This window comes from Geotrypetes seraphini, chromosome 17, assembly GCF_902459505.1.
Source record: "Geotrypetes seraphini chromosome 17, aGeoSer1.1, whole genome shotgun sequence".
In the NCBI taxonomy this organism is placed as follows: Eukaryota; Metazoa; Chordata; class Amphibia; order Gymnophiona; family Dermophiidae; genus Geotrypetes; species Geotrypetes seraphini.
This window is the reverse complement of record NC_047100.1, coordinates 45,974,031-46,110,674: the sequence shown is the minus strand read 5'-3', so window position 1 is coordinate 46,110,674 and position 136,644 is coordinate 45,974,031. Positions and strand designations below refer to the sequence as shown.

Sequence of the window (136,644 nt, the reverse complement as noted above, 5' to 3'; positions counted from 1 at the left end):
CCAGAGCCAGCTCTAGAAAGAAATAGCCCAGAATCTGCGATTCCTGACATGCAACTGCTCAGACCTTTCTTTTTCTAGTTGTCCTGGAGTCTGGCTAAAGTAAACTTTACTGACCTAGTATTATTTATAACCCCTTTCCTGTTTGTTGCCTGAATTTTTTATGGTCACTATTTGTATGTCAAACAACCATTGTCTGAGTGACATTTAGAACAGTAGTTCCCAGTAGAGAATGACACGGTGATAAAATTTATCACTGTTCCCGTCCCTGCAGATAACCGTGGGAAATAATCCCATTTCATTTTTTAGTGTCTATTTCAGCCTCAGTCCTTCTACACCAGCATTCTTCAAAGCAATTCATACTCTGATTCTTCCCTCTCTCCTTAAAGAATGACATGAAGATTGTTTACCGCGGTTATCCACGGGGATGGGAACGGTGATGAATTTTGTCACTGTGTCATTCTCTAGTTCCCAACCCTGTCCTGGAGGACCACAAGGCCAGTTGGGTTTTCAGGATAGCCATAATGAATATGCATGAGAGAAATCTGCATATAATGGAGGTGCCAGGCATGCAAATCTGCTCCATGCATATTCATTAGGGCTATCCTGAAAACCTGAATGGCCTGGTGGTTGTAAGGTTCATAGGGGTCCCACAATGTTAGGTTGTAGGGGTTACGTGAGAGGCGCCTTTACACACGCCAGGTCCCAGGTTCAGTTCCCTCCCCGACGATTCACCAGGAGTAGAATCAAATGAGAAGCACAGCCAGAGGTGATTGCATAAAGAATATATTATAGAAATAGGCTTACAGAAAAGTAGGATTCATAAAAGTTATAATTACAATTACAGAGCCTGCTTCTGTGTTCTTGTGAATGAGAGAGAACACACAAAGAGAGAGAGAAATAGCGGGGTGATGTTCCAAGCTTCAGGTAGAGAGCAAGACGAACAAGAAGAAGGGGTGATGTTGCAAGGGGGCTTTTATAGTTTGGGAACTTATTCTGACTATAGAAAACTATTGAGCTTCAATAGAAGTTAAACCTTAGTAAACTTGTGCTAGACAGAATAAGAATAGGCTGCAGTCATATGTAATTTCCAGTATGTCTCTGACAATAGTTTCTGATTAACTTTAGTTATCTGTGCACCTGAACCCATTGTCCTAAGCACCCTCTTAATCAGACATTAACACCTTTTAGCTAATCATGATTTAATCAGGGCTATTTGAAACCGTCTTTTAGGGTTGTATGAAACCGTCTGCCTGCACTCAGAGTCTATCTGCATTCACATGTCAGAGTCAGATTGATATAATTTCCCATAGGCCTTTGCTGACATTAGTTATGCCAACTGAAAATGCTGATTGCTAGCAATAACTATGCTGACATAGATATCACTTGGGGGTAAGATATCTTTCTTAGTAAGTGGGTGCATGTTTGTTGTCAGAGAATGTAATTCAGGTGATATTTGTGGTGGCATGCAAGTATTTCTGTGATTCCGTTTGGAGTTTTAGGTCATGTCTTTGAGATCCATCCGTCAGGGTGTAGACGTGGGTCTTCAAGGTGCTGGGTTTGTAAAGAGGAAGGTTTTCACGGCTTTTCTGAAGTTCCAAAGACTGTCTAGTGATCTAATAGATGGGGGGATGATGTGCCACATTCTGGGAATGTAGTGAGAATATGAGCATCTACGGGTTGTCTCAGATGTGAGTGAGCGGCCAGGTGGCAGGACCAGCCATTTTTCTGTTTGGGATCTCGGTGATCGGTTGGGGACATAAATTTGTAGTTTAGATGCTTTATAGTTTGGCGCCATTTTGTGGAAAGTCTTAAAGGCTAATACCAAAGCTTTAAAGGCGCATCGTTTTTGGATAGAAAGGGTGACATGGTTGCGGAAGCCCAAGTTTTTAAGGAGTCGGATAGCGGCGTTTTGCACACCTTGGAGCCGGGAGAGTGTTTTTACGGGTAAGCCCACTAGTAGAGCGTTGCAGTAATCTAAGCTGGGCAAAATCGCTTTCTGAGAAATAAGCACGGATGCACTTTAGTTGGCGGAGGTGATAGAAGGAAGATGACACTAATTTTGATACATGGACTGAGAGCGACAGATTTGAGTCAAGAATCACTCCTAGGCTGCGGACGTTGTCTTTGGCTGTAAGGGTGTCATTTCCCCAGGAGAGAGATGGGCGGGGGTTTGCGCTGGGAGTGTCTCTTCCATGTTCGGTGTACAGTGCTGCGTATACCTGACAGCGCTATAGAAATAAGTAGTTGTAACACCCTCCTGATGGCTTCTGGTCCTGGCCTTGATATTGCTAAAATCCGTCCTTTCCTTTCCGAGCACGCTGCCTAAACCTTCCTGCACACCCTCGTCACCTCTTGTCTGGATAACTGCAATGCGCTTCTCACCGGTCTAGCGCTACGCCATATCTCTGCACTTCAACCTGTTCAGAACGCTGTTGCATACCTCATATTCCGCCAGGGTCATAATACCCACATTACTCCTCTCCTTAGGTTGCGCCACTGGCTCCGAATCCATCTCCTCATATGATTCGAACTCCTCTCTTACTGACGGTCAAATGTACTCGTTCTACAGCTCCTCAGCATCTCTCCTCTCTTGTTACTCCCCTCCTGGAACTCCACTCATCAGACAAGTCCCTTCTCTCTGTACTCTTCTCCTCTATCGCCAGCAACCTGCCTCATCCACATCATCAGGCTCCGTCTCTGCGTTTAAACACAGACTCAACCAACATATCTGTCTCTCATTCCCTTAAGAGTCCCCCACCACCTCTTAACCCCCTATATTGTCATGGGGCAGACTGGATGGACCGTTCAGGTCTTTGTGTTGTCATTTACTATGTCTTAATTAGATCATAAGCTCTTCCGAGCAGGAACCGTCTCTTGCATGTACAATGTGTATAGCACTGCATGCACCTGGTAGCGCTATAGAAATAATAAATTGTTGATGTTATGTAGGGGTCCCCTCTGTACCTGGGCACAAACCAAGGTACCCGTATTACATATCACAAAAGATCAGTTGCCACGCATCACTCGGAAGGAGTGTTTGAACTCTGCTACTCTCCCTAACAGGAGGGAGTGATCCACTATGTCAAAGTCTTCAGGAATAATTGAAACTTTATTTGACTTCGTGAAGACTGGGCTACTTTTGGGCTTGGGATCACCCACTCTCTATGTTACTTGGATTCTTTTTGGGCTCATATCTATCTGTCTATCAATACCATTTAAAATCTGGCGACACTGGCTGGGTTTGACTCATACTTCTCACACTCTTGCAAACATACACACTGTCATGCCAACATATTTGGCCTCTCACTGTTCTGCTCTGTCTGGCACATGTTCTCTCTTTCACAGTCACACAGACACTCTCTCCCTTGAACACAAGCACTCTCTCCGTTTCTAACACATTCACTTGTGTTCTCGCTCTCAAACACATACTGTTTCTCACTTTTTCCAATCTAGGCATTCCTTAATATAGCTTAGCCCCCTCCCTTGGTTTATGCGCACTGACTTTTAGCTGATTCTGGTCTATTTATAACCTTTCCTCTTTGTGGGTTGTGCTTTTTATTTTCCCTTTGCTAATCAGGCCCTTCCTATTTTAGTCAGGAATGACTTGTGCTCCTGGACTGGATTTTCCAGGGCTCTATCTCAGAAATGTGGCTGAGACTCTGCATCTCTTTTCCACGTGTCCAGTGCCCTCCACAGATTGCTTCCAGCTGAGTGCAGAGCTTAGTTCCTTGAGCTGGTGGTAATGCTCCCCGCAGCTGTACAAGAAAAGGTGAGTCTAACTTTATATAGTTGAAGGGCTGTGGGCAGCTGGCACTAGAGGCATACTTGATGCCAGCCGATACTGTCAGTCAGCAGGAATCAGGTTTTCCCGCCCTACACAAGGGCCAGGGGAGAAAGCACAGGTTCTGGGGCTGTTTTGGGATAGCTTTGTAGACCACAAATTTACATTTCAGCAAGCACAATCATTAAGAAAGACCCTGGAACATGAGGCAGTTTAGCTACAGAAGAAATCGGTTAACCTATGAAAGAAATATGATAAAGGTGATAAGAGAAAAAACAAGTTGCCTATGTCTGCTGAGTACTAACATGGGAAACCAGCTGCTTAGGCCATATTATAGATATATACAATATACATATATGTACGTGTTTCCCTGAAAATAAGACAGTGTCTTATAATTTTGGGTCCAAAAAATGCACTAGGGCTTATTTTCGGGGATGTCTTATTTTTTTCTTGTACAAAAATCATCTCTCCTTTGCTCTCCTCCACCCTAATTCTTCCTCTTTCCTTTCTCCCCACCCCACCACCTTGGGCAGCATCTTTCTATCCCTCCCACAGTAACAGGAAAACCTTTCAAAATACCCCAAGAATACCATGGTAATTGAACGGGAATGATATTGTGGCATTCCCATGGTACTCCTGGTGGAATTCCCCACCTGTGCAGAGTTCTATACATACCTTCTCTGCCCACCATCCCTCCCCCACACAGGTCTGGCCTCTCTCCGACCAACCCCCCTATTCCATGTGATCTGACATACCTGTGGACTTCCCAAAGCAGCAGCAGCAGTGGGGTTGGAAGCCAGCTGACAGAGGCTGGCCTCCAACTGTGGAGTGAGCAGGTACTGGATGGAAGGGGCACAGAAAGAGGGCAGATGCCATATGGAAGAGGAGAGGGGAGATAATGGATAGAAGGTAGAGAGAGGGTAGACAGAGTTTGGATAAATTTAAGAGTAGTTTAAAATGCTTTCTTTTTAAAGATGCCTACGATTGATTCATCCTATGCTTTTTTATTTATTTTCTTTTATTTTTTATTCCTAAAACTAAACTTTTCCCCATCTGATCCTTTTATTTTTATCCTTATCTTTTATTATTTTAAGAATTGTAATTTTTCCCTTCTATCCTTTTGTTGTTACCCTCTTCCCCCAAGTTAGTTTGTCTTGTATGGTATATGTTTATTTTTCATTGTTTGTTTCAATTTTAGATTTTATTGTACAACGCTTTGAAATTTTATATTAAGCGTTTAATCAAATTTTAATAAACTGTAAGTATAACAGTAAATGGAAGGAGCATAGAAAGAGGGCTGCCGCTGGATGGAAGGAAGAGAGTGAAGATGAGGAAAGTAGAAACCAAAGGCAGAAAAAGGAAAGTTTTCTTTTCTTTTTTTTTTTGCTTTAGAATTAAGTAGCATTGTAGCTGTGTTGATAAATGTTTATAAATGGAAATAAGGTGATCTTTTCATTGGACTAATTTTAATACATTTTTGACTAACATTTGTAGACCAAAACTATCTTCCTTAGGTCAGGACAGGATACGGTAACAGCAGAATACTTTACTGACCTGAGGAAGGAGGTTCTGGCCCCTGAAAGCTTATTGAAAAAGTGGCATTATCTTATTTCCAGATAACAGGCTAGGAGAGTTTCTGAATTGGGTGCAAGAATCTTAAGAGCTGTCATGGCTTTCTCTAGACTAATATTGGTAGAGTTTGGGAACTCTTCCTGTGTCCAGCAAATATACCTGTCCCTGTTACTATTGCTTTATCTCTCTTAATCCCTCTCAGCAGTTTGTTCGTCTCTTTCTGTCTCTCAATCTCCCATCATTATCCCCAGTGGTCTCTTTCCTCTTAAGCAGCCACTCTCAGTGAATGGGCTTATAGCTATTACAATCCAGTCTGAATCCATGGCCTGTGAAAGACTCCCAAAGAAATTTAAAACGGTGGGTGATAGGTAACGGGTTGGTGCACGGAGTGCGAGGAAGGATACGTGATGTGTGCAATGGGTGATGGACAAGGTGGAGTTTGTAGTAGATAAAGACTGGTGTGTGGTGTTTAGGGTGGTGATGGGTGGGGATAGCGCATGGCCTATGGTCGATAAGGGTGGTTGGAGAGAGCGGGGTGCATAGTGTGTGAGGGAATATGTGGCATGCATGATGGTGTGTGGGGTATGAGGAGCTGGGGTGATGGGGTGTAGTAGATGAATGGGTATTTAGGGTATATAGTGGAGGAGTGGCCTAGTGGTTAGAGCAGCTGCCTCAGCACACTGAGGTTGTGAGTTTGATTCCCACTGCAGTTCCTTGTTTCTCTGGGCAAGTCACTTAACCCTTCATTGCCCCACACACAACATAAGTACCAATCTAATATATGTAAACCGCTTTGCTTGTAACCACACAGAAAAAGCAGTATATCAGGCCACATCCTCTTTACCCTTTAGTGAGTGAAGGAATGTATAGATGTATGTGGTGGTTGAATTTACATATATCTCTTCCCCCTTCCTCTACTCCCATCTATTCCCCGACATAACCCAGGCACCTTTTTCCCCCCTTCACTTACTTGACTCAGGCACTCCCTGTATCCTCCCCCCCCAGATATTCTCTCTCCCTCTTCCATCCATCCACCCCTCCAGGTCCCACTCCAGGAAGCATTAGTGTGACCTGATGGAAATGGGCTTCAAGGCTCAACTGACATCGTAAGTCGGTGGCAGCTCCAGAGTTGCTCCATAGGGCCTGCTGAGGTAGGTGGCAGGGAGCAAGAGGCAAGCTCCCACGGCAGTTGAATGATAGCTTAAGGTGTGCACGTGAAGGGAGGTGCCAGATTGCACAGGAGGAGAAGGCCAAACTGGGTCTAAGGTCATGGTCATGGTCATGAGTTGGGAACTCTGTTTGCAAGTGTTGGAGGAGTCCATGTGAGTTTTCTCCCTAGCATAGCAATCCTCTGTGCTGGGAGCCTCTCTGTACAGTCAGAGAAGATGGACAAAGTACTTCTATTATTTATATATAATTGAACATTCAAGTTGGGACAATTTCCAGCCTATATCAAAAAAAGGCCCATCGAATGGGCTTTCTCTGTCTGCACAGGTAAAGCTTGCAAGCACATATCAGCAAATATACAAATGTAGAGAAAAGGAGATTTTTTTTCTTCTTGTTTGGCCCTCTATTTCATCCTTGCTCCTTGGAGGGATGAAATGTAGCATCATAAGCCTTCATTTACAAATGCGCAGGGAGGGTACATAAGAATTGCCATACTGGGACAGATCGAAGGTCCTTCAAGCCCAGTATGCTGTTTCCAACAGTGGCCAACCCAGGTCCCAAATACCTGGTAGAAACCCAGAGTAGCAACATTCCAGAGCTGAGATTGTGATGTCAAAATGCCTCATTCCACCAATGCCTAAGAGCCAACTTCATCAGTGATGTCACAATGGCTTGATTGTTCTATACTTGACTCACATACTGACCGTGGTCCCAAATACCTAGCTAGATCCCAAATAGTAAAACAGATTCTTTCGCCCACTAATTATGAGGAATTCAGAAAACGTCTAAAAACTCAACTGTTCCTAAAGTATCTAGACAACTAACCCACTCATCTTCTTTCTCCTCCATAGTGATTCCTCTGTCCTATTAATCTCTTTCTCCTCAACAACACATTTCCGGTCCTATTAACTCTCCTCTTCTCCCCTCTTAAATTAAATCAATTTGTACCTCGCTTAATCTATTGTAAACCGCATAGAACTTAACGGTATTGTGGTATATAAACTGTTATTTTTATTATTATCCTCGGAATAAGCAGTGGATTTCCCCAAGCCAGCTCAATAATGGCCTATGGTTTTCTCTTTTAGGAAATTATCCAAGCGTTTTACCCTATTTTTTTCTGGTGCCCCCGGATCAGTTTCTAGCAAGAATCCAAGAGAAGAGCAAAGACTATCCAAAGGGTGGCCTGGAAAGCCTTATCCCAAAAGTGAGTCACCTTACTGGTCCACATCGACTGCTAAAGTACCTTTGTGCCCATATATTCTGTCTCTAATAATTGCTTTTGTTTACAGACAACATGTTCCAAGAGGCCACTTCAGTGGAAGAGGTTCCAATCAATCTGAATGAAGGGAATGAGCTGGTAGATATTAATCTGCACTCGGTGGACTCCATCAGTGACCTTCACTGGGCACCCACCCTTCCAGAATTTACCAAGAGTGTAGAGGAAGGTAATCGCCAATACCTACGTTCACTTCCTGCAAACACATAAGGATGTAAGAACTGTCATACTGGCTCAGACCAAAGGTCTATCAAACCCAGCATCCTGCCTCCAACAGTGGACCAGTCCAGGTCACAAATGCCTGGCAAGATCCCAAAGAGAGGTCCATAGCTTGTTGCTCACTGAGAAAGATACATGGAGGCTTTCCCAAGTCTACATGGCTAATAATCATTTATAGACTTTTCCTCTGGGAACTTATGCTAACTGCCTTGACCATATCTTTTGGAAACAAATTTCACAGCTTAATTATTTAGTTAATTTCATGGAGCTGTCTCCTAATCTTAGTAGGGGTAAAAATCCATTTCCAATGTACTCATGCCACCCCTCATGATTTGATAGAACTCGATTATATCTTCTCTCAGCCATCTTTTCTCCAACCTGAAGATCTTTAACCTCTTTGGTCTCTCTTTATAAGGGAACTGTTTCAACCTTTGTATTTATTTATTTTGATACCCCTTATATACCCCAAGATGATCCAAATGGTTTACACTGAATGATGATTTGGTACTCTATCTGTTCCAGCAGGCTCACAATCTAACTTTGGTACCTGGTTGCAGTGCTGGGATTGAACCTGGAAAGCTCATTCATCAGTATGGCAGCCCTATTTGTATCTGTGGCTCTCTTAAGTCTCTCTTGCGAGGGGGGGGGGGGACGTACTCAATGTAACTGAAAAAGGCATGAGCTAAATCTAAATAAGTAAATAAATAAATATGCACAGGCAGGCCGTTCTTCAAAAAGCTGTCTTGGACTCTTCCCGGCTGATATTCAAATGATTTACCTTTCATATGATGGCGGAGTGGGCACATCTCCAATTATCAATAAAATACATATCGTAAATACATTAAAAAATAATAAAAAGTTTAAAACCAAAAACAACATTTATCCCAGGACAAGCAGGCAGGTATTCTCACTAGTGGGTGATGTCATCCGACAGAGCCCCGATACGGACGTCTCACAAGCATGTCTTGCTTGAAGAAACTTAGAAGTTTCGAGATGCCCGCACCGCGCATGCTCCAGTGCCTTCCCGCCCGATGGTCCGGGCGTGTCTCCTCAGTTCATTTTCTTCCGCGGAGCTGAGAAGTTCAACTTCAATTCTGCGCCCATTGAATCTGTTTTTTTGCCTTCTAATTTCCACGGGTTGGGTTCTTTTGGGCTCTCCCGTGTGTTTGTTTCTTTCTTTGATTTCTTTTTCAAAAAAAAAACAAAAAACAAAATTTTTCCTTCCGACACCGGGTCGGCCGCGTGGCTTGGGCCCCACGCCTTCGACCTTGCGGCGGAACTTTTTCGGCCTATGTCCCGGCCGATCACCGGTTTTAAAAAGTGCAGCAAGTGCCAGCGCGCGATTTTGCTCACGGACCCTCATCGACACTGTCTCCAGTGTCTGGGCCCGGATCATTTTCCGAAATCGTGCCGGCCTTGCTCCACTTTGACGGCGCGAGCATTTAAGCGTCGCTGCCTGCTGTGGGAGTCCATGTTCAAGATGGATGCTTCGTTGGATCCTGTGGCTTCAACATCGACTGGGGCTTCGACTTCATCGACAAAGCCCTCTATCTCCCCGGCTGCTTCGGGCCTTTTGAAACCGGCCTCATTCACGCCGGTTTTGGCCTCGTCTTCTGCGCCGGTGCCTTCATCTGTCTCCTCGGAACAGGTACCGACCCCCATAGTTCCTCCGGTGGTGCTTAAAGTACCGAAAGCTGGCAAACAGAAGCACACTGCACCGAAATTGCGCGAAGACCGTGCGGAAGGGCTCCCGTTTGGTGCGGATCCCTCCATATCGGCTTCGTTGAAGTCCATCCTGGAGGCTCAGTTTGTGGAACTCATGACCACCATGGGTCCCCGGCTGATTGCCTCGATCCAGGGTGACCTCCCAGTTCCGGTCTCGAGGGGCGGGCCGCCCCCTCCTCCTCCTCGCCGCACGAACTCGTTGCTCGGCGAGGAGGATAGGCGGGCAGTGTCCAGCTCCTCGAGGCGAGCCTCGGTTGGTGACATGCCTCCCTTGGAACCGATTCCATCGACGAAGGCTCCTCTTGGGGAGATGCCTCCATTGGAGCCGATTCCCTCGAGGAAAGCCTCCCTTAGTGACCTGCCTCCTTTGGAACCTATTACTCCGCCCCATGACACTGTGTGGCGTCCACCTTCGAGGCCTCCCAGTCCTGGGCATAGCAGGAGGCAGGACGAGTTCTTCCGGACCCCCTATCAAGCCTGGGCGGCTTCCGGGGAGGCTCCGACGCATCCGCCTCTACGATCGACAGCTTCGAGTCCTATCTGCTCCTTGGAGGCTTCTGGGGACCAGTATTCTTATAGGCGGACTCGATCCCCTTCCAGGCATCGAGAGGGGCATCGTTCCAGACACTCTTCGAGGCATTCCTTCGAGGCACTCCACCGTCTCGCCTCATAAGAAATTGCCTCGGATGGGGTATTCTGCTTCTGCTGGGTCTCCTCCTCCCGGGCCGGAGTTCGAGGACCCCGAGGTGTTTTACTCGCCCTGTTGCTCACAGGCCTCCGTGGAGCCCGAGGCCTCGACTTCTTCTAGTCCTTTTCGGAGACCGGCGTTGGCGGACCAACTGGCTTTTTCCTCGTTTCTCAGGCAGATGGCGGATGACATGGACATTGCCCTCGATGCGGGGTCCCGCTACTCCAAGGAATATCTCGATACCATGCACTTGCCTCGCCCTCCAGCCGAGTCTTTGCGCCTCCCTCTGCACAAGCTCCTTTATCAGACCTTCATGCAGTGCTTTGAGTCTCCTTACTCCATTCCGGCGGTGCCTGGCAAATTGGATGCTCGGTACCGCACGGTGCATCTTAAGGGCTTCGAGGGACCTCAGCTTTCTCATCAGTCCCTCCTGGTAGAATCCTCGCTCAAGCGGTCTCATCCAGGCCAGGTGTATGCTTCGGTGCCTCCGGGCCGCAAGGGCAGGACGATGGATATGTTTGGACGACGCATCTATCAGAATTCTATGATGGCGTCCCGAGTCCTGAATTATAATTTCCACTTCGCCACCTATTTGGAATTTTTTCTGCCTGTGCTTCGAAAATTCACGCCCTACATCGAGTCCCAGGCTCGGTTTGAGTTTGAAGAAGTCGTCGCTTCGCTGTCCCAGCTTCGTCTTCAGTTGATGCAGTCGGCCTATGATGCTTTCGAGCTCTCGGCACGAGCAGCAGCCTGCTCGGTGGCGATGCGCCGTTTGGCCTGGTTACGGACCATTGACATGGACCCGAATCTTCAGGACCGCCTGGCTAACGTCCCGTGTGCTGGGGCAGATCTTTTTGACGAATCTATCGAGACTGTCACGAAGAAATTGTCGGATCATGAAAAATCCTTCCAGTCCATTCTGAGGCCGAAGCCTAAGCCTCAACAGTCTCGACCCTCTCGACCGCCCTTGATTTATCAGCGGCGTTATCAACCGAGGCAAGCTCCTCCAGCGAGGCAACCTGCGAAGCGGCAGCCTCCTTAGAAGGGTCAGCAAAAGTCTCAGCCGTCTGCTGTCCCCAAGGCTCCTCAGCCTTTTTGACTGTATCGTCGAGGGCATAACCAGTCTCGTTCTGCCTTCCCCTGTTTTTCCCATCGGAGGGCGCCTCCATCATTTTTATCATCGCTGGGAGGCCGTAACCACCGACCTCTGGGTCCTTACTATCATCAGGGAAGGGTACTCTCTTCAATTCCATCGGGTCCCTCCGGACCACCCTCCAAGAGAGTATCCTTCCAACTTGACTCAGTCCGCCCTTCTTCTTCAGGAAGCCCAGGCTTTGCTCCGGTTCCGGGCCGTCGAGCCGGTCCCTGTGGACCAACACAACCAGGGGTTTTACTCCCGGTACTTCCTTGTTCCGAAGAAGACGGGCGACCTGAGACCCATTTTGGACCTCAGGGTCCTCAACAAATTCCTGGTCAAAGAGAGGTTTCGCATGCTGACGCTTGCTTCTCTCTACCCCCTCCTCGAGCAGAACGACTGGTTATGCTCTCTGGATCTCAAGGAGGCCTACACTCACATTCCCATTCACCCGGCCTCCCGCAGATTCCTCAGATTTCGGGTGGGACATCTGCATCTGCAGTATCGAGTGCTTCCATTCGGTCTGTCTTCGTCTCCCAGAGTCTTCACGAAGTGTCTGGTAGTGGTGGCCGCTGCACTCCGGATCCAGGGTCTTCAGGTATTTCCCTACCTCGACGACTGGCTCATCAAGGCTCCCTCGGCATCGGGGGTCATCTCGGCGACCCTGTCCACGATTCAGTTCCTACAGAGTTTGGGATTTGAGATCAACTTTCCCAAGTCTCATCTACAGCCCACCCAGTCTCTCCCCTTCATCGGGGCAGTCCTGGATACCATCCGCCTCAGAGCGTTCCTTCCTCCTCAGCGCATGGATGCTCTTCTTCATCTCTGCCAGTCTGTGTCTTCTCGCCAGTCCATCTCGGCGAGACTCATGATGGTCCTCCTGGGCCACATGGCCTCTACAGTTCATGTGACACCGTTCGCCAGACTCCATCTCAGAATTCCTCAGTGGACCCTGGCATCTCAGTGGACTCAGGTGGCGGATCCATTGACTCGACACATCATCGTCACTCCTGCTCTTCGGCAGTCTCTACTTTGGTGGATGACCTCTTCGAATCTATCCAGAGGTTTGCTTTTTCACTCTCCTCCCCACCAGAAGGTCCTCACAACCGATTCCTCGACCTATGCTTGGGGAGCGCATCTGGATGGGCTTCGCACTCAGGGATTCTGGACCAGTGCGGACCGACTCTATCAAATCAATCTTCTGGAGCTCAGAGCCATCTTCAATGCTCTTCAAGCCTTTCAACATCTGCTTCACGACATGGTGGTCCTCATTCGCACAGACAACCAGGTCGCCATGTATTATGTCAACAAGCAGGGGGGCACGGGCTCGGCCTCCCTCTGCCAGGAAGCTCTTCGAGTCTGGGATTGGGCGGTTCGCCACAACGTCTTCCTCAAGGCTGTCTATATCCAGGGGAAGGACAATGTCTTGGCAGACAAATTGAGTCGTCTGCTCCAGCCTCACGAATGGACACTCCATTCCACGTCCCTTCAGATCTTTGCTCAGTGGGGAACGCCTCAGATAGACCTCTTTGCGGCTCCCCACAATTTCAAGCTGCCTCAATTCTGCTCCAGGATCTACACTCCTCATCGCATCGAGGCGGATGCTTTTCTGCTGGATTGGGGGAATCGCTTTCTGTATGCGTTTCCTCCATTTCCTCTCATTCAGAAAACTCTGGTCAAGCTGAGGTCCAACCGTGCCACCATGATCCTGATAGCCCCTCGGTTGCCTCGACAGCCTTGGTTCTCCCTTCTACTTCAACTCAGCAGCAGGGAGCCATTCCTACTTCATGTATTTCCTTCACTGCTTACTCAGCATCAGGGATCTCTGCTTCATCCCAACCTGCAGTCTCTCCACCTGACAGCTTGGTTCCTCTCAACGTAACCCCTCACCAGTTTTCCCAGGCGGTGAGGGATGTCTTGGAGGCTTCGAGGAAGCCTGCTACTCGTCAATGCTACTCCCAAAAATGGACTAGATTTTCTTCCTGGTGTATTTCCAACTCTAAGGAGCCTCAGCGAGCCTCTCTATCTTCTGTGTTGGACTATCTTCTACACCTGTCTCAGTCTGGTCTCAAGTCGACGTCTATACGAGTCCACCTGAGTGCGATTGCGGCTTTCCATCAGCCTCTACAGGGGAAACCTCTTTCTGCTCATCTTGTGGTTGCCAGATTTATGAAAGGACTTTTTCACGTCAATCCTCCTCTCAAACCGCCTCCAGTGGTTTGGGATCTCAATGTTGCCCTTTCTCGGCTTATGAAACCTCCTTTTGAGCCTTTGAAAATGGCTCCACTAAAGTTTCTCACTTGGAAAGTGGTTTTTCTAGTGGCCCTCACGTCTGCTCGCAGGGTCAGTGAGCTTCAGGCCTTAGTTGCAGATCCTCCTTTCACAGTATTCCATCATGACAAGGTGGTCCTCCACACTCATCCGAAATTCCTGCCTAAAGTGGTCTCTGATTTTCATCTCAACCAATCCATTGTGCTTCCAGTGTTTTTTCCTAAGCCTCATTCTCATCCTGGAGAATCAGCTCTTTATACTCTGGACTGTAAGCGTGCTTTGGCTTTCTACCTGGATCGCACTAAACCACACAGAACTGCTCCTCAACTTTTCGTTTCCTTTGATCCAAACAAGTTGGGACGCCCTGTATCGAAGCGCACCATTTCCAACTGGATGGCGGCTTGTATCTCTTTCTGCTATGCCCAGGCTGGACTACCCCTTCCCTGTAAGGTCACAGCCCATAAGGTCAGAGCAATGGCGGCCTCTGTAGCCTTCCTCAGATCGACACCGATTGAGGAGATTTGTAAGGCTGCCACTTGGTCCTCAGTTCATACGTTCACCTCTCTTTATTGTCTGGATACTTTCTCCAGAAGGGATGGACAGTTTGGCCAAACAGTGTTGCAAAATTTATTCTCCTAAGTTGCCAACTCTCCCACCATCCCATTGAGGTTAGCTTGGAGGTCACCCACTAGTGAGAATACCTGCCTGCTTGTCCTGGGATAAAGCAATGTTACTTACCGTAACAGTTGTTATCCAGGGACAGCAGGCAGATATTCTCACGTCCCACCCACCTCCCCTGGGTTGGCTTCTCGGCTAGCTACCTGAACTGAGGAGACACGCCCGGACCATCGGGCGGGAAGGCACTGGCGCATGCGCGGTGCGGGCATCTTGAAACTTCTAAGTTTCTTCAAGCAAGACATGCTTGTGAGACGTCCGTATCGGGGCTCTGTCGGATGACATCACCCACTAGTGAGAATAGCTGCCTGCTGTCCCTGGATAACAACTGTTACGGTAAGTAAAATTGCTATCTGAACCAGCTAACTTGTGGGCGTTCCAGGGATGGAGTTGGCTTATAATTGTTAAGTACCAGCATTCAGCCCTTAAGCGCATAAACAACCGTCCTATCCTTAAGCGGTTCAGCTTATATGGTTAAGCGTTGAATATTGCACATAAGCTTTTACAGCCAATCTATAACCAGATATTCAATGCTGGTACTTGGACGTGGCCTGACATTGAATATCCAGGAAATCAGTTATTTATCGGTCTTATTTATTTATACCCCACTTATACCTAAGTAGTTTACATTCAGATACTCAAGTATTTCTGTCCTGGTGGACTCACAATCTGACTAGTTGGCAGTGGACATAAAAATGCTGATTGCCACTGGCTGAATATTGATTGGTTTGAGTCCAGACAGCCTCACTCAAGTCAGCGAGAAAAGGAACCCAGAATGCAGTCAGGGATGGGCTGTCAGTTGCAATGACAGAAAAAAATGGCAATGACATATCCTAGCATAGAGAAAGTGGAGAGGGACAGATTCTTCAAACTTTCGAAAACTACAAGAACGAGAGGCCATTCGGAATAATTAAGAGGGGACAGATTCAGAACCAGTGCTAGGAAGTTCTTCTTCACCCAAAGGGTTCACCTTCCAGTCATTTCAACTTCATAAATCTTAGAGCGTAATCATTGATTTATGAAGTTGCAATGACTGGAAGGTGAACTCTTATTGTAGGGAGGTTTAGCAGCCTTCCCTTCAGAGTTTCATGTCTCTGAGCATTTTATATATTTAACTGATCACTCTCTATAGACAGTTTCTTCTACTGAAGTCAGTTTTTTATTGTATTTATATTTTTGAGTTAGACACCTCTTTGTGGTTTTGTTAGATGCCTCACTTAGGTGCAGGTATTTATTATTATTTTTAAAAATTATTTATCTATTTTTAAATCCAAAACATAGTGCAAACAAGTGAACAAACAAGAAATATAACAAATGCACTCCATTCCAATCACATATTATAAAAGTATTAAATCCTACCTCCCCTCCACCCACCCCCCCACCTGGATGTGCAATCTTTCATAAATCAAAGAGAACTAATTTTCTATCATAATTTGCAATATTTTGTTAATGGGCCTCAAATTTCCTTAAACTTATTATGATGACCCCTCTGCATGGAAAAAATGTTTTCAAACTTATAAACGTGACATATGGACTCCCACCAAAAACTATAATTCAAGTTATCCCAATTTTTCATCATCAACTGCATGGCCACTCCTGTCATAATGAGAAGCAATTTATTCTGATTTGCACTTATAGTTTTTTTTTATTAATAATATCATTCCAAATAATATTATATCATAAGAAAGATATAAAGGGGCTTCTAATATCATAATAATTTGACCCCCAAATGGATTTCCAGAAGTTGAGTATCAAGGGACAATAGTATAATAAATGATCCAATGTCCCTATATCAAGATGACAGTGCCAGCATCTATTAGGTGTAGATATTTAGGCAAAGAAAACCCTGGCATAAATTGGGTGCACCTACACTTCGGATGCCTAGCGATGCCTAAGCGGCAGCCTAACATATATAAAATCTGGCAAAGGTCTATTGTGTTCAGGGTTTCTGATCAAGGCCATGTACTATTTGTATGGAGTTTCTATTTAAGCCAGTGGCATACCTAAGGTATATGACACCTGGGGCTGATCCTTTTTTACTGATCCTTTTTTAACACCCCTCAAGCTAAGGCAGACCACTCCCCACCTCCCCCGGTACGCCACTGCCTGTGCAAAGGGATTTTGATCTCCAAAAGTCAGTAAAAATACATTAAAATTAATCAAATTAAAAGATTACCTTATTGCCATTTTCTGTTTATAAATGTTTATCAATACAGCTACAATACTATTTTATTCTAAAGCAACAAAAATAAAAAAAATTTCTGTCTTTTGTCACCTCTGGTTTCTGCTTTCCTCATCTTCTTTGCACTCTCCATTCCATCCAGCGCCAGCCCTCTTTTTCTGTCCTTTCCATTCAGTGGCATAGCAAGGGTAGGAGGCACCCTGGCCAAAGGCACCCCACCCAGGCCCTCCTTACCAACCCCCATGCCCTCCCTACTGTGCCCCCCCAATTCACACCCTCCCTTCCCACCCCCGTACTTCTTTACATCTTTGCCAGCGGGAGCAGATTCATGCTGGCTTTCCTTCTGATGTCACTTCCTAGCCCTGTGACCCGGAAGTGATTTCAGAGGGAGTCAGGTCGGCGCAAGCAACAGACTTAAGTAGTTGCTCACCAGGCAAAGATTGTAAAGAGGTAGGGGGGGACAGGGAATGGAAGGTACGTGCATGGCATGGGGGGTCAGAGAGGTGCTGGCGCCCCCACAAGGATGGAGCCCATGGTAGTCTGCCCCCCCTTACTACGCCACTGCTTCCATTTTTCTCTTTCTGTCTCCACTCCCTCCCCCATGTTCTGGCATTTCTCTCTTCTCTTTTCCTTCCCTCCATCCCATTCCAACTCACCCCATGGTCTGTCATCTGATTCCCTTTACCCATGCCGTGGGAACTCTCTCCTTCCATCTCTCCCTCCACTCTCTGGTATCTCTTTTCTTTCCTTTCCCTCCCTCCTTTTTCCTTGGTCTGACTTCTCTGGCACCTTCCCTTTCCTCCCCTCCCCCCCAAAGCCATGGCATCTCTTCCTTAACCTCCATGGCCTGACATTTCTTCCTTCCCCTCCCTCCCTTCCCAATGATCTGGCATCTCAGTCTTCTTTCCTTCCCTCCCCCACCATGCCCTGGCATCTCTCTCCTCTCCTTACCTTCCATCTATCCCATCCCTCCATGCTCTAGTATGTCTTCTCTTTCCTTTCCCTCCCTCCTTTCTCCCTGGTCTGGCATCTTTGTCACCTTCCCTTCCCTCCCCATGCCCTGGCATTTCTTCCTCCCTCTCCATGGTCTGCCATCTCCTTTCCTTCCTTCCTTTCCCTCCCCCATGGCCAGGCATCTCTCTCATCTCCTCTCCCATCCCTGATCTTCCTTCTCCCTCCCTCCCTCTCCCCAATCAGGTGCAGCATTTATCTCTCCCTCCCTCCTCCCCTCCTTTATCACCCTGCAGCCAGCAATGCAGCATTCACAATTCACTGCTCTTGCCAGCATCAGGCCTTCCTCTCTGTTGGGTCCTGCCTTCATGGAAACAGAAAGTAGCCGGGACCTGGGAGAGGAAGGCCTAACACCGACAAGAGCAGCGAATTGTGAATGCTGCTGTAGCTGCCAGAAAGAAGTTCTTGACACTGGTGCTGGCCCTCGGAGGAGTCGTCGGAGCACCCCCTTATGGGCTGCACCCAGAGCAGACCGCCCTCCCCCCTCTCCCGCTCACCCCTTGGTACGTTACTGATTTAAACATCTGTAATAATTCATCTTCCCCATAAAGCATATTGAAGTTCTAAATCTCACTGCAATATTTACTGGGCTGCGTTTTCCTAGATGGGGTCCTTGTTGTATTACTTCTGTAAGGTAGTGGCATTATGGTTAATAGAGTAGTTCTATAGGTCCTGAATGATCTTTGTAGATTTGTTTTATTACTTCAAAATATGCTTAGTACCGGAGAGGGGTTATATTTTTACTAAGATTACACCAAAATCATAACTATTTTTATGTGGTGAGCGCCTGGGGAAATGCTCTTTTTCTGCTTTGCATCCATTCTTAGAAGAGAAGCTTATGAGGTTTCTATGAATGCAACAAATATGTTTAAATTAATAGCTTAGTAGTCTAGAGTTAGGGGGGTCAGTATTTTTTTTATTAGATTTCTTAGACTAAATGGCTATTTAAAAGCTGTGTTTGCATGTTTTATGAATAAATCTTAATAAGGTGTTTATATTTGTGATCAAACAAAACTGAAGGATATGTGGCAATTACGTTGCAGAATACTGTGATGTGTCTGGTCAATATCTCGGCACAAATGGATGATGCAACTTTATTTAAAAATGTCAGTGTTTTCTGTGGTTTATGTTTGATGCAAGACAGATGGTTTACTTGGAAATCCGTCATCAAGTGCACACTAAGTCTAAGGCATTATTTAGGAGTATAGCAACCAAAATGTCAGATCTGGGTACATCGCTGGTATCGCCTACAACTTATTTGTTGACCCTGATTACCAGAAGCTCTAAAAGCACAACTCACAGTGCTACTTTATTTCACTGTTTCTCTCTTCTAAATTCTAATTATGTGTGTGTACAAATGTGTATGTTTAGACTAGAGCATAGAAAAGAAAGACACTTTGAGTTATGTCCTATGAGAAGATGCAAGAAAGAATGCTATTCCATTCTTCTATGGTGGTGATCAGTGCTTGTTTTTTCCTACCACCCTAGATCAAGGATAGGCAATTCCAGTCCTCGAGAACACATAATGGTTAAACACAAAATTAAACTGCACAAAGCACACTATATATATAATGAGAGACTGACTATATAATAAAGAAACTACCAGTGTGGAGAAAATGAATAACTCATTAGCTGTATGCTCAGAGAAATGAAACTCTGAAGAGGGGGTGAGAACCTCCTCTTAGGGTAAGAGTTTACCATCCAATCATTGCATATGTTTCATGAAAAAACACTCTGAACGCTGGTAAAACATGTATTGATAATTAGACTTGCTTGTAAGGCTGGCATAAGTATTCAAATTTCTTATGCCACAAATCTCACTGGATTGCTAGTTTGGAACACTTATCTTGTAAGTATAGCTCTCAGGGGTCTCAACGCGGCCCCGTTTCGTGTTCTGCTTCAGGAGACCCAGAAACACTTAATCGAACGATGTACTCATTGAGACTCTGTACAACAGTAACAGCTTTCCATGAGAAAATCTAAAATACAAAAACTTAAATCAGAACCACACAAACCGTAGAAAAATATACTTAAATAGTCTACGCTGTGGGAAAAGTTAATGTCTTATTGGCAACAATGAGGCGGGAAACACAAGAAAATTCAAAAAAGTACATAGCAATTGCAAACTTCCAAAGTTCCAAGCAACAGAGAGCCCTGCCTGATTTAAAGCAAAGGGGAGGGAGGGGGAGGGGAGCTCTGTATGCAAACGTGATGACATCATAACGTGAAAAAAGTTACAGCTGTGGGTGAACAACTGTCACTGTAAATAAAGATGATTGAAAAAATAAAAAAACTAAAAAATTAAAAAAATTTAAAAAAAAATGTAAAAAGGTATTTGTGAAAAGTCCCAAACACATCAGAGAAAAGCCACCCATTCTATTTCATTGTTAAGTCCTTGAGGGTGCAAAGTATTAAGTTCGTGTATCCATTTCTGTTCCTTTCGCCAGAGTAGCTTAGCTGTGTCACCACCTCTCGTGGTAACAATGGTGTCTAATACTGAAAATTTCAAATCCGCTAAAACATGCCGGCGTTGATATTGTTAGATCTGAATTACAAGCGCTGGCTATCTCCGATAGCAGGATCACATTCCTTGTGAAACTAGCCTCTATCGCCTTAGGTATGAACTATTTTCAATTTGGAGATACCTTTTACAAGCAAGTTAAGGGTACAGCCATGGGAGCCAAAATGGCCCCATCCATAGCCTGCCTATATGTTTCTAAGTTTGAGCAGATGTTTTTATATCTATCAATATATTGGCAAAATCTCCTGTTCTGGAAGCGATATATTGATGACATTTTTGGGCGTATGGTTGGGTACTGCAGGAGAATTAGATCAGTTCCTAATATGGCTCAATAACTGTGATGTCAATTTAAAGTTTACCATGACCAAGGATTGTTATCAAGTGCCATTCCTGGACATCAACATTTTCATGGTGGATGGAAGGTTCCAAACTAGCATATATCGCAAGCCAACTGATCGGAACAACCTCCTACAGTATAGCTTTCATCCCAGGCACTTGCGGGATAATATCCCAGCAGGGCAGTTTCTGAGGCTTCGTAGGCTCTGCACCTCTGTGAAGGATTATATTGCCAAATCAGAAGCTATGAAAGAGAGGTTCCGGGAGAAGGGGTATCCCACTACAGTTATTCGAAAAGCCTACAAAAGGGGGCTATATGCCAACCGTGAGCTGTTGTTAGAATCCCATCCTAAATCTAATGAACAGTGTGTTACCATATTCACACTTAGCGTTTCAAATTAAACGGATCATCAAACAACATTGGCACATTTTGCAGATACATCAGGAATTTCAAGAACTTCCTCGTTTTGCATTTTCCAGGAATCAGAATTTGAAACAGAGATTGGTTCACTCTCAGTTCATCAGTCCCTCTAATGAAGTCTCTGCCACCGCGGGTGGGCATCACCCGTGTGGTCATTGCAAAATATGCCAATACAGTGTTTCCCTGCAAGAGATGAATGTTCACATAAAGAGAAAACACACGCTGAGGGCTTCGAACTGCAACTCTAAACAAGTGGTTTACGTAATTCAATGTCCGTGCAGCCTACTGTATGTGGGCTGCACCACCCGCAGTGTCAAAACTCGGATTGTTGAGCACATCAGCAGGATCAAGTCAGGCATACAAGAAGCCCCGTTGGTTCTTCACTGGCTTCAACGCCGACATGTTTTAGCGGATTTGAAATTTTCAGTATTAGACACCATTGTTACCATGAGAGGTGGTGACACAGCTAAGCTACTCTGGCGAAAGAAACAGAAATGGATACACGAACTTAATACTTTGCACCCTCAAGGACTTAACAATGAAATAGAATGGGTGGCTTTTCTCTGATGTGTTTGGGACTTTTCACAAATACCTTTTTACATTTTTTTTTAAATTTTTTAAATTTTTTAGTTTTTTTATTTTTTCAATCATCTTTATTTACAGTGACAGTTGTTCACCCACAGCTGTAACTTTTTTCACGTTATGATGTCATCACGTTTGCATACAGAGCTCCCCTCCCCCTCCCTCCCCTTTGCTTTAAATCAGGCAGGGCTCTCTGTTGCTTGGAACTTTGGAAGTTTGCAATTGCTATGTACTTTTTTGAATTTTCTTGTGTTTCCCGCCTCATTGTTGCCAATAAGACATTAACTTTTCCCACAGCGTAGACTATTTAAGTATATTTTTCTACGGTTTGTGTGGTTCTGATTTAAGTTTTTGTATTTTAGATTTTCTCATGGAAAGCTGTTACTGTTGTACAGAGTCTCAATGAGTACATCGTTCGATTAAGTGTTTCTGGGTCTCCTGAAGCAGAACACGAAACGGGGCCGCGTTGAGACCCCTGAGAGCTATACTTACAAGATAAGGGTTCCAAACTAGCAATCCAGTGAGATTTGTGGCATAAGAAATTTGAATACTTATGCCAGCCTTACAAGCAAGTCTAATTATCAATACATGTTTTACCAGTGTTCAGAGAGTGTTTTTTCATGAAACATATGCAATGATTGGATGGTAAACTCTTACCCTAAGAGGAGGTTCTCACCCCCTCTTCAGAGTTTCATTTCTCTGAGCGTACAGCTAATGAGTTATTCATTTTCTCCACACTAGTAGTTTCTTTATTATATAGTCAGTCTCTCATTATATACATAGCCTTTTACTGACTATAGTTTATAGACAGTCCCTGTAATTTGCTATAACAAAGCACACTATATGCATCTCAACATTCATTCCTATCAGAACACATGGCCTCGGTCGCACATGCAGAACACAGATAATAACCCCTATGCAAACACAGGACCACAAACTAAAAGTACTAATATACACAAACGAAACCCTAAGATGTCAGACTCTACATGCATTATAACACCTGAGAAATAGAAAGAAATTCATTTCTTCCTGAACAGTGCAAAATATAGACAGCAGATATAAATTCTCAAAACTGACACATTTCAACCAGTAAATTGAAAATGAAATCATATTCCCTACCTTTGTTGTCTGGTGATCTAATCATCTTTTCCCAATCTCTGGTTGCACTTCTTTCTGTCTGTGTTCTTCTGCTTCCATGGCCTTCTTATCCATTTTCTGGTTTTCTCTCTTTCTTCACTTTCTGCCCTACATTCATCTTTTTCAAAACTACACAGGAGGAAAATAACTTCAAAAATCAAAAAGCGTAAAAAAATTCAAGAAAATAAACAAAAAACACGCTAGTGTAATTGCTGTAACTTCTTAAAAGTCCTCTTGGAACTCCATAATCCTTATACTTTAATAAGTGGATAGATTGTGCTTAGAGACATGGAGGAAAAAGGGGACAGAAAGTCCCCAAAAAACCTCGCCACCCAATCATAGCATAACTTCCACCTTAACACACTTTTATATGTGCATGACTTGAAAGATTGTATTATTGAAAAAGCACTTATCTTTTGTATATAGTTCTTTGGCCTCGACGTGCCACGTTTCAAAATTTCTTCAGGAAGCCAAATGGTAACAACGAAAGACTCTTAAGTCTTCCAGAATGGATGTCAGTCTCTGGTCTAGCTTGCAATTCAGCTTTCAGTGAACTTCCGATATCTGGTTGTCAGGCTCATCGGCCAACTCCCTCCCCTCACCTGTCAGGCTCTTCATCTAGCACCCTTCCTTCCCAACCCCTGTCAGGCTCTTCACCTAACTCCATTCCCTCCCAACCCTTGTCAGGCTCTTCACCTAGCCCCATTCCCTCCCAACCCTTGTCAGGCTCTTCACCAAGCTCCTTTATTTCCCTCCCCGGTCAGGCTCTGCACCCAGTCCCCTTCCCTCCCAACTCTTGTCAGGCTCATCACCCAGCTCCCTTCCTTCCCTCCCCTGTCAGACTTTGCACCAAGCCCCCTTCCCTCCCAACCCTTATCAGGATCATCACCCAGCCCCTTTCCTTCCCTCCCCTCTCAGACTCTACACCAAGTCCCCTTCCCTCCCAACCCTTATCGGGCTCATCACCCAGCACCCTTCCTTCCCCACCCCTTTCAGGCTCTTCACCAAGCCCCCTTCCCCCTCCCAACCCTTGTCAGGTTCATCACCCAGCTCCCATCCTTCCCTCCCCTGTCAGACTTTGCACCTAGCCCTCTTCCCTACCAACCCTTGTCAGGCTCATCACCCAGCTCCCTTCCTTCCCAACCCCTGTCAGGCTCTTCACCTAGCACCCTTCCTTCCCAACCCCTGTCAGGCTCTTCACCCAGCCCCCTTCCCTCCCAACCCTTGTAAGGCTCATCACCCAGCCCCCTTCCTTCCCTTCACTGTCAGATTTTGCACCCAACCCCCTTCCTTCCCTTCACTGTCAGATTTTGCACCCAGCCCCCTTCCCTCCCAATTCTTGTAAGGCTCATCACCTAGCTCCCTTCCTTCCCTCCACTGTCAGACTTTGCACCAAGCCCCCTTCTCTCCCAACCCTTGTAAGGCTCATCACCCAGCTCCCTTCCTTCCCTCTACTGTCAGATTTTGCACCCAGCCCCCTTCCCTCCCAACCCTTGTCAGGCTCTTCACCTAGCACCCTTCCTTCCCAACCCCTGTCAGGCTCTTCACCCAGCCCCCTTCCCTCCCAACCCTTGTAGGGCTCATCACCCAGCTCCCTTTCTTCCTTCCACTGTCAGATTTTGCACCTACGTGGGTTCCTGTTGCAACTCAGTTGCAGAAGTCACCGGCCGCCGCCCACCAGGTTAACAGCGAGCAGGTATGCGGAAAGCTCCCCCGGACTACTGGGGTTCCAATTTTGGGTGAGGCCACCGCCCCTGTGAGACAGTGTCCATTGCTCTGTCGCCTTCTAGCTTAAACTCTCTTCACTCACACAAATTTCTCCTCACATGTGTTTGCTACAAACATTTTTAATGAAATTGGAAGATGGAGGTCATACAAACCCTGGCGCCTTTTTTTTTTTCCTTTTAGAAGATGGTTTTTGAAGCACAGTCAGCTAAAGTAGTCATTTAAGTACCAAAATTAATGTATTGAGCCGTTTCTACATTTTTTATAACATGTATGTTATCCTGCAAACTCACAGAAAGCAGGGTTTTGGTTTTCATCTTTGTGTATTCTTTTGTCTACCTAGGAAACAGTCCCTCTGGCTCAGGCACTCCTAGGATCCTGCAGACTGGGCCCAAGAGCCTGGCTGAAGAGGAGCTGAAAACGTTTCCCCTGCAGCAGCTAATCGGCAGTCTCCGTCTGCCAGGGGGGTGCTGTGTTTGCTGTCGCTTCACCCTGCCCACCCTCCTGACTGTCCTGCTCCTGGGGGGCATCTTTCTAGCCGCCTCCACTCTCTGGCTCAGTGGTACGTCTCCAGACCAAGATGTTCATATGCCCTTCCATAAGCACACATAGTCATTCCTTCTCTGGGAATTTGGATAAACTTCACTGGGACACAGCCAGGAGTGGATTGGCCCAAATCCAATGAGACAACTGTGTGGACAGGGCAGGGGGTTTGGAGTTGAATTATCACTCATTTAAGCTTTGATCTTTAGATTCAGTCTAGGCAGTCACCTGGTGTGTGCCGGGTATACAATATTTTGTTTTTGGAGCATAGGCTGAGGTTAGAGATTTCCCCAGGAGGCCAAATAAGACTTAGTCCATGAATCCACTGCACGCTCCTTCCGTCACATTTCAATAACATAATGCCTGAAGGATTTTTTTCTGCACTTGCTGATCCCAAAAATACGAGACTCGTATAACATTTCCTTGGCAGAGACGTGGGTAACATTGTTTGGCTTCTTGCCCAATTACATTACACAGTTCTTGCATTCTGCCTCTGCCATTTCTAGTTCAAGGAGGATTATACAGCATAAGAAATGAGATTCAGTCTTCTAGGCTGCATGAGAATGATCTAAAAATAAATCTGACTTCTCGTGGTTCACACCACACATTCATTTTAACAATATGTTTAATACATCTTAAAATATTTTCACACATGTTAATCAATGTAATGTGCATTAATTCATAGGTTGACATGCTTTAGAATGATTTAGTGGGTACTTAGGGGGAAATTCTGTTTAGGATGCTGGTCTCAGCAGCCACCTAAATGGCTATACAGAATTGCACACCAGCGTTCTACACAGAATTGCATCTGTCCACACCTAACCAACACGATTCTTGCGGCAAGGGAATCTCCCTGCTGCGATCAGCTGAGTGGCCGCAGCAGGGAACCCCCTCCCTCCCCTGCAAGTCAGCTGGCAGGAGGAATGCCCACTCCCTCCTGCCGCCACCCCAAACCCGGTTTGCAACAGGAGGGATGCCCACTCCTTCCCACCACCACCACCAACATTGTCCACAGCAGGAGGGATGCCCATTCCCTCCTGCCATTAGCCACACTGATCCCCCGAACCCCTAAGACACCCGACACCACCCCCACAGCCAATTGGCAGGAGGGATGCCCACTCCCTCCTGCCGCCAGCCCTGTCGGGATCCCTGAATCCCCGACACTCCCCAACACCCACATGACACTCAACAAACACCTACCCAACCCTCCCTCATACCCCAGTATCGCCCCTGACACCTCCTTAACTCCGTACCTTTAGGAGATGGCCGGTAAGAGGGATGCATATGCCCCTCCTGCCGGCAGGCCCACCTCTTCCAAATGGTGAGCATTCCCAGGATGCACTGGGGAGGGGCCTAAGGCTCTGATTGGCCCCTTAGGCACCTGGGCCAACCGGAGTCTTAGGCCTCCTTCCCAGTGCAGCCTGGGAAGCAGTGTGAGTGGTCTAAAACTCTGATTGGCCAGATACCTAAGGTCCCTCCTGTGGGAGGGGCCTTAGCCATATGGCCCAATCAGAGCTTTAGGCCCCTCCCTGGTTTGAGGGTGTGTCGAGAGGTGTTAGAGAATGTCAGGTGGGTGTTGGGGAGTGTCGGGGGGGTTCAGGGGATTGATGGAGTCAGCAGCAGGAGGGAGTGGGCATCCCTCCTGCCATGGACAATATTGGGTGGTTTGCGGGTGGCAGCAGGAGGGAGTGGGCATCCCTCCTACTGAAGAAAGTGTCAGCACATAGGGACACCTAGAAACATAGAAAGATGACGGCAGAAAAGGGCTACAGCCCACCAAGTCTTCCCACTCTACTGACCCATCCCCTTACTAGGCCTCTGTAGGGATCCCACGTAGATGTCCCATTTATTCTTAAAGTCAAGCATGCTAGTGGCCTTGGTCACCTGCTCCGGAAGCTTGTTCCAGCGACCCACCACTCTTTCCGTGAAGAAGTACTTCCTGGCGTCACCCTTAAATTTCCCTCCTCTGAGTTTGAGGGGATGCCCTCTAGTGGCCCAGGGTCCCCTGAGTAGGAAGATGTCATCTTCCACGTCGACACGACCTGTGATGTACTTAAACGTCTCTATCATGTCCCCTCTCTCCCTGCGTTCCTCCAGAGTGTAGAGCTGCAATTTGTTCAGTCTCTCTTCGTACGAGAGACCCTTGAGCCCCGAGATATTTCTAGTGGCCATCCGCTGAACCGACTCGACTCTAAGCACATCTTTGCGGTAATATGGCCGCCAGAACTGCCCACAGTACTCCAGATGAGGTCTCACCATGGTTCTGTACAGTGGCATTATGACCTCAGGTTTCCTGCTGACGAAGCTTCTATTGATACATCCCATCATTTGTCTTGCCTTGGATGATGCTTGTTCTACCTGATTTGCAGCCTTCATGTCGTCCTAGCTAATGTTTCTCCATTTAAGGTGTAAGTTTTGCACGGATTCCTGCTACCGAGGTGCATGACCTTACATTTCTTAGAGTTGAAGCCCAACTGCCATGTCGAGGACCAGCTCTCCAACGCAAGCAGGTCCTGCATCATATAATCCTGCACATTACTTTCCCTTACTGTATTACATATTTTGGCGTCATCGGCGAATAATGTTACTTTACCCTGAAGCCCTCGTGTCAAGTCCCTTATGAATATGTTAAAAAGCAGTGGACCCAGGACTGAGCCCTGCGGCACTCCGCTGGTCACTTCCAATGTTTCGGAGAAGGTGCCGTTGACTACCACCCTCTGAAGTCTACCACTCAGCCAATCATTGACCCATGTAGTTAGTGTCTCACCTAACCCATTGATTTCATCTTGTTTAGAAGCCTACGGTGTGGGACACTGTCAAAAGCCTTACTAAAATCCAAGTATACTACGTCCAGAGACTCCCCGGAGTCCAACTTCCTTGTTACCCAATCAAAGAAATCGATGAGATTGGATTGGCATGACCTGCCCCTAGTGAATCCATGTTGATTGGGATCCCTCAGATTCCCCTCCTCCAAGATAATGTCCAGCTTGCATTTAAGTAGTTTTTCCATGAGTTTACACACTATCGATGTGAGACTTACCGGTCTGTAATTCGCAGCCTCTGTTCTGCTACCCTTTTTGTGCAGAGGAACGACGTTGGCTGTTTTCCAGTCTAGGGGGACTCTCCCTGTACGTAGGGAGAGATTGAAGAGCATGGCTAGTGGTTCCGCCAGGACACCGCACAGCTCTCTGAGCACTCTTGGGTGTAATTTGTCTGGTCCCATGGCTTTGCTCACCTTGAGTCTTGCCAGTTCGCTGTAAACGTCAGCTGGTGTGAACTCGAAATTCTGAAATGGGTCTTCCGCGGTTGGGTTTGCTTCCAGCTGAGGTCCGTGTCCAGGTGCCTCACAGGTAAAGACTGAGCAGAAGTATTCATTCAGTAGTTTGGCTTTGTCGGAGTCTGCTTCTACATAATTTCCATCCGGTGTTCTAAGGCGTACTATTCCGCTGGTGTTCTTTTTCCTATCACTAATATATCTGAAGAAGGATTTGTCCCCTTTCTTGATGTTCTTTGCTAGATTTTCTTCCACTCGGAGTTTGGCCTCCCTAACTGCTGTTTTGACCGCTGCAGACCTGGTCCTGTATTTAATGTCAGCTTCTCCTTCCCCCGTGCGTTTGTGTGAAAGAAATGCTCTTTTTTTCTCCTTGACGAGGTACGAGATTTCATCCGTGAACCATTGAGGTTTCTTGTTTCTTTGTTGTTTATTAACTGATTTTATGTAATGGGTAGCTGCCTACAGATGCCTAAGGCCACTTCCAGTGCAAACCACCCCCATGCTGGCCTTAGGATTCTGTAGGTGTCCTCATGTGCCTCCGTAGGTGTGAGACAGGTGCCTAAGAATGGTGCCTACATATATATATATATTATTATTTTTTTTTAATGTATGTCCCAATTGGTTTGTTAGATGGCGCTAGGGCACCTACTGCTGCTTAACTTCGGGATGCCATTTGGAGAATTTAGCCCTAAGCGTCCGATATTCAAACCAATTTAGCCGGCCGCTGACTGGTTAAGTCACTTGGTCGGGGTTAGCCACTAATATTCAGTGAAACCTAACTGGCTAAATTCCATTGAATATTGGAGTTAGGATCAAACATAAAACCGACAATCTTGGGGGCATTCCAGGGCAAAGTCAGCATTTGGCACTTAAGCCTGATGTTCATCCCTTAAGTGGCCAAGATACCGTATAAGCCTGTCCTATTTTTATACAGTAACCACTGCTTGCCCTGGATCGGTAGCATGGATTATCCCAGGACAAGCAGGCAGGTATTCTCACTAGTGGGTGATGTCATCCAACAGAGCCCCGATACGGACATCTTGCAAGCATGTCTTGCTTGAAGAAACTCAGAAGTTTCGAGATGCCCGCACCGCGCATGCGCCAGTGCCTTCCCGCCCGATGTACCGGGCGTGTCTCCTCAGTTCTTTTCTTTCCGCGGAGCTGAGAAATATCACTTCATTCTGCGCTGACTGAATTTCAGTTCTTTTTTTATGCCTTCTTTGTCCGCGTTTTTTGCTTTTATTATTACTTTAACTTAACCTGTATTTCTTTAAAAAAAAAAAAAAAAAAGAAGTTAAAATTATTTCTTCCGGCGGTTCGGCCGGGCCGGCCTCGTGGCTTAGGCCCAGCGCCTTCGATCTTGCGGCGACGATTTTCCGGCCTATGTCCCGGCCAATCACCGGTTTTAAAAAGTGCAGCAAGTGCCAGCGCGCGATTTCGCTGACGGACCCGCATCGACGCTGTCTGCAGTGTCTTGGTCCAGAACATATACCGAAATCGTGCCGGCCTTGTTCCACTCTTACTGCGCGCTCGTTTAAGCGACGCTGTTTGCTGTGGGAATTAATGTTTAAGATGGAAGCTGCTAAGGAGCCGTCTGCTTCCACTTCTTCAGCTGTTTCGCAGGTCCATGCGAAACCTACATCGTCGATTCCTGCATCTGGCCTGGTGAAGCCGGCATCGTTCACACCGACTTCAGCCACGACTTCGACGCCGGTGCCTGTTCCCGTCTCCTCGGCTCAGGTACCGCCTTCCACTGTTCCACCGGTGGTCATCAAAGTGCCTAAAGCTAGTAAGCAGAAGCACTTGGCCACGAAGGAGCACGAAGACCGTGCTGGAGGACCCCCTTTCGGTGCGGATCCCTCCATATCGGCTTCGCTGCGATCCCTGCTGGAAGCTCAGTTTGTCGAGCTTATGCAGACCATTGGACCCCGGCTTATCGCCTCCATCCAGGGTGACCTCCCGGTCCCGATTCCAGGGGGCGGTCCGCCCCCTCCCCCTCCTCCTCGCCGTTCGATCTCACTGCTTGACGAGGAGGAGCGACGGAGGGCGGCGGGGGCCTCTCGTCGAGCTTCCTTTAGCGATATGCCGCCCTTGGAACCCATCACGCCTCCGCGCCATCACGGTGCAATTCCCCCTGCTGATAATCGGAGTCCTGGGCATAGTAAATCACAGGAAGAGTTCTTCCGCACTCCATACCAAGCCTGGGTGGCAGCGCGTGAGTCCGCATCCTTGCCACCTCTACGCTCCACAGCATCCAGTCCTATCCATTCCTTGGAAGCTTCGGGGGAATGTGAGGCGCATAGGCGTTCACGATCTCCATCCCGACGCCGGGAGGGGCATCGATCCCGACACTCATCTCGGCACTCCTCCCGTCATTCGGAGGTGTCGCCTCAAAAGAAGATGCAACGTATGGGGTACTCCTCGTCGGACTTATCCCCGCCTGAGGGACCAGAGTATGAGGAACCTTCTACCTCTTATTCTCCTTGTCGCTCCCAAATCTCTCTGGACCCGGAGGCCTCTACTTCTTCTAGTCCGTCTCGCCGGCCGGCGCTGGCGGACCAACTGTCCTTCTCTTCCTTCCTCCGACAAATGGCGGATGACCTGGACGTGACTTTGGACACTGGTTCTCGATATTCCAAGGAGTATCTAGACACTATGCCCTTGCCTAATCCTCCGGCGGAGTCGCTTCGGCTTCCTCTGCATAAACTGCTTGATCAGACCTTCATGCGCTGTTTTGAGACGCCTTACTCCATTCCTGCGGTCCCCAGCAAGTTAGATGCTCGATACCGCATCGTTCACCACAAGGGATTTGAGGGAGCTCAACTCTCTCATCAGTCCCTCCTGGTCGAGTCCTCTCTCAAGCGTTCTCACCCCTCTCAGGTCTATGCCTCAGTACCACCAGGCCGAGAGGGGAGAACAATGGACAAGTTTGGTAGACGTATCTACCAGAACTCTATGATGGCGTCTCGGGTCCTCAACTACAATTTTTTCTTTTCTTCATATTTGGAGTTCTTCTTGCCGGTTCTCCGCAAGTTTACCCCTTTCATCGATGCTCAGGCTCGATTCGAGTTCGAGGAAGTGGTAGCCTCTCTTTCCCAGCTCCGTCTCCAGCTGATGCAATCCTCCTATGATGCCTTCGAGCTCTCGGCACGTGCTGCCGCCTGTTCAGTGGCCATGCGACGACTGGCATGGCTTCGTACGATTGATATGGATCCGAACCTCCAAGACAGACTTGCCAATGTGCCTTGTGCGGGCGTGGATCTGTTTGATGAGTCGATCGAGACTGTTACTAAGAAGCTTTCGGATCATGAGAAGTCCTTTCAGTCTATCCTACGACCTAAGCCCAAGCCTCAACAGTCTCGACCTTCTAGGCCGCCTTTGATTTATCAACGGCGTTATAAACCTCGTCAAACTCCTCCTGCGAGACAACCGGCGAAGAGACAGCCTCCCCAGAAGGCTTAGCAGAAGCCTCAGCCGCCGGCTGCTCCAAAGGCTACTCAGCCTTTTTGACTCTCTTCCAGGGGGCATAACCGACCTCGTTCTGCATCCTCCCGTTTTTCCCATCGGGGGTCGACTCCACCATTTTTGTCATCGATGGGAGTCCATTACCACAGACCTTTGGGTCCTTACCATCATAAGAGAAGGATACTCTCTTCATTTTCATCGGGTCCCCCCGGACCACCCTCCAAGAGAGTATCCTTCCACCTTCTTCTTCAGTAGGCTCAGGCTTTACTTCAGCTTCGGGCAGTAGAGCCGGTTCCGTTGGACCAGCACAACCGGGGGTTTTACTCCCGGTACTTTCTCGTCCCGAAGAAAACGGGCGATCTGCGACCCATTTTGGACCTTCGGGCCCTCAACAAGTTTTTGGTCAGGGTGCGGTTTCGCATGCTGACCCTGGCTTCCCTGTACCCCCTCCTCGAGCAGAACGACTGGTTATGCTCTCTGGATCTCAAGGAGGCCTACACTCACATTCCAATTCATCCGGCCTCCCGCAAGTTCCTCAGATTTCGGGTGGGACATCTACATCTACAGTATCGAGTGCTTCCATTCGGCCTCTCTTCGTCTCCCAGAGTCTTCACGAAGTGTCTGGTGGTGGTGGCCGCTGCACTCCGGAACAGGGGTCTTCAGGTGTTTCCATACCTCGACAACTGGCTCATCAAGGCCCCGTCAGCTCCAGAGGTCATTTCGGCGACCTTGGCTACCATTTGTTTCCTGCAGGGTTTGGACTTCGAGATCAACTTTCCCAAGTCACATCTACAGCCCACCCAGTCCCTCCCCTTTATTGGGGCGGTCCTGGACACCATTCAGCTTCGAGCATTCCTTCCTCCTCAGCGCATGGATGCTCTTCTTCATCTCTGCCAGTCGGTGTCTTCTCACCAATCCATCTCAGCGAGACTCATGATGGTCCTCCTGGGCCACATGGCATCTACCGTTCATGTGACGCCTTTTGCCAGACTCCATCTCAGAATTCCTCAATGGACCCTGGCTTCTCAGTGGACTCAGGTGTCCGATCCATTATCCAGTCACATTGTAGTCACTCCTGCTCTACGGCAGTCTCTTCTTTGGTGGATGACCTCTTCGAATCTATCCAGAGGTTTGCTGTTTCACACTCCTCCCCACCAGAAGGTTCTCACAACCGATTCTTCGAACTATGCCTGGGGGGCTCATCTGGATGGTCTTCGCACTCAAGGGTTCTGGACCAGTGCGGACAGACTCCATCAAATCAATCTTCTGGAGCTCAGAGCCATCTTCAATGCTCTGCAAGCTTTTCAACATCTACTTCACGACATGGTGGTCCTCATTCGCACAGACAATCAGGTCGCCATGTATTATGTCAACAAGCAAGGGGGCACGGGCTCGGCCCCTCTTTGCCAGGAAGCTCTTCGAGTCTGGGATTGGGCGGTTCGCCACAACGCCTTCCTCAAAGCTGTCTACATTCAGGGGAAGGACAACGTCTTGGCAGACAACTTGAGTCGTCTTCTCCAACCTCACGAATGGACGCTCCATTCCGACCCCCTTCATCAAGTCTTTGCACAGTGGGGGACGCCTCAGATAGACCTCTTTGCAGCCCCCCACAACTTCAAACTGCCTCAGTTTTGCTCCAGGATCTACACTCCTCATCGCCTCGAGGCAGATGCTTTTCTGCTGGATTGGAGGAATCAATTTCTGTATGCATTTCCTCCGTTCCCTCTCATTCAAAAGACTCTGGTCAAATTGAAATCAGACTGAGCCACCATGATCCTGATTGCTCCTCGGTGGCCCAGACAACCCTGGTTCTCCCTTCTGCTTCAACTCAGCAGCAGGACTCCAGTCCTTCTTCCAGTGTTTCCTTCTCTGCTTACTCAACATCAAGGATCACTGCTTCATCCCAACCTGCAGTCTCTCCACCTGACAGCTTGGTTCCTCTCAACGTAACTCCTCACCAGTTCTCTCAAGCGGTGAGGGAGGTCTTAGAGGCTTCCAGGAAGCCCGCTACTCGACAATGCTATTTCCAAAAATGGACTAGATTCTCTTCCTGGTGTATTTCCAATGCCACGGAGCCTCAACGAGCCTCTCTATCCTCTGTGTTGGACTATCTTCTACACCTGTGTCAGTCTGGTCTCAAGTCTACTTCTATACGAGTCCACCTGAGTGCTATTGCGGCTTTCCATCAGCCTCTACAGGGGAAACCTTTGTCTGCTCATCCTGTGGTTTCCAGATTTATGAAAGGACTTTTTCATGTCAACCCTCCTATCAAACCTCCTCCTGTGGTTTGGGATCTCAATGTTGTCCTGTCTCATCTCATGAAGCCTCCGTTTGAACCTCTCAACAAGGCTCCACTTAAGTATCTCACCTGGAAGGTGGTTTTTCTGGTGGCTCTCACGTCTGCTCGCAGGGTCAGTGAGCTTCAGGCCCTAGTGGCGGATCCACTGTTCACAGTATTCCATCATGACAAGGTGGTTCTTCGTACTCATCCAAAATTCTTGCCTAAAGTGGTCTCTGAATTTCACCTCAACCAATCCATTGTGCTTCCAGTGTTCTTTCCAAAGCCTCATTCTCACCCTGAAGAATCTGCTTTACACATTCTGGATTGTAAACGTGCTTTAGCTTTCTACTTGGATCGCACAAAGCCACACAGAACTGCTCCTCAACTTTTCGTCTCCTTTGATCCAAACAAGTTGGGACGACCTGTATCGAAGCGCACCATCTCCAACTGGATGGCGGCTTGTATCTCTTCCTGCTATGCCCAGGCTGGATTATCCCTTCCTTGTAAGGTCACAGCCCATAAGGTCAGAGCAATGGCAGCCTCTGTTGCCTTCCTCAGATCGACACCGATTGAGGAGATTTGTAAGGCTGCCACTTGGTCCTCGGTTCATACATTCACCTCTCATTATTGTCTGGATACTTTCTCCAGACGGGATGGACAGTTTGGCCAAACAGTGTTACAAAATTTGTTCTCTTAAGTTGCCAACTCTCCCACCATCCCATTGGGGTTAGCTAGGAGGTCACCCACTAGTGAGAATACCTGCCTGCTTGTCCTGGGATAAAGCAATGTTACTTACCGTAACAGTTGTTATCCAGGGACAGCAGGCAGCTATTCTCACGTCCCACCCACCTCCCCTGGGTTGGCTTCTCAGGCTAGCTACCTGAACTGAGGAGACACGCCCGGTACATCGGGCGGGAAGGCACTGGCGCATGCGCGGTGCGGGCATCTCGAAACTTCTGAGTTTCTTCAAGCAAGACATGCTTGCAAGATGTCCGTATCGGGGCTCTGTCGGATGACATCACCCACTAGTGAGAATAGCTGCCTGCTGTCCCTGGATAACAACTGTTACGGTAAGTAACATTGCTATATTGCTACTCCTTGGATTTTGGCCAGGTACTAGTGACCTGGATTGACCACTGTGAGAACGGGCTACTGGGCTTGATAGACCATTGGTCTGACCCAGTAAGGCTATTCTTATGTTCTTAACCATGGCCGCTGAATACCAGCTTAAGTAGCGATGTAGCTGCTAGGGCTGTTCAGCTTGGAGAAAAGACAGCTCAAGGGTGATATGATAGAGGTCTATAAAATACTGAGTGGAGTGGAAAGGGTAGATGTAAATCGCTTGTTCACTCTTTCCAAAAATACTAGGATTAGGGGATATGCGATGAAGCTACTAAATAGTAGATTTAAAACAAACAGGAGAAAATATTTCTTCACACAACGTGTAATTAACCTCTGGAATTCATTGCCAGATAATGTGGTGAAATCAGTTAGCTTAGCAGGGTTTAAAAAAAGGTTTGGATAATTTCCTAAAAGAGAAGTCCATAGGCCATTATTGAGATGGCTTAGGGAAATCCACTGCTTATTCCTAGGATAAGGAGCATAAAATCTGTTTTACTATTTGGGATCGAGCTAGGTGCTCAAGACCTGGGTTGGCCACTGTTGGCCACAGGATACTGGGCTTGATGGACCTTCGGTCTGTCCCAGTATGGCAATTGGTATGTATTAACAAAAACAAATACAAAAATGCCTTTGTATGTTTAAAATATATTATCAATCACTATAAATTGCCAGTAAACTAATATAATAGTCCTTAATATAATGTAATTTATTTCTTATATACCGCTAAACTCCGTTCACAGAAAAATAGACACCAGTCATTTGAACTAAGACCAATGGGATAAAGAACATGGAAACAACAAGCAACTGAGAAAATGCAAGCAAGAAAAAGCCACTTATATGTGTGATGATGAAACTTGTTTAGTTGTTAACTTCTGTCCAAATGTCCAGTCAGTGTGACCCAAACACCAACTGTGTAAGCCACAAAGAGTTCAAGAAAATATATTTTTAAAAATTTTGGGCATGGATTCCCAAGTACAGCCAAAATCCTCGTGCTCTAAAAAATATGTGCGAACTCAAATGTACTCAAAAACAATAATATCATCTCATTTGCATTTTCTCAGTTGCTTGTTGTCTCCATGTTATTTGTGGAATTCTATTAAATAGTGATTTAGAGTATGCATTTATGGTGATGGAGGACAGAATGTTGCAATGATGGTTACTTGTGGAATTCTTATTAAATAGTGATTTAGAGTATGCATTTATGGTGATGGAGAACAGAATGTTGCAATGATGGTTCTTTGTCCCATTGGTCTTAGTTCAAATGACTGGTGTGTGGGGGTTTTGAACACATTCATTAAGGACTATTATATTCGTTTACTGGCAATTTATAGTGATTGATAATATATTTTAAACATGCAGAGGCATTTTTGTTAAGATTTTGGTGTGCCTATTGATTAAAATTATCCCCAAGATATATGTATTAGCCAGCTTAGAAATAACTGGATATTCAAAGCACAGGTCCTGGCTTTTGAATATCCAGGAATGACGCTGCTGAACATTGATCCCTACATTTTTTAAAGACACACTAACATAACATACTGAGTGTGTTCTAAAATATTTCCCAGATTACATGGAAAAATGTCTATGAAAAACTAGCCCAGGAGCTTCCCCTTCCACGTTTTCCCAAACTTAGAGCTAGTTTTGTTAAAGCATGCTTCTGTGCTAGCATGTGATAATATATATTAGCACAAATGATTTAACAGAGCTCCTGTTTTACACAATGGGATCTATTTACTGATAACTCATATTAATGATATTTGCCATTTATTAATATAGCAGCACACTTTTGTAAATCTGGAATTTAGATTTAGCAGGTCCCAGCAGGTACTATGCATAGTTCCTGAACATGGTCCAAATCTATAAAATGTGTTGTTCTTGTGTCCCTGCAGTCCAGCAGAACGAGTCTCTTCGGGCCCTCTCCCAGCAACTGGCTTCCCAGGAGAAAACTGTCCTACAAATAAAGTTTACCAGTTCCCAGCTGTGGAAGTGGCTGAATCCCAATGTTACCAGGCATGTTGACTGAATATCTTGAGAACTTTACCCTCTGCCATACACAAAGAACCAGTGACCCTTTGACCATCATGTGTAAGGACACACTGCACCTTTCTAGCCTTGGATCAGAAGACGCTGACTCTTTGTTTCCCCATCAGAAAGGATCGATTTACTACTTTCTCTTAACTGGGACAACTCTTTCTTCTTTTCCAAGCTAATTTTTTCGCTTGATTTTCTGTGACCTGACCTGAGCACTAGTCTGCTCTTTCCAAACCTACTTTGGAAGAAATTTCTCACTATACAACCCTCAAGAATTGTTTTATTTCCTTGATCAAGCTTCAGGTAGGAGAGAGGAGAAGAATGTCAAATGAGGCCCAGGTTCTTCTCTCCCCCTTCAAAAACTAGAGCAGATTACCTCCTTCTCCTTCACACACTGATGTCCTGGCTTTGAGAATACATTGCAGTTTCTGACCTGTTACTGCTTTCTGCAAGTCCTTTTCGACCCGTCTGCTCTGGTGAAGATCCTGGATTCTGTTTTGCACTTGTGGTGGCCAAAGCTTTTTGCCTTTTGAGGTTTGATGCTCTGATACTGATACACTCTTATATTCTGCAACAACCTTTCAGTTTAGTGTGGATTACATATGTCATGAGCTTCAGACAAGACTGAAGAATTCAAACATAAAATTGGCAATAGCTGTGAAATTACATAATTGCATAATGTAGAACAACTGATCAAGTTATTATAAAAGATACTTGTTAAAAAAAGATAAGCTTTTAACTGTTTCCTAAAAACTAAGCAGTGAGAGAACAGAAATTTCAGACTCTAGCAGCTATGTATTGAAAAGTAGAAGAAAAAATGAAATTGGAGTGTATCCCTTGAGGACTAGGAAACTGTGAAAACAAAGCATTTCTTGATAAAATATTTCCAGACCAAGTCAGGAAGCCAAGTAAGTCATTCATACAGTATTTTAAATACCATGGTCCATAATTTGAAATGTACCATGTCACTGACAACACCAACAATAATTTATTATTTCTATAGTGCTACCAGGTGAACACAGCGCTATATGATTTATTCTCTCTGTTTGAAAGACAGAGGCTCTATCGTTGTCTCTTTGACAGCCCCATCTGTCATTCTATCTCTATGATAGAGAGAGAGAGAGAGACTGAAAGAACCCAAGTATTTCTGGCTGTATTATTCTGCTTTGCAAAGGTCTTGAGCTCTCTTATTCTGTCTCCATGAAGGCCTCTGTCTCTCCATTTTCCCCAAACACCAGAATGGAAAGCAGCCTAAGGTCAGTGGCCCATGTGGTTTGCTTAATATTTGCAAGCTTTCTCCAAGACACAGTTTTCTTTAAAAGCTTTTGGAATTAGTGAAAGCCCCGGTTTACTCAATGTTTAGCTCCCTGATTCTCTTCCCTAATTCACACTCTCCCCCAACTTCTCTGGATTCCTCCCGATTCCTCTGTACCAGCTGTTCTGTTTTCTGCTAGCATCATAACAGTTCTCAGGGACAGAACTCCTACACTGTATTCAAGAGTCTGGCACCTGGGGCTAGAAGAAAACATGGTAGTTACTCCTGAGGTGGAACCAGAGAAGATGAGGATGGATTAATACATTGAGGGGAGAATTAGATTGGATAGAGTTGGGGCAGAGTCAGTGCAAAGCTGTTAGGTTAACTTCCAGTCTTGCATCTTTCTCCCCATCCCCAGGGACAACTTGTCCCAACTTGTCCCCTCCCTCTGTAGTCTAGCAACTCAGTGCTCCCTCCTCCCACCCCCTCTCCTTTCTCTTTCCCTATGTGCCCCTTCTATCTGGGGATCCAATCAGAGTTCAGCAGGCGGGCCAGCAGCTAACCAATGAAGATGTGTGAGGCCTTAGCACATGCTGCCATGTCTCCAGTCCATAACAGGAAGTCTTGGTCAGAGTAGGTAGGGGACAAGGTGGGCCTTCAGCTTGCATATGCTGATGCCCTGTGCTTCCTTGTTAAACCACCAACCTGCTTGCTAGACTAGTTCTGGATGTTCTTCCTGCCACTGATTGAGAGGGAGGATACATATGCCACCATTTGCCATCCCCCGAATCTTGGCACTTTAGGTGACTACCTAGCTTGCCTAATAGAAGTGATGGCTCTAGTTGGAGATAGACATACAGGTTGGTAGAGGCTGACTGGTGGGAGAAGAGAATAGGCAATGAAACCAACTACAATGTGGTTAGGGGAGAGTGTGGGCCACAAACAACTAGATAGGGCCACAGCTCATAGTTTTTCATGACTCATGCTAAGAGCAACAAATCTCACACAAGTACCCCAGGTTACCCATAATGATAGATACTTAGGGCTATCAGTCAATAAGGTCAAAGTAAAGGCATCTAAGGGTTATTCTTACCTTCTGCTGGATTGGTTTTCTTGGTTTCTTCAACTGGTTGCAACACTGACTTATTGGACCAATATAATAAATATTCAGAGATGATGTACTGTATGTGAGTTTTTGGAAACACAAAGATATACATCTTCAGATGTGATCTATAAGTTTGGAAATCAAATAACTGAGTTCTGTTTTGGTGGGCCAAACTGCATGGGGAAAAATACCAAACAAAAATGAATGTCAATCCAGAAACTTAATTTGTACTTAAGTGAATGCTAAGGTTGCATTTTTAGCTATCATGACAATTTACCCTAGACTTAGTTTTCAGCTCTGTTTACTCTCATCACAAAGGCTAAGAGCTTTCATTGCAATTGGTGGTGTGTGAATTAATGGAATCATTATCCAGATTATAGGATACAAAGAAGAATGGCTTTTATCAAGGGTGGATCTTAACAGATAAATCTGGTCAGTTTTTTAGTTCACTACTCTGCTTTTTCAGCAAAGTCAGTTTAGGCAAGAGTGTAGCCTTTAGAGTCTCTGTTGGGGATTTTATATAAAAAGTGTTTAGTCTAGATTAGTATTTTAGGTTGCATTTCAGAGTATTCGATCAGATTAGAGCATCAATAGCAGTTGAGGAAAGTCTTGTTTAGTGTTTAACTCCTGCTCACTCTCCCCTGTCTTAATCTCTGATTTATAGTTCCTTGAACTAATTAGAAGGCTATAAACACAATTAGCTAGTAATTAGGTCTTAAGAAATTGCCTGAAGCCCAGACTAGATATATTCCATGTATTAATAAAGGAGGAAGGTATGCACATTTGGGGGCCCTTCTGGAACTCCTTTTCCCCCGTCGCAAGTAGACTTTTGTTTCTGAGATACTGTGTGTATCTTCTATTTATGCTACTTCCTCTTATCTTTTTTTTTTCTTTCTTCTCTCTCTCTTTTATTTCTTTGCTCCCTTGCCTTGGGGTGGGTGGTTGGCTGATAGGGGGCGGATGGGGTGGGTTGGGATTGGGGTTGGAGGTTGAAACTGTAAAATGTTTGAGCTTGCTATTTATTGGTTTTGATACTCCTTTTTTTTTTTTGTATTGCTGGTTCACGTGTTGGCTGTGTTTGTTCTCTGTTGCTCAATAAATATGACTTAAACATAAAAAAGGAGGAAGGAAGACCAAACAGCAGCTAGTGTGGTTAATGAGTGAGGTGAAGGAGGCTATTAGAGCTAAAAGAGAATCCTTCAGAAAATGGAAGAAAGATCTGACTGAAAATAATTGTAAACAACACAAGGAATGTCAAGTCAAATGCAAAAGAAGGCGAAGAAAGATCTTGAAAAGAAGATTGCACTGGAAGCATAAACACACAGTAAAATCATTTTTAGGTATATTAAAAGCAAGAAGTCAGGAAGAGAATCGGTTGGACTGCTAGATGACCGATGGATAAAAGGGGCTCTCAGGGAAGATCAGGACATAGCGGAGTGATTAAATGAATTCTTTGCCTCGGTCTTCACTGAGGAAGATGTGAGGGAGAAATTGTATTCAATTCTGATGAATCTGATTAATTGAATCGGATGAATTGAATTCAACTGATGAATCAGAGAAACTCATACAAATCTCAGTAACACTGGATAATGAACACTGGATAATGTAATGGATCAATTTGACAAATTGAACAGTAGCAAATCACCTGGATGGGATGCTATACATCCCAGAGTGCTGATAGAATTGAAAAATGAACTTGCAGAGCTATTGTTAGTAATTTGTAATTTTTCATTAAAAACCAGCATCGTACTGGAAGACTGGAGGGTGACCTATGTGATGCCGATTTTTATAAAGGGTTCCAGAGGTGATCCGGGACATTATACAGTAGACTGGTGAGTCTGACGTCTGTGCCGGGCAAAATGGTATAGACTATTATAAAGAACAAAATTACAGAACATATATGTAAGCATGGATTAATGAGAGAAAGCCATCTCGGTTTTAGTCGAGGGAAATCTTCCCTCGCCAATCTACTGCATTTCTTTGAAGGGGTAAATGAACATGCAGTAGCAGTTGGTTTCCATAACCGGTTGCTGGACTTGTTGGTGTAAGGCCCTGAAGCAGTGATTGTGTACCATGAAACGACCGTCGGCCTGTTTCCCTGCTTGTGTGTTTTTTTCCCACAGCATTCAGTCATTTTTGCTACATATTTGCCAGTATTTAATAAACTCTCGCAAAAGTTTTTCTTCCAATGATGCTAGGGCGCTAGAGTGTGGGATTCACCTCTATGAGGCTTTTCTTTCGCTTTAAGAATTTTATTTTCTGGCTTTTTGTGTGGTGTTTTTTTGACACCGGAGTGTTATTTGATCTTCTTTTCCAGCCATTAATATGCCACCGAAACAAGAGACCCCACCCCACCCCCTCATATCTCTGGGTCTAGCAATTTTATGACAAGGGATTCTAGCTCTGTTAACCTGCCAAAGAGGTCGGGCGAGTGTCTGATGATGTTGTCTTTTATGACAATTAGATAAAAATAGAGGGAGCATTTGAAAGGCACCCAGGAATTTTTATGTCATAAGCACTATTTTACTCATGAGAGAGGTGAAGAATTTTTTTTATTTATTTAATACATTTTCTATCCCGTTCTCCCCAAAGAGCCCCAGGACAGGTTTCAGGTCAATTTAACACAATATACAGTTAATGGGCTACAATTTGCCACAGTTACAGTACAATTGAAGGAGTTCACAAGAATAAGTCAATGATAAGCAATAGATAATTACAGCAGAAAAAAAAGAAAACCCTGCCAAACCTGAAATTTAATTTTAGTATAAGAACATAAGAAGTTGCCTCCGCTGGGTCAGACCCGAGGTCCATCGTGCCCAGCAGTCCGCACCCGTGGCGGCCCATCAGGTCCATGACCTGTAATGTGATCCTTCTCTAATCCCTTTTATCCTTCTATCCATACTCTGTATCTTCTTCAAGAGGCTGATTTATTTAGTCACTGGGATTTATTAAACGCCTTTTTCATAGTAATCAGGTGCCTTTAGGTAAACTTCTCCCTCCGTATTCGCGGTTTCAGCATTCGCGGTTTTTGGCTTGCTGGCTCCTCCTCCCCATATTACATCAGCTTGCATGAAGAAATTGCTGATTCCAAGCATTTACAGAGAAAATCACTGATTCCCAGCACTTTCTTCACCGTGTTTTGCCTCTCCCACCAGGTCTCCCACCATGTTATTCACGGTTCACCATATTCACGATGGTTTTTAATAGAAAACAGCAAATAACATGAAAAAGTTATTTGCGGTTTTTCTGTATTTGCAGGCTAGAATAAGCCAAATAGCTTCATGTCCAAAGGGACAGAGCGAGCCAGTGCTGGCTTTATCTAACTGCATGGATATAAATTTAGTTGTGATTCTGCAACAAACATAGGACATTAGGACAGACTCAGCCAGGCCCTTGTGATCACATAACCTGTGGCTAGGGTTACCAGATGTCCAGGGAAACCCAGACATGTCATCTTTTTAGAGGACACTCAAGGTGTCCAAATGAATTTCCAAAACCTGGCAATTTGCCCGGGTTGTAGAAAGACTCGAGCTCAGGGCCGCGTCTGTGGAGCCTCCGAGCATGCGTGGATGCAATGCGTTGACGTCACGCGCATGGGTGTGACATCATCACATCTGTACATGGTCAGAGGCCCTCCAGGTGCAGCCCGGACTCGGGGAAGAAAAGATGAGGTTTGTGTGGGGGCGGGACTGAAGGCAGAACAGGGCAGAGCCATGTGTCCTTTTTGGTTTTTTTAAATGAAGAAATCTGGTAACCCTACCTGTGGCTCTCTTGATAGGCAAAATAATGTGAAAAATATGCTAACCCACACAAACATAGATCCTCACAAGGTTAACCTGATAGTTCAAATGCCCAAGTGAAGGGAAAGATCTCAGAACATCACCCCAAGGATCATATTGCTATTCTCTTGTATTAATTTACCAGTCTTTTTTTATGGTCAAGTATATTTTTATTGAGCAATCCAGAAAAACAACCTAATGACACAACAAAGTCAAAAACCCAGCTCAAAAGAATTTGAAATATCCCCCCACAGAACCTCCCTCCCCCACCCCAAACCCAATACACCCCCCTCCCCCTCCCAATCCCACCCCTGGGTCCTCCTTCCAATTACCAAAAAGAAACAAAGAACAAGCTATACACAAAAGAAAACAAACAATATACACAACAAAAAGCATCAATTAAGTATCCGGCTACGAGCCAGAGGGGTCAAAGTAGTCTGGAAAACCCAGAAGGGTTCCCAAGTAGTCTGGAAAAGGCGACCTTGGCGAGAGGACAAATCAGTCACATCCCGTCGCTCCCACATCAAAAGAGCAATCATACGGCTCCTCCAAAGGGAATAGTCAGGAGCCTCAGCTTCAAGCCATTTCAGCAAGATGCATTTCAAAGCAATCACGATAGACCACTTGAGAAAAGCTGAAACTCCTTTGGAACGTGGAAAATAGGGAGGAACAGTCCCAAACAAAAGCAAAGGGGAGCTGCGGATTTTAACATGCCAAAGATTCTCAACAAAAGCAAAGATGGTAATCCAAAAATGCTGCACCTGAGGACAAGTCCAAAACATGTGTCCTAAACTGGCTTCCAGAGCCTGACAGCGAAGGCAGGCTGCGTTTAGACGAAAGTGAGCCAAATAAGCCCTTTTAGGAGAGATATATAAACGAAAAATCAATTTAAAATGTTGTTCCCAAAAGGTGGTATATTTACGAACTGCTGGTAAACGTCGGACAGCCTGAATAAGTATGTCCGAAGGCAAGTCTACAGCAAGATCACAAGACCAAGCATCTCGCAGCCGAGAATGGTCAAACAAAGGGCATTCATCCTTCAAGTGGCGATGATGGAATTTGAGGGGGACCGGCTCCTGTGAACCAATGGTAAAGGCCGTAGACAACGACTCTTGGCAGGAAGCCTGTAAAGAACTAGGAGGTAAGGAAGAAATATAATGATGGATTTGCATATAAGCAAAAAAGTCGGAAGGAGGAATATCAAATTCGGTTTGCAATTGAGCAAAAGATTTAGGTGTTCCATCATCATTAACCAAATGCCCTTTGCTTCCCACCGAACAAAACTCGGCCCATCAATCCCAGGCAAAAAAGAACCATTAAAGCGAAGAGGTAGAAAGGAAGAGACAGAGGAAGAAAGAGTGTGAAATTTACAGACCCAACGCCAAACCTTCTTCAAGGGTCGATGCAATACTTTCATAGAAAGAGATTCAGGTAGAAGAGAAGGGACAGAATGTAGATAGACACTAAAGTGAGCAGAAGAAAAACAAGAAAGTTCTAGAGAAGTGTTAGTGAACGCTGAAGTACCCCTAAAGAGGTCATTAATATGTCGCATGCCACAACCAATTGTCAGATAACGGAGATTCAATAAGCCCAAACCACCTCTATACCAGGGAGTCGCCGCCCGCTTATAAGACAAACGAGGTCTCTTACCCGCCCAAAGAAAGTTCTGGACTAGGCGCTCCAGTCTACGCTCGTCGCGAAAAGACAAATAAAGGGGAAGGACCTGAAAAACATAAAGCCAACAGGGAACTAAGAGCATGTTATACAAGTGTACCCGGCCCAGAAGCGAGAAAGGAAGAGATTCCCAAAGGTGCAACTTATTTTGTAAAGCCTGAAGCAGCGGCGAGACATTCAACCGGTACAGATCAGATAAATCTAGCGGAATGATAACCCCTAAATACCGTAAAGTGGAATCAGCCCAACGAAGAGGGACCAAAATTTAAGACTAATCTTAAAACTTTCCTATTTCAAGATGCCTTTGACAAATCTTAATCCCTACTTTGTTTATTTATTTATCTTTTTCCCAAAACTAACCTTTACTTCAGCGCGTATCTCTTATACCATGCACCCTCATCCCTCATGTCTTATCCCTTCCCTCTATCTCATTTCTTCTAATATTATGTAACTTCTCCCTTCCTCCCCATTCATCCTCACTTTCAGGTTTGTCAGTACATGTTTTATATGTTTTCTCTAATTTTTCTAATACACCAAACAACTAGTTCTTTCTAACCTATTTTAAATTTTATTGTTAACCGGTCAGATATTTGTTTTATGATCGGGATATTAAAAACTAATAAACTTGAAACTTGACTTGGAAAACCCCCCTCCAGGAAGTGCGTAAATCCGGTGGAAAAGGTAAGGCCAAGGATTTATCCAAATTAAGAGAGAGCCCGGAATAAAACCCAAATTCAGAAATGAGATCCAGTGCTGCCGGGAGAGAGTCTTCAGGGCGGGTAAGAATTAAGAACATATCATCGGCATACGCCAGGGTCTTAAGTTCGAGGTCGCCAACTGAGAGACCTCTGACCTCCGCGAACCCCCGAAGAGTGCATAACAAAGGTTCCAAAGAAAGAAGAAACAGAAGAGGGGAAAGAGGGCAACCCTGTCGGGTTCCACGAAGAATAGGGAAAGAATCAGAGCGGGTCCCATTAACAAGCAAAGAAGCATGCGGATTAGAGTAGAGTGAACTCACGGCATCCAAAAAGAACCCTCCGAGCCCCACAAACTCCAAGGTGCGAAACAGAAATGACCAATGTATGCTATCAAACACCTTGGATGCATCCAGGCTAACAAATAACGTCGGAATACGACGAGATTGGCACTGAGCAAGAGCAAGAAGAACCTTACGGACATTGTGGACAGACTGGCGGCCCCTAACAAAACCAACCTGATCGTCGTGTATAAGCTGTGGTAAATGAGGAGCAAGACGATCAGCCAGCATGCGTGCAAAGAGCTTTAGGTCAACATTTATGAGAGAGATGGGGCGATAAGACCCCGGCAAATCCGCATCCTTACCCGGCTTCAAGAGTAAGGTAATAAGGGCCTCATTCGCAAAGCACGGAAAAGAACCACGGGCAATCGCAGCATTAAAATAGGCCAACAATGGTTCATAAAGAGAAGGAGAAAAGATCCTATAGAAGTCACCCGAGAATCCATCTGGGCCTGGAGCTCGATCAGAGCGGAGTGATTTAATAGCAGACTCCAATTCAACCGCCCTGAACGGACTATTAAGAGAAGAAATCGCAGCCTCCGACAAACGAAGAAGTCCAGAAGAGTGAAGATAGTCCGTCACCATCTCCAGAGAAACGTCGTCTGGAGCATCATATAACCGACGAAAAAAGTCAAACAAAACCCTGGAGATTTCAGAAGTTTGAGACACTACCCCACCGCCCTGGGTCCGCAAAGACAAAATCGGTTTCCTCCCAGTCGTAGCGTTAACCAAACGAGCCATAAGGCGTCCGGGTTTATTCCCATAACGATGAAAACGATGCTGATAAAAGGCTTTACTCTTTTGAAAACGAGAATGAAGAAGGGAGTTCAAGGCCACCTGAGTAGACAGATAACAGTCTCGAGTCTCCTGAGAAGGGTGAAGTGAAAAGGACCGCTTCGCCAAACGCAAGGCCCGTTCGAGAGTAACGAACCCCTGGTTAATACGCTTGGTACGAGCACACAGAAATGAAATGATATGACCTCGGATCACCGTCTTCCCAGCCTCCCAAAATAAAATAGGATCATCCATGTGGGAAGCATTATTCGTGGAATAGTCCTCCCCATTGGGCCTGCAAAAAGGTACGGAATTCCGTATCCCGTGCAAGATAGAAAGGAAACCGCCAGGACGACGCTCGGAGATACGAAGAATCCAAGAAAACATCTATCCAAATAGGGGCATGATCCGATATAGACAAAGGGCCAATCTCAGCCGATTGAACGGAAGGAAACATAGAGGAAGACAAGATATAATCCAAGCAAGACCAAGTGCCATGGGCACGAGAAAGATGAGTGTAATCGCGAACTTCAGGGTGCAGGAGGCGCCAAGGGTCCACAACCGAAAGAGAGTCACAAAAGTCCGAAAGAAGGTGACCCTTAGAACCCAAGGAAGAAACGGGAGATCCGGATTTATCCTGATCAGGAGTCATGACCAAGTTAAAATCACCCAGGAGAAATAGAGGATCACCAGGAAAACGAGAACAAAGTTGGAGCAACCGCTGCAAGAAGGCTGATTCACCAGAATTGGGGCCATAAACCACATACAAAAGATAGGAGCGCCCTCCCAAGGTAAGACGCAAAAGCAAGGAACGGCCGTCAGACTCCTTATCCAAAACCTGGACACCAATGGGAGAAGACTTGCGGACCAACACAGCAATGCCCCCATGACGGCCCGAAGAGGAAGCAAAATACACCTCTCCCACCCAGGATCGACGCAACTTAAGATGTTCTGCATCGGTTAGTCTAGTTTCTTGTAGACATGCAATATCTGACCGATAACGCTGTAGAGCAGCAATCACTTTGGATCTCTTAACAGGCGACGTTATCCCCCCTACATTCCAAGATGTAATTCTAAAAGGGGTACTCACAGCTGAAAGTCAGAAAAGATGCGAGAGAAGAAAAAGGAAACCAAAAGAAAGCCACCCCAAGGGCCCTGCCCCCCCCCCAGAGTAGCAGTATCCGCTTAAGGAACACATTGCAACAAATGAAAATCAGTAAATCACAGCAAAAATAAGGCAAACATAGCGAAGGAGGACCCCCCACCCCCAATACCAACCCCACCCACACCCGAACCTCCCCCATCCCAAGCCTCCCTCCCGTCCACCCTCCCTAGACCCCCCCCAAAATCCCCAGAAAGTCCCACTGCAAACATACACCCCAGTCAACAGACGTGGAGTGAGAGAAAGTCACACAAAGATGGCAACAGGGCCCCCAATCCCCCCACCCCCCAAAGCAGTAAAGAGCAAAATCCCCACACACACACTGGGAACAACCCAGCAGAACCACAACACAACAGTCCCCCTCCACAAGAGCAGAAGGAAGAGAAAGGGAAAGCCAAGGGCAAAAGCTCCAAACAACCCTAAAAAGGGAGAAACCAGGCAAAAGAATACCCGAAAACCCCCCCTTCCCCCCCAGCATTCACGCACACACTCAATCCCAGGCAAAACAATAAGAAAAGACAGAAAACCCCGTTCCACAGGAGACAAAGAGCCCAGAAAGAAAGATACCCTGTAAAAGCCCCAAACAATCCCCCATACACATCGCAAACATCCAAAACAAGCAACTGTCTCCTCCAGATATCAGAGCTTCCCACCAGAACATCGAAAACTCTCGTACCCCGTACATCCATGAAAGAGAAAGATGGGGAACCAAATTGGGTGCCAATAACAAGTAAAAGCAAAGCGCCATAGGGGCGGGCAAAGATGGCTAGGGCACATCATAAACTCCCCAACAGTAACAATCCCCAAAACAGACCCTAAACCCCGTCAAGGGAGTCCACATAAGGCAAGCAAGGTATAGGGGACACCCAAAATCCAACAGTAAGCCCAGGCAAAGCTAGAACTGTCAGCCCGGCTCAGCAGCCAGGGTGGCCCAAAACACAAAGTCAGTGCCCCAGTGCTCCAGGGAAAAAAGGTCACCGCACAGGAATGTCAGAGGCCAAATCTTCGGCCGGACCGGAGATGGGCCGAAAACTGTCTGCCCGGCTCCGCAGCCAGGGTGGCCCAAGGCACAGGCACACCGCCCCAGAACCTCTGGGAAGGAGAACACTGTACAAGAGTGTAAGGGGCCAAACCTCAGGCAGGACTCCAGGTGGGATTAGAACCGCCTGTCTTGCGCAACCTCCAGGACGGTCCAATACACAGGCTCACTCCGCAGCACCCCAGGAAAGAGGGACACAGTACAAGAACGGGAGATGATAAACCACAGGCAGGATTGTAACAAAGATCCCATACAGAAAGCAAACTCCAAGTAATCCCAAAAGAACCAATGCAAACAGAAACCATCACCAAGACTCCCAAAACCTCAAGGCGCTGATGACGGGCCAGATTCCCCAGGTAGGGCATCCATATAGGCCTGTGCTTCCTCTGCTGTGGCATAACTCTTCCAGCCGTCGGTCGTCTAAATCTTCAGGAGGGCAGGATAGGAAGGCTGGAACCGATGTCGACGTTCATAGAGGACCGAGCAGATCCTGGAAAACTTACGATGCCGGTCCTGCAGTGCAGGGGAATAGTCCTGGAATAAGCGGACTGTGGCCCCGTCAAAAGCAAGCGTGTTTCGTTTCTTTCTATAATGGCGCATCAATTCAGTCTTATGTGCTGAATTCAGCACTTTGAAGATAGTCACCCTCGCCCGGGTATGGTCGTCGGACCGCCGCCCCAGGCGGTGTGCGCGCTCCAATCTGAGGGGCCCCATCCCAGCAGGGAGCGGCAGTTCCGATTGCAGCCAGGCCTCCAAGGTGGTAAGTAAACCGGCATCCGAGACCGTCTCAGGCAGCCCAATGAGACGCAAATTATCCCTTCTAGAGCGGTTTTCTAAATCCTCCAGCTTTTCTTCTTGGCGCCGAAGCAAAGTTTTTAAAGAGGAGAGTTCTGCTGCCGAGACATCGTGGGCGTCTTCCACGTGGGCCACGCGGTGCTCCAGCTCCCCGGTGCGTCTGGTAGTATCAGCGATTGTAGATTCTAGGGAGGCTAACTGAGGGGAAAGTTGGTCAAATCGAGCTTCTAACGCCCGCACCACGGAAGCCGACAGTTCTTCTATATGCGCCGCAGAAAGCGGGAGCGCGGAACCCGGCTCAGCTCCCGCCGCCATCTTGGTGTCCATGCGCGAAGATCTCACCTCCCGATCTTTGTGAGCACAACTAGATTTCCCGCTCATAGTAGGGCTGCCTGACAGAAGAAAACGGTCCATACACCACAGAAGCACGAGCCACTGCCAAAATTATGGAAGTCCAGGAAGAAACGGGTGTAGGGGGATCTAGGGCCCCGGAGCTCGAGCAAAGCACGTCTTGCCCGGCTCAGCACATCACGTGACTCCCAGTCTTTTTTTATATACTACTCAGTCAAGTGTTTAATCTTAATCCTAATCCTTATTATAATTTTTTTTTTTTTTTTTTTTTAATTTTTAGTTTTCAAATCTTAACACCATATTAAATGGTATGTGAAAAAGCACATAAAGCTTCATTTATCTTCAACTCATTCAGAACACAACAGTAAGACTGATTTTCAACCTAAAGAAATATGAGTCGATCTCGACCTTCCTCAACTTCCTCAAACCTTTTCTCCTTTCCTCCTATATGTCCCCTTCCCTCCCTGTTTACTCTTCAGTCACCTAGAGCTTGTATAGGTTTGTGCGACTCACAAATAGAAGATTAGATTAGATTACATTAATGTTTTTGTCTGTATTGCCAGAACTGCATAAGCCGTATACTTGGAACTGCCCAAAGTCTCTGCTTGTAGTGACAGTAACCATCAATGAAAGATGTCCTTTACCACTGAATAACCAAAGAATAGGAATATGATCCTTGGGGTGGAGCTCTCTTGATAGACCCGCCCTTCATTGCTTCTCTTTCCCAGCTCAGTACCAGCTACGCACTTCACTGTCCTTCCTGACATCTCGTCCCACTCCATCCTCTGTAACAATGGCACTGAAAGAGTTCTCTCATTTGATACAAGTCATCGTCCCTCAGTTGCCCAACAGCCATCACACCTCCTCTTCCCCTGTCACTCAGGTCAATGTGGAAGCTCTGGGGGTGGAGGTGAAGAAAGGCCTTCAGGTTCTCGGGGTTGCGTCTGGCACAGCGCCCATTCCCACTGCATAGCTGAATGCTGCAGATCTCTGCGGCCTTCGTCACGTTCACGATGTACTTCCCCAGTGAAGTCATCAGGTTTCTACGCAGGTTCATGCATCGCCTCTGAAACAAAAGGGAACGTGTGGTGAAAAAAGGATGCAGCTTAAAGATCCTAGCATTACATTTAAAATGGCTTATTCATTAGCAGCAGTGGGTGGTGCTCCTGGGCTTGCCCCTGAAGGACATGAAACAGGGTACTCTGAAGGGTAATCAGCTATAGCACCCCTTTCAAGAGAAACAAGCAGCTGCGTACTTCCACAGATAAACATTTTTATCCTTACTTGGATATTGGAATTAATGTGGATTTCTATGGTCTACTTTAAGTAGGATATATTCCAGGCAACGTATCTCCTCTCATACTGTGAAAAAACTGAAAACCAGCCATTAACCGATATGTTTTCCATATGCTCAGAGATGTGGCGCTCTAATGGGGGGGGGGAGTGTTTGCCCCCTCACAGCATCCAGTCATAGTACTGAAAGGGTGGTTGATTTCACTGAAAGGGTGGTTGATCGCTGGAATAGTCTTCCACTTCAGGTTATTGAGGTCAGCAGCGTGCCTGATTTTAAGGCCAAATGGGATAGACACGTGGGATCTATTCACAGAGAAAGGTAGGGGAGGGTCATTGGGGTGGGCAGACTAGATGGGCCGTGGCCCTTATCTGCCGTCTATTTCTATATTTTTAAATGGTACTAAATGTCAATCAATCTCTGATTTTCAATAATTCATTGTTGTAAATCTTATTTCATTGTTTCTTTTATACTTTTTATTTGCTTTTTCTAATATTTTATAGCCTGACTGAAATTTAAAGTATGCCAGTACGTTAACAAGAGATCCTATCCTTTCAAAAAAAAAACAAACCCACAATAAAGGTCACCAACTAGACTTTATAATAAGCAATAGAAAAAGGAAAAACAACCTAAAGATAATAGCAAACAAAATGCCCAGCAGATAGGTATTGGGAGGAATTCTCCCCAGTCACAGAAACAGGATTTATTATTTATTTATAAAATTTATATATTACTTATAGCCCACATGGTTATTTCCCAAATCTCTATTTTTTTTTTAAATTAATCTTTATTCATTTTTAAAGCTCACAATAAGTGTAACATATAATACAATCATTTATACTTTAATATCACTTAATATATCATCACATTCTAAGTCGCATCAAATATCCCCCCTCCCTTATATCCAACAGTTATTCATAAGCAAAAGAAATCATAAAATATTCCTACCCACCCCACCCCCACCCTGGACATGTATGAACAAAAAGGAAAAAAATAATATTTATTCTATGCAGTTATTTCAATTTTTACAGTATCTTGTTAATGGCTCCCAAATAACCTGAAATTCTTTTAAATTTTCCTGCTGCATGGCAATTATCCTTTCCATTTTGAATATGTGACACAAAGAGTTCCACCAAAAGCTGTAATTCAACCTCTCCCAATTTTTCCAGTTATTCGTAATCTGTTATATGGCAACCCCTGTCATAATGAGTAGAAGCTTATTGTTATTAGAGGATATTTGGCTTTTAGCCCTCATTGACATGCCAAACAATACTTTCCAAATCTCAATGCTCATTAGATATCTGCCCAATTTTCCTACAAAAAATTAATCAAAAATATATTATAACTAGGAAAAATCAGTCTAGCACCTATTCCAAAAGATTCAAATGGAGAAATGAATGATGTCAAGAATTACAGATCAGCAGCTTCAAACCCACTTCATGTCAATCTCTTAGAAGAGAAGATTAGGTTCCCTTCTAGTGCAAAAGACATACGAGTCTTGAACAACTGGGATGTACCAGAGCAGTTCCTTCAGTCTACAGTAGGGCAGATGAGCCTGCCATTAGCACTGAGGACCCAAATGCAGCATCCAATTATGCCACCACATCCACCCTACAAAACTTTGTAAAGGTATGACTAAGGTTACCATATTTTACAAAGGAAAACCTTGGACACATTCTGCCTCCAGCCCCGCCTAGTCCTACCTCCAGAAATCATCTCCTCACTTCTGCGATAAGCTCCAGTCGCGTCTGGAGGGCCTGGAGTATGCGTGGTTGTGTGTGATGTCAACTACGCATGCTCAGAGGATCTCCATATGCGGCCACAGTTCATCGGGGCTTTCCAAAGCCTGGACAAATACTAGGATTTGAAAAGCCCATCCAGGAGTCCAGTCAGTCCTCTAAAAGATGTCCAGGTTTTCCTGGACATCTGGTAACCCTAGGTTTGAAGAGTGTATTTTTAAACTATGTACACTGATCTTTTTAATCTTCCAGGCTACATGTTGAATTTAATTGAAATACCACCCAAAGACAAATACAACCTGATCAGCAAACATATGAAAATACGATTCCCAAATCCTAGAGGAACCAAATACAAAACTATTCACTCTACAACCTTCCCATACCTGGCAGCAAAATGGTGGAATCCTTTACAAAAGTTTTGATATGAGGGGGTATTCCTTAATTGTGCTGGTAAAGGCCTATAAATCTATTTGGAAAATATATTACACCCCCCCCTTTCCTCCCCCAACAGGCTACAACCAACAGACACAAATCACCTCTCTCATCTCAGATCATTGTGTCGCAAACTTTTTAAGCTGCTGGCGCACTAATCTCGTGACTGTTACACTGGTTCGACTGTTATCACTTCTGCTGAGAGCTTACTTCCTGCACACACAGCTCTCAGTAGAAAGATTTTAACTTGGACTGAGCTTTTGCTTTTCTTCATCTTTACAAATAATTTTCCTGCTAAGGATTCTCAAGAAGCAATCTGACAAAATGAGGGCAAGGACTAGCAAGTAAATTAAGTGACCACTGGTTGGCTGAACTGGTGCAACTCATAGAGTAAAGCATGTCCATAAAAGGTGCCCACTGAGAAACTGCACAAGAAGAGCTACTGGACTTAGGTGATGATTTCAAACACTTATATAGCACCAGAAAGAAAAAAAAACACTCAGGAATAAAGAGCAATTTTCATATTTCTGTTCCAACCGGGGGCTGAATTGGTTTAAAGGAATGCACATCAACCATTTATCCCCCTCTGGCTCCTGACTTGCCTCACCAGATGCTGAAGGAGATGAAGGTGGCTGGCATACTTACAGCAGAACTGGAGAAAGAGTGGTCTCCCCAGAGTACCACCCCCGCAGCTCCCATTGCAGCGCTTTCTCCAATCGTCTGCACCAGGTCCAGCTAGGGTACAAGAGCAGCATTGATTAGAATACAGACTATACTGCAAATAGAAGGGGCAGAGGGGGTGGATTGGATTAATGCATGAGAACATAAGAACTGCCATATTGGGTCAGACCCATCAACAGTGGCCAATCCAGGTCACACAGGCCAATCCAGATCCCACAATGTAGACAGTTTCCAGGCCACACTTATTCCCACGGTTAAGCAGTGGCTTTCCCCAGATTTACAATGGTTTATGGACTTTTCCTAGTGGGGAGGTGCGGTCTACCCCAGGTGTGGCTCCCCTCCTCTCCATGAAATATTCAGTTCTTTCTTAAGAAATGTTCACATATCGATGTCAAATCATTTTTTTTATTTATCTCTGGAAAAGAAAATGATGTAATTGCATATAAAAAAACTAATGTTTTCCTTGACAAAAATGTGTATTCTAATTGAGGAATAAATTAGGACACCCTACACCAGGGATCTCAAAGTCCCTCCTTGAGGGCCGCAATCCAGTCGGGTTTTCAGGATTTCCCCAATGAATATGCATTGAAAGCAGTACATGCACATAGATCTCAGGCATATTCATTGGGGAAATCCTGAAAATCCAACTGGATTGCGGCCCTCAAGGAGGGACTTTGAGACCCCTGTCCTACACCCTAATAGCTAGTGTTAGCCCCTTTGGCTGAAATAACTGCAGTGAGACGCTTCTTGTAGCCTTCTACCAATCTCCAAGATCAGTCTGAGGAAAGTTTGGCCCACTCCTCAATGCAGAATTCTTTCAGCTGTGAGATGTTTGAGGGGTTTCTTGCATATACAGCCCGTTTCAAATCACCCCACAATGGGATTAAAATCAGGGCTTTGACTCAGCCACTCCAGGAATCTCCATTTCTTAGTTTTCAGACAGTCCTTGGTGGATTTACTGGTATGTTTTGAGTCATTGTTGTGTTGCAGGGTCCAGTTCTGCTTCAGCTTTAATTTTCTTACAGATGGTCTCACATGTTCCTCAAGCACCCTCTGATCCACAATTCATGGTGGATTCTATGATGGTGAGCTAGTCCTGCTGCAGCAAAGCATCCCCAAACCATGACACTTCCACCTCCATTCTTCACAGTTGGTTTGAGGTTCTTATCCTGGAATGCATGTCCTCTTTTTTAGTATCCAAATAATTCAATTTTAGACTCATCTGTCCATAGAACACTATTCCAGAAGTCCTGGTCTACGTTCTCTTCAGTCTAGCCTTGATGTTTCTCTTAGAGAGCAAAGGTTTCCTCCTTGCACACCTCCCATATAAGTTAAATATGTGCAGTCTCTTTCTGATTGTAGAGGCATTCACTTTCACATCAACAGTAGCAAGAACCTGCTGTAGTTCCTGTGATCACAGTATACACAGGGAAAGATTATACAAAAAGTCAGCCAAAGTGTGTGTAATAGCCAAAATAAGAACTGACTGTACTGAAAACTAGTGCACAGAGAGTGGAAAGGATTTATAAAAAATATGCTCAGAAAAGTGAAACTCTGAAGAGAGAGTGACAACCCTCTCTTGGGGTAAGAGTTTACCGTCCAGTGATGTAGTTCCTGTGATGACATTTTAGGGTTTTTGGAGATTTCTTTTAGCATCTTGCGGTCTGCTCTGGAGGTCAACTTGCTTGGATGGCCAGACCTGGGCATGTTGGCAGTTGTTTGGAAAGTCTTTCACTTGTACACTATTTTCCGGGCCGTGGAATGGCTAATGTCAAATTCTTTCGAGATCTTTTTAAATCCCTTACCAGACTTATAAGCTTTTACAATCTTCTTTCTGAAGGCATCAGACAGCTCTTTTGATCTCAACATGGTGTTCACTCTCACTGCAGCAGTCATGAGCACACCAAACTGAGGTTTAAGTAGGGCAAACCTCCTTCAAAATGCTGAATAACGATGTTCTAATCATGTGCACCTGTGTGTGATTTGAGCCATTTTAAGTGGGAGGATATGTGGTAGTGTCCTAATTTATTCCTCAGTTAGAATATACATTTTTGTGGATATCTTTTGTTTCATGAGTAAATCAAGGAAAAGTTTTGTTGTTTACCTGCAATTCCATCACTTTCTTTTCCAGAGATTAAAAAAAAAAAAAAAAAAGATTTGACATCGATATGGGAACATTTCTTAAGAAAGAACTGAATATTTCATGGGGTGTCCTAATTTTTTCACAACTGTAAATCCAGTCGCTAATGGCCAGTGTTTTGCCAGTTCAAGCTACTGCATCTTCAATAATATTCATTGCCAAACTTATCATAAAAAAGCTGTATCTCAAATGCTTGCTTACTTAGATTGGCATTGGATTTTAAGTCATGATTACAATTATATGCTTTTGTAAAGGTAAGTGTGAATTTTCAAACAAAATATCATCAAAATTATTACACAATGAAGAATTTAAGCTTGACTGTTCATTACAAGAAATTAAGAAATTGTTAGAAAAGGTTTTTATGCCTATGAAGAGACATTTTGGGAGCTTGTGAGGACAAGAGTCCCGAGCTGTGCCCTGAGGCTTTTTTGTTCCCTGCTTTGAAGAATCTGACTTATATCTTTAGAGTTTTGTAGTGCAATATATTTGACAACAGTTTGTCTTGGGTGGGATTTAATTGGATTGATATGGGCCTGAGTCTCCACCTCTATGGTTGACTACACCGCCCAGTAGACTACTCCAGGAACCTGCTTGCTGGTCTACTAGGACTGGCCACAACATCTGAAGTCATCACATAGGCAGGTATGTACTGTTTTATTCACAACTTTGGGGGGTGGGACCTCTAGGGGAGTGTGTGGAGGGGTCATACCTTCGGCCCTCCAGTGGTCATCTAGTCAGTTTGGGAAGCTTTTTGGCACTTATTCGTTGTTAAAACAGGTGTAGCCCCAAATTTCCAAATTGTGCCCTGGACATTTTCTAACATATTTGATTATGGCAGAAAAATGTCCAGGTCATAAGTTTGCCCTAACATATTCTCCTGAAATTTAGACAAACTTCAGACAAAGAACAAAGAAATCCGTTTTGAAAATAGCAATTTGGACAGTTTGGCGAGAAAAAAGTCCATCTGCTACTTTATTTATTTCGATTTTTATCCCATTCTCCCAGTAGCTCAGAACGGCCTACAAGCAAACATTCACAGGGACAATACAAAGACTATACAGTAGTTTAAGTACAAGGACTATACGGCAATTTAAGTAGAGGTTCAGAATAGAGAAGAGAGGGTAGAAGGGAGGGGGAGTTTAAGGGGAGTGAGGGGTAGATTGTGGTTCTAATTTAAGGTGAAGAGGAGGGTCTTTACCGCTTTCCGGAAGATCATCAATGAGTTCTGTAATCTGATTTGCGTGTGGAGTTGGTTCCAGAGTTGGGGGATGAAGTGGCTGTAGGAGCGTTTGCGGGCATTTACTGACAGGAGGGACCTTCCTGGGGGGATGCATAGGCGTTTCTCCATTTCCGAGCGGAGGGGGTGGGTGGGGGTGTTCAGGGTTAGCTTAGATTCTATGTAGGCTGGGGTGGTGGCTATTTTTTAGATGTTTTTCTCTTTTGAAAATGACCCCCATTGTTTCTTTAAGTGTGATTTTGGTAGTATACCTGTGTACTACTCTAATTTTAGAGAAACATTAGCATTGTTAGCAGCTAACAGCGACATATTTAGCAGTTAGTAGTTCCTCGTGGACAGATGATTTAGGAAAGGTGTGAGGATACTAAATAACCAGGGGTGCAGGAACCACAGAAGATTAAGAACCCCTGCCCTACGAGTATATGAACATCTAAGGTTGGTAGGAAAAGCAGCTTTTATGATGTTCAGGAACTCTCTCTTCAGAGACTGATTACTAGACTTACTGTTCTGTCTACACCCGAGTGTTTCTGATGTCTTACCTCAGATAGAAATTTTAAGGAACGCATGTAGGAGACTCTAGAGTATACCAGCACGGGTAGGTGAGGAATGCTGGGATTGAATTCTGCTACCCGTAGAGCCTCTTTGATTCGGTAATGCACATAATGAAGGCCTGTGATGGAATCCTTCAGTTTGTGCTGGAGGTAGATGCTTGGATAGATGGCTGTGGAATTCTTCCAGAGCCACTTCAAAAGGTCATTTCGATAAATGGATGCAGCTGTACATTGACCAGTGTACTTATCACCTTCATTCCAGTTGTGGTTTAAGCAATCAGGGAACCCATAGAAGCCCCAGAGTCCCCTTGGCCTCAATCGCTTTGCAACTTTTAGTGTTTCTGTCATTAAGACCTGTGCTGTATGTTCAAACTCTAACTTTGCAAGAGAAATAGCTTTTTTACTGGGCAGTTGTGGATACTTCCTGAGGACCCATTCAATGGAGGCCTCCTTGTAGATCTTCTTTAAGCCCCAATTTTGGTTCCACTGGGGTCGCCACTCCTCCCAGTCAATGACTGCAAGCCCCTGGAAGTCTGGGTCCAATAAATCATAAATGTCATTGGAAGCATGTACAAGATGTCTTTTTAAGTCCACATTCTGTGGTATGCCACCATTGATCCAAGAGTCATGCTGGGTGATATATGGGTATAAACCAAACTTATTCTTATAGAAGATTGTGATGTTCTGGCCACAAAAATGTTTGCCTTTGTTCTCAACAATACCAAAGTCCTGAAGAGGAAGGCTGATCCCATAAAAGCTTTGACATCTCTTTATGGGAATGTTCCACACCACAACAAATGGCTTTTGGGAGACAGCAGTATTAGAAGGTCTCTGACAACTATTTCCTCTTAACTGCATGATGTTGAACCAGAAGGCGAGACAGGTCAAAGATGTTACGTCAAAATTCATGGCGGAGGGCCTAGAAAAGTTTCTATAAGGGAAACCTTTCCACTTCCTGGACAACTTTCTTTACAAAGGTAAAACCTGAAAAAAAAAAAAAAATCCCACAAAATAAATACAAAATTAGAGGATTAACATAGTAACATAGTAGATGACGGCAGATAAAGACTCGAATGATCATTAAACAGGACAAAATTTGGTCTGATCAATGGGTAGGCAAATTTAGTCTTCACAATGAGAGAAAACCATAACTTTTACTAGGAGCAGTGGCATAGCGAGGGTGAAAGACACCCCTGCCCTGCTCCCGCCTGCAATGTATGCCCTCCCCCCTTCCCTTGTACCTCTAGTTGAAGTTGTTGTTCGCGGTGGTCAACAATGTGCTCCTCGTGACTCCGTCAGCTCTTTCTTTGACATCACTTCCTATGAGCGACACCCGGAAGTGATGTCAGCGGGAGAGCCAACAGGGTCGCGAAGAGCATTGTTGTTGACCACTGCACACAACAACCAACTAGAAGTATGGAGGAAGGGAAGGGGGCGCACAAGGGAGGGAAGAAATTGGAAGAGGTGGGGGAGCAGAGAGGAGGAGAGGTGCCAGCACCCCCACCATGGCACCCAGGGCAGACCACCCCACCTTACTACACCACTGATTAGAAGATATTTAGAAAAAGCACTGTCATTTTCCATTCATGTATTTTTCAAGATTTAGGGGGGTGCCAGCACCCCCACTATGGCCCCCAGAGCACACCACCCCCCTCACCCCACCTTACTATACCACTGACTAGAAGATAATTACAAATAGCACTGTCATTTTCCATTCATGTATTTTTCAAGCTATAATGTAACAGTCATGATCAGGTGCATACAAGGCTGGTCTTAGCAATTGCAGAGCCCTGTGTAGTTATATGGCTCCAGAAAAAGGAGGATGGATTGAGACATCCGGATTTTACTTCTACTGACAGCAATGGAAGTAAAACCCAGATGTCTCAATCCGTCCTCCTTTTTCTGGAGCCATATGGTAACCTAAACAAGTTCATTGGGCCCACCCCTAGCTCCGTTGACAAGATGGATTTTTTATTAGTTTCTCTTTATGAAATTTCAAGTAAAGACAAATCAGGCAAAAGTTGTACAGAAAACCTGACTCCAATAATAAGCACAATGCAATCATAGAAAACCTAGTATTGAACGGAATAATTTCTGATTTCCATTACTTACGTCCACTGCAATTAGGAGTTCCAATTCTCATAACACAGATCATGTAAAAATTTGTAATCCAACAAAAAAGCTCGTCATATCTAAATTAAAAGAGCAAAGCCAAGGACTGTGATTGGTCAGGGAGCTGTGTCTGGTGCCTGAATGAGTGTTCCTAATTGGCTGCCCAGTACGTGCCATGTACCAACTGGCAGCACCACTGTGAAGCAACCTTGCAGGTTAGAGCAGTGGTTCTCAACTTTTTTTTCTTTCGGGACACACCTGATGGACAGCACTTGCTTATATGACACACTGTACTCATGACTCTATGGAGTTACATGTGACACTAAACTAAACTAAACCTTGGGTTTATATACCGCACCATCTCCACGAATGTGGAGCTCGGCACGGTTTACAGGAAGAAAGATGAGAGAGGAACTACAGTGGAGAGATTAAAGAGTTAGGTGTAAAGGGGGAAGGTGAGAGGCCTAAGAGGGGGGAAGTGTTACAGTTTTGAGAATAGCCAGGTTTTTAGGTGTTTGCGGAAGAGTTGGAGGGAGCTTGAGGTTCGGAGAGGGGAGGTGAGGTTATTCCAGATCTCAGTGATTCTAAAGGGGAGGGATGACCCAAGTTTGCCTACATGGGAAATACCTTTTATGGAAGGGAAGGATAGTTTAAAAATTTGGGAGGATCTGGAGGAAGTAGGGGTTGGGGAGTTCCAGGATAGAGGGATAACGGCAGGAAGGATGCCATGTAGGATCTTGTAGGCCAGACACAAAAAAGTTGAAAAGTGTCCTTGCTCTTTGACTCGGTCCTTGGGGGAACCTTTTCTCACCAGTCCCTGTTTTCCTCTCTCTACCTGAGTCCACTCATTTGCTTAAGCTCTCCTCCAAAATCACCTACTTCCCCTATCTCCCCTATCTAGTTTAAGTCCTGAACACCAACGATGACCAGCGTTTTGCTGTCAAAAGCTGCTTCAGGGCAAAAGGATCCTTACTTTGACAGCAAAATGCTGGCCATTGTCGGCATTCAGGACCTTACTTCCTCTTTAATTCTTTATAAAAATTTCTACATGAGAAGGGGAATTGTACAGACACCATGGAGGAAACATGAGTGGACTGTCGATGGAAAACATAAGTGTTAATCATTTCAATTGATTTGAACATTTGTTTGCCACTAATAATTCCACTGCTCGATTAACACAGAGGTTTTTTGTAATGCTAACGAGGAAGCACAACTTGCTTGGCTTGTGAGAGCAACTGAGTTCTGAGCTGTGCCCTGAGGCTTTTTCCTCCTATTATTTTAATTAATACGATCATTTTTCGGCCATGAAGTTGGTTTAATATAGGGGTTACTTAGTGAAATATTATTTAGTTTTGATATAATTGAGTTTCACTTGGTTTCAGGTTTTGAATTTGATCTTTGTATACGCCCATGAAGCATGAAGGAATAGTCTTGAGCTTTTTCTTGAAAGATCCAAAGCTGGACAATATACAGAGAGTTGAAGGCATATGATATAACAGACATTACGATTATTAGTACTTGTAATACAACTTTGTCCCATATTACTCAGACGATTGAGTCTATATTGAAATTGATGGATTCATGGATGCAGGAATTTAAGTAAATTAAATCATAAGGCCAAGTTTTTTGTTGCATCTCCACAAAAAATTTCATATGAACCATCAATTACAATAGACTCAATACTGTAATCCAACAATTAAAACACTGGGAGTTGTTATTGATCAACATCTGACCATGACAAAGCTAGTAGATGCGTACCATAAAACCATATTTTGAGTTTTCTGCTTTCAAGTTCAATCATTGTTGCTGAGTCTTCTTTATTGCAATATGGTCTATTTAGCATACACGAAGAAAAAGATGGCTAGGTTTAGATTAATTCAGAATATGGCTTGGAGAAATATGATCATGTGACACCCTCCTACCGCAATATAACATTTAACCAGTTAATGTTGGGGTAATTAAAATCATCCATTATTATAGTGCTGCCCATTTCTCCAGCTTTCCTAATCTCTGAAAACATTTCTTCATCTGTCTGCCCATTTTGTCCCGGGGAACGGTAGTATAACCCAACCGTTATATTCCTTCCCTTCACACATGGAATTTCTATCCATAAGGATTCCACACTGTTATCTATGCCATGCAGAATGTTTATTTCATTTGATTCAATTCCCTCTTTAACATATAGCGCAACCCCCCCCCCCCTCCAATTTGATCTACGTACTCTGTCCTTGCGATATAATTTGTACCCAGGTAACTCAGTGTCCCATTGATTGTCCTCCTTCCACCAGGTCTCCGAGATGCCTATTGTATCTATCTCATCATTCAGTGCTATATACTCTGACTCTCCTATTTTATTTTTTAGGCTTCTAGCATTTGCATACAGACACTTCAAATTGTGTTTTTTCCTTGCAACAAGGGCCTACCTAGGAAAAGGCAGTAGGCATTTAGGCCATCCATTCACCTACTGGAAAACTAAACAAGCCTGATTAGCAGAGATTGATCCTAGCCAGATATCCAATGCCAGCAGAGAGCCCCCATCTCTTTCACTCATGCAGAAAACAGACTTTCATCAAATTCAGAACAAGTAATCACAAACTAAAAATAGAAATATGAACACAAAAGTTAACACCCCCCCCAAAAAAAAGCAATCGGGGAAATACCGTAATTCCCCAAAAATAAGCCTTACCCCTGAAAATAAGCCCTAGTCGCCAGCAGCAACGGTTCACCTGCCCTCCCCCCACTCCCCCACCGACCCTTCCATTTCTCCCTCCTATGCGAACCCTGACCAATGGCAGTGTCGGCAGCACAGGCTGGATCGTAGCCTGCCCTCACGCCCAGCCATTCCGTGCTGCGTTGCTGATGACATCATCAGTGATGCGGCAGAGGAATGCCCGGACGTGAGAAGGGCAGGCCACGAACCAGCCTGTGCTGCCGACACTGCCATTTGTTTTGAGGTGTTTCGGCTTGTGGTCAGGGTTCGCATGGGATGGAGAGATAGAAGGGTTATTAGGGGGTTGCAGGGTGCACAGCAGCGGCGGGGGGGGGGGAATGGGAGAGATAGAAAGATGCTGCACATGGAGATGGGAGAAATAGAAGCTGTAAGGGTTCTGCTGCATAGGGGGATGGGAGAGAGGGATTGAAAGATACTGCACAAGGGGATGGGTGAGAGGGGAGGAATTGGGGTGGAGGGAGAAAGAGAGAGATGATCATTGAAAAAAATAAGACCTAGTGCCTTTTTTGGGCCCAAAATTAATATAAGACAGGGTCTTATTTTCAGGGAAACACGTTAGATGCAGTGATGCATGTCTCCCTCCCCACTCCTGTGCAAAATATAAAGATAACAAATGTAAATTTTGAAAACTGACTTATTTCAGTCATTACATTACAAACAAATGAAACACAAATGGGAAATAAGGTGATACATTTTGTATTGTACTAACAATACAATTTTTGACTATAAAATCTCTTCTTTTTTTTATTTCAGGACAGGATACCATAATAGCTGACCCAAACTGAGGAAGGAGGCTTTGACCTCCAAAAGCTAGAAAAGTAGTCAAAAAATGTATTAAGATACCACCTTTTTAGACTAATTTTACATTTTTTTCTTTTTATTAATCTTCAAGGTGGGCTAATAGAACTACCACATTACTTAATCCTAGATAAAGATTTTTTCCTATCTTTGTTGTCTGGCTATTTCATTTTTCTAATTGTGTTGACCCAGTTTCTGGTTATTGCTTTCCATTCTTTTTCCAGAGGTCTCCTGTCTATTTGTCCTTTTTTTCTCTCCATCTGTCTTCTTTACCTCCTCTACTACATCCAGCTCCAACACTAATCTGCTTATAGATTTCATTCATTCTAGAGCTGCAGATTTATTGTGTTATCGAGGTTGGTGCATTAACATTTTAATGTGTGCCAACATTTCTCATCATGATTAAACTCATCTACCTAGTCTCCCTACTTCTGTCTGACTCTAGCATAAGAGAAAAATCATTACCAGCTTATAGCTTCTACTCTCACCAGCAGGAAAACACACTGCAGCCGATCACATACAGTTGAGTGAAACCATACAAGGACACTCAGATGCAAAACCTCAGCCACTGTTTTCAACTCCTCTAAACCATAAGGTAAACCCACATGAAATAGACCAAGCCCCCTTCCTCCCTTATTCTAGCATCTTGAGGTACAGAATAATCCAAACCACATTACAATTCAGCATCAAAACAGAGACACTCACCGTAACTGGTTCTTCCCCCTACCTCTTTCTCTTGCTGATGCTGTGTACTACAGGATCCCCGAGGTATGCTAAGCCTATTAAGTAAGATGGAAAAAGGAGAAGTGTAGTGGTAGCCATGTGTTGATTCACTCAAATTTGAGGAATCCGCTCAAATTCTGAGAAGTGTCATCCCCTGCTCCTCCTCCCTCTTGTGGTGGTCTTTAATAAGACATTAACTATTTTTTCTAAGGCTCTCCCTCCTGGTGAACCCTCCTGGTATCTTTGTATCCTCTTGTTTGTGGGAAGGGTGAAGTGTTTTGGGGGACTGGTTGGTTGCTCTTTAATATAGTTCATACTTGGAGAAGCCTTCTGCCACAGCTTCTATGACCATAATTAACGTTTCTGTCACAGGTATCTTTTAGTCACACGATTAAAATCTTCCTGCTGCTCCATTTCATTCATATTATCTAGTACCTGCAGTGGTCTCAAACTCGCTTAGAGCCATCCACAGTTTCAATCAACCCTTATTCTCAGGACTCAAATCCTAGTCCCTTATTTTTCCTTCTTTTTATTTTCTTTCCTTCTTTTTCTTCATTTGTCGTCATCCCCCACCCCGATGTGTTACCCATAGATGTCTCTTCTTTTTCTTCAACGATTGTAGTTCATCCCCTTTCCTTTTGTCTAGGTATGAAGATATATATATATATATTTTTTTTTTTTTTGTAAAAAATTGTCTTATCATTTGTCCCCTTTTTAATTTGTAATACGCATTGAAATGTTTGATTTAATGCCTACATAGCCTCAGTGAGTCCTCTGCCCATCTCAAATAAACCCTAACCTCTGCTGTTTTATTTAGCACCATCCCTCTGGAATTCACTCCCCAAACCCCTTTCCCTTGAGCTCTTATCCTAAATTCAAGAGTACATTAAAAACCCACCTCTTCGCCATAGCCTTTGATTCATGATATATCTAATTAGTTGACCCTAACGAATCTCTCCCTCCCAGCAATAACAGTGTTAACTATTTGTCTAAATTAATTTTTATCTTTTCTACTAAACTGTTTTGCTTCTCTTCTTTCCTAACATTGTAGTTTCTTTCCATTTCTTTTATATCGATGACACACAAAAAGCATCAAGACTAATAAACCATTTCATCCCTTGCTTCTCTCTCCCCTCACCATCCTGCATTTCATCTCTCTCCACTCACATCATCTGGGATTGCCTGTCTCTGTCCCTCACATTATGCAGCTTTTTTGCCGTCTTGCCCTCTCCTACTTGCAATATTGCCTCTCTCTCTTCACTCATCATCATTGCCCATGTCTCTCTTTCTCCCCATGCTATCCAGCAACTCTCTCTCCATTCCCCTAACCAGCATTGCCCTGCTTAGCCATACCATTCATCATTGCCCTGCTTGTCTCAAGACAGGGGTCCCGCAGGGGTCACTTTTTTCCCCACTACTTTTCAATTTATATTTGATCCCTTTAACTAAAATACTTGATGGTTGGAATTATAAATTTCATCTTTTTGCTAATGATATTCAGATTATAGTGTTCATGAAAGACGACCAACTTGATATTATGACGCACATGAACAATCATCTTGATTTGCCGGAGACTTGGCTCCAGGGGCATGATTTATTTCTTAATAGTGAAAAATATTCTGCTTTATGGATATCTAGAAAACAGCATTTACTTTGGATACATTGAAAAATATGGGTGGTCAATTAATTCCCATGAAACTGGAAATCACAACATTAGGAGTCTGTTGTGACTCAGCAAGATTTGACTACTATATTAAATTGCTTATCAGATTTCAGTTCTATTTCCAACTTTCATCTATCAGAAAATTGCAATCTCTTTTAACAAAGGAAACTTGGTGAAATTAATTTTTGCTTTTGTCATCAGTAGACTGAACCATTTCAATGTGCTGTATGCTGGCCTTCCTAAAGTGGGTCTCAAGAGACTTCAATGAGTCCAGAGTACAGCAGCATGTTTGGTTTCATCGAAGAGAAATACTGATCTTATAACACCTATTCTCAAAGATCTACATTGGTGTATCACTGACACACACTGCGATAAGGGAGGTATAGAGTCAATTCCTAATCCAAACTTCTGTTCCCCAGATCAGTTGGGGAGCCCATTAGGAAAGGTAGTCTCAACCACCATTTGACGGTAACACCATGTGGCCTAAACAAAAACATATGCACTGAAAATTTTCCCCACACACAGAAAATTGGGAAGAAAATATTTTGTTAGCCAGTATGATTTCATTTTAAGAACATAAGAAGTTGCCTCCGCTGGGTCAGACCCGAGGTCCATCGTGCCCAGCAGTCTGCACCCGCGGCGGCCCATCAGGCCCATGACCTGTAATGTGATCCTTCTGTAATCCCTTTTATCCTTCCATCCAAATTCATGTTCAGTAACTCCAAATACTCAAAGATGTAAAACAAAAAGTTTCCATTTCTCTTTTCCCTGTTCATCCAAAGCAGGCAGACTGAAGCAGCAGACTAATATTCTGTATGGATTTCCAGCCTAACTGGAGGCTGACTTAGGAGGATGCATTGGCTCACTGGATATCTTCTGGCTGCCACTACTAACATAGTAGATGATGGCAGATAAAGACCCGCATGGTCCATCCTTTCTGCCCAATCTAATCCAGTTTAAATTTTTTTTATTTATTTTTTCTTCTTCACTATTTCTGAGCAAGAATCCAAAGCTGTAGGAAGGGGAATGGCCTTGTTTCAGTGACCCTAAGTTGGGGTCCCAACCCACAGGGACAGAACCAGTACTATCATATACCAGGCCTTTAGACTTGATCTTTAGCCAGGTTCCATAGGCGTGGTAGTTTTTGGCTCCTGGCCAATTATTGTCACTGCAATATGGCTTGATTTAATTGGGAGGGGGTAGGTCAAGGTGTATACAAGAAAATGCTTGAGTACTTGATTGTAAAACTGCTTAGATAACCTTGATAGGCGGTATATAAAATCCTAATAAAACTTGAAACTTGAGTTCATTGCACTATAACCTATTAAAGACTACGGTAGTTCTGATTGTGGAGCAAGAGGAAAACTGCTGGGCAATACAAAAAGACAACCATGAATGGAACATTTTGCATTTGCTATGCCTAAACGTACTTTGACTGAGTTTTCCTTTCCCTCTGCTATAGAAGATACTCTTTTCAGGCAGCAATTAGAGACAAGGAATTTAGCTAGCTATTGGTTAATGCTGTGTCTTACAAACACTTTAGAAAACACATCTATTTGATAAATCGTTATAAAATCAGAACCGGATAACTTGTTCATTTATATTTCCTGAGATTGTCTCCGATTCTTTTAGCTGTAAACCGCATAGAACTGGAAGCTTATGCAGTATATAAACAGGAATGTAATGTAAGAAATGCTAAATGTCTTGTAAATGGCTAGCTGGCAACACAAAATAAAACCAATGTGGTACTCCATAAAAACAAGAGGATGCTGGAATATAAATTAAACAGAAGGTGGTTAGTGCAGCCTGAATTTATTATCTCGTCTTTAGCATAACCACTTTATTTCTCAATATCCTTTATCTCAGTAAGTAAAATAAGTTTAACAAAGTCAATTTGCAATTCATATAACATTGATTTTGTTGGTGGATTTCTATGTGACCAAGTTTGCATCTTTCCCTAGACCTTGAGAAAACAATTTATTGCAAGAAACCAGTGTTACACTTATAAACACCATCTTACAATATACACAAACCCACAGGTTGCCATCTCTCCAAGTACCAGCACATTTGAATGACTTCAGGGCTCTGGCACCTACAATTTGAGGAGATATTTTCTAATTACAGTATAATATTCTATTCACACGTTATGCTTTGCCTTCTTAATATCCTGTAGCATTTAAGTTAGATACTTTTCTTCATCCAGAAGATAGGAAGTCCTTTGATATCACGATATGGAGTCTCCAGAAGAGTTTGTTCAACTTTTTTCTCCTTTGGACTGGAAATTTGTTGTGATACTTCAGAAGAAGGAGGGAGTGGTGGAGGTAGCAAAAGATTAATAGAGTTTGAATGAAACTTAGGTCGGGGTGGAGGTGGAGGTGGAGGAGGCAGTGGTGGTGATGTTGTTGCAGGATTTAAATGGGCAACAGAAGATAGTGGTGAAGGAGATCCCGATACTAAGGGTCCATCACCGAGACTGGAGAATCCAGGATTGGGCATCCTAGACTCAGGAGAACACATCTCCATTTGCTGATGTGGAGTAGAAAAGATCTTTAAAAACTCCATAGAAACAAAGGCAGTCATAGCGCCAGCACTTTGCACAGGCTCAGACAAAGAATAGCCCAAATGGGCATAGAAGTGCTGCTTGTCATGGGTAGTCAGATGTAGATGCCTAAAACCATGCAATTTTGCATAGTTCTCGGTGGCTTCCATGAGCTTCCTGCCATGTCCCTTTCCACGCAGTTCTTTGCTGACTACGACTGTCTCAACAAACAAACTCTTGGGTTGGTTGACGACATGTGACAGTCTTGCATGTCCAATGAGTTGGCACCGAGTCTTTGCTACATTCTCTTCAATGGAATCCTCTCCAGTTCTCTGGGTTTTAATGAGTATCAGACATACTGGAAAGTTATCTGAAGACTTCTGGAGCGAATGGATACGAGAGGCCTGGCTTCTCTTCCATTCTTGGTTGATGAGGTCAGCACAGGCTTCAATTAAATCTGGCCTCTGGTGAAGGGGGACCACCGTGAGAATTTCAGAGCCCATCTTCTCACTGATAAAGATCAAGTGTCAGAACTTTGTCAGTCATTTGAAATTATAGTCAACCATTTGATATTTATGCAGCGAAACATAGGAGCCAACTTTTCAAAATGATTGGGAGTGCTAAATACAACACAAGTGCATGTTCCCTGGTCAAAGGAAAGGAGTATTAGGGGTGTTGAAGCACCCAGTGAGCTGGCTCCTATGAAGCAAAACACTGTGGTTAATGAAAGTAGCATACAGACAACTGGTAGCGAAGATTTACATGAAGAAGGGAAAATACAACACAGCTACAATCTATTGGTCCACTAAAGAAACGGTTAGTGAGGGGTCAAGTCAAAGAGCACACAATTCAAACCTAGCGCATGCATAGCATTAGTACTCAGGACTGACCATGAAACAAGGGGTTAAAGAACCAGCTAGAAAACTATGGACACAAAGACAGAAAGCCCTGAAGTATAAAATTCACAAATTCCAGCTGTCATTTTCTTTTGCATTTGAAAAGATTTGATATATTCTCTCATATCAGAAGACAGAGACTGGTTTCAGAAAAGTGTCCGAACAGTGAGAAGAGAGTTCTGCCCAGAAATCCCATGGCCTCTGGTGCAGGGCATCATTCCATCTCGGCTGTTCTCATGCCAGTCCATGGGACACCCCCAGCTAGTCAGATATTCATAATGAAAATGCACACTATAGATTTGCGTAACATGATGTGGATTTCCCAAATATTCACTGTAGCTTTCTAGAAAATCTGACTTACTAGGTTGTATTGTGAGCACTGGGTTGAGAAACACTGGTCTGATATTTTGCTAAACACAGAAGCCTAGGTCTTATCAGGAGATAAGGGTTGACTAACTGCCACTTCTCTCTTTACAAACATTTGCTCAACTTTCAATACTTAGAAGAGCAGTGAAGAAAGCGCTAGAAATAATGGCTTGGTTAGGCTCATATCATCATCATTTGTGCTAAATTTGGTTCAAGATTTGTATAGGGAAAATGTCCCCCTAGTTACTGTATTTTTCGCTCCATAAGACACACCTGACCATAAGATGCACCCTAGATTTACATTACATTACATCGGTGTCTTCTATCCCGCCAATACCTTTCAGTTCTAGGTGGTTTACAACAAGAGTTGGCCTGGGCATTTCCAGTGAGAATACATGTGTCGGGATCTGTGGAGGGTCAATCAGGTTTAGATCATTTGACAAATTTCTTGAATAGAAAAGTTTTAAGTTCTTTCCTGAATGTTTTGTAGTTGGGTGTCATAATTAGCAGATTGAAGAGGTGGTGGTCTAATTTCGCTGCTCTAGTGGCTAATAGTCCATCATATATTTTTTTGCTTTGTATACCTTTGATTGGGGGGGGGGGTAAAGTGTCCATGAGTTCTCCTTGGTCTGGATGTGTTTTTCCAGATTAGGCGGTTGCTCAGTAGCTTGGTCCATTTCCATTTAGGGCAGGGTTGTCAAAGTCCCTCCTCGAGGGCCGCAATCCAGTTGGGCCTACAGGATTTCCCCATGAGATCTATTTGCATGCACTGCTTTCATTGTATGCTTATATATCTCATGCATATTCACTGGGGAAATCCTGAAAACCCGATTGGACCGCGGCCCTCAAGGAGGGACCCTGGCACCCCTGTTTTAGGGCTTTGAATAGGGTGCAGTAGGGTGGAGATGTTGTAGACATGGTAAATTTGGGGGTTAAGAGAGACATGTAGACCTAGTTTAAAAGAAGGAAGTCCCTTATTTCACTCTATGTAAGTTTTGTTTGCTGGAAACGTAGGGGCCATTTTTGGGGGGATGGAAATGAGGGTTACTTCTCTGGAAACCTCCCCCCACCCCTCCCATTGTGACATCCCATTTTGTCTTTTTACTGTTTCATCCCATTTCATTCAATTTTTGAAGACCTATTTTGCCTCTAGGGTGGCAGACATGTTCAATCTCTTTTGAATAATTCCTTCCAACTTCCATTTGGTTGGAAAGAATAAAAACACACACGTGTACACAACTACATCTGCCTTGGAGCAGATCTAAACATGTCCACCTGCTTTATCTGGGGAAATTTCATAAAGGCACCTAAAAACCATGCTATAAAAATCACCCTAGGTGTATTTTTCCCTTGCATACTGGAATTCTACCACTGATTTCTTTTTCTTGCAGTCCTTGAGAAAAGTCTTTCTGTGTCTCTCATTACCCCCCCTTCCCCCGAGTGAAAAATGTTCTCATTTTCCACCTTTAGTTACCTCAGCCTTTCTTCAGGGTAATGTGTGCACATGGGTTAACTTTGCACAGACCATGTCAGAAATGAACCTCACTTGTAAACCAGAATATGCTGGATTAGAGCCAGTGGCATACCTAGGGTATGTGACACTTGAGGCCAATCATTTTTTTAAACACCACCTATATAAAAAGGGATCGGAGGAACACCCCCCTAGGAGCTGCACCCAGGGGGGATCACCTCCTCCCCCTTGATATGCCACTGCCTGAGGAAGGGGATTTTGGTCTCCAAAAGTTAGTTTAAAAAAAAATATTCAAATTAGTCCAATAAAAGATTACCTTATTTCCATTTTCTGTTTATAAATGTTTATCAATACAGCTACAATACTTTATTCTATCTAAAGCAACAAGAAAAAAATCTTTTTTTTTCTACCTTTTGTCATCTCAGGTTTTTGCTTTCCTCTTTTTACTCTCCATTCCAACCAGCGTCCGTCCTCTTTCTATCCCTTCCAATTTTCTCTGTCTGTCTCCATTTCCTCCCCTGTGATCTGATATCTCTCTTCTCCTTTCCTTTCCTCCTTGCCACCCCAACTCACCCCATGGTCTGGCATGTGCTTCCCCCTATTCCTCTCTTCTCCTTCCATCTTTCCCGCAGCATCCATGCTCTGGCATTTCCTTTCCTTCTTTTCCCTCTCCCCCTTCCCAATGATCTGATATCTCAGCCTCCTCCCCTCCCCCATGCCATAGCATCTCTCTCCTTCCATCTCCTCCTCCATGCTCTGTCATCTCCTCTCCTTCCTTTCCCTCCCTTCCTTCCTGATGGTCTGACATCTGTCTCCTTCCCTTCCCTCCCCCATGCCCTGGCACCTCTCTCCTCTCCTCTTCCATCCCTCCCTCTGTTCCATCCCATGCAGCAGCTTTCCATCCCTCCCTCCTATCTCCCTGTGTAGCAGCTTCCCAACCCTCTCTCAGTCCCATCCCATGTGCAGCTTTCCATCCCTCCCTCAGTCCTATCCCATGTGCAGCAGCTTTCCATCCTTCCCTCCTATCCCCCTGTGTAACAGCTTTCCATCCCTCCCTCCCATCCCCCTGTGTAACAGCTTTCCATTCCTCCCTCCTATTCCCCTTTGCTACACCTCCTGACTGACCCCTGCACTGTGAGATTTGACATACTTTCGGGCCTCCCACAGCAGCAGTTAGAGGCAGCGATGTGAGCAGGCTGTTTCAGCCCTGCTCTGCCAGGGCTTCTTTCTGCCACGTCATCAATGATGTTATCAGTGACATGGCAGAGGGAAGGCCCCGGCGGGGCAGGCCACAAGCAGCCTGTTCAAAGCGCTGCCTCTAACGGCCATCACTTCTGCTTTAAGAGGCAGGCCCGATGATATGTCAGTTTCCGGACATGACACCAACCCCGGGAGCACTCCTTTATGGTCTACACCTGGGGCGGACCATCCCCTTTGGTACGTCACTGATTAGGACTGTACCCAGGGCTTAATTTGTAGGCAAAAAATGAAGTGGAGCCAGGGGAGGAGACAAGGAAAAAGGGATTGAATTAGGGAGTAAAGCTACTGTTCTGTACTGCTTCATCTCCTCCTGCTCGTTGGCAGGTTTCCTGAAAGGGAAATACTAGAGCAAAATGCTCCTGCTGCTCTGAAGTCTGGAAAGAAGTGGTAGGACTGCGTTCCAGGCCTTTCCCCGAGAAATTTGGTTGTGCCAAATATTCGTATTTGATTTGGTCCCAAATACATTATTCGTATTCGGCTGAATAGATTTAAATTTCAATACAAATACTACTGTACTAGATCCTACCGAAATAAACACCTGATCGCTGTTTCCCGTTGCTTCTTTTATTATTTTGTTATGCGAAAGCTCAATGCCCATTATTCATATTCAGTACTCATATTCGGCTAACTAATAATATATGCTATTCAGTTCAGCTCTATGCTAGATGCTCTTAATACTTGCAATATGCCAAAGAGTCTTCATCTAGAGTTCATAGGAAAATATCAAGGTGTACTTTTCCAGTCTTCTGATATACTTTCTTAATTTAAACAATAGGATTTGGGCATAAAAATAGTAGCACATTTCCTTGTTATTTTCAGGGATCCACTTAATTAAATGTATCTAGTTGTCTTGCTGTTTTCATGAGTTGCTCCATGAAAAGATCTCTGGCTACAGCTTATAGTGCAAACTATGGCTCGTTTTGGGGGAACCTGCTTCGAACTCGCTCTACCTTATCAAAATCCATTTGTAGATTGTCGTTTCCAGAGCTGAGCACATTTGAAGAGGTCTCAAGAGAGACCTGCAGAGAGGTACAGTCGCCTTTTCCTCGGTAGTAATGCTACATCTATTTATTCACTCAAGCAGTTATTGGTAGCCTTCTCTACACTATTAATCGCTGTTTATCTCACGTTCATCAGAGGCGAGGACTCCCAGATCCCTTTCCTGTCTGCTCACCGAGAACTCTTTCCCCTCTACATGAAAAGCATGCTGAAGTCTTATCACCACACATCAGCAAACAGGAAGTGATGGGTGACCAGACTATATTCTTGGTTTCTTTTTGAACAAAAACCGGGAGTTTTATTCTTGACCACTTCTCTAGCTGGGGTCAAAGTGCAGGATCTGAATTATGAACTGAGAATGATTCCTACTTGACTCTCTTGGAATAAATGAGAATCGAACAATAGGAGGGAGGGGGAATTAACATCCTACCCTATTGGAAACACAATGATATAAGTCCCATGGCCAAAACAAGACGACGCTTCCCACAAAATATATAAACCCACCGCTGACAATGGGGATTTTACCAATATTTTTAGGTATTAAGGAAGTACCTGTAACGGGCCTTTCTCCCCGATCCTGCAGCAGAAAGAGAAGTTGCTTTCTGTGCCTCAGCCTGAGACAATGTGTGGCAGAACCTCTCTGCTTAAAGACACCACACAGGAAGTGCAGGACGTTTCCTTGTGGTGTTCCTGAGAACTAAAGAAATAGGGGAGGTCCTCAGAAAAAATGCTGAAGGGGCCACACACACCACAACCATGCACTTATTCCTACAGTACTTACACACACATTGTGGGAGTAATTTTATGCACTGAAGTGGGTTCTTCTAAATTGCTTGATGGTATAAGAAGGGGTGAAATTGTATAAAATACACTCATATACTTATTCACATCTCTATCTATATCACTAACAACTGGTTCTCTCATCATGACCATTTCGTTGCAGCACCCAATCTTTTGGAACTCCTTGAAGCAGGAGACACACTGAACCCTGTCGAGCCCTTCACTGGGGGATTCTGTTTGCGATGACCAAATTGTGGACAGTGACCACATTTGTCAACACTATTGATAGAATTTGGCAACCCATCACACTGAATGATTATAGGATTTTTATGCTGATGTGATTTAAATATTTTCATTTGTATACTCTGGTTTTTGTGTTATTTGTTTGTATTTTTTTTTTTTGCAATTATGCCACTTTTGGTTTTGTTTAGCTCAGGGGTAGGGAACTCCGGTCCTCGAGAGCCGTATTCCAGTCGGGTTTTCAGGATTTCCCCAATGAATATGCATTGAAAGCAGTGCATGCAAATAGATCTCATGCATATTCATTGGGGAAATCCTGAAAACCCGACTGGAATACGGCTCTCGAGGACCGGAGTTCCCTACCCCTGGTCTAGTTGATCGGTATGATTAAATATCATGGCATATAATGTTCACAGATCATATTTGATCCTGTTTTAACATTATTTTGTCCTTTTTATTTTAAATTTGTCCTAATGCAATTTAAATCACTTTTTTTAGGTTGTTTTTAACTGCTAACCCCCAAAAGTGGGGTAGAAGAGAGAGTTAAAGATAATGATGTCTTCCGTATGAAGGCTAGTGACTGAATGCCACTGAATAAACATGCAGCAGCCTATGTGAACCCTTGAGAAAGCCAGAAAATCTTGGGAAACGGATCCTCTTGGGCTGTGGTTGCCTGCAACATTTGAGATAAGTAAGTTTGAAGATACATTGAACAGTAATTCCAACAAATATAGTTTTAAGAGAAGACGCAGTGGAGAAGATTTTATAAAAATTAATATTAAAAGGAAGAACGAATCATAATAAATATAAAAGAAATAGAGTAAAAAGGAAGGGGGGGTTCTGGATCAATGAATGAAACGTGGAACCTTGTCAGACTTGGCTGAGGTTTAATTCCCTGTCACCAAACGGGTTACTGAGATCCTTTTCCTCCCCTTTTTTACACCTTATGCTTTGAGCAGTGGGATCTTTTTGTTATTTTGGCGTAACTCTCCCCACGAACTCCAGAAGCAAAAATCCTTCATCATCCTGCAGATTTTTCTGTTTTGAGCTTTTTGGGGATGGGGGATGACTTATGCTTCCACTGCATTTGACCCATTTAGAGTCAGGATCTCTTTGACAGACCCAAGTCTCATCTCCAGTTACCAAATGATAACAAAAAATTCACAGAGCACCTCCAAGTTCTCCTGACAGCACTGGAGCCTCGTGGCCTTCTGACACTACTAACCTTGGACATGCCCAACTTTACATGAATTATTTTCCAAACTGTACCTGCTGAGATGCCCATTTCTTCAGCTATTCGGGAAATCTTAATCCATCTGACAAAATTAAATCCTCAACTTTCTTGCACATCTCTGTCAAAGTTGCTTCCACAGGCCATCCAGTGTGAGGTTCATCTTCAGTGGACTCTCTACCCCACTTAAACTGCTTGCTCCAAAATTTTACTTTGTAGGATGATGGGGCAGAGTCGTCATAAACTGCAGTTATGTGTTCATGGATCTCCTTTGGCTTTTTCCCTTCTTTTGTGAGAAATTTTATCACTAAACGGTTCTCCAAATCTAGCAGTTTCTTACTTGATTCATGCGAAGACTCTCCTGACATCCTGTCTCTCGGAATGTTAGACTCGCACTTAGCCGCAACTGTGCATGAGACCTTGAGACATCTCACAACATGCAATATGCTTGCTGCTTTCTTTCATACTCAAATAAATTACTGAACACCTCTTGTAGAAATGAGACAGATAGCATTTCTCTGGACGGCTTAAAATCTAAGTCTGTACCTGAGGCACTGGAGGGTTAAGGGATTTGCCCAGGATCGCAAAGAGTAGCAGCGGAATTTGAAGGAGTTTCCCTGCTTCTCAGCCCATTAGGGCTACTCCTTCACTGTGAGAACGAGAAATGGTGTAAGAGAGGAGGGGGGGGATGATATCCAGGTATGAGCAGATAAAAGACAGTGACATGAAGGTGATAGAAGGGATATGAGAGGCAAAGAAGAAAAATAAAGGAAAATGAGATGAAAGGGGAAAGAAATGAAGACAGGAAAGAAGTAAATGGCAACCTTGGGAAAGGAATAAAAGTCAGATAAGAGGAACTGAGAGTGGCAGAGACCAACAGAAATCTCTTCTCTTCCCCAAACACAGAGACACACAAACATACACACACACACAAAAACGCAGACAAAAGTATTTATTTTCAGTTTCGAGATTAGAATGAATATCATGTCCATTCTTCAGACGTGAAAAAATCTCTCTAATAAGGTGCATCAGGGCTTTTGGGAAAACAGGGAGAAGTGCAACAACAGATTAGGACAGGGGCAATGGTAATTCAGGGCTTTGGGGGAAGGCGGAGGGCAACAGCAGATTAGGGAAATAATGGAAGGAAGGGGGTAGCAGTGGGTCAGTGATACAGGGATTATGGAGGTAGCAGATTAATGAGGCCCTGAGTTTTAAGTCAATAATGAACGATCAAGCAGGAAGTAAATGTTTACTAATTTTCTGGGATGGGTTTTAGAAATGTATAACAAGATGTTATTGATGTATGGACTGAATATTGTAATTAACATGCTTTATCTATTGTGATTCTGGTTTTAAGATTTGCATTTTATGAAATGCAGTTTTATTGTAAACTTCCTGAAGTATTCATAGCTGTTTTTTGGGTTTTTTTAAAATAAATAACCCATGTATGTTTTTAGACGACACATATGCTTTTCTGTATTAAGTTATTGTATGTCCTATGTGCAATTTATTTTTTTGTGAAAATATGGCATGTGAACAGAACTGGTGAGAGTCCCTAGAAAAGAAAGTGGCAACATCGGTGGTCATGTAAAACAGTATGGGGTATTTTATCGGCTCTTGTAGTCCAATTGAGGGCTGCTTTCTAAATGTTGTCACCATAAGGTCAGCACGAGTGTCTCATATCCTGTCCAGATCATGCTTGGGTGGGGAAAGTGTAGGGGGGGCTGATCGTTATCTGATTTGGGGCCGTTCTGTAACAGTTTTCATAAATGATGTTGCAAGGGTCTGGCAAGAAAAAAAAATGTATTTGCGCCAATGCCAAGCTCTGCAACAGATATAGCAGATAAAATGAGGTATGAATGTGAGAAGTGGTAAAGAGTCTGGCAACAAAGATTAGATGTAAATAAGAGCACAGTCAAGATTACGGGAGAGGGATCTTCAAAGGTGACGATCATATCTGATAATTACAAGAGCTGGAAGAATGCTAGACTACACAAGGATTACTAATGCGGCCTCTCCTAAAGCACTGTGTCCATTTCTGGAACCTGTATGTCCAAAAAGGAGCTGATAGAGGCAACGCAAAAATGGCTCCAAATCTGTATCATCAGACTTAAGAACCTCATATGTATAACTAGAGAAAAGAGCAAAGGAAGATATTTTAATGGTGCTTGTATATAATCAATTATTCTAATTAGGAAAATAAGGAGAATTTTCATTAGATTCATTGCTTCCTAAGAAGTAAACAATCATGCAATATACCATATAATCAAGGCTTTTGATTACTCTAATATCCCTAGTACCTGAACAAGTTTTAATTAATTAAACCTCAGTAATACTAAGATACAGACACCAGTCCAGCAGCGAGAGATGCTGATGGGGCTCTACTACCACCCGCTGGGACAGAACGAACACACAAAGAAATGTTTACAGGAATTAGGAAATCTGGCAAACTGTATTGTGTTTAATAATCAGCCACTAAAACACATGCACGCTAAACCGGCTTGGAACCAGTTTAAGGGCACATTTTAGTTTTGAGAATCTGCCCCTTAGTGATAATCCTATGCACTCCCCCCCATGTGCAACCTGGCTCTCCTTCCCAAGGGGGAAGGGAATTCATGGTACAACAGCAGCCTCTACTCACAGAACCTGTATCAAAGAGATCTGTGGACTGTAGTCCCAATCCAGGGATATCACAGCTTTAACTAGATTATAAAGGAGTATGGGGAAGTAAAACTGAAGCTAAGACATTATACAGTAGAATCTCAGTTCTCCATTTGTAGCTTGAAATGTGCAAACAATTAAACTGCAGGTCTACCAAACAGGCTGATCCAGTCATGGTTTTGATTCATTGCATTCATATGCTTTTAGCTCTAATTATCTAAAGGAAATCAAGGAGACAATCAAAATTGAAAGTCCATGTACAACAGAACAAAATCAGGACAAGATTGGCCTGTGTGATAGACCTGGGGTGAGCCGATACCCTAACTTTCACACTATTTTGTCTCTCAAGTGCTTGCAGTATCTTGCAAACTTTCCGGCCAGCGGCACACTAAATCCAGTGCCCCGGCCGGAAGGCGCCCAAAGTGTGCGGAGGCCCATCTGGCTGCAACCCGCTTCAGTGGAGGGATCCGGGAGGTGCGGGGAGAGGAGAAGAGACACCAGCCAGGAGGAGAGTCGTCCGTGCCGGCTGACTTTCTACAGGACGTGCCTTTCACCGCGAGAGGCGTGTCCTGTAGGCAGTAAGCCGGCTTAGACAACGTTGCGGCACTTGCAATACACTGCTCTATAGGCTCTACATTCACAAAGAAGGGAGACGAAAATGATAAAAGGGATGGGACAACTTCCCTATGAGCAAAGGCTAAAGCAGCTAGGGCAGAGAAGATATGATAGAGGTCTATAAAATATTGAGTGGAGTAGAACAAGTAGATATGAATCGCTTGTTTACTCTTTCCAAAATACTAAGACTGGGGGGCATGCAATGAAACTACTAAGTAGAAGATTTAGAACAAACCGGAGAAAATATTTCTTCACTCAATTAAACTCTGGAATTCATTGCTGGAAAATGTAGCAAAAGCAGTTAGTTTAGCAGGGTTTAAAAAAAGGTTTGGCCAATTTCCTAAAAGAAGTTCATAAGTCATTATTAAGATGGTTTGGGAAAATTCACTGCTTATTCCTAGAATAAACAGCATAAAATCTGGTTTTCTCCTTGGGATCTTGCCAGGTACTTGTGCCGGGCAAAATGGTAGAAACAATGATAAAAAATAAAATTGTGGAACACATAGACAAACATGATTTAATGAGACAGTCAGTATGGGTTCAGCCAAGGGAGATCTTGCCTCACCAATTTGTTTGACTTCTTTGACGGTGTGTATAAACAGGTGGATAAAGGTGAGCCGGTTGATAGTGTATTTAGATTTTCAAAAAGCTTTTGATAAAGTTCCTCATGAGAAGCTCCTGAGAAAATTAAAAAGTCATGTGATAGGTGGCAAAGTTCAGTTGTGGATTAGAAATTGGTTATCAGATAGAAAACAGAGGGCAGGTTTAAATGGTTATTTCTCTCAGTGGAGGAGAGTAAACAGTGGAGTGCCACAGGGACCGGTGCTATTTAATTTATTTATAAATGATCTAGAAATTGGAATAACCAGTGAAGTGATTAAGTTTGCAGATGACACTAAACTGTTCAAAGTTGTTAAAACGCATGCGGATTGTGAAAAATTGCAAGCAGACCTTTGGAAATTGGAAGACTGGGCATCCAAGTGGCAGATGAAATTTAATGTGGACAAATGCAAAGTGATGCACATTGGGAATAATAACCCGAATTACAGTTACCGGATGCTAGGGTCCACCTTGGGGGTTAGCGCCCAAGAAAAGGATCTGGGTGTCATCGTAAACAATACGATGAAACCTTCCGCTCAATGTGTGGTGGCGGCCAAAAAAACAAACAGGATACTAGGAATTATTTAAAAAGGGATGGTTAACAAGACTGTTATAATGCTCCTGTATCGCTCCATGGTGAGACCTCATCTGGAGTATTGCATTCAGTTCTGGTCTCCTTATCTCAAGAAAGATATAGTGGCACTAGAAAAGGTTCAAAGAAGTGTGACCAAGATGATAAAGGGGATGGAACTCCTCTCGTATGAGGAAAGACTAAAACGGTTAGGGCTCTTCAGCTTGGAACAGAGACGGTTGAGGGGAGATATGATTGAAGTCTACAAAATCCTGAGTGGAGTAGAACAGGTACAAGTGGATCAATTTTTCACTCCGTCAAAAATTACAAAGACTAGGGGACACTCGATGAAGTTTCAGGGAAATACTTTTAAACCAATAGGAGGAAAAAGTTTTACATTGAGAGAATAGTTAAGCTCTGGAGTGCGTTGCCAGAGGATGTGGTAGGAGCGGATAGCGTAGCTGGTTTTAAGAAAGGCTTGGACCATTTCCTGGCGGAAAAGTCCATAGTCTGTTATTGAAAAAGACATGGGGGCAGCCACTGCTTGCCCTAGATCGGTAGCATGGAATATTGCTACTCCTTGGGTTTTGGCCAGGTATTAGTGACCTGGATTGGCCACTGTGAGAACAGGCTAGTGGGCTTGATGGACTATTCTAATGTTCAAATTATGCAAGGTGAGCCGGCTTGCCTAACTAGTCACATGACATTCTACGACATGCACTCTTACCACTTCTCCCACGAAAATATGAAAGCGCAGAAACTTTTTGAAGAACCCTCATACATACAGTTGTTATCTGTGCAATCTCAAATCTTCTTGGCATAGAGGCTAAAAATAGAGAATTGAACTATGAGCTGAGGCAGGAGGAGAAGCATTCTGAGCTCTTTTGGTAGGATGAGATATAAAATAAATTTTAAAAATAATGTACACTCCTCCCTCCTTATTTGTGGTTTCGGCACCCACGGTTTCGACTATTCATGGTTTATAGCGTGCTGGCTCCTCCCCCCCCCAAAAAAATTAAGTCTATAGCTAACTGAAGCTGCAAGGTTATTTTTCAAAAATTACAGACTGTCAAAAGCATGACTTAAATCCACCCTATATTTCTGCTGGTAGGGTCAATGAAACCTGCAGATACCACAGTGCAGATAGACCCAGCAAAAGCACAGTACAGCAGAGCAGTGTTCATATGATTTACAATCTGTCATCGGAACAACTTGAGAGGAACGTGCAACAAATCAAGTGGTTAAAATAGATCCAAAGCCTCCTTATTTAATTCTCCTCAGTAGTAACCAAGTGTAAAGTGGTTTTAATAAGCTGGAGATGCTTAAAGTATGCAAATGATGGTGTACTGCCTTCTATTATTACCTGTTCCTCCTCCCCTTTCCAAACCAGAGGGTCAAGCATTTTTTTAGCCCACTGGATTAGAGACTCGAGTATTACTTGATGTTGGGTAAAGCCAATTTTGTTTTTTGCCTACATGACCATACCCCGACAGTGTTGACGAGTCTTATATTTCAAGAAAGGGATTAAAATATAACCTTTTTCTGTATTATGTGAGAAAGAACCTGGACTGTAGCTGTCCTGTAACAAGCAGAAGGGGTTATGCTACTGTGGAGAGCTGGTGCCACTGCATAAGCATAGGCAAACACACTGCCACCCAAAACAAGAAAGTCAGGGACACCAAAGACAGGACAAAAGTTTAAAGAAAAACAAAAAACAGAGGAAAGAGGGAAAAAGCCATGGCACAAAGAGGAATCATAATGCAAGCACAGGAGAGCTGAAGGGGTAAAATACGGATCGAAACCTGGACGTCCTTAAAAATCTGAGGTTCATGCCACTTTTTACGTGTAATCAGTTTTGTTTTGGGTTTTAAAAATGTAAATCATATTTATTAAATTTAAATTTCAAATACAAACAAAATAGTTAAAAAAAACAACAATTTTCAAATACAAGAAGAAAACCAAAATTTACAGAGTTAATATATAATAAACAGTTTTTATTTTCAAAACAGAAAAGCAACCTGCAAAGTACAGGCAACCGTGGAATAACAACAAAGTAGAACCAGAATACAAAATAGCCACTTTTAGGCTCCGACAGACCCCAACACTTCTCCCTCCCTATGCCGATACGAAAAGTGGCACGGCCCTATGATGCAATTACAATATTATAATTATAATATTGTAATCACATCATTGCATTAAGAATTGGGAGGAGGGTAAGAGAAAATTATTGTTTTATTTATTTATTTATTCAATTTTCTATACCATTCTCCCAGGGGAGCTCAGAACGGTTTACATGAGTTTATTCAGGTACTTGAGCATTTTTCCCTGTCTGTCCCGGTGGGCTCACAATCTATCTAATGTACCTGGGGCAATAGGGGGATTAAGTGACTTGCCCAGGGTCACAAGGAGCAGGGTGGGATTTGAACCCACAACCCCAGGGTGCCAAGGCTGTAGCTTTAACCACTGTGCCACACTCTCCCCTGTTAACTTGTGTAGTTAACAGTGCGTTTTATGCAGTGTTTCATGTTCAATTAAATGTACTGCACACTGTCAAAGTCTGAAAATCAATAAAGATTTACAAAAAAAAAAAATGGCACCGACCTCAGATTTTTAAGGACGTCCGGGCTTAGATCCGGAAGGTCCGCCTTTTACCCCTCCCCGAGCAGGAGAAATCGGCTGTGCCCTTTTGTTCCCGGGCACAGTCTCTGCCAAGGACCCCCCACCCCAGCGCCGTGAATCGTCCGATTGCAGCGTTTGGGGAGCGATCCGGCACCTCTGCGGGAGGCCCGGGACGAGGACCCTCCCCCCCCCCAGGTCACTTCTTACTCTCCCCTGAAGCAAGAAGCCCGACTTCCGGGGACCCAACTCGCCTCCACATGCCGCCGATCCGCGCGCGAGCCTCCCCTCCAGTCCAGGCGAATCTGTCGCCGGCGTGGAAGGCCCCGCCTCCTCCGCAGTCAAGGAGAAGCGGCCAGTAGCAAAGTCCCCGGAGCCTCGGGCCGCGCCCTCTGCTGGAACGCCAAAGGCATTGCACGCTTGAAAGTAATTCCGGAGGCTTCGACCCGGACCCTCTGCTTAGACAAAAAAAAAAGAATTTGGGATTGGTTATTATACATCAGGGGTGTCAAAGTCCCTGCTGGAGGGCTGCAATCCAGTCGGGTTTTCAGGATTTCCCCAATGAATATGCATGAGATCTATTTGCTTGCACTGCTTTCATTGTATGCTAATAGATCTCATGCATATTCATTGGGGAAATCCTGAAAACCCGACTGGATTGCGGCCCTCAAAGAGGGACTTTGACATCCCTGTTATAGATGCACAGTGTCGCAGATCGAATTTCTCCCTAGGATAGGGTTGCCAGATCTCACCCCAGCCCTGCCTCCACACCCCACCCAACCGCATCGAGTCATATCCATGCATTCAGCTCAAAGGAAAGCTTTTCAAAACCCAAAGAAAGGGTGGAACAGTCAATGGCCTTGTTCCCGCAGTTAAAGGAGGGAATGCGCATGTGCGTGCGGCCCCCTCCTTCCTACCAAATCTATCTCCCTCCCCCTTACTTTCACGGCACATTAGTAAAGTAAGTTGCTCAAGCCAGCTGAGCCTGCCTGCCTGCAGTCGCGTGTGTGTGCGTCAGAGGAGAAGCTTTCGCTCACACACACGCGACTGCAGGCAGGCAGGCTCAGTTGGCTTGAACAACTTACTTTACTAATGCGCCACGAAGGTAAGGGGGAGGGAGGAGGATTCTCGGGCCGCGCAACGGTGCCGAAGGGCGGTGGGTTGGCATGAAGGAAGGGTGGTGGTGGGGAGAAGGTGCTGGAAGGGAAATGGGGAAGACAAAAGTGGGCAGAAGAGCTAGAAGGGAAATGGGGAAGACAGAGTGGGGAGAAGACAGAGATGCCAGACTGTGGGGAGAGCGGAGGGAAGAAGATGGGTGCCAGACCAATTGGGGGGGGGGGAGGGAGAGGCACAGTAACAGAGCAAATGGAAGACGCTGAGAGAAGACAGACAATGGATGGAAGGAATTGAATGAGAAGATGAGGAAAGCAGAAACCAGACAACAAAGGTCTAAAAAAAATTTTCTATTTATTTCCTTTTGCTTTAGGATTGCTCTAGTATATTAGTTGTGTTAATAAAAATTTATAAACAAAGCCCTGCCAGCTGAACATCTCTTTCTCTAGTTCAGCAGTCAGAACTTTGATTTATAAGGAACGAATAAGCTAAATATTGCAGTACTGAGGTTTGTATGGATGCTGTGAGGACGGGGCGGTGAAGGTGACGAGGGGACGGGACACTGAAGGGGATGGTGGTTCGGGGATGGGGCAGTGATGGGGACAGAATTTTTCCCGTGTCATTCTCTAGTGTCAATCCCAAACAATTACTCTGAGAATCAGGAGGAGAGAAAATCCTCAAGCACGGCTCATTCAAAAGTAAAGATTCTAGACTTTAAAAAAAATTTAAATTTGTTCAGATGGAGTATTATGTCAAGGAATTGTTGTCTGGCAAGTGGAAAAGAAGGTTGCTTTGGTTCTCAAAAGTAGGAATAAGGTAAGGAATAAGAAGGTTAGCTTTCCATAAACTACAAAAGATCACAGAAAGAAAGACAGGCAAAAATATCTGGAAAAGTTAAGAGAGGCTGGTAGTGTAGTCAGGAAAGCAAAGATGCAAATGGAAGAAAAAATAGCTGACATTTTTTTAATGTAATAGTGATAGGAAAAAGTTCAAAAGTGGCATTGTGTGACTCAAAGGTGAAGGAAAGAAATATATAGGAGCTGATAAAGATAAAGCTGCATTGCTTAACAAATATTTCTGTTCTGTGTGCTGGGAGCGGGACTGTAGAACACAAACACAAATGATCAATTTTCAGAGGGTTGTATTCGTGGGGAGCTAACTAAAGGTAGACAAAGCAATGGGGACAGAAGGTGTACATCTGAGGGTGCTGATGGAACTTAGGGAAGTTCTGGTGGCTCCACTGGATGACTTGCTCAATGTTGGGAGTGGCACCGGAGAAGGTACTGGAGAAGCGCAGATGTGGTCCCTCTCCACAAAAGTGGAAGTAAGGAAGAAGTAGGGACCTACAGGCCTGTAAGTCTGACTTCTGTGGTAAGTAAATTAATGGAAACGTTGTTAAAACGAAGAATAGTGATGTTTCTGGAATCCAGTGGATTACGGGACCCAAGGCAATATGGATTCATTAAAGGAAGATCTTGTCAAACAAATCTGATTAATTTCTTTGACTGGGTGACCAGAGAATTGGATAGACGGAGTGCACTAGATGTGGTGTATTTAGATTTTAGCAAAGCCTTTGACAGTGTTCCACACAGATGTCTAATAAATAAGCTGAGTGCTCTTGGTATGGGCTCCAAAGTGACAGATTGGGTCAGGAACTGGTTGAGTGGAAGGTGACAGAGGGGAGTGCTCAATGGAGATCGCGCTGAGGAAAGAGATATTACCAGTGGTATGCTTCAAGGTTCAGTTCTTTTTAATATTTTTTGTAAGCGATATTGCTGAAGAGCTGTCAGGTAAGATTTGTCTCTATTGCGAATGATACCAAAATCTGCAATAGAGTAGATACCTTGATGGCATGAATAATATGAGGAAGGGCCTAGATGGCGTGAATAATATGAGGAAGGGCCAAGCAAAGCTTGAATGGTCTGAAATTTGGCAGCTATGATTTCATGCAAAGAAATGCAAGGTCATGTATTTGGTCTGTAAAAACCCATGGGAACGGTACAGTTTATGGGGGGTAAAGAACTTTTGTGCATGAAAGAGGAGGGAAAAGGATGTGATAGTATGTGGCCAAACAGGTTGACAAGGCGATGGCAAAAGCTAGAATGCTTGAGTGCATAGAAAGAGGAATGGCCAGTAGGAAAAAAGGAGGTATTGATGCCCCTGGTGAGACTTCATTTAGAATATTGTGTACAATTCTGGAGGCCACACCTTCAAAAAGATATAAAAAGGATGGAGTTGGCCCAGAGAAAGGCTACTAAAATGATTGGTGGTTTTTGTCATAAGGTGCATGGACACAGACTCAAAGATCTCAATATGTATACTTTAGAGGAAAGGCGGGAGGGGAGATACAGTAGTGACATTTAAATACCTATGTGGCATAAATACACATGAGAAGAGTCTTTCAATTGAAATAGGCCCAGGAGTAATCTAAGGAAATACTTTTTAAAGAAAGGGTGGTACTGTAATTTAAGCCACTAACTAAACATAATTTTGTCTGAAAAGTATAATTCCATGTAATTTCGTGAGATTTCTGGTAATTCCTTGATAACTGTGACTATTCAGTTACATCAGATTGATTTTGATAACAGGCATAAAAGTTTGTGTGAAAATTGAATCAAAATTCAGCAATCAGTTTTTCGTTTTTGTTCATGTGTACGTTGTATTTCATGTCATACTAATTTACAGATTATGTTTATTATTTTAAAGAACCACGACGCAGGTATTGTGCCAAAACATGGCCATGTCGGGTCAGTCAATAAAAATCCTGACATGTCAATCTCTTGCAGAGGTCTTCTCTTTGTTGTGCTCCAGAGATCACATATATACACAGAAATCAGATACAATATACTTTTTAATGCAATCAGGAAAAGCAGATGTCAGAAAGAGTCTCCCTCACACAAAAAGACTGTGGATTCCCTCTAATATATAGGAAGGTGTTCCTAACCAAAACAATTAAACACTAGTACATACACTTCCTATGTCTAAAGACTGATGGCTGCTTTAACCAATCAGAAAGCATGCAAGCTGGGAGAAAAGATGGATATATTTTCCTATCTTGGTGCCTAACAATGTCTGCTTTTACTGTACACTACAGATAAAACAAATACATAGAAAAACATGTTTTTCTTGTATTAGCTGGAGGACAGATATATGTAAAAATGGAAACATCAACAGTATAGTTATGTTAACTTTTAGCTTAGGCTCTCAAGCCTAACTTTCGCTTGAATAACCATGATTTTTCCAGCCTATATCACCCCTATTGTTTATTTCTGCTTCCAAAATGAAGCCAAATTAAAATTAGTCTCGTTACTTAATTGGCGGCATTTATATGTCTAGGCAAAGGAGGACAAGGCTTTGTGGGATCGTAACAGGGCGGGGTCATAACAGGGCGGGGCTGGAGAAGAACAGGATGGGGCTGGGGCCATGTGTCCAGGTTTCTACTTTGGAAAATTTGGTAACTCTAATTTTATCTATGTAAATGTTTCTAAAATGGCTGCTCTCACTCTATGTGCTGGCATAGGGTTACCATCATAAAAACCCAGCTGCATAGCCATGCCCCGTTCTGACTCAGCTCCACCTTGTTCCGCATGCAGCCGCAACCTGTTCTGCCTCAATCCCACCTCGTTCAGCCCCCAGCTCGGCCCCCACAAAGCCTTGTCTCTTCTTTCCCGACCTCTGAGTAGCGTCTGGAGGGCCTCTAGCATGTGCGGAAGTGTATGACATCATCCGCACATGCTTCTTGAAGGCCCTCCAGACACAGCCAGAGCTCGGGGGCTTTCCAAAACCCGTACAAACTGCTGGGTTTTGGAAAGTCCATCCGGGCAACCGGACAGTCCTCTAATAAGAGGACATGTCCGGGTTTTCCCGGATGTCTGGTAACCCTATGCTGGCAGCTACACATGCTCCTACAGGTATTTTACAAAAGGCTCTACATCAGGGGTGTCAAAGTCCCTCCTTGAGGGTCACAATCCAGTCGGGTTTTCAGGATTTCTCCATTGAATATGCATGAGATCTATTAGCATACAACGAAAGCAGTGCATGCAAATAGATCTCATGCATGTTCATTAGGGAAATCCTGAAAACCCGACTGGATTGCGGCCCTTGAGGAGGGACTTTGACACCCTTGCTCTACATCAACAGATATTTTGACGTCAAAGAGAAGGCTTCCGACGCAGGCGCAGATCTCGGAAGGAGCCGCCCGCAGCTTTGAAGGAAAAGTGAGTGCAACAAGGGAGCTGGCCAGAAACTAAGCAGGAAGTGGGGGGAGGGGAGGGGGAAGAGAAATGCTGCTGCTGCTGCACAGGGAAGGGAGGAGGAAAGGGGGTAGAGAAATGCTGCTGCACCCAATTGGGGAGTGAGAGGGAAGGAGGGAGAAGGAAAACAAGGGAGAGGAATGAGAGATGTCAAGTCCATGGGATGGAAGGAGGAAAAGGAATGAAGAAAAGGAGATACTAGACCATGGAGGGGGAGGGAGAGATACCAGGGCATGGGGGGGGAGGAGACAGATGCTAGGCCAGGGGAAAAGAAGGAAGGAAGGAGAGAAAGATAGGAAGGGAAGAAAGCAGAAAAATTGAATAAGTTAATGCCAAAGATAGATGCAACTTCGTTAAGACCAGACACAGGGACTTTATGAAAACAGAGTTTCACTTCTCTGAGCATATATTTAAGGAGGTTTTCGCTCTCTCCTTACTGGTATTTATTACAGTCAGTTTTCTTATTTTAAAGATAGATGCAAGGCAGAAAGTGAAGACGGAGAGAAAAGCAGTCAAAGGACAAGAAGGCCCTGGAAACATAGTTAAAAACACAGAAAAATAAAGCACCAGATTGATTGAAATGTGTCAGTTTTGACTTTAAATGTGAGGGCTGCAGAAAAAAATAGGGTACTTGGAGGGCCTCAGAAAAAATAGTTAATGTCTTATTAAAGAAATGACAATTTTGCATGAAGTAAAACTCTTTATAATTTATAAATCTTTTCTTTTAAGATTTATAAGCTTTAAAGAGTTTTACCTCATGCAAAATTGTCATTTCTTTAATAAGACATTAACTATTTTTTTCTGTGGCTCTCCAAGTACCTACAAATCCAAAATGTGGCCCTCCATAGAGTTTGAGTTCACTGGGTTAGAGGAACAAAAAAATGAGTTGAGAAAACAAATCAGTTTCTTCCTTTGTGATTTCAGAAAAAAAAAAACAACCAAAGTATAGCGGTGTCACAGTGGGGGGGAGGTGAACAAAGTGGGGAAGGAGGCAGTGGCCTGGTGGAGAATTCACCATTAATCTTGTGCAATTTGTCACTGAAGAAGGCTCCTATGATAGGAGGCTTGCGCCAGAAGACGTATGAGGAGAGACTGGAAGCCCTGAATATGTATACCCTAGAGGAAAGGAGAGACAGGGGAGATATGATTCAGACGTTCAAATACTTAAAGGGTATTAACGTAGAACAAAATCCTTTCCAGAGAAAGGAAAATGGTAAAACCAGAGGACATAATTTGAGGTTGAGGGGTGGTAGATTCAGGGGCAATGTTAGGAAATTCTATTTTACGGAGAGGGTGGTGGATGCCTGGAATGCGCTCCCGAGAGAGGTGGTGGAGAGTAAAACTGTGACTGAGTTCAAAGAAGCGTGGGATGAACACAGAAGATTTAGAATCAGAAAATAATATTAAAGATTGAACTAGGCCAGTTACTGGGCAGACTTGTACGGTCTGCATCTGTGTATGGCCGTTTGGAGGAGGATGGGCAGGGGAGGGCTTCAATGGCTGGGAGGGTGTAGATGGGCTGGAGTAAGTCTTAACAGAGATTTCGGCAGTTGGAACCCAAGCACAGTACCGGGTAAAGCTTTGGATTCTCGCCCAGAAATAGCTAAGAAGAAAAAAATAATAATAATAATTTAAATTGAATCAGGTTGGGCAGACTGGATGGACCATTCGGGTCGTTATCTGCCGTCATCTACTATGTTACTATGTTAAGAAGGCAGCCAAATTTCGGGCAGACATTGAGGAGAGGATGAGGGCAGAAGGCTCTTTGAAAAGGGAAGTGAGTGTGGTAAAGGGCAGAAAGATTACAGGTAAGAGTGTCTGTTAGAGGGACATAATAATCTTGCTTGGTGAGTGTATTAGAAGCTGAGCCAAACCGAGCTAGAATTGAAAGGTTATCGACAGGAAGGATTAATTATTCCCAACTGTTATTTATGTCTAGAGAAGCATTAACAGTGATTTCTGCTTCTCTTCACTTATCCTCATTCTCATAGATCCTTCCAATGTGTGGCTTTTTCCCATGATGGTTTTAGTGCAGAGTTCAGGGATGCTTTTTCTTTGCAATTTGTCCCTTCCCAGCCGCAGTAGCACTGACATCTAAAACCATCTCTCATCTTGTCGAGATCCTCCTTTGCCAGCGCTCCTTGTACTAGGTAGTCAAGCCCATCTGGATCCTTCTTGATGCTGAAGCTCGTAGGACTGAGGTGGAGAAATGCTCCCAAGACATTTTCCTTCCTCACGCAGCGTCCATTGCCAGAACACAGGGCATGACTGCAGAGCACTGCGCTCTTGGTTACATTAATGATATATTTACCTAAGGTTGTGTCAATATAGCCTTTCACCGCAAGGCAGGACCCCTGAAAGAAAGTTTGGCAATAAATTAACTCAACAGAATGACTGAGCTTAATACAGTACATAGGGCTACTTTTAACCACCAGTTTCCTTTGGCGGATCAAGGGTAGACTAGTGGTTCATTTGCATACTTTTTTCCCCCTTTATTTATAATATTTTTAAATTAAATACAAGAACAAGTCTTATTAAGGAAATACAGAAGCAAATTGAAAAAGGCAAAATAGAAAACAATAAGAAAAATAAATCTTCCTTAGACCCCAATAATGAAGTTAGGGGGCGAGCTTATCAAATAAACATAATTCTAATATAAGAATGGCTTAACAGATATATCCCGCTAACATATTTCACTGTTCTCTAACATTAAACATTTCCAATTGCCCAGCCTCTTCATCTCTATAAATGCTTTTAGCTGTTCTGGAGAAAAGAAAACATATTTTAACCCTAAATATTTTATCAAATACTTCCAAGGATAGGACAAGAATGACGCTCCCAAAGAAATCACATCTGGTCTCATTGCAAGAAATAATTTCCTATGATCTTGAGTCACATCTGGAAATATCCAGATTTTTTTTTACTGTAAAATACCTTCTGAGAATTACGAAAAAACAACCTGAAAATAGTATTAACGTCCTGTTCATAGACACAGTAAAGTCGCTCTTTCAGAATCTTCTGTAATAGTTGATTCTAATATATCTGTAATATTCAATTGTGATTTGTCTGAATTCTTTTGTAAATTCTCTGAGGTGGCTCCCATTTCTTTTTTTCTCAGGAAGGTTAATCGGAGGAATATTTTCTGGTGGAAAACCTAGAACTTCAATCAGATATTTTCTAAGCAATTCAATGCAAGTCACATTCAGAGATTTTTATTAAGCTGCAATAGTGTTTTTAGCTCACGCTAAACCTGCGATACACGGCTAGAACTAACGCCAGCTCATTGGTGGCGTTAGCATCTAGCGCCCTTAAGGAAATTCAAAAGTCTCAAGTTCAATCTGCGGTTATAATTCTCAAGTTGTTCAATCTTTCTATTATGAATAGCTTTTTCTTTTATTAATCCAGACATTATTTCTTGCAATTTATCTGCTCTGTCTGTAAGTTTCTTCATCTGCAGGGAAAACTCATTCCTTGTCCCATCTAATTTCTCCCCCAGGGCAGTTACAATACTTACTAAGGTTGAAACTTCATTAGAAGATTTGGAAACTGAAGTGTTCAATGTCTGGAGAGCTTCCCAAATGCTCTCCAGTGTTATTGCCATCAGTCTTTCAGGCCGGGTGATGGTTTCTACTACCACTCCCAGCTCTCTCTGCTCCTCTCCAACTTTTGCGGCTACTGCTTCTTGGATTGGATTCTCCCTCGCCGGGAACCAGCAGCTGTGCCGCAATGGGAGCAAGGCAAGGCGGAGGAACCGAGCCCGGAGGAGACGAGGAGATGTTAAAGTCCAAATCTTTGGCGTCACCGCTCACCGAAGACACAGCAGCCTGGCCTCCGGGTAATTGCGGGATCGGAGCAAAAACAAACTAATGGACCGCTGAGCAGGTGAGGAGGTTCTAGCAGCCAAGGGATCAGGCCGAACGCTACCCTTTCTTTTAGAATGCGGCATTTTCTTTTAGGAAACAAGAAGAATCTCAGGGTCCAAGTCGAGTGCGTTTCACTGCACTGCCCCTATCTTGGACTGCCCCTGAGTGACCCATTTGCATACATTTTAATAATTTTACATATTACTGTATTTGTTGTGCCTAATAAAAATAAAGTACTTTTGCCTGTATCATTTATTTTGTTTGTGGGGAATTTTAGATGTGAAAGATCTCGGGTATCGGGGGGGGGGCAAGCAAAGGAAGAGCTGATGTCAAGGATTGGAAAGAGGACCGAGGACCAAGGAAAGGTGAAGGAAGGGGGGGGAAAAGAAGAGGGAAGGAAGGTTCTGGAATCCATCCAGAAGAGGGAGAGAAAGGTTCTGAGATCTAGAGGAGGATCCCAAGAGGGAAGAACTAAGGGGAAAGATGGAGCTATATTCTTTATAAGCTATTCTGAGATTAAATAAGAAGGTGAGATATCAAATTAATAAACTGAATTGAGACCCTGCACCAGCTCCAGGAGTGCTTCCCTCATCGTTTCTCTCTTCCCTATCCTGATCTTTGCTCTACTCTTCTCTCTTCCTTTACCCATTCCAAGTGCCCTCTGTTTCATCTCCCTCTTCCAAATGTCAACACATAAGCACACCCCACTCTCATTTGCAAAAGAGAAAAACGACCCCGAAAATGGCAGAAAGTGGCATTTGGACATATTTTTTTTGCTAAAATGTCCAAATCACCATTTTCAAAACCCATACTTTAAAACATTTTTCTGTGCTGTTTGTCTCCTGTTCATCTAAATTCCAAGGGCGGTGTTGAAGGCATGTTTTGGGCGGTGACGGGATAATCGCGCGCCAGATACCAGCGCGCTGACAATCCAGCACCGACAATTCGGCGGAAGACAGAAGCGCGCGAGGGAAAAAATAATTTTTAAAGAGCTCCGACTGGGGGTTTGGGGTGGCAACCCCCCCACTTTATTGGTTGGTGTTCGCGCTGCTGTTGCGGGGAGGTGTGGGGGGTGAAACCCCCCACATTATAGAGAAAATGGAACTTTTCCCGATAAAAATCAGAAAAAGTTCCGTTTTTGCTATAATTGGAGGTTTCCAACCCCCCGAACCCCCCTCCAACAGCAGCGCGAACACTAACCAATAAAGTGGGGGGGGGTTGCCACCCCAAACCCCCCGTCGGAGCTCTTTAAAAATTACTTTTTCCCCCGCGCGCTTCTGTCTTGCGCCGAATTGTCGGCACTGGATTGTCAGCGCGCTGACGTCTTGCACTCCACTGTCTATGAACCGTTTTGGGCAGACTTAGGACTTGGATGTTTTGCAGCAATAATCAAACGTTTAACAAAACATCCAGGCAACCATTTAGACATTTGAGGCTAGACCTGTTTTAAAAACGAATAAGGGCCAGAAAGGTGCCCAAACTGGTCAGTTAATCACTGGAGGGATTAAGGCATGACCCTCCTTACTCCCCCAGTGAATACCAATCGCCTCCCACCACCCAAAGATGTGAAAGAAACAGTAGGTACCTCTCTCTCTGTGACAGCTTCAGATGGCCACATAGACTTCTAAGCAGAGCAGAAGGACACTCTAGGGTAGGGTTACCAGATTTTACCCATGGCCCACCCCAAGGCCCACCCAGCCCCACCCCAAGTCAAGCTCCGTTCCGCCCCCGTCAAGCCCCGTTCCGCCCCAGCCTCGCCCCCCTCAACCTGTTCTCGTGCTCTGAGACGCGTTGGAAGGGCATCTGTGCACGCGTGACATGATGACATCACATGCATGCGTTCATATGCGTGACATCACCACGTTGCATACACACATGCACAGATGCCCTCCCGACGTGGTCCCAAGCTGGAAGCTCTTCAAAACCTGGACAAAAGTGCTGAGTTTTGAAAAGCCGTCCGGGTGCCCAGACATGTCCTCAAAAACTAGGACATGTCAGGTTAAATAGGGTACACTGCAGTGAACATCACATATAAAGCCCACCATAACCCGCTTATATTGCATGGTGAGCCCTCCAAAACCCACCCAAAACTTACCTACATAAAGATGCCACCTGCAGGCATAAGGACTCTACTAGTTAAAGACATCATTGAAAATTCAGATTTCATCTTGCATTCTTCTGTGCTTTTGCAAAACTTTGGTGTGGTTGCTACACTTCTCTGAACACAAGTGCTTCAAATCACTACAGTGCACATGCATCTAAATATGAATCCTGATCTTTGGCCTGTCCTACAGTCATATGTACATATGGTGCAGGCACAGTAGCTCCTACATCTGCTCTACATTGACCTGTGTCCTCACCTGGCCTACTGCGATCCATTTAATGAATCTGCAGGACTTGAGAAGCGTTTTGGCCAACTGTTTGAGAGCTGCATGCAGCACTGGGGCCATGAATTTGAGATCATTGCCCTAATCCCATGAACCCTACTTTCACATGACCTCCTCATCTTCTGATCTCTCTTTTGCATCCTTACCATCGCAGAATATCTTTTAGTCTCCCCACTCTCCCATAAAAAAACTAACAGTATTCAAAGGCATCAACATCCAGATACCACTAGGCCAGGAATCGCTCACAGGGTTTGAGCACAGCAGGAACCACAAACCCCACTGCATTATTTCCAGAATTCATACTTTCATTTTATTAAGCACTATGGATCAGATTCTATACATTGTATTCAAAAACATGTGTGCATGGGGGTGTGGGTTGTGTAGGGGAGTGTGTATGGGTTGTGGCAGTGTCTGTGTATGGACGTGGGAGGTATATACGTATGTATGTGTAGAGGGGTGTCTGGGTGTGGGGTGTATATGTGTGCATATGTATGGGGGAGTATATGGGATATATTTGGGTGTGTGCATCTGGGTGTGGCGATATGTGTATGGATGTTGGGGGGTGCCTGGCTGTGGAGTATGTGTGGATGTGTGTATATCTCTGTGTAGGGGGTATATATGTGTGTTTATGGGTGTGGTATATGTGTGTGTGCTGGACTTGCTGGCAAATACCTGCGTATTTACTGGTGTCCTAGGTATTTCACAAAAGGCTCCACATTCAGTGAAGCCTTTTTTTAAATATAGGGGTAGTTGAGAATGTCCTGACCTGGACGACTCAATTCCCCTCGTGGTTCTGAGAACAGCAAGATTCACTCCGTAATGCACCAGTACCACAATTTGTAACTCAGCCTCCAAGCACAGCAGGTTTGAAGCAGCTCAGACCTTAAATAACGCACCTGTGATTCACTGTAATCCTGGTTTCCCCAGAGGATAATCCCAGAAGCCCCTTGAGCGGCACTTTCTCCAATCGTGTGCACCAAATCTTCCTTTTAAAAAATGAACATAAGAAAATTCCATGAATTCTTTTCCCTTCCAGAAGCTATAGGAAACTGCACCCTTGAGCAATGGAGGTGGTATATCCAAACTGTGAGACTATTGTGATCTACAGGTTCTTCTGCTCTCATTAAATGTCTACATCATAATTAACTCATATCAATATCATTCTAATAATCTTAAAAGCCTGTAACCGGGTGATATGAATAGGACTTCACTTTCCCCTGTCTGCAGCCATGGAGCGGCCAGATCTAAGAAACACAGGCCAACACGGCAATACAAAGCACTGACATGACAAACTCATGAGGCCTACACTTGCTACCTCAAACTACCACGGTTATGTTATTATTTGCAGACCCCCACACACAGAATGGAGGAATAGTGTAACTGGTCAGAGTCTATTCTACAGTATAAAGAAAAGGTTGCTGGGATAGGGTGTTCTCTATCTTATCAGATATATATGGGGATGATCATGGTTAAAGATTTGGGATGTGCCCTTTAGACTCTGACTCCGCATGGAGTTCCGTCCAAGTTCTCTCGTATTATTGCGACAGTGGCCACGGCAGCACGTCTAGTATTGGCGGCTGCATGGCGTCAGGATACGATTTCATCACAAGCACAAGTGGTCAATAAAATGGACTATGTTTTTCATATGTCCAAATTGAAGCATCATAGCTTAGGCTTGTTTTTGTTGCAGTGGAAGCCGTATATTGACTGGACTGTCCGGAGGGGTTGTTGATTATCTATCTGTGCATATTGTTTTACTTTGCGTGGGGAGCTTCTGGTACCATTCTTTTTCTTGCAATATGTTGGCCTTGTTACAAATGTACTGGTTGATATATGTATGTTTTACAATTTGTATGTCTCACATTCTCAATAAATAATTTTTTTTTTAAAAAAGAAAAGGTTGTACCTACTTTGCTTTACAGAATATTAGCTTAATAGGTCAATAACACACATATGTGTTTAATCACAGGTACTTTCACAACCAAGACTGATTTAATATCATGTGCATAAAATTTGTTTTCAATATGTAGCAAAGATAATAGACTCCCCTAAATTTCTGGCAATCTTTAAACTCAAATGCCAGTAATCTAATCTCTAAACAAGAAATATACTCAGAGACCTGGAGACTGTACCCGGAGAATTCTCTCCATATAAAGCCTCTCCATCCAATCATAGCATATTTAATGTAATTTTAGGTTGAAAAACGGTACTAGACCTTTGAAATAAGATGAAATAAGACACTTATCTCATCTTAAAGGTTCCATCGTGAAACTGTCATGTTTCGTCCCTGCGTCAGGGAACCTTGTTGCTGAATTACTAGAAAAGTGCTCAAATCAGTAAATCGGACTCGGGTCTCTCAAAACTGTCAGCTGGACTTCAAAAACCGACGTTATAGAGTAGCCTATAGAAAGACTTTGGCTTACTCCCAGTTTTCTTAAGAACTCAAGTCTTGAAAGTGGACCCAAATCAGATCACTGTGCCCAAAATACTGTCCTGCAATGATATTTCTAAGATTACCTCAGCAAGGAAATCCATTGTGTTAACATACACAATCCGAGCATAAGGCAGGATCGGGAGACTATCATTGATGGTCTGTCGGGCCACCCTAAATGCCTCCTGTAGCCGGTGCCTGGAATACTTCAGAGCATTATCAGACATATTCATCTCTTTGTCCAGATAGATCTGAGGGTAAAGTGCCCTACTTTGATTCCACAGCCATTGAAGCTCATCATTCCGTTGCATATCAATCTTGGGGCACTCTCCTGTATAGTTCAAAGTTGCATTTTTGTATTCAAAATTATAGCAATTTGGAAAGCCATAGAAACCCCACAATCCCATTGGCCTATATTGTTTACTGAGCTTCAAGGTCTCTTCCATAAAGCCCTGACCAGCTTGCTCAAATTCATGTTTAGCTTCGCTGGTCACAAGGTCAAGTGGCCAATCAGGGTGTTGATCTTGAACCAGCTCAATAGACTTGTCCATGTAGATCTTCAATTTGTCCCAGTTTCGAATCCATAAAGGCCTCCAGTTTTCCCAGTCAACGACTGCCATGCCTTGGAAGTCTGGGTTCAATATAGTGGCCTTAATATCTTCCTTGGCTTTTGCAAGGTGATCTTTCAGACTAGCATTCTGGGGGACCCCACCATTCACTGCAGTCCCATTCTCAGTGTAGTATGGATAAAAACCAAGCTCTGTGCTGTAAAAAATAGTAACCTCTTTGCCAACAAATGACTGGTTTTGGTTGCGTACAATATCAAAGACTCTCAGATCTAAATCCACTTGGTATCTGTCTTGGCAATGTTGGGTTGGAGCATTCCAAATAGTTACAAATGGGATAGCCAAATGAGCTGGTCTGGCTAAACAAGCAGAACATGGGCTCAAGGAGAGTCCCATCAAAAATGCCCAAAAAATCATGACCTTTCTGACAGCACAACTACCCTCTACTCAAAATATCAAGAACAGCAAATGGGACAGAAGCCGGAAATGTGATGCAGTGCGCCAGAACGCGAGTCCTTAGACTCTATGTTCAGGTTCCATTTAAGCCACACATGAAATGAATATTTTTTGGTTTCTTAGCAGAGTTCCTAGTGGGCATTTGCTCAATATGCCTAGGGATGGTTGACAGGATAAAAGCAATAATGATTGCAGGAAGTAACGGACTAAAATGCAGTAAGAGATCTGAGTGTAACGTCTCAGGACAATAGAAACATTATACAATAGGACTCAGGTGGTGTTAAAAGGTCATATAGTCACATTCCAAAACTTTGTCCTTAGAGATAATTCCGCATTCTCAGTCGTGCCAACGACCTTCATAAAGTAGCCCCCACTTAAGTGGCCTGGAGCCCATGGTACTTCAGCTTTGTCTCTCTTCTTTCTCTTCACTCTTCCCTTTTCCTCCTAATGGTCTTTGTCAGAGATGAATCTTCTGCCGGTGAACCTAGTACCAGCTTCCCAGTATCTTCCTACACAGTAGACATAAGAAAAAAAATATATAAAGACTATGAATAACAAAGCAGAAAATAAATCTTTCTAGTTCTTTGAGTGGCACTTCACTTGTACCCGTGGCAGCTGGTTTCTACTCAGCCTACTCCAGGGATGTCAAAGTCCCTCCTTGAGGGCCGCAATCCAGTCGGGTTTTCAGGATTTCCCCAATGAATATGCATGAGATCTATTAGCATACAATGAAAGCAGTGCATGCAAATAGATCACATGCATATTCATTGGGGAAATCCTAAAAACCCGACTGGATTGCGGCCCTCAAGGAGGGACTTTAACACCCCTGGCCTACTCAGTCTGCCTGATTGTTTCTATCCATCTATACACCAGTGGAATCAAACTGCAATCCTGAAGGGCTACAAACTGGATAGGTTTTCAGGCTATCGCTAATGAATCTACAAGAAAGATACTTGCATGCAAAATATTCATCTTCTTTAGGTGCTATCGCAGGGGTAGGGACCTCCGGTCCTTGAGAGCTGTATTCCAGTCGGGTTTTCAGGATTTCCCCAATGAATATGCATGCACTGCTTTCAATATTCATTGTGGAAATCCTGAAAACCCAACTGGAATACGGCTCTCGAGGACCGGAGTTCCCTACCCCTGAGCTAGACAAAACCAAAAGTGGCACCCTGAACACCTTGAACCATTATTGAGAAGTTAGGTTCTGAGGCTTTCTCGTCCTCTGAGTTTTTGGCCAAGCCTGTACTGTTGCATTCACATGTGATTAATTTTTGTACTTGCACTATCCATGTGAAAGAGTTATTTATTGATAATATTGGATTTTTACTATATCTGTGCCAATGGCAGGGCTAGACAGTTGGGTTTAGATAGAACTTCCAAAATCTTCAGTGAGCTTTTCCAGCAAACACCTAACCGCAGAAACAACGCAAGTTAGTTTGAAAGCAAAAATCAAGTCCATACTTTAGAGCTGACACCCAGTACAAAGGTTAAACCCTAGATAATAATAATAATTTTATTTTTTATATACCGGCTGACCAGGAATGGTTCTAGGCGATTCACAACAAGTAAAACTGAGCATACAGCGAAGAATACAATTTAAAAATGGAAATACATCAGATAGTAAAACATGAGAAATGCATAAAATTTTAAAAGACAACAGAATGCTTTAGGATACAAATTTATCAAATAATTGGTTCTTCAATAATTTTCTAAAATCAAGATAGGAGGAATCTCCTAGCATAATTTTTCCAAACCAAACATTCAATTTAGCAGCCTGAAAAGAGAGAGTTATTTCAAGAAACCTTTTATAACAACAAATTCTATGTGTAAACTTATTTGAGTAGTTCAAAGAAAAATGGGAAACAAGGTAGCCAGGTGACAAGCCAAAAATTGATTTATAACAAGCAAACTTAAACAAAACTTTGGCCTCAGTCAGCAACCAATGAAATTTCTGATAATATGGAGTAATATGCTCCCATTTTTTTAGACTAACTGCAGTGTTTTGAACCACTCTCAATTTTTTAAAGATTTTCTTGTAGATGTGTGATTACTCATTTTTGGAAAACACCAGTTGCTCCAGCTAAAAATGAACAGATGCAATATGTACACAGTATGTACAAATTGGGTTCAGATTCATTCCTAAAAGGCCAAAAAGCACGATTTAAGAACTCTCTACTTCTACAGACATCAACTGATTTTATCCAAATAAGAAGACTTTATTTAGATATATTTATTTACTTTATGTATTTTATTTAAACATAAATCTTTTCTCTGATCGATGTAACATCTTTTTTGTAAAACTGATTCTTACTTGGTTAATAAAGAATTTGGAAAAAAAAAAGTCCCCATATTGGTATTTTGCAAACTGAAAATGCGGAGGAAGACAGCAATCCTTATAAATGTAGACAAGAGTTGTCATTTGAGAACAAAAGACCAAAACTAAGCGGAGATGACAGTACCCGTCGTGGGATTGAATCCCAGCACTGCTCCCTGTGACCTCCATCGCCCCAGATACCAAATAATTATCTGTATATATGTAAACCGCTTTGAACGTGTAACCACCAAAAGGTGGTTCCGTCCAATTTGTCCCTGTGGGATCTCTCTCTGTCCCTTGAGCTCTGTCTTCATCTGCACAGTGTTCGAGGTGGGGCAAGGACAGATCCCATGGGGACGGGGATAGCTTTGTCCCCCGTCCCCACGGGATGAACTTTACTCACCGCGTTTAGTCCACCTGAATGTATAGCATGCATCTTACCCGTGCATGCGCAGTTGAAACGGCATGATTTGTGCTGCCGTGATGTGTGCCTCCGTGGCTTGCGGCGGGTTGTCTGTGAGGTGTCCCATGCTGGTAAACAGTCTGCTACTGCTCAGGGAAGTGGAGGGGGGGAGGCAGCAATCATGCTTTGCTCTGGGGGGGGGGGGGGGGGAGACAGAAGGGGGCCAGGCAGGCATGGCACAACAGAGAGAGACAGAAAGACAGACAGACACATCTATTCTAGCACCCGTTAATGTAACGGGCTGAAAGACTAGTACATAGTCTGGGAACAGCAGGAGTTTCCGCTACAAAGTACGGTCCAGACTTTTTACACTGCTCATGGCATTTGCTCACGATCACTCTCTTCGCTGCATCCTCGGGCTCAGATCTAACAGGTCAGCACGAGCCCTAAGCCAGTCCTTACCTGAGCCGCGCTCACGAGCCTCTGAGCGCGAGCGAGCAAGGCAAAGGTTCCAGCTGGGACCAGGGAAAAGGCACGAGCCTCCGGCCGCCGCTACCTACCGAAGCAGGAAGAGGAGGAAGAGGCTGATTGGCTGCTCCAGCAATCCCTCCTGCCTGTCCCGGACCAGCAACCAATGAGAGGGGCGGGGGCGGGACGCTGTCTGGCCCGAGGAAGCTTGTGACAGCCAGGCGCTCGCGAGGAGCGGGTAGATTTTCGCGCGTCAGGTGTGCGCGAGACCAACAGAAATGCGGCCGCAACGAAGTAACGTCCAAATAAGCTGTGAGGGAAAAAATGAGCGCAAACACGAGTACTACTTACCACGTGTACGGCGCTGAAATTGACATTTATGGACGGTCCCTGCTAGGAAGAGCTTACAATATAAACAGACAGACAGACATGACAATATAGGGTTGGTGAGAGGAGTTAGGAGTGGAAAGCACTCTCCAAGAGGTGGGCTTTTAAACGGCCCTTGAACACTGCATAATGCAAACGAGTCTGAGCTACATTTTCAGCACATAAATATTGCAGGCATCAGTGTATTGGACACCTGGGACGGTCATTTATTTGCACCCCTCAGCCCTCTTTGGGAAAATGTTGGGTTTTTTTTTAGTAATAATCCACCAGTCACACAACAAGGGGGTACCTGGGAAAAGGCAGCATCTTAAACACCAACAAAGAAAAGGAGGGGACGAAAGTTCCACTTCACAGATACCCAAGAGACAAAAAGGTTGGATGAATAGAACTCTTAAGCCACATGGCCTTGCCAAAGTATACAAAGAATCAAATATGATGAAAACAATTGGTGTATAAAGGACCTTCACATCAGTCAAACAGTGAAATGACTATCTCTGAGTAGAGCAGCTTGGTTCCCAGCCTTTGCCTAGCTGTTTGGCACCTGACCCTCCAGGACTAGCTTCTCCCCCATCTCTTCTTTCAACTGTACTTTGCACACATTTCCCTGGGAAACTCTCCTGAGTGCCAGACCAGAGGGAAAGGAAGGAGAGGAGGTGCCAGAGCATGGAGGGAGAGAGATGCCAGGGCATGGGGGGAGAGAAAGGAAGGAGATAGAGATGCCAGGGCATGGGGTGGAGTGGGAAGGAAGGAAGGAAAGGAGAAGAGAGATGCCCGAACATAGGGGATAGGGTGGAGACAGAAAAATGGAGAGGGGATGAAGTTGACATGAATCATGTACAAAGGAGAGAAGGAGGCACAGGATAGACAGTTTATGGAAGGAGCATAGAAAGAGGAAAGATACCTTATGGAACAGGGAAAGGGTGGACAGTGGATGGAAGGGGCTGATGCTGCATGGAAGACAGAGGACAGATGCTGGTTAGAAAGAAGAGAGTGAAGACAAAAAGCAGAAATGACAAAAGGTAGAAAAAATATTTTTTTGTTGCTTTAAAATAAAATAGTATTGTAGTTGTATTGATAAAACTTTTAGAAACAGAAAATGAGGTAATCTTTTTATTGAACTAATTGTAATACATTTTTTACTAACTTTTAGAGACCAAAACCCCCTTTCTCAGGTCAGGATAGTATTATGTAACAGCAGTATACTATATTGACCTGAAGAAGGCGGCTAATGGCCTCTGAAAGTTAATTGGAAAATGGATTAGTCCAATAAAATGGTATATTGTTATTTTCAATTGCTGTTTTATTTATATTTGTTAATTTGTAAAGTGGTGATTGTTTGTCAGTTTCTTCAAATTTACATCGGCTATATTTATATTTTGCAGAGTATTAGGGGGCTATGTGTCATTGATTCAGTGGTGTTTCACTGTATGTAGTTTGGCTTCTTGGCGGTTCAGTTTAACCTTTATCTACATATTTCTATTTTTAGTTTGTGATTACTTATTCCATATATCTGTGTTCTGCGGGTATGAAAGACATGGTTTTCTGTTAGCGTTGACTAGCCTTGTGTGGCAAAATGCATCGGGCATGGTTCTTGGAAGCATCTTGAATAAACCTGATTTGAATCTCCTTATTTTCTGCCAATCTTCTTTTGTTTTATGTTGAATTCTTTGGTGGACTGCTTTGCCTTGTTGTTTCATTACAAGTTAACATACATGGAGTGGAACGTAGTAGAGGAGTTACAGATTTGGTTGTTTATCCATACATATGGGTTACAATTGAGAGGCGTAAACTTGGTTATTAATATAGACTTATACAGTATTTTGGATAGTATTACTGCTTTACAATATATTTGAACACTTTTATATATGTATGGAAAGAGTTCAGAGTTAAAATCCTGGGTAAGTAGGTGGGAAGGGAAGGAAGGGGAATTCGTTCAGAGATGTTTGGGAGTTGCATAGAAGAAAAACTGTGCATTGGTATGCTAATCTTTGTTTGTTTTGAATTAAACAAACAAAAAAAAAGAAATACAAGTGGAAATAAAGAAGTAAATAAGAAAACAGATAAATGGGGACGGGGCAGGGCCAGGGGGGCCCAGTGTACTTGTGTGCCTAGGGGCCCTCAAAGAATTAATCATGCCCTGCATGTGGCCCCCAGCCTGTTCTGCCCCCAGCCCTGCCCCTACACAAACCTCATCTCTTCTTCCTCGAGTCCAGGCTGCATCTGGAGGGCCTACGATCGTGTGTGGATTCAACACGATGATATCACACACATGCACGAAAGCGTGTGACATCATCGCGTTGCATCTGCGCATGCTCGGAAGCCCTCCAGATGTGGCCCTAACTCAGGGCCTTCCAAAACCTGGACAAACTTGCTGGGTTTTGAAAATTTGTCCAGGCACTTGGACTGTCCTATAAGAAGACGACATGTCCGGGTTTCCCCGGACATCTGATAACCCTACTGTTACTAGGATTCTCTACTTCTCTACAGCTAACTTTTATCGTTTTTATCACTGTCTAAATTAATTTTGTGTTAAGTTAATCTGCTACTTGCATTATGTTATTGTGCATTGGCTGCTTATTGTCCCCACCCCCTTTGCCTTGCTTTCTTGTTTCCCTTCTCTCCTGCAATATTTGAGGTACTAAGCTGTGCTATAGGCTTTAAAAAACCTTGGAAAAAAAATCCTGCATTTGCTTGGCTTTCTTGACCATTGCCCTTCTCTGCTATAAGTGAGATACAGTACCTCTCTGCCTTATAATAAACATTTAGTGATTGTTTTTTAGTCCGAACTCTGTACTCAAGCCCTGAACACTTATAACGCATTATTTGTCCTGAATAGAAGAAGTGACATTTACACTGGCTGGTTTATAGGGTAAAGATACCTAAGACACTTAACTCTTATGTGTCCTGATTAGAATATATAACCCTGATTGGAAAAATGTCAACAATATTAGCAGCGACATTGCATCTCCACCAGCCTGTGAGAGCACTGCGTTTGGGTGAGTCTAAAATCCAAGGTGGTTCCTCATTTCGGTTGGTTCATCTGGAGGAATGGACAAATTAAATTGTTTACATTAAACGGCCTCAATGGTAAAGTGATGAAAAAGACATTAAGCGTTTTAAAAATAACTTAAAAACCTTTCTTTTTAAAGATGCTTTTAACCTCTAAAATGAAAAAACAAAAGAAAGAAAAATTGTTACCCCTCCTTATGTTTTTTCCCTCTATGGCTCTTTTCTTTCTCCAAAAGTATTAATTTTGTAACTTTACCCCTTATTCCCCTCGTTTTCAGTTTTGTCGGTATGTCTGTTTGTCTAACCCACTTTAACTAAATTTTTAAATTGTATGTTGATTAGTATATTTATTTTATATTTTACTGTAATTCACTTAGTAAATTATGAAAAAGCGATTCATCAAATTTATAATAAAACTTGGAAACTTGGAAAACTTGGAGCACATTACCTGACTACATTTGGGTTGAAACTGATTTAAAAAGCTATAAGAGCTTGCTGAAAATGTTCATATTTAAGGATAGAAACATGATGGCAGATAAAGACCAAATAGCCCATCTAGTCTGACCATTCACAGTAACCATTATCTCTTCCTCTCTCTAAGAGATCCCATGTGACTATCCAGGCTTTCTTGACATCAGACACAGTCTCTGTCTCTACCACCTCTATCGGGAGACTGTTCCACGCATCTACCATCCTTTCAGTAAAAAAGTATTTCCTTAGAATACTCCTGAGCTTATCACCTCTTAACTTCAACCTATGCCCTCTCATTCCAGAGCTTCCTTTCAAATGAAAGACTTGACTTGACATTTACACCACGTAGGTATTTAAACATCTCTATCATATCTGCCCTCTCCCACTTTTCCTCCAAAGTATACAGATTGAGATCTTTGAGTCTGTCTCCATGCTTTATGATGAAGACCACATACCATTCTAGTAGCCTTCCTCTGGACTGATTCCATCCTTTTTATATCTTTTTGAAGGTGCAGCCTCCAAAATTGTATTAAAAAATTCTAAATGAGGTCTTATCAGATCTTATACAGGGGGCAACAATACTTCCTTTTTCCTACTGGCCATACCTCTCCCTATACACCCTTGCATCCTTCTAGCTTTCGTCGTCACCTTTTCAACCTGTTTGGCCACCTTAATGTTGAAAGGTGGAAATGGAGAGGCTGAACCTTAGAAGAAACAGACAGAAATAATGCAGGTGTAACTAATCTAAATTGTTTTAATTTGTCTAATATCTTGTTTTATTGTTTTTAGCTTATGTATATTTATTTTGTAATCCACCTAGAAACAAATTGATAGCATGAAATAGAAGTGTAATAAATAAATATATAAATATATATATATATATTTAGGTGGCTCATCTGTGTTTACCATAGTGGTTGTGGGATTTTCATCATCCTAGCATTCTTTCTCAAAGCTAGCCCACCTGTAGCAGTTGGCAATTGTACTCTGGGTAACATGACGCCAAGCCTCCTTCTGCTTGTATAGCGAGTTCAGCAGGCTAAGCTTGCAAGCCGTCTTGGCAGCTCCAATGTTTTCATCACAGTCTATTGTGCCCAACAGAAGACTCAGCACCAGCACTCTGTAACGCTCCTTGAAATTGACTATGATACCTTGGTCCATCAGTTGAATAAGTGAAGTTGTGTTGGGTGGCAGGAACACAAGTTTACCATTTGATAGTCTAACATTATCGCTATATGCTGTGCAGCATCAAAATTTCATGCCTCTGCCTTTGTGTTGTGTTATTCAATTTTTTTAGCCATTGTAGCCATATTTCTCAGGTGATCCAAGCATTTTTGTTTGCCACATAAACTACTGGAAGCAGTTCAGTGTTCTTGACGTAACGTGGCTGTTCTACTTTTCCCGATTGTTAGTGGTTCCAGCTTTTCCATCAATGTTACATGCTTGTTGCATGGTCAGTCTTTCCTTTGGCACGTTCCAGCAACCTCAGCCAGTGTCTCATCCGGAATAGCTCTCCAATAAAAATCTGTCACATGGTTGGTAATTTTTCATAATGCTTGATAGAACATTTGTTACCTGCACCTAACTCATCTGTTTTTCACCATGCTGTTTCTTGAACTTAAGAACATAAGAACATAAGAAGTTGCCTCCGCTGAGGCAGACCCTAGGTCCATCCTGCTCAGCGGTCCGCTCCCGCGGCGGCCCACCATGCCCATTGCCTGAGCAATGGTCTATACCTATCTATACCCCTCAATCCCTTTTTCTTCCAGGAATCTATCCAAACCTTCTTTGAAACCATTTAATGTTTTCTTGTCTACAACAGCCTCTGGAAGCGCGTTCCATGTATCCACCACCCTCTGAGTGAAAAAGAACTTCCTAGCGTTTGTTCTAAACCTGTCCCCTTTCAATTTCTCCGAGTGCCCCCTTGTACTTGTGGCGCCCCTTAATTTGAAAAATCTGCCCCTGTCTACTTTTTCTATGCCCTTCAGGATCTTGAAGGTTTCTATCATGTCTCCTCTAAGTCTTCGCTTCTCCAGGGAGAAAAGTCCCAACTGCTTCAATCTTTCAGTATATGGGAGATTTTCCATTCCCTTTATCAGTCTAGTTGCTCTTCTTTGTACTCTCTCAAGTACCGCCATGTCTTTCTTGAGGTACGGTGACCAGTACTGGACGCAGTACTCCAGATGCGGCCGCACCATTGCACGATACAGCGGCATGATGACTTCTTTCGTCCTGGTTGTAATACCCTTCTTAATGATACCCAACATTCTGTTTGCTTTCCTTGAGGCCGTGGCGCATTGTGCCGATGCCTTCAGTGTTGCATCTACCATCACTCCCAGGTCTCTCTCCAGGTTACTGACCCCTAGTGGTGTTCCCCCCATTTTGTATGTGAACATCGGGTTCTTTTTCCCCACGTGCATGACCTTGCATTTCCCCACGTTGAAGCTCATCTGCCATTTTTCGGCCCACTTTTCCAGCTGCGTTAGATCCTTTTGAAGATCTTCGCAGTCTTCCCTGGTTTGAGCTCTGCTGTATAGCTTAGTGTCATCTGCAAATTTAATGACCTCACACTTGGTTCCCGCCTCTAGGTCGTTTATGTAGATATTGAACAGGAGCGGTCCCAGCACTGACCCCTGCGGAACTCCGCTCGTGACCCCTTTCCAGTCTGAGTAGTGGCCCTTTACGCCAACCCTCTGTTTCCTGTTTGCCAACCAGATTTTGATCCATCGGTGGACCTCCCCTTGTACCCCGTGGTTCCATATCTTTTTAAGCAGTCTCTCGTGTGGCACCTTGTCGAAGGCTTTTTGGAAGTCAAGATAAATGATGTCTATAGATTCCCCTTTATCCATCTGGCTGCTCACCCCCTCAAAGAAGTACAATAAGTTAGTGAGGCATGACCTGCCCTTGCAGAAGCCGTGTTGACTCGGTTTTAGCTGCCCATTTTTTTCGATTTGCTCACAGATGCTGTCTTTAATCAGTGCCTCCATCATCTTTCCTGGGACTGAGGTCAGGCTCACCGGCCTGTAGTTTCCCGGGTCTCCTCTTGCGCCCTTCTTGAAGATGGGTGTGACATTTGCTATTTTCCAATCCTCCGGGATCTCTCCGGTTTTTAAGGATAGGTTGCATATCTGTCTAAATGGCTCCGCTATTTCGTTTTTTAGCTCCTTGAGTACCCTTGGATGAATGCCGTCTGGACCTGGCGATTTGTCGCTCTTTAGTCTGTCAATCTGCTTGAGTACATCCTCTTGGCTTACTTCTAAATCGACCAGCTTATCGTCTTGGTCTCCTATAACGATCTCCTCGGGTTCCGGAATGTTGGTTATATTTTCCATCGTGAAGACTGATGTGAAGAACTCATTTAACCTGTCAGCTATCTCTTTCTCTCCTTTTACTACTCCCTTTCTGTCACCATCGTCCAATGGTCCCACTTCTTCTCTCGTCGGTTGCTTCCCCTTGACGTATCTGAAGAACGACTTGAAGTTTGTTGCTTCCTCTGCCAGTCTCTCTTCGTATTCTCTTTTTGCTTTTCTAACCATTCGGTGACACTCCTTCTGGTGTTCTTTGTGCACTTTTTGGTTCTCCTCTGTTTGGTCTTTTTTCCATTTTCTGAACGATGCCTTCTTGTCGCTTATTGCCTTCTTCACTGCATTTGTTATCCACACTGGATTTTTCGTTCTATTTTTTTTGCACCCTTTTCTGAACTTGGGGATGCATAGGTTTTGCGCTTCGTGCACAGTCTTCTTGAGTAAGGTCCAGGCTTTTTCTACGGATTCCGTCTTCCCTATGTTGCCTTTGAGTTTCTTTCCCACTAATTTCCTCATGGCATCATAATTTCCTTTTTTGAAGTTGAGTGCCGTCGTTGTGGTTCTTTTCCCCTTTGATGATCCAATTTCAAGCCTGCACTGGATCGTGTTGTGATCGCTGTTACCTAGCGGGGGTAATACCGCCACCTCCTTTGCTGCCTCCTAGTCCGTTGAAGATTAGGTCAAGAGTGGCATCGCCCCGTGTTGGTTCCGTGACCAGTTGCTCCATGAAACAGTCCCTCGTGACCTCTATGAATTTGGTCTCTCTTGCGCAGTTTGAGTGCCCAATACTCCAGTCTATCCCAGGATAGTTGAAGTCCCCCATCACCACCACATTTCCGCTTCTGCATACCTGCCTCAGTTCAGCTTCCAGCTCCTGGTCGATTTCTTCCGGTTGTCCAGGTGGGCGGTAGTACAGACCCAATTTAATGTCTGCCCCTGCTCCTCCCTGTAGTTTAACCCATAGTGATTCCAAGCCATCCGCCCGTACTGTTTTTTCCATCCTGGCTGATGGTATGGAGTCTTTTATGTACAGCACTATTCCTCCACCCTTTTTATGTGTCCTGTCTCTCCTGTACAGTTTGTACCCTGGTATGGCCACATCCCATTGATTTTCCTCTGTCCACCACGTTTCTGTGACTCCAATTATGTCTAGGTCCTTATTGCTGGCAGTGATTTCCAGTTCTCCCATTTTGGCCCTCAGGCTCCTAGCATTTGTGTATAGGCAATTTAAGACCCAGTTTTTTGTCCTCTCATTTTGTTTCCCTCGTGCTTTGGTACTCTTGCAACTTGATGTTGTGTCTCACTTTCCATCGCTCCAACCACCCAATGGCCGATCCAAAGTTTGGGGGTTTTTTTTGTAAACAATTTGTTCAGGAAATAAAGCATAGAGCAATACAAACAGATACAACATTTTCTCAATAAGAAATACAGCAAAACCTAAAGGATACAACAAAGGTAAACAATCAAAGCCCAGACTCGGCCAAAGAAAACTACCCCACTGTAAACCCCTCACCCCCACCCTTCCCCCAACCTGGCTCAGCTAACATTAAGTAACAGGTAGTAAGGGCACCGCTGGCTTCCGCAGTCTATTTATAATTTGACTCTTGATAGTAGGGGATAAGAAAACCAAACAGATAGAAAAATCTTACTCCAGTGCCTAGACAACCGGACCGACAGAGATTCCCAGACCATTAAAAGATGAAACTTATTGCGCCAATTCCAGATGGTGGGTGGGGAGTCCTGTAACCAGTGTTTCAAAATACACTTCTTCCCCACAGTATAACCTTTACTAAGGAACAAATTGTCCCCCCAAATAACCTTTAGTAAGAAAGATAATCCCCTCAACATTGCCCGGGAGGGTATAGCCCACCAGTGACTAGAGGTAAATCCAAGGTTTTTATGCCAAACGATTGGCTTGCTCCATCAGTAGGAAGATAAAGGCTTCTTGGTTGTAAAAAACAGCAAAGAACAGCTTCTTCCACTCCTTCTGCTTTTCCAGCTCTCTTGTGGTTTGGTTTGGTTTTGATTTTTTTTGTTCAGGATTGATGTACTGCCAATCCTCCAAACACTTGTCCTTCTGTATGAGATTTGGCTTTGATGCACCCGATATTGTTGCAATGGAAGCCTGACTTTCCTTATTGCCCAATCATTTTATAACATCTATCGGAATAATAGAGCCTTAGACATGCATGAAACCACAGCCATTTCGCTGTGTGTATGCCTCGTATGGGACGTGAAAAGCAGATTGAAATGTCCCAAATAAAAGGTGCACTGTTCAACTTTTGAACTGTCACTCCCATTGTGCCGTTTAAGTGGTCCACTGCCACTGAATCACAAGGGCGTGTAAGTGCATGTACTTGTATGTTTAATTTTAGAGCAGTGGTCTCAAACTCACGGCCCGGGGGCCACATGCGGCCACCAGGTACTATTTTGAGGCCCTCGGTATGTTTATCATAATCACAAAAGTAAAATAAAACAGTTTCTTGATTATATGTCTCTTTAGCTATAAATGACAATATTATTATTAAGACTTAGCCAAAAGGAAAGAGTTTTACCTCATGCAAAATTGTCATTTCTTTAATAAGACTAACTATTTTTTTTCTGAGGCCCTCCAAGTACCTAAAAATCCAAAATGTGGCCCTGCAAAGTGTTGGAGTTTGAGACCACTGTTTTAGAGTAGACGAAATTTAGACCAAAGGCTTAACCTATACTTCTCCCCTCACCCTTATGTTTCTTTCCTCTACCATTTCATTTTTATTTTAAGCAGTATAACCCCACCCATGTCCCTGAATCATGTCTAGTTCATTATAATATTAATGATGTATGTCTCTACCCCTTTTTAAAATAATATTTAGAAACTGTATGTTGTAAACCGCTTTGGAAGATAAAGCGGTTTATCAAGCCATAATAAACTTGAAACTAGAGCTGCATAGAGGTGGCTTAAGTAGTCTGGGGAGGACCTAGAACCATAAGACACTCTAACCACTGCATTTATGGTGAAAAATGTGAACCCCCCCAAACCCTACTGTACTGCCATATAGGTGCTACCTGCAGCCATAAGGGCTATTGGGGTATAGTAGGTTTTGGGGGGCTCACCATGACCTATAAGGGAGTTGTGGTGAGATGTTTATGTGGCACCCTTTTTGTGAAGTTCACAGCAGTGCCCTGTAAGATGCCCCAATGCTCTCTTGCCATGTCTAGGTGGCCAGTCCATGACATTGCTGGTCCCTCCCACATCCAAAAGGTCTTGTTCTGGGTGTTTGGGACTTGGATGAATATTTGCACGAGAATGTGGTATAAATATGGACATAGTGGCAATCAGGACGATCAAACGCCTGGACATACAGATAGACGATTAAAAAAAAAAAAAAAAGAAATTTGGATGTACTTTTCGAGAATGGACGTTTTGCCACTACGGACTTTGAGCGACTAGCGTTCTGTGTCCAAATCGGACTTATGTTCCTTTTGATTATGCCCCTCCACAGGTTTAAGAATTCCCTCTACAGGTCTAGAAACTTCCTCTGTGAGTGTGCCAATATCAGATATGATTGGTTTGTAGGGTTTCCAGGTTTATGAATTTTAGGTAGCATGTAGAATGTGCCCACAGAAGCAGTTGTTTGGCAGGAGTCTCTTTAGATGTGGCTGTACTTGCTTTGGAAGTGTTTTGATAAGGTTTCGCAACTGTTTTATAAAATCCAATGTGGGTTTGTCAGTCAATTGTCTGACTGGCTAGAAATGACCATGACTAATGATCATGCTTTATAAAATACCATAACCTCTGCTCCTTTCTGAGAAGTTGAATCTAGAGCAATAAAAAATCTTCTATTGGACCTTCCGTCTGTGAGAGCCAAGTCTCTGTTGGAAAAGCAAGTCTCATAATCTCAGTCACCAAGTAGATCTTGTATGATATTTAATTTTTTACAAACATTTAAAAGAATGCAAGGTATTGTTGTAGGATCTGAGGAGGGCACACCAAGAGAGATGTTTAAAAGCTTTAACCCTTTTTTTGCAGATCTGGCACTCTTATATTCAATCGCTTTCCCCTAGGGCCAGAAGTCTGGTCTTAAACTGTAGACGATGATACCGCATGTCCTCGGATGCTTCCTCGGGATGTTTGGTATGGCTGTATAGAGTGTGTTGTTCGCAAGTTGGGAAGGGGGTGGTTGGTTGGGGATGTTTCTGTTCGGTGCTTGCTGAGAGGCATAAGAACACAGCTTGCTCAGCAGTTCTTATGGTCTGTATGTTTTCTTTGGGGGATGGGGTGGGTTGAGGGGGAGGATTCCAGTTTGGGTGGAGTATTTGCATTCGAGAGTGGGTCGGGGGTTTATTTCCAAAACTTGTCTTGTTGTACTATTGGTTTTCTCGACCTTGTTATGCTTTTGCTTAGTTCTGTGTGTTTGCTGATTGTGCAACAATAAAGCATGATTTGCAAAAGCTTTAACCCTTGCATCTAGCTCTGTTAAGAGTAGCTCTTTAATTTTAGTATGACCAATGTTTCTTTTGGGGTTTCTGCTATAATTACCCCACCTTATCTGAACAGGTATCAAGTTATTTAGAACCCTCTGCGTTGCTCAGTGGGGAAAAGATCCAGCAGTAAAAGTATTGGAGTGGCAGAGGTGCAATGCATGGGGTAGACCACAAGATCTGGTATAGTTACAATAACATTTTCTTATGTTGTTGAAACCGGCCAGATTACCAAAACGCTTTTGTCCATATAATCTGAGTATTGAAGGGACTGTGAATCTCTGGGCAAATGTGGCCATTTTGAGGCTTTTGGAATGAAAGAAGTAACTGGTGAAACTGAGCAATGTCACTGAGGCAGAGCTTCGGGGTTCCAGGTACTGACTGCCAGAATTTCTGCTCTGGGGCCATCACCCCCTAGAGGTCCACCATGGACAGGACACTGCAGGAGTGGGAGGGTTTGGTGGTCCCTCTGTATCACTCCTTTACCATAGACAGGTAAGGCTCAAACCAGAGGCTTTGAAACCAAAAAAGTCTTTTAACTGACACAACTCAGGATCTATACTTGTGACATATTACTGTCTTAATTCCAACACGACAGCTTTGCTCAGTTCTGATGGGCAAACACATACTTAGAACTCAAACATTGTGGCCCTGATTCTATATATTTAACAAAAAAAATGCCTAAAGTTGGATGCCTAACTTAATTTTCTTGACTCTGATACCACTACTGTTATTATTTCTATAGCGCTACCAGACATACGCAGTGTTGTACAGGGTCATAAGAACATAAGAAGTAGCCTCCGCTGAGGCAAACCAGAGGTCCATCTCGCCCAGCGGTCCGCTCCCGCGGCAGCCCATCAGGCCCACTGCCTGAACAGTGGTCTCTGACTAATTTTACAAATTACCTCTAATCCTATCCCTATAACCTTACCTCTACTCACGAAAGAGACAGTCCCTGCTCAAAAGAGCAGGTCTAGGGGTCTGGATTTTCCAAATGGAAAATCTGGTAACCCTAGCTAGGCCTCATGTATTAAATCAGGGCCTTTATCTTTATCAGGATTTACTAACTGGCAGCACAAAGTTCTCTTTTGGTAACAACAAAGAGTTTAAAGTTGGGTACACTCATTAGTACTTCAGCGTGTCTCACTCGATTCCTTCCTTCCACTCTGGAGCTCAGTTGCTTCAGCTGTCCTTAATTAACTGCCTGTTTGCAGCTCAAAAAGGAAAAAACACAGTAAAATTTTAACATTTAGGCTGTTTGACTTCTCTCTGTTGGTTTTTTTCCACTGTAATTCAACAGTGCAATCTTATCACTTATTAGACTTTATACCAATAAATATTCACAAGCTTTCCAGGCTCTTTGCCATATTATCAGCACGTCCCTCACTCCGTCATTCCCCAGAGTAGCCTTTCCCTGGTTAAATTTCATGGGTTTTACACCAGCAAAATATTTACAAAATTTCTTTTGAAGTTCAGTTCTTGCGAAGCTGGCCTCAGAGAACTTTCATTTCATCCAAACACATCATAAGAACATAAGCAATGCCTCTGCTGGGACTTGAGGTCCATCGTGCCCAGTAGTCCGCTCACGCGGCGGCCCAACAGGTCCAGGACCTGTGCAGTAATCCTCTATCTATACCCCTCTATCCCCTTTTCCAGCAGGAAATTGTCCAATCCTTTCTTAAACCCCAGTATCGTACTCTGCCCTATTACGTCCTCTGGAAGCGCCTTCCAGGTGTCCACCACCTGGGTAAAGAAGAACTTCCTAGCATGTCAATAAGTCTCCAGCCCCATTCCAGGCTTCACTTCTGAAGACAGAAGTCTACTTCCCAATAACTTAGCAACCATGTGGAAAAGGTGGGAAATCCCATGAGCCCACAAGCCGGGGGGGGGGGGAAGGGGAGGCTCCTAAGCTAGAGAGAGTTCAGCATAACTGCAGTTGGAGAGAATCCCACGGAGTCCAAGCCAATCACCTTCAGCACCCTTCAATAATTCAGCGCAGCACTTGCTCTCTTCAAAAGACCTCAGGCAGTGGTTCCTACATGCTGCCCACAGATGACCCATAAGCCTTCTCTCTGACATATTTTACAACAAAGAGAAGGCTTTGGGGTCAACTGCTGGCAGTATGTAGAAACTGCTGCCTGTGGCCTCTTGAAGAGGTAGGAAGGATACAGTGGTGTAGCCACAGGAGGTTTGGGCCCCCTCAATTTGAGTTCCAATCCCCTCATAGTGTGGCACCAGGCATCTGTTTCTATAACTGGTAAGTATCCCAAAGCCCCACCTGCCAAAGAAGTTCTATCTTGTCTAAAGCATTTTCTATGGGGTGTATCACCAAAGCTGGCTGGAATTTTTTCCTCTCTCATGCATGCTTTTTTTTGTGAAAACGAGCATGCATGGGAGGTAGTGGCAGCAGTGGCGTTGGCAATGCTGCTGAAAGAAAGAATGCCAGTGGAGAACCTTTTTGGCTGTTGGGGGTTTGGGGAACCCTGTCAGCAGTGGACAACCACAAGTATTTTGGGTCACCATGGGGTGGGATGGGGAGATCAAGAGGTGGGTCAAAACTTTGTGCCTCCCCATTGTGGGCTTAGGCTCTCTCAAAAATGGTAGTCTGGCTACACGACTGTGAGTGAGTGAGAAAAAATTCTGCATGGGGGGAGCAGAGGAGAACTATTATAAGGGGGACACCCTCAATATTTTTTCCCTGATGTTCTAACTATGCAACTGCTTCCTCCAAGGCAGTCTGGAAACTCCTCTTTCTCCCCAGTTGTCTGCTTGTGCCACTGACCCTTTTCTGCTTTTCAGGGTTCAAACACCCTACCAAGGACCTCTCTTCTGAGGCTGCAATTTTCTGACCTCTACTTTTCTGATTATGCTTCCTCTTACGGGAGATCCATCTCTCCCCAGCATTCCCTCCGAAGGCTTTTATCTTCAGGGCCTGTTCCCCTAAGTTTCTCAGCCTGCTTATCTCATCTTCTGGGATTTATTTTTTAGGACCCTTAGCTCTGGGAGATCCTGCTCACATCTATAAACTTCCTCCTTGGAGAGCTTTTCCTGCTGAATTGCCCATTATATTTCCAGCTGGGCTCATGTAGGGTTTTGGCTTCTATTCCCTTCATTATCTTTAATGTTTCGATCATGTCTCCTCTGAGTCTCCTCTTTTCAAGGGAGAAGAGGCCCAGTTTCTCTAATCTCTCACTGTACGGCAACTCCTCCAGTATCTTAACCATTTTAGTCGCTCTTCTCTGGACCTTCTCGAGTAGTACCTTGTCCTTCTTCATGTACTGTGACCAGCATGATGTAATGTGGAATTAACTGTAGAGACTGATATACTTGGGTCCACATGTTTGTGGGTTAAAAATGTACTTATGCTGTGATACTTTTTTGCCTGGTGCTTACAGACAGCTATAACTCATTCCGTACATCTCTGGGACAGGAAGAAGAACGCAACTGCGTTTGCAGACTCTTTTCTCAGCAGAGCTGAGCCCGAAGCTACATTAAGTGGGAACAATAGAACTCCAGCTCCTAGGATGCAGTGGGCAACGAGGCTAGTTTAGAAAATTAAAATATGTGCCTAGGGACTTGGAGCCATCTGGCAGTTATATTTACTGGAAATTCCAGGCGTGGTCCCTTCAGCCCACAACTTCTCTTTGCAGCTGCCTTCCAGAAAGACATAAGTGGCGTGAACTTTATATGCAGGGCGAAGGAGGAGGAGCTGCTAACAGAGATGTAGGTAGACACCAGAAATGGCAGCTCTAGTTGATCCAATAGGTGTGGGCAAGCAATTATCTGGCTTCACACAGGGCAAAGGGTGGCGCTGTCCCTCTAAGCAGGTCAGCAGTGCAGGAGGTTTGGATGTCTTCCCAAGGTCACAAGCAAAAAGAAAATCATTATCAGGATAACTCTGCCAGTTCTTTGGACGATTTCCTGATATGGGTGCAGCAGAATGAAAAAAAAATATATAACACTGTAGGGGAGAATGCAAAAGCTCACCCACAGCTATTTCCAGAGAGGATTCAACCCTGTTCCCTGTTACAGCACTGTCCCCTTTCTACAACCAGCTGTGGGTTCAAACTTTGTCACTGTCCCTTCCCCTCTTTTAAACCCAGTAAAGGCTTTCTTCCCAGCATGGCCCCCTTATTACATGCAACAGAGGGCTCATCCTCCACCATTACCTCCATTATATCCATTTATAGTCAAGTGCTCATCCCATAATATGGCTACATTACACCTAAAAAAAAGTCTAGCCCTCCAGCACTGCCTCCTTTCAATTCAGACCTTGTACCCAGCAGAGGACTCATTTCTTGCTACTGCCCTGTTCAACACAGCAAAGGGTTACTTTACTGAGATACACTTTACTATGGCTGTTGAAACTGAAACCCCCACTCAGGCATTCCCAAGTCTGTGAATTTAGGAAAGGGGAACATAATATTGGATCAGACCAATGGTTCATCTAACTCAGTATCTTTAGCTATGTTTCATTAAACAAATGAAGCTTTTTTTTAATTACAACTACAGTATCCGGACAACACTGCATGAAATGTACTTTACATTGGATTTCCAGATAGGATCATTAGGAAAATTCAAACTATGCAAGATCTGCCCAGTAGCTGGGAGTCCTAAATGGGCCGGATTGTTAGCTGAATTACACTAGCTTCTGATTAATGAGTGAATTAAATTCACTGCAAACATTTTTTGACTTTGGCATTTCTTATATTAGTGACCCTTACAAATAAATTATAATGGCATATTCCCAGCTGATAACTGTGATCCAATCAAGGTTATGTACTAAAAAGTATGGGGCGTGTTTACTAAGCTGCATTATGTGGCGAGCGTGACATGTACAGCACGTGAAAAGTTAATGTGAAAACATCCAGCATGGTAAAAATACTGCACTACTTGCTTCACACCTAAATGGACGCAGCGTAGGCATGTCAGGGGCAGAGCAGAGAGAGGCCATAGGTGGTAAATGGTACACAGGGCATGACCACATGCTAGCTGCCACAATTGCCCATAGCACTACTGCCAATACTGCCTTTCCAAGAGGAAGATTGTGACATGTCAGTTCAATAGAGAACCTGACTTGGGCTGCTCCTCCTTTCTGCCAGTGCCATCCATTTCCCCCAGCACCACAATCTGCCTCCCCCCCAAATCAAGATCCACCCTTCTGATCCAGCAGCAGACCCTCCCCCACTATCTCTGGTACAAACCCGAAACTATACATGGTTGGCTAGTGGATTTGGCTGAGAGTTGTCCTCCTCTGCTCCCTTCCCCCACTCTCCATTTGGCTCTGGGGTCTAAATGGCAGCTGCTGATCCCTAGCAGTAGTACTGTGAGAGTACCATTAGAGGTCAGCAGCTGCCAATTTGAACCCAGAACTAAAATAAATAAATAAATGTATCATTTATTTGAACAAAGCGTACTAGAACTATAAAAAAGAGGCTGATCCAAAATGACATTCAGGTGCCCGAAGTGCTCTTCTGAATTTCTGACACTGGAGTGCTTGGGGGGGTGAGGGGTGGGGGGGGGGGGTTTGGAGGGTGGGTTGTTCTTGGCTTTTGATGAGTATCTTTTGTCTCCGCGCAGAAACAACGCGGTAGACCCTTTTTGTCTTGGGTTTTGCTTTGTTTCTGGTTCTTTGTATTCCGATTGTGGTTTACTTCTTTGTATTCTTCTTTTCTTAATAAAAGAAAAATAAAAAAAAATAAAAAATGACATTCATGCTGGAAGCAAGAGGCTGAGCTCTGATGACTATGTTTACAGTTTAATTTGAGCTTTCTATATCACCCCCTACTGGTGGGCAGAACCATGCGGCGTACAATCTAAAAATGATAAACACAGAAAGCAGCTACAGTGTAGGAGAGGATAGAGCAAAGCATCACCCAAATGTGTGGCACTCATCAACCGGAGTGGCACTAGTTGCCACCTTTATTATTCAGTGCTTAAACATGAGGAAACTTTGGAGGACCCCTTCCACTCTAGGATTCTTCCTTTACAATTCAGCAGGCTTTTGTTACTGGTTTTCTTTACTTACCCGATCAGGTGACTGCATAACTTTGGAACTGGGGAAGCAGCCAGAAGCAGGGATGAGGTGTTTTTCCATGCTGAGTCACTGGACACTGCTGTAATGCTGCAGTCTCATATTGTGGAGGGGGGGGAGAGGGCTTCAATTTGTGACCCCAGGCTGCTTGAGTTTGGCTGAGACGTCTAACCTCGAAGGGCAGTCTAGGACCCAGGGAGAGTTAGTTACTGGCAGTGGCTTGGCCATAGAAGGCAGTGAAGGAGTGCCGGTGCTGCCAAGATTATCACTGTTGCAATCTTTGCTGAGACCTGCTATTTCCTTACCTTCTGCTGGATTGCCCACACAAGGTTTATGCTGGTTTTTAAATCCCTTGACCCAATCCAGTGTCAAGATAGGTGAAGCAGAACAGGTGGAACAGGTTAAAATAACTCAGGCCACAATAGTTTGGGACAAGACGGTTACTCATAGAAAATGGGAAATTTTTGAGAATTACACGTGATATCTGAATTTAAAGATACTGAATTTCCCTGAAAGCCTCTCCAGACTGTTTTCTGATGAGGAAAAAGTTTATAGTACTACAGTCAGAAGTTTTGTCTATTGGTGCACAGTTTCCGCTTAGATCTCCTTTGCAAATCTATCCCCGTGAGCTCTGTCCCTGTCCCATCCCAGCGAGCTTTGTTCCCACTCTGCCCTGTCCCTGCCCCCACAAACTCTGTCTGATCCCATCCTCACAAGCCTCGAATAGTTATGATTTTATACCAAAATCATATTAAATTATAAAAAGAAACAATATTCTGTACAACTGTCATTTTATAAATCACAAATAATTCAGAAGAAGGATCATAGAAACATGATGGCACATGGCGGCGGGGTAGCAAATAGCGTTAGCGCTCCTTCTCTCCTGATTACCATTCTTCCCCTGCGTTGTCCAACTGAGGTTGGCGTTTATTGCTGGAATTCTAAATAATGCCTCATACAAAGCGAAAGGGCTCTGTACAGCCGAATCCCTCATCGTCTGGTCAGATGAAGATGGACCGCTTCATGGCTAGCTCACCATCTATAGCCGGAGTTAACCCGCCTGCTTTTACTTCAGAGGAAGGAACCTTTTGGGCTAGAGACATCTTTGCCTCCTCCGATTACCCAACCCCCACCGCGTCCGGTGTCAGAATCCAGCGACAGCGCAGCAACTCCAACCCAGAGAAGGTTATTGCATTCACGCGGTGAGGGAGCTGAGCTGGTACAGAACGCTGACTGATCAATCAGGGAGCAGGAGGAGGCAGCTCCCCCGCGGCGGTGACACTGGACAGCGTCTGGAGTATGCTGCGAAGGTTTGAAGCTGCGGTAACTACATTGACTCTAGAGTTTTCAACAGTTGTGAGTACAATTGATGACTTAACTTTATTAGTTGAATCCATGAGAAATGAGACTACCAACAAACCTGAACAGATGATTAAAGAAATATCTAAAATTTAACAGCGAATCTTGCTAAGGATAAATTATACAGTCAAAGGAAAATTGAACAAATTGAAAATTTTAACAGAAGGTTAAATCTCAGGTTACTCAATTTTCCCAAATCACCAGGGGTAACACCTGGTGATATGTTTAAGAAATATCTGACTGAAACTTTAACATTTCCGACAGAAACAATGCCTCCAGTAAATCAAATTTACTAACTTTCTGAAAAAAAAGAAGCCAGAAAATTCCCCTGAAATTGATAATTTACAATCTATTGATATGCATAATTTATCTGAATTTTTGGAAAAATCTTTAGTATAAATTCAATCTCGTTCTACTCTTCTTGTCTTATTTGTGATTATGATAAACATACCGAGGGCCTCAAAATAGTATCTGGCGGGCCGCGAGTTTGAGACCACTGCTCTATATGCTCTGGGTCAGTGGTCTCAAACTCACACCAGGTGCTACTTTGAGGCCCTCGGTATGCTTATCATCACAAAAGTAAAATAAAATAGTTTCTTGATTTTATGTCTCTTTAGCTATAAATTACAATATTATTATTAAGACTTAGCCAAAAGGAAATATTTATAAACTATAAAAAGTTTTACCTCATGCAAAATTGTAATTTCTTTAATAAGACATTAACTATTTTTTCTGAGGCCCTCCAAGTACCTACAAATCCAAAATGTGGCCCTGCAAAGAGTTTGAGTTTGAGATCACTGCTCTGGATTTATTCTATGGGACTGTACTACTGAGAAAAGTCAGCAGGTGGCAGCATAGGCCTCAAAACTCAAACATTTTGACTCAAGTCCTTATTAAGAAGTGAAAGCCAAAGATCCAAGGGAAGCCTTAAATGCAGCTGTAGAATATAATGTTATCTGATTCACACATTAAGATGACCCTGCCCCAATGATTAAAGCCCTCTTCAGTAGGTTAGTCAGTATGCTGCTAAAGACACTTCTTCCCTTCTTTGATAGCTTAGACATCAAATATAGTTGACTTTTCAATAACTTAAGTGAATCCAGGGATTTCTTTTTCTTTTCACACTGAGGCTAAGACTAGCTGGCTCGCTGTTATATTTTTTTGAGCCAGCAGACCCTGCAACTAATATTTAATGCTAAAAAAAAAAGCAGGTTCATACATGTTCAATTGCCCTCCCTTCCTGCAGCGAAAGGTATGCATTGATGATTTTTTTAATTTATGTGGCAGTCAGGACTTACTATTTTGCTTTGACTACAGCTAAAAGCTTCTGCCCTAAATAATTGTGAGAACCTCCAGGATCTATATGGGATGGATTGACTCTAAGCTATTATAATTTGACATCATATGACCCCTTTGTGTCAGTGCACACATTTTTTGAGAATTAGTAAGAATGACATCTAAATAATTCTACCATGTTGATATTATCTGTATGATGTGTGTGTTGGTTTATAGATTTTTAAAATAATAATCATAAATAATAATTTATCCTAATTGTAGCACCTGCCCTGACTGAGACTGGCACTGTGTGTTTCCTTCACATAGCTTTGCTGTCTCTTATTTCTTGAGTCCTGCACTGTCTCTATATGCTTAGATGTTCAGGGAACTAGGAATACATTAACCCAGTGAGCAAGGAGCACAGCCCCGAAGCCATGAACTTACAAGTTACTCCACATATTCACCCCTAAGATCAACACACTTGGCGAATTGTGTCTGAAGTTTCTGTAACCTTTCCAAAAAATACTCTGTCTGATCCGCTGCTGCAATCACCTCCGAATCATTCAGAAATTGTCACCCTTTCAAACTCTTTTTAAGGTTTGGAAACAGAAAATAGTCAGATGGAGCAAGATCTGATGAGTAGGGTGGATGATCTATGCACTGAAACCCCAACTGTGTCAAAACATCCATCATTTTGCCAGCCTTATGAGCAGGTCCATTGTCTGCAAAAAGAGAACTCCTTTCCACAGCTTTTCTTTCAATGCCTCCTTTAATCGGCACAGCAAGTTACAGTAATATTCTGCATTAACTGTTTGTCCCCTGCTTATTACAACAACTTCCTGATGCCAAAACACTCTGGCCACGACCTTTCCTGCTGACTTTTGGGTCTTGGATTTCCTTGGATTTGAAGAATCTGAGTGCCCCCATTGCATGGACTGTTGTTTTTTTCTCAGGATCATAGTGGTATAACCATGTTTCATCAACAGTAACTAGTCATTGCAAAAAGTTGGCACCAGCTCGCTGAAAATGCTGCACAATCAACTTGGAAGTGTCCACTTGGCGTCGTTTCTCATCCGCATTTAAACTTTTGAACACCCACTTGGCTGACAGCTTCTGCATACCCAGCTGCTCATAGATTATACACCCAACATGTTCCCTGGATATATGTAGTGTCTCAGGAATTGTTTTAGCCAATATTCGCTGATCTGCCAAAATCAGGTCACGGACATGGTCAACAATTTCAGTAGTTAACACTGTTTGAAGCCTCCCAGGCCTTGCTGCATCTTCAGTCTCGAAATCTCCATGCTGAAAGTTTGCACACCCCTTCATCACTGTGGAGTATGATAGGCATTTTTCACTCAATATTTGCATCATACATTCATGGATTTCCTTTGGAGTTTTCTTCTGCAGGAATAGGAACTTCATAATGGCTCAGAGTTCCACACTTGATAATTCCACACTTTTTGCTGACATGGTTCAATCGTTGATCTGAAACAATGTCAAAACACAGCATTACGATTCTGCAAATTGACACTTTGCCAAATAAAATAACACTCTTTTCAGGTACTGTGGCAAAATAACGCTCAGAATTTAGGAAGTTGGTTGGACTGAAAACTTTTCAGCATCCCCTTCCTTGTATGTCCCAAACCTTTTGAATCTTAAGGGTGCGCACTGGAGGTCTAACCACTGATTCAGCAAAATATGCAGCAGGGCCAGGGGTGGGGAGAAGATCACAATGAAGAACAGGAGCGCTTTTAAATGAAGGTCTGAAGGATCACACATTCTTAGGGAGGATTTCTGTGAGGTTTCGGTAATAATGTGTCTACAGAAAGTAAAAGGATGCTTGGCACTTTAAAAAGAGTAGGCAAATTATTTTACAAAAAAATTTAAATAAATAGAAAGAGAAAGAACCTTTTGTGGACAGGCAAAGGCAGGGAAATGCCAAGGAGAGAGGAAGCTTCAGGAGCAGGAAACTGTGCCAGGAATGTAAGGGAGTGTGGGGAAGGGCTGAATGGCACAAATTCGAGGATTGGGTTATGCCAAGAATCTCCCTTTTTCACAGCAGACTGGAAATAGGTTTTGCGAGTTTCCTATAAAACTATAGCAAGGCTGCATTGGCATTCACCATTCAGCACTTCATTCAAAGAAACGCCAAGTGTTTAGAGCAGTGTGTTGAAAACCAGGGAAGCAAGTGTTCAAATTGCAGTGATTCTCCTGAGTCTGGGTTACCAGATATCTGGGAAAACCCGGACATAGAGCAGTGGTTCCCAACCCTGTCCTGGAGGACCACTAGGCCAATCGGGTTTTCAGGCTAGCCCTAATGAATATGCATGGAGCAGATTTGCATGCCTGTCACTTCCATTATATGCAAATCTCTCTGATGCATATTCATTAGGGCTAGCCTGAAAACCCGATTGGCCTGGTGGTCCTTCAGGACAGGGTTGAGAACCACTGTTTAGACCAGGGGTCTCAAAGTTCTTCCTCGAGGGCCGCAATCCAGTCGGGTTTTCAGGATTTCCCCAATGAATATGCATGAGATCTATTAGCATACAATGAAAGCAGCACATGCAAATAGATCTCATGCATATTCATTGGGGAAATCCTGAAAACCCAACTGGATTGCGGCCCTCGAGGAGGGACTTTGAGACCCCTGGTTTAGACTTTAGAGGACTGTCTGGTTGCCCGGACAGATTTCCAAAACCCAGCAGTTTGTCCAGGTATTTGACAAGACATTCACAGTTCTCAAAGGTCAGCCAACAAGCTTTCTTAAATAAATAACAAGTACAGTTGGTGAGGTCCTTCTTCTGCATAGCTTAATACTGTTCCAAGCTGTCATTAGGTGAATCTCAGTTCTTACTGAGCGTTTCCTGGGCTGTGAATTACTCTTCACATGCCGGATAAATATTTGAGGCCTTCTTTAGTAAAACTGCCAAGAGGGCCAGAAATGTCTCCCTCTTAAAAGAATCTCACTGGGGGGGAATTTTTTTTTCCCTATGTTTCCTGTTCGTACAATCTTTGCTGATGATCTTTTGTATTTGTTGGCTAAGATATTATTGAAAAAAAAAAAAAAAGAAACTCACCAGATAACTCAATCCAGCTGCTCCTGCTCCTTAGACATTCAGAAAATAAAGGTTTACCTACAGTTGTCGAGTCCTTCTTTAGGGTGCTTATGTTTGATTTTGCAGGAACCTTTCATTTTCTGCTTCCTGCTATTTACAGTAGCTTTGCTCATGGACTCTGCATTGAGCTCCTAATCAGTAGAGTAGCGTGGGAAAGCGGCGCCCCTCCCCCGCCCTCTTTTCCGCACCTCCCTGCTGTGTGCACGCCCCCTTCCCCCCTCCCCCCCCACACACCTTTTTAATTTTCCAGGCACAAGCTAACTTGCAAACTTGCTGCCCACATCATGTCGGCTATCCCTCTGACGTCATGTCCTAGGTGCGGGCCCGGAAATGACGTCAAAGAGAGGCGACACTGATGCGGGCAGCAAGTTTGTAATGCTGCTCCCGCAGGGAAAACTAAAGAGGTACGAGGGAGAAGAAGGGGTGCATGTATGCAGGGGGGGGGGCAGAGAGGAGGATGGGTGTTGGTGCCCCTATCAAGACAAACACATACACACCCCGCTCTCCCCTTACTATGCAACTGCTCTTGATCACTGTCCTTACAGCTCTGCTGGTTAGGAATGGGGTACATTGGCCAGGCTGTGTGTAGATCTCAGTACTAGAAAACCAGGCAGTGCTGCAGGGCAGGACTATGTACTTTGCCAGAGGGTTTGGATGGCACAAGGGTCTCACTATTGGTATAGCAAGAATGCTACAGGGCAGGATTGAGGTTTCAAGGTGCATTAGCAGAGGCAATTGGGGCAGGGAGGGGTCTCAGGATTTGAATAGCAAGGGTGTTGCAGGGCAGAGTGGAGGTGACTAAGTAGATCTGTAGGTGGAGGGCTCAGTACTGAAATTGCAATGGGCACTGTGGTAGACCTGACATGGACAGGGCAGTTGTTCTAGCTATTGCACTGATATGCAGGATGTCATAATGTTTCTGAAGAGGAACCCTAGCACCCCAGTGCCCCATCTCTGGCCACACACAAGAGCATGCCTGCTCCATATTCTTGGATGGGAAGGAGGGTGGATGGGTTGCCGAGTGTTGCTTGTAGAGCTCATTTGTCCTGAAGTGACAGCTTCTCATTAATTTTTATTACTGTTGAAGCAGACTGGAGCTAGCCTTGTGCTCTGCTCCAACTTGTAGGGGATAGTATCAATAGTTTGCACTCACTGTGATTGATCATGTCAGATCCTGCCTAAAATTCCACAGATTGAAAGGGCAAGTTGTTGTACTAGGCTATTATAAGCATGTGAATAGATCCTGTCAAAATATGAGAAAAAGACAGCTTGCTGCTTCCAGCACCATGCTCATTAGTGCCTTCCGCACTCAAAGCATGTTTCCATTCCTGCTTCTGGCCCCTTGGGTGTGGGTTGGTACCATCATGTCTACTAGACTGAGCATTGCCAAACAGCTGAAAATTTACTGGCTACCTATAAAAACATCTAAAAATGGAACTGCCCAGAAGTTGTGGCACAATATAGGTTAGGCCACCAATAACTCTCTACCTAAGCACACATCTCATGTGGTCTTTTTTGATGCCATTGGAACCCAGAAGTATTGAAACTATAAACATAGCACCAGTAGCATAGCAAGGACTAAATGGGCCCCCGATGAAAAAATTAAGATAGAGCATTATAGGAGGGCCTTTCTCCCAAGGTGGTGGGGCTGTAGTAAACAAACCTTGCAAAATCAAACACATTCCAGACAAAAACCCATCATAGAAATATAAGCTAAAGTACAAGAGATCAGAGATATCATTTCCTAAAGCTGACATATTACAATTAATAAATTCAGAAATACTGTCTTCTACCTTTGTTTCTCTTTTTTGCTTTTCTCGGGGGGGGGGGTGTTCTTAACTCTCTTTCCAGGGTCTCCTATGAGTTTGATATTTCTTCTATTATCTTTCATCCCTCATGTTCAGCACCTGCCCTCTCACTACTGATCATTTCTATAGCACTACTAGACATAGACAGCACTGTACGGTCCCTGCTTAAAAGGGCTTACAATCTAGTCAAGATGGACAAACTGGACACAGTGCTCAGGTAGAGGAATTACAGAGGGAATGATTAAACAGATATTAGTGCTTAGAAGGTGGGATGGAGTTTGGAATTGAAAGCAGCTTTAAAGAAGTGGGCTTTGAGCCTGGATCTGAATACTGCCAGGGACGGAGCTTGCAGCTGCTGGTGAGAGTCAGTTGGGAGGCAGCTATGAAAGAGCGTGGAGGAGGGAAAATTGGGGAGAGAGGGTGAGATGGACTTGGTGGAGGAGGGAAAAATGGGGAGAGATGAACAACTCAGAGATAGCAGGGGGGAGGAGAGATAGGGAAAGGTGGCAGGGATATGGACTTGGGGTCAGAGGGGGGAGAGATGTCAGACTTGGGAGGAGAGGTTAGAAAGGCAGGAAGGAGAGATGGGAGGGGGAGAGAGAAAGAAAGAGGAAGGAAATGCTGGGTTACAAGGGCAAAGTAAAGGACAAGGAGGGTGATGCTAAAAATGGTGGATCCATGTGGGAGAGTTGTGAAGGAGATGAGTGAGAGGAGAATAATGAGTACAGATGATAGAAATGTGGTAAGGGGGGAAGATGAAAGGGAATATGAAGATGGGAAATGTAAAAGCTAGGGGATAAGAGAAGGAGATAGAAAGTTGATTAGATTAAAAGTGAAAAGGAATAAAGCAAGAGTTACATTTGAGTGGATAGAGGCAGAAAGGAGAAAAATAAAAGAGAGCACTTGAGAAAGATAAGAACAGTCATACTGGGTCAGACCAATTTGTAAGCCGCATGGACACTATGTTATAGATTGGATGTTCCTATCTTTGACGTGATATTGCCGCGGCTACATAAAATGTTTAAACTTAAAAAGCTGTGTCATTGAAAGCAAATTGAATCGAAAAATTGATTCAACAGGGTGAATCCAATTGAAAAATGTTTCCCTGAATTGGGCAGCACTAGTAAAGAGGATAGACATGTGGTAATGGGAAATAGGTCAAAGATAAATGGGAATAGGAGGCTGGGGAAGGGGCAAGATGGGAAATAGGAGAGCTAGGGGGTTGAGAGAAGGAGATGGAAAGTTGATAGGTAGGTGAAAAGCAGAAAGGAGGAGGGTGAAATTTAAGTGGCCAGGTATAAGGAAAAAAAGGAAGGAAACAGCTAAAAAGGAAAAATCAAGTGAAAAAGAGACAACAGCTACTGGAAACAGAAGAAAGACAGGAAAGCAGACAAATAATTGGAACCAGCACGATAGAACGTGAAAGCCTCCAGAAAACAAAGGTAGAATGAAATGTTTTATTTGGAATGTATTAATTGAAATAAGTTAGCTTTGGGCAATATTAATTGCAGATGTCTTTCTACTGTATTCAACTTTTTCGTAAATCTTTAAAAACCATTTTATTTGCTAAACACTTTGAAAATTAATCTTCCGAAACTTAGTCTTATTCTTTATGGTTTTTATTTGTTAAGTTAACTATTGTAAACCGAGTCGAGCTTTCTTGGAATGATGTCTCGGTATATAAAGCCAAGTCTTAGATTAGATTAGAAAATACGGAGCCCCTTTTCAAGTTTTGTATTTCACAGTGTGCCTGACAGTGGAGAGTTTTGTGCTGCTATTGCTCAGATAACATGAAAATCAATATTTTTTTTTTGTATGGTGACTTCCATGAAGAAATGTTCTATCTTGTTTCCCCGAAAATAAGACCTACTCTGAAAATAAGCCCTAGCATGATTTTTAAAGATGCTCCTAATATAAGCCCTACCCCAAAAATAAAAGTTGATAGGAGACAGATTCAAAACAAATACTAGGAAGTTCTTTTTTACCCAACGTGTGGTGGACACCTGGAATGCGCTTCCAGAGGACGTGATTGGGCAGAGTACGGTACTGGGGTTCAAGAAAGGATTAGACAAATTCCTACTGGAAAAGAGGATAGAGGGGTATAGATAGAAGATTACTGCACAGGTCTTGGACCTGCTGGGCCACCGCGTGAGCGGACTGCTGGGCACGATGGACCTCGGGTCTGACCCAGCAGAGGCATTTCTTATGTTTTTAAGCCTTAGTTAAGATCAACCTCCCGAGTGAAATGCTCAGAAGGATAGGGTGGAGAGAGGGTAGGAGATGCTGACTGGGAGAGAACAGGGGTGAGAGAGATGGGGGAGGGGGGACAGGGGTGATGAAAATGCTGGCTCAGGGGGATAGGTATCTGGGAGTATGGTTCACAATGTAGCCTGGGCTTCATTTGTATACATGCCATCTCCAACTCCAGAGATGCAGGGAGCGTTGTTCACTGTTCAATTTGATAACTTCAGCTAGAAGAAAGTCACTAGCCCATTCCGCCCTCCCATTTTACTCAACTGCGATAGCGGTTATTAGTGCAGGGAGTGACGTTGAATGCTTTGCGGTGTTCCTGATGCTCACAGAGTTCCTATGAGCGTTGGGAGTATTCAGCATGGCTCCCTGCGCTAATAACCACTATCACAGTTGAGTAAAATGGGAGGGTAAGTGAAAAAAAAAATGGAAGGCTCTTTGTTTTCTCTAGTATAATTTAATGAAAATACTGAATTATACTAAAATTCTGGATAATAATTAACAAAAATATTGTAAATGTTGTCAAATAAACTTGCAGAATTTGCAAATTTTGTGCACCGAATTACAGTATATTTTTACACAAGTATATATATATGTGTTTTTGGGGGGGTGGAGCTGTTATTAGCACAGGGAAAGGGACATCTGCAGTCGTCTACTGATCGTACTCAATCTTTCATCCTATGGGCAGATGAGCTTTTCTTCCAAAGCATGCTATTAGCTGTGAAAGCAGCCACGGCTCCGACATGTGGACCGGTACTGCAAAATTTCCAACAGAGGAGGAAGGATTCCTCCACCAGTCCATCCGAGCTGATGGTCTCCAACATCCGTCCCAGCAGCTCACTGCGTAAATGTCCAAGCAGAGAAGGGCTCATTACACTGCATCAAGTTGAGAGCCCCTGATGGGCTTTGCAGTGTTCTTCATTACCTCTCTTTAAGCCTCGACCAGCCTAGGAAGAGAGTTTCACTAGTCTAGGACAAGCACTTGCCCAGAGCCTCCCACTCATTTCAAATGTCCCTCAGGGCTTGTGGGTACGAGCAGCTGCTCTCTTGCTTTATAACTTTGGTTCATGAAAAGGTCCCCGGCCTTATTCCCACTTCTCATTTGGTTTTCTAGTCATTACAAAAACAATAATTAAAGCAGAACAGTGTGTCTATTTCATTCTCACCCCTCAAACATGTTACTTAACCTTCCCAATCTTATATTATAAGCTTTCTGTGGATCAAACTGTAACTGTATGAATTTAATTATCTTCTACACCTACCTACCTACCATACCGTAAAAGTTATTAGCTCATGTTACAGCCTTTCCTACATTAAGTTTTTTACCACCTTAGAAGTTTCCTTGGTTGTGGGCAGCCTGCCAATGGATGTGGATTTTGGGATGTTTTCTCACCTCCCACCACTTTTCCTGTCTGGCACCTTAAGTCCCCATCACCTACCTACTCCATGCTGCTGAAGGGTCACATACAGAGGAAAACTGAAGGTAAATCCTAAAATAAAAGCAATAGAAAGCTGCTGTCCAGGGAAGGAGTGAAGCTAAGATGCATCAAGACAGGCTGTGGAGCCTCATTGCAGAAACTCACCCTTATTAAAAGCAAAACATTCACAAAGAGGGCGAGGCAAGCTTGAGTCTCCTCTGAATCCTAGTGGCAGGAAATGGTCCACCCTTGACGGTATTTTTATATTGATATGTATATAGGGCATATCCTAGCTTACAAAACCAACAATGGATCAGAGCAAAAACCTTTGCAACTGAGAAGAAAACCCCACACAGATCGTGGACTGCTGTCCTGCAAGAAGGTGGAGTGAACTACTGCCATCAAAGGAGGTTCTTTATGTCAGGCCATGTACACAAAGTCTAGAAAAGCACTTCATTTATGAAAGCACATCAGGTTCCCAGGTGCAGCTGTTTACACATCTGGAATCGATACTTGCTTGATCTCTGTGTACTTTTGTAAACATACATCACAACTCCACCCCAGCGACCTCTAGGATGATTACCTCCTTGCTGCAGACATCTTTAAGATCACAATCCAGGAACCTTCTGATTGTTCCACACTAAAGTGGCTAATCGATCCTGAATGTTTCAAGTGGCCGGACCGATGCTATGGAATTCAATTCCAGATTCCATCCGACTAACTCCTGACTTTTTAGTCTTTCGGAAAAGCCTAAAAGCATTTTTTTTTCTTTGCTTTTCCAAACAGAGTAATGTTTAAACGGGTAGTTCACTACCTTATTTGTCTTAGGTACAGGTTTTGGATAGTAGGTTATATACTGTTTTACTATGTATTATGTTTGTTTTAACTATGTATGTACTGTTGTTATCCGTATAGATGTTTGATAATGGTTTAAACCTAAAAAAAACCCAAAAATGATCCACAGTAAAAACAATCCAAAGATAAAAACAACAGACTGTGGATGTCCTGAAAGATGATTTTATTTGCTCTTCACAATAAAAATACAAATAAGTCTGAATTAGTAATACACGTATGATTGTCCTGCCATTTTACGCGCCATTTTCAGGTTTTATGCACGTACAATACACGTACATTGTTTTGCTCATATTTTTATCTTTGTACCCTACGTCATCCGGACCCCTGAGGAAGGCGGTCTGGCCGAAACACAGACCGTGTAGGATCCGTCAGGACAATCATACGTGTATTACTAATTCAGACTTTTATTTGTATTTTTAGTGTGAAGAGCAAATAAAATCCTCTTTCAGGACATCCACATCCCGTTGTTTTCATCTTTTGATAATGGTTTAAATAAATAAATAAAAATCTAGAGAGTCCATGGAAAAGCAGGTACACTCAATCTGTGCTATTTAACGAGCATGCATGCGATCCTCCAAGATTATAAAAACCTTGTTCTGTTTTAATAAAACCAGGTTTTACACATAGGAAAAAAGTTTCATAAAATGAAACCTTTAAAATTGAATGCATAAAAACATTTATTCAACTAGTTCATGTCATAAAAACCCAACATAGCCACATTTCAGCTGTAGAACCTGCAGTAGGGGTACGAGATAAGAGCCTTAGACGTACATACAATTAACATCTAAAGAGGTTAAAACACAGCAGAACATAATGTATAACAATTGCCTATACTGGGCCCCACTTTGCATTGTGAGTTTTTTGCACCAAAAATCTAACCCAAAGTCAGCATTCGCCACCCATTTACCTTTAAAAGCACCCACCAAGTGCAGGATTACCACATTAGCGGAGTGCAGTAGGGTGCTGAAAAGTTCTCCGCTCAACCAACTTCCTAAATTCTGAGCATTATTTGGCCGCTGCAACTGAAGAGAATGTTATTTTATTTTGCAAAGTGCCAATGTATAGAAGTGCAATGCTATGTTTTGACACGGTTCAATCAATGATCTCAAACAATGTCAACGCAAGTATGGAATTTTCAAGTGTGGAACTCTGAGCCATCATGAAGTTCCTAGACCTGCAGACAAAGGAAATCCATGCATGTTTGATGCAAACATTGAGTGACAAATGTCCATCATACTTCTCCGTGAAGACGTGGTAGGCAAACTTTCTGGGTATGCAGAAGCTATCGGCCAAGTGGGTGCCCAACGAGAAAGCAGCCGAGAAAGCAGCATTTTCAGCGAGCTGATGCCAACCTTTTGGAACGACTAGTTACTGTCAATGAAACATGGTTACGCCACTATGATCCTAAGACAAAACAGTCCATGCAATGGCGGCGCTCAGGTTCTCTACGGTCAAGGAAATTCAAGACCTAAAAGTCAGCAAGAAAGTGCATTGCCAGAGTGTTTGGGGGATCAGGAAGGTGTTGCATTGACTGACTAGCTTCCAAGGGGGGGGGGGGCAAACAGTTAATGCAGAATACTACTGTAACTTGCTGTGTTGATTAAAGGAAGCATTGAAAGGGAAGCTGTGTCAAGGAATTATTTTCGCAAGACAATGCACCTGCGCACGAGGCTGGCAAAACGATGGATGTTTTGATGCAGTGGGAGTTTCAGTGCATACATCATTCACCCTACTCACCAGATCTTGCTCCATCTGACTATTTTCCGTTTCCAAGCCTTAAAAAGAGTTCCAAAGGGTGACAATTTTCAAGTGATTCAGAGGCAATCGCAGCAATGGAGTGGTATTTCAGTAACCAGACATCAGGGTATTTTTTGGAAGGGTTCCCAAAACTTCAGACATGATGTGCCAAGTGTGTTGAACTTAGGGGTGAATATTTGGAATAACTTCATGGCTCCCTTCTTGGTTGGGCCGAGAACCTTTCAGCACCTCCTCATAAAAGTCAGCCCACTGTTTGGCCCTTTGCATACTTAGTGCGGCAAACATAACCTAGAGCAGGGATCTCAAAGTCCGCACATAGATCTCATGCATATTCATTGGGGAAATCCTGAAAACCCGACTGGATTGCAGCCCTCGAGGAGGGACTTTGAGACCCCTGGTGAGCGACACATTAGTTTGGAGAAAAGAACATAGTAAACATGTAATTTATTTTTAATTTTTGGCAGGGGATGCATCACGGGCCGAGAAAGGGTGTGGAAGCATAGACCAGTTTACAGAAGCTTAATGCAGGAGACCTTAGAACCCCCTAAATCGCCATATACTAATGCAGGGGAGTGCAATTGTGGTCCTTAAGGGCCACAAGCCAAGTCAGTCAGGTTTTCAACATTTTCACAATGAATATGCAAGAGTTACTCGCATACAATGGAAGCGGTCCATGCAAATTCATCTCATGCATATTCATTGTGGAAATCTTGAAAACGCAATTGGGTTGTGGCTCTCGAGGACTGCAATTGTCCACCCTTGCACGAATGGGAAAGGGATTGGGACTTGTATACTGCCTTTTTGAACAACCACACTCAAAGCAGTTTACATACAGGTACTTCAAGCATTTTCCCTATCTGTCCCAGCAGGCTCACACTATCTAATGTACCTGGGGCAGTGGAGGAATAAGTGACTTGCCCAGGGTAACAGGAAGCAGCGTGGAGTTTGAACCCACAACCTCAGGGTGCTGAGGCTGTAGCTCTAGCCACTATGCCACATTCTCCTCCACTAATGGTTACATTACCACACAACCTGAAAATACAGGCAAATTGGTATTTAAGGCCACAGTAGAAATGGATTTAGCATGAGGGGAAGTCCTGCATTAAGGCACACTAAGTCCATTTCCTAGTGCATCTTAACAAAAGAGCCCTTGTATGAGCTGTTAGCAGCAGAGGTGTAGCCAAGTTTTGAGGTCAGGTGGAGTAGATTTTGTAAAAACAGGTGCCAGACTAGAGAGCAAATCGCAGCATCTCACAGCAGAGAGGTGCAACTGAATACTCTTAGCAAAGACAAGGCATTGCCCCTAAGATCGGGGACATTGATGGCTGCATTGGAGTCTCATCGGGACTTGCACATCTTCCAAGGGGAATGGACCTAGGCTCCCACTCAAAACTGCCATAACGTTTCTCACAATGAAGCACATTATTTGGAGTCAATTCCCATTCATACTCAAGAGCCTCCTCACCCTGCGTTGGCTCTCTAGCACTTACCATAGCTGTAATTCACACCCTTTACTGACAAACTGGCTATTTCATAATTTCTATAACTTCAAATTTACTAAATGTGTACTGTCACATAGTTACATGTCATAACACATCCTCCTCTTCTGTATATCCACCCGACTATTATTGGCAGGTTATAATTTTAGAGGTCGAGATGCGCCAGTCACTCCTTTCTTCACAGAAATAAGGTATGAGGAGAGAGCTGGATGATGCCTTACCAGAGTCTTTTTGCATGAGGAAGACAAGACAGATAAGGAATTCCACACACTCAAGCTGCTGCATGGTTCTGCATACTGACCTGGTACTGCATCATGCTTATAATGCCTTGCACGTTTCCCTTACTCTAGCATGCTCTTTGCACCCAACTAGGCCTCTCTCCCTGCCTCCTTACATGCATGCATATCCGATTCCAGCATGTGCATCAGTCCACCTTGCTCACAGCACTTGGTTCTTTCCACAGGCTGGCTCCTGGCTCGCACCCCAAACAATGCCTGAAGCAAAGCCGGCCAAGCCTGCAGCCTCTTCCAATCCCACCACGACCCATTATCCCAAGGGCTTCTAGGTCCACAGGTGTCTCTGCTCCGCTCCTCCTGTTCGCAGCAGTTCTCCTGGAAGTGAGAAGCGCCAAAGCCCACAACACAAAGCTCCATCACCCAACTGGCTGGATACCCCAAGTGAGCACATTTTTATTTAGTTGTTTTTTGTTTTATAACCCCTATTTACACACACACGCATGCATAGCAGCCAGCTCTATAGGTGCTTGAGCACCCCCAATATTGAACAAACTCCTTGACAGTGTGGAGGGAAGGATAATTTTTTAAAAGTGGGCTCCTATGCACACACATTCATTTTTCATTGATTTAGTGCAGGGATGTCAAAGTCCCTCCTCGAGGGCCGCAATCCAGTCGGGTTTTCAGGATTTCCCCAATGAATATGTACTGAAAGCAGTGCATGCACATAGATCTCATGCATATTCAATGGGGAAATCCTGAAAACCCGACTGGATTGCGGCCCTCCAGGAGGGACTTTCACATCCCTGATTTAGTGGATCAACCGCTCCCCTTGTACTCTTCCCCCCCTACACCTCTAATCAGTATCTCTTATTTAACATGAAGCTGTCTCATCAGCAGGGCTGAACATATCATCCACTTTGTCAGTTTCCTCTTTCATGTGCCCTGAGAAACATAAGCTATGATTCAGTATACAGTACTCCCCCGATATTTGCGGGGGCTCAGTTCCAGGAACCCCCGCAAATCTTGAAAAACCGTGAATATGGTTTTTTGTGGGGGAGACTGGAGAAGGCAGTGGGAAAGGCAGGAGAGAACAGCCGGAGTGCCAGCGAGTGAAGGAAATCACTCGCTGTATGCTCCAACTGCCTCTTCCTGTACTAAAGTCAGGCCTTACCAATCAGGAGCTACGTGTCAAAGCGAGTGATTTCCTTCACTCGCCGGCTCTCCGGCTGCCCTCTCCAGCTGTCGTCGTCGGTTCGCGGTCAGAAAATACCACAAACCGCCGACCGCGAATTCACGGGGAAACACTGTATATCAAAGGCTCTTAAACATCATTTTTTTTTTGTTTTCTTAGTGAAATATTGTCCTCCAGAATAGATTTTGGAAATGGTTCTACATATTATATGAGCTGAAGCATTTGTTTTTTTATAGACAAGATTAAAATTCTATTCTTCTGCATTGATTTATCCACACAGTGCATGGGATCATTTAGTTTGTGGGAAAGTTTATTGTAACACTAGTTTTTGATTCTTCTCTCAATTCTGTTTTTCTCTTATACATCTTGTTTTCCTACTGCTGTTTAATTTATACACACGAGTGACTTTGGCGTACTCCTGCTGTAGGCGACACAGCCAAAACCTAGGTTTAATAACATGAACGAGCTTTACGTTGGAAGGTGTTTCTTTTCGCTGCTGAAAATAAATCTCCACCTGCTGCCAGTTGTCTCTCACTCCCCCACCATTGTTCTTACAAACAAGACTCCTAGTGCGGCTTCTTGATAGAGCTCTAGCCACAACCCAGGCTTCCCCCATGCTTCAGGCAAGGGTGGAAATACGGCTCCGATCAGTTCTAAGATAACAAAAACAGATCACACCCTCCCCCCTTTTAATCACTATTTATCCAGCTCTTGCCACCACAGCAAGTAAAGACCTGCCATCCCAGCATCCTCATAACCTTCACTATTCAGCCACACGTCTTTCTTTTCCCTTTCTATTTTCTTAAATAGTGCCTCTGCTCTTCACCTTGTGGAGAAATGAGGACACAAAAACAGGGTGAAAGAAATGAAGGGATCATAATGGCTGCAAGCCGGACCT

At 43.9% G+C, this 136,644-nt stretch overlaps 2 protein-coding genes across 9 annotated transcripts; both read right to left on the bottom strand.

The window, feature by feature from the left end:
• Positions 1-50,338: 50,338 nt before the first annotated feature.
• Positions 50,339-83,505, bottom strand: LOC117351285 (hyaluronidase-3-like). Its single transcript, XM_033926391.1, has 4 exons — positions 83,308-83,505; positions 58,170-59,165; positions 54,218-54,307; positions 50,339-51,176 (listed from the first exon to the last, which is right to left on the bottom strand). Exons 2-4 carry the CDS (start codon positions 59,088-59,090, stop codon positions 50,859-50,861), a joined length of 1,329 nt encoding a protein of 442 aa, XP_033782282.1. The 5' UTR covers positions 59,091-59,165; positions 83,308-83,505; the 3' UTR covers positions 50,339-50,858.
• LOC117351284 (hyaluronidase-1-like) lies at positions 69,149-118,992 on the bottom strand. Of its 8 annotated transcripts, none has more exons than XM_033926390.1 (4): positions 101,305-101,411; positions 97,187-98,631; positions 95,566-95,655; positions 69,149-69,257 (listed from the first exon to the last, which is right to left on the bottom strand). In XM_033926390.1, exons 2-4 carry the CDS (start codon positions 98,081-98,083, stop codon positions 69,255-69,257), a joined length of 990 nt encoding a protein of 329 aa, XP_033782281.1. In that variant the 5' UTR covers positions 98,084-98,631; positions 101,305-101,411; the 3' UTR covers positions 69,149-69,254. The 8 variants fall into 8 exon arrangements, with proteins under 8 accessions (XP_033782281.1, XP_033782276.1, XP_033782277.1 ...); XM_033926385.1 differs by lacking the exons at positions 69,149-69,257; positions 101,305-101,411 and adding exons at positions 90,009-90,773; positions 118,972-118,992; XM_033926386.1 differs by lacking the exon at positions 69,149-69,257 and adding an exon at positions 90,009-90,773 and having other exon boundaries at positions 101,403-101,515.
• Positions 118,993-136,644: the final 17,652 nt, after the last annotated feature.

Bases quoted from the DNA above. Each gene is read 5' to 3' on its own strand.
- LOC117351285 (XM_033926391.1), bottom strand. From the start codon at position 59,090: ATGAATTTTGACGTAACATCTTTGACCTGTCTCGCCTTCTGGTTCAAC. The intron at 54,308-58,169 runs GTAAGACATCAG...CTTGTACCCTAG, and splicing joins CCTTAAAATTTCTATCTGAG to CTGGACCTGGTGCAGACGAT. The intron at 51,177-54,217 runs GTAAGTATGCCA...CTTTTGTTTCAG, and splicing joins ACTCTTTCTCCAGTTCTGCT to AGGCGATGCATGAACCTGCG.
- LOC117351284 (XM_033926385.1), bottom strand. From the start codon at position 98,083: ATGATTTTTTGGGCATTTTTGATGGGACTCTCCTTGAGCCCATGTTCT. The intron at 95,656-97,186 runs GTAATCTTAGAA...ATTTTTTAAAAG, and splicing joins CAATGGATTTCCTTGCTGAG to GAAGATTTGGTGCACACGAT. The intron at 90,774-95,565 runs GTGCGTTATTTA...ACTTTCTTTCAG, and splicing joins AGGATTACAGTGAATCACAG to GGGTCCTGCCTTGCGGTGAA.